The sequence below is a fragment of the Argentina anserina genome, chromosome 6 (assembly GCF_933775445.1).
Source record: "Argentina anserina chromosome 6, drPotAnse1.1, whole genome shotgun sequence".
Lineage (NCBI taxonomy): Eukaryota > Viridiplantae > Streptophyta > Magnoliopsida > Rosales > Rosaceae > Argentina > Argentina anserina.
In genome coordinates this window covers 7,851,189-7,962,282 of record NC_065877.1, presented here as the reverse complement: position 1 = coordinate 7,962,282, position 111,094 = coordinate 7,851,189, and the positions used below count along the sequence as shown (strand labels likewise).

General features: G+C 39.3%; 12 protein-coding genes and 1 pseudogene across 12 annotated transcripts; 6 read left to right on the top strand and 7 right to left on the bottom strand.

The window, feature by feature from the left end:
- Positions 1–3,952: 3,952 nt before the first annotated feature.
- On the bottom strand, positions 3,953–5,348 carry LOC126801152 (protein SLOW GREEN 1, chloroplastic-like). Its single transcript, XM_050528620.1, has one exon. The coding sequence runs from the start codon at positions 5,285–5,287 to the stop codon at positions 4,274–4,276; it is 1,014 nt and encodes a 337-aa protein (XP_050384577.1). The 5' UTR covers positions 5,288–5,348; the 3' UTR covers positions 3,953–4,273.
- A 14,626-nt stretch (positions 5,349–19,974) lies between these two features.
- Positions 19,975–21,222, bottom strand: LOC126801158 (uncharacterized). Its single transcript, XM_050528626.1, has 3 exons — positions 21,041–21,222; positions 20,686–20,791; positions 19,975–20,568 (listed from the first exon to the last, which is right to left on the bottom strand). The coding sequence occupies exons 1-3, from the start codon at positions 21,074–21,076 to the stop codon at positions 20,381–20,383; spliced, it is 330 nt and encodes a 109-aa protein (XP_050384583.1). The 5' UTR covers positions 21,077–21,222; the 3' UTR covers positions 19,975–20,380.
- An 18,440-nt stretch (positions 21,223–39,662) lies between these two features.
- Positions 39,663–45,065, bottom strand: LOC126801144 (heat shock cognate 70 kDa protein-like; annotated as a pseudogene).
- Positions 45,066–49,102: 4,037 nt separating this feature from the next.
- LOC126801145 (heat shock cognate 70 kDa protein-like) lies at positions 49,103–51,002 on the bottom strand. The gene is made up of 2 exons (XM_050528613.1): positions 50,683–51,002; positions 49,103–50,424 (listed from the first exon to the last, which is right to left on the bottom strand). The coding sequence occupies exons 1-2, from the start codon at positions 50,894–50,896 to the stop codon at positions 49,103–49,105; spliced, it is 1,536 nt and encodes a 511-aa protein (XP_050384570.1). The 5' UTR covers positions 50,897–51,002.
- Positions 51,003–51,404: 402 nt separating this feature from the next.
- LOC126801147 (serine/threonine-protein kinase AFC1) lies at positions 51,405–54,964 on the bottom strand. Its single transcript, XM_050528615.1, has 12 exons — positions 54,679–54,964; positions 54,237–54,408; positions 54,091–54,117; positions 53,829–53,982; positions 53,703–53,751; positions 53,471–53,585; positions 53,170–53,261; positions 52,681–52,837; positions 52,501–52,565; positions 52,015–52,112; positions 51,826–51,931; positions 51,405–51,719 (listed from the first exon to the last, which is right to left on the bottom strand). Exons 1-12 carry the CDS (start codon positions 54,781–54,783, stop codon positions 51,561–51,563), a joined length of 1,299 nt encoding a protein of 432 aa, XP_050384572.1. The 5' UTR covers positions 54,784–54,964; the 3' UTR covers positions 51,405–51,560.
- Positions 54,965–55,715: 751 nt separating this feature from the next.
- On the bottom strand, positions 55,716–57,427 carry LOC126801146 (pentatricopeptide repeat-containing protein At5g42450, mitochondrial). The gene has a single exon (XM_050528614.1). The coding sequence runs from the start codon at positions 57,350–57,352 to the stop codon at positions 55,838–55,840; it is 1,515 nt and encodes a 504-aa protein (XP_050384571.1). The 5' UTR covers positions 57,353–57,427; the 3' UTR covers positions 55,716–55,837.
- A 3,998-nt stretch (positions 57,428–61,425) lies between these two features.
- Positions 61,426–63,278, top strand: LOC126801149 (F-box protein At2g39490-like). The gene is made up of 3 exons (XM_050528617.1): positions 61,426–62,446; positions 62,595–62,753; positions 62,916–63,278. Exons 1-3 carry the CDS (start codon positions 61,622–61,624, stop codon positions 63,135–63,137), a joined length of 1,206 nt encoding a protein of 401 aa, XP_050384574.1. The 5' UTR covers positions 61,426–61,621; the 3' UTR covers positions 63,138–63,278.
- A 218-nt stretch (positions 63,279–63,496) lies between these two features.
- LOC126801150 (diaminopimelate epimerase, chloroplastic) lies at positions 63,497–67,430 on the top strand. The gene is made up of 9 exons (XM_050528618.1): positions 63,497–63,832; positions 63,920–64,087; positions 64,242–64,312; positions 64,417–64,474; positions 64,685–64,864; positions 65,245–65,329; positions 65,536–65,595; positions 65,693–65,766; positions 67,132–67,430. The coding sequence occupies exons 1-9, from the start codon at positions 63,557–63,559 to the stop codon at positions 67,243–67,245; spliced, it is 1,086 nt and encodes a 361-aa protein (XP_050384575.1). The 5' UTR covers positions 63,497–63,556; the 3' UTR covers positions 67,246–67,430.
- Positions 67,431–67,728: 298 nt separating this feature from the next.
- Positions 67,729–68,178, bottom strand: LOC126796791 (protein AGENET DOMAIN (AGD)-CONTAINING P1). The gene has a single exon (XM_050523517.1). It carries the CDS (start codon positions 68,176–68,178, stop codon positions 67,729–67,731), a length of 450 nt encoding a protein of 149 aa, XP_050379474.1.
- Positions 68,179–83,763: 15,585 nt separating this feature from the next.
- LOC126801159 (kinesin-like protein KIN-5B) lies at positions 83,764–90,782 on the top strand. Its single transcript, XM_050528627.1, has 24 exons — positions 83,764–83,921; positions 84,083–84,267; positions 84,579–84,708; positions 84,810–84,965; positions 85,061–85,398; positions 85,481–85,619; positions 85,927–86,024; positions 86,101–86,257; positions 86,344–86,413; positions 86,493–86,569; positions 86,850–86,903; positions 86,976–87,056; positions 87,144–87,255; positions 87,430–87,516; positions 87,697–87,872; positions 87,958–88,119; positions 88,231–88,338; positions 88,411–88,569; positions 88,676–88,759; positions 88,842–89,047; positions 89,379–89,480; positions 89,909–90,018; positions 90,120–90,271; positions 90,401–90,782. The coding sequence occupies exons 2-24, from the start codon at positions 84,101–84,103 to the stop codon at positions 90,581–90,583; spliced, it is 3,108 nt and encodes a 1,035-aa protein (XP_050384584.1). The 5' UTR covers positions 83,764–83,921; positions 84,083–84,100; the 3' UTR covers positions 90,584–90,782.
- Positions 90,783–91,387: 605 nt separating this feature from the next.
- LOC126801156 (zinc finger protein ZAT18-like) lies at positions 91,388–92,066 on the top strand. The gene has a single exon (XM_050528624.1). It carries the CDS (start codon positions 91,498–91,500, stop codon positions 92,023–92,025), a length of 528 nt encoding a protein of 175 aa, XP_050384581.1. The 5' UTR covers positions 91,388–91,497; the 3' UTR covers positions 92,026–92,066.
- Positions 92,067–97,373: 5,307 nt separating this feature from the next.
- LOC126801155 (zinc finger protein ZAT18-like) lies at positions 97,374–97,973 on the top strand. The gene has a single exon (XM_050528623.1). It carries the CDS (start codon positions 97,374–97,376, stop codon positions 97,905–97,907), a length of 534 nt encoding a protein of 177 aa, XP_050384580.1. The 3' UTR covers positions 97,908–97,973.
- Positions 97,974–107,924: 9,951 nt separating this feature from the next.
- LOC126801157 (zinc finger protein ZAT11-like) lies at positions 107,925–108,713 on the top strand. The gene has a single exon (XM_050528625.1). It carries the CDS (start codon positions 108,192–108,194, stop codon positions 108,711–108,713), a length of 522 nt encoding a protein of 173 aa, XP_050384582.1. The 5' UTR covers positions 107,925–108,191.
- The last annotated feature ends 2,381 nt before the right edge of the window (positions 108,714–111,094 follow it).

Sequence of the window (111,094 nt, the reverse complement as noted above, 5' to 3'; positions counted from 1 at the left end):
CTAGTCATTTATGTTAAAATTCAAAGGATATTGTGACAGGTAATGTGATAAACAGTGTGATAACTATTAGGATAGGCAGTGTAATACATCACATTAATGTCAATATTTGGATTGTATGAGTTGATTTAAGAAGTTCAAGACCACATAATAATAAACAAAGATGCGTTATTTCTAGTTCTTCTTCTTCTAGTCACAAAAGTCACATAAAATGTTGTGACATGAGGTGTGACAGAAAGTGTGACTATGACAGTGGTTGTGATTGGTAGTGGGATAGTGGTTGTGACATGTATATAGTGTGATAGGGGTTGTGACAGGGGTTGTGAGTTGTGACAGTTGTTGTGACATGTAGTGTGATATTGGTTGTGACAGAGGTTGTGACAGGGGTTGTGACAGGTAGTGTGATATAAGTTATGACATAGGTTGTGACAGGTAGTGCGACAGAGGTTGTGATATGTAGTGTGACAAAGATTGTGATAGGGCAATGTGTGTGACAAGAGGTGTGACAAGAGGTGTGACAGTTAGTGTAATAGGTAGTGTGATAGTGGTTGTGACAGTTAATGTAAATAGATAGTGTGACAACTTCTGTAATAGTGGTTGTGATAGTAGGTGTGACAGTTAATGTAAAAGGTAGTGTGACAGTGTCTGTGATAGTGGTTGTGACCGATAGGTGTGACATGCTGAGAGGAAATATGGAAATATATGAAATTTTGTTAAAATTCAAATGAGATTAGTATAACTATACTCAGAATGAAGAGAATAGCTAGAATTAGGGAACCTTGAGCTTCGGTTTCTTCGGAATTGCTTGGAGCACCGCCATCAATGGCGGCAACCTTTTGCGATGGTTGTTGCGCCTTGTACGGTTAGTCGATTCGGAGTTGGTAGTATATCAAATGAAAGAGAGAAGCGAGATCTTTCTAAGGTACCAATTTCGTCAAAATCTATTGCCGGACGAGAAAGTTATGGCTAAAATTAGAAAAAGAAGGAAAAAAAGAATAAAAAGTGTAAAAAAGAGCAAAACAGTTCAGAAAATATTTTTAAAGTGTTTTTTTTAATTTTGTTGACTTTTTTTTTAATTTTCACTTAAATGTGATGACATTTTTATAATTAATTCATAAATTTTGACATTTTTTTAATATAAGTTGGGAGATGATAATTTTTATAATTTGTCTTTTATAACATTCAATTGCATGTAACCTCATAATAACTAGCGCTACAACAATCGTTAGTTATATGTTTCTTTCCATCAATATCCGCACTCCTACATACTCGAAATTTATCTTTTGTATCGGAGACGTAGGACTTGCCGAAATCGTTACTCCTCCGGATTACTCATTTTACAAACACAACCCAGAAACCATGCATGTCTTTCTTTTACAAGTTTCACGGCAGCGGCAAAAAAGCTCCTTGCATGGCACCTAGCTAGCTAAGAGTAAGACATAACATTACAAATACTACAATAGTAGATGCACGACTCACATCAAGAAAAAACATCTCAGAAATAATGGTGGGAAAGAAATTCAAAGATAAAGAAGACCTCATATTTCGGGACTCTGTTTTCCGAAGACGAGACATACACAGTACACAGTGCATACCTTTACTATTTGAAAACCACGAGAGAATTGATTTCTCAAGCTTGCCATTGTGATTTCCAGGCCGCTCCCTTTGGAATTATTGACTACGTACCTAGCTTGGCTCCCATACAATTCATGTGTCGCATTATGACTAGACGTCTGGACTGGTTTTGTTCAAAGTGAGAAACACAGAGTAAAAATTGTAGCATGACACCATGACGTGCCAATTATACGGACGGATCACAAGAGTCGATTTGAGTTTCACACAAGTTCTATGCTTGGATTTGGGTCGCTTGTCAAGTACTGTGTATACAGTGGGAGAATCAAATAAAATCTAAATCATTGAAGCTCTATATGGAATTGTTTCGAAAATTGATTAGCACTTTCGGACGATAGAACATTTCCCAGTTTGACATTTGACAAAGGTTATAATGTCATAGAAGCACTTTCGGATGATAAAATTAATCGTTCTATCACTTCTACAGTCATAGAAGCATTTTCCAGCAATTGGGTTGGCATCTGCTAAGAGACATTTATAGTGACATTTTGGGCATGTTTTGAAATTGTTTCCAAATGCTTTCTAGAATCATTTTCAAATGCTTCTAAAAGCCGACCGAGGCGCCTTTAAGTCTCTAAAATGCAGATCTCAAACACGTCCATACTCGTGAGTTCGAGGGAGAGGAATGCCACATGGGGATATAAATCGATCAAAATTGCTCATGTTGGATTCCTTTGAATATAGCTGATTTTGTGATTAAATAAGTACAACTAAGCTATGATTAGATGTTGATCTAAAAATAGATCCATTCCACAGCAAGAACTGAAAGATTTTTGTATCCAGCAGACAGAACTATATTGAAGTTGCCTAAAACACCCATCGTTGCCAAACTGTGCTGACCCTAACCCATAACCCTTCTACTATCAAGGTTCATCACTAGTTTTCCTGGCCATTTAAGATTTGTTACTCAAGTAACCTTTAATGCAGAGACTTGATCAATAAGCTTGCAGCCATTATGTTCCAGCCTGGACTGACAACAACAACAGCAAGAGATGCCTATATTAAAAGACCCGTTTCAGGCAAACGACCACCAGTACACAGCAAAAACTGAAATAGTAACGCCAATAAATCAAGAACAAAGCAACCAAGCATAAACACACTTGCATATGTCCAACGGTTATCACTGAAATTGATTCTATGCAACTGCTTAATATGAATTCACACTGTACATTGGAAAACTTCAGAAGTACTACAGTGCACCAGTTGACAGCAAAACTGCTACGCAAATAACACATTTCATGTTCAACATCTACTCTGATCACTGGACCAGTTGCTACAAACTTACAAAAATTTCATTGAGGTCCAGTTATGTCTACTACGAGCTACCGCTTACATTGAAAAAAATGTCAGGTAATGGAAGATCAATTAAGCTAGAAAGTGATAAGAACACCAAATAAAAGGACACTACAAAAGAGTAGTGATCCAATACAGAAGCGTATATCAAGATACTCCATCACTATCTGGTATTGTAGAGGACACTCGATACAAGTATCTCACACCACCACCTCCACGTACAGTGTATATCTCTGTATACTATTCACTACAGCTACGTATTTAACTAGTATAAATAATATGCAAGGCTATGCAGGTCATATAGTGATCCCCTGTTCACCCCTAGTATCAACATCATCAGTACTATCTACCAGCATATAGCTGTGCAAGTGTGCATGAATACGCAGAGCACTCGATATTAGTAATCAATATAAACAAACTACATGCAAAGTATATATGCAACGCTTTGGGAGTTCATCAGGAACATCAATCCTGTTCTGCTAGAAACTCTGACACCAGCTTTCATACTTCAAATATCTCTACCTATGGATTTGGTTGGACTACATCCAGATATCAAGTACAGTGTTACAACAAGCGGACTTCTTAAATTTTTGAATTATTTGTGGCAAAAGCAGGGTAGCAAAACATAAAATTTTGCGGACTGATGTGTAAAAGAAGCTTTAAAATCAAAGCACTTATCCTTCTGACATTAATCCTACCAGCTGAAGCATTAACTGGAAAACAGGGGCAATGAGTCTAATGATGATAACTGAATTTGGCCCTTTGTCATTCAACTGATTGACGTGCAATATAACCCTGCAGATTGAATATTATCTTAATACTACTACTGCTACCTACTAAAGTTACCTGGTCTGACTAAACAGTACTAGCAGAAGCATTATACCAAAGACAGAGGCAAACACTAATAACAACAAGCTGAATTATGCGACTTTCCATCTCACATTCTGCGCATCTTGGTAAATTCCCAGATAATAAAGCCATCCCTAAGATTCTAAGACAGATAGCATTTTTAATATGAAAGTGAGCAAGCTACGATCCAAAGTGTTTACCATCATGTAGACTTATTTCAACCATTTTGGCAACAAAGAAACATTCCCACATTAACTACATGCACCATACAGTTTCATGTAAGGGATCATAAAATAAAATTTCTATCTATAACTTCAAAATTGAGACACAACTAATTCAACCAAGTACTAAATCTCACTGATAAAATCTCACGATACCTCTACATTCTGAATACGTATAGCACTACTACCACTACATTACCTACATTCCCAATGAAAACACTAACCCGGTAGTGAAGGCCATCGCCACAATAACCTCAAACCCAGCGACACTTTCCCTCACCTCACACATTCGAGCCCGCCGCCTCCCTCTCCACCTTTGCCCCAAAAAGCTTGGTGGCAAACATGTTATCATCAAAGTACTCCTTGTAAGGATGATTCTTGGGAACCAGCTTCCTAAACGTGGCGAAATGTTTCTCAGCCTCATTCTTCTTCCTCAACAGAGTGTATATAATCCCCTGACACAAATACGGCCTGAAATCCCTCGGCTCCTCCTTGACAAGCTCCTGATAAAGCTCCAACGCATCCTTGTATTCGGCCTCCATCACCCGAATTTGAGCAATCAGCAACTTAAAGTCCCTCACATCCGAAGTGTTCCCCTTCTTCTTGCAGGCCTCCATTGCCTTCTCAATCCTCTTCAACACAAGCTCCAACTTCTCCTCCGACTGCGAAGCAGACATCACCAGCCCATGATAGGCCTCCACTCGAAGAGGGTCCTTGACCAAAATGTCCTCGAATTCACTAGCAGCTAGGTCATTTTCACTCATGTAGGTGTGCACATTGGCCTTGAGCAACTGCCACTCGAAGTCTTCCGGTTCGAGCTGGATCAACCGGTCCAGGACCTCGACCGCCTCGGCCAGCTTGTGGGCTTTGACTTTCGCCTCCATCAGAGACCGGAGGGCGTCGACGTCGTCCGGGTTGCGGCTCAATTGCTCCTCAATCTGTCTCTCGCCGTCCTCGTACGTCATCTTTGCGGCGGTTTCTTCCGTGGACGGCATTGGGGCGGCGAGGGCGGGCTTGGCGGGGTGGAAGCGCATGGTGAAGAATGCGGCGGCGGCGATGGCGGCGCAGGCGAGAGGGGATAGGGTTTGGAGTAAGGAGGGTTTAGGGTTTTGGGGGGCTTGGTGAGGCGGGGAGGAGGAGGAGGAGGCGCGGATTTTGAGGGAGGAGAAGTGTTGGGGGGAGGAGGAGGGGCGGGGGCGGAGGGAGGAGATGGGGATTGGTGAAAATGGACGGTGGGGATTGATGGAGAGGTGGAGGGGTTGGTGGCGGGGGTTGAGTTTAGCGAGGGACTCCATGGGTGAAGTGAGATGAGGGTTGAAGAGGTGTAAAACCCTGAGGGAGAGAGGAAGATGGCGTTTGGCGTGTTTGGATTAATTAAGGGAAGTCAGGCGAGGTATTGGACCCAATGGTCCTTTTTTTAAAAGAAGATGGGTTGGGCTTTCTGGGATTAACGGTAACGTTACTATCCTACATAGATACCTGTAGAGAATTGGAAAAATGGAAATTAAAGTACGAGAATAACGAGATATTAAAATTAAACACAGGTTTGGGGGTCACTAGGGTCTATTAATGGTTCCCCATACTAACCTGTACTTCCACGAGTATAAACTGGTAAGATTCATTATTAATTTCCAGTAAGAGCATAGAGGAAAATAGTGAGTAAAATTGAACTAGGGTAGTCTTAAGAAATTAACATGGGAGACAGGATTGACGTGATATAATTTACTAGAAAATCATACTAGCATAGTGGCGGACAAAAGTACATAATAGCCAAAGTTAAAGTTGACTTTAAATGACATTATGAAATGTGAGTGATTAAAACTCGAGCGGCTAAAATTATACTTATTAATTTGTCATGATCGATATTCAACAAACATACATGGAGAAATCAACATATATATGCATGTGGAAGTATAATTTGTACCTTGCTCTTGCAATGCAGTTGCAAGCAGATTTTCAGGAAGAGCCTATGAGGGTACTGCACAGTTCGGTACAATCACCTTCCGAAGCATAAGTTAATATCTGGTGCAGAATAAATTCGAGAGTTAAGGACTTAGGAATACGTTACCTCATTAGGTGGTTTCGGCAGCCTATTTATAGGTGCATTGGGAAATGTGTATGACCCTTCTCTCGATGTGAGAATGTGCGCTAGTACATTGTATCTATCTCTGAAGGCGAGCCACCGTGGGTGGCGTTAATGGCGATACCCGAGCAAGCAGAGGGGTTATCGGACCGGCATGTTTGCCTACTAGGTCTTCCAGGTCTCCGGCAACCGGTCCGATGACCGGAGCAGAAGAAGATTAAGCCGGAGATCACCCCATTCAGGGGGTGATGTTAACAAGTCTCCAAGTCCCCAGTCGAGGAGATTCTTAGGGTGGAGAGTTTCATATCTTCATCTCCGGCGCAAATATCCGAGTTCAAATTGCTCGGGACCCGGTCGGCATATCTGTGGCCATGGAGAGTGATCTAGGGCCTCCGGGCTAGGCACACGGGTTAACTAGCGTGCTCAGGGCGTCCATAGATTTGGCGTGACCTAGATATGCCGGGGTCAAGTTATGACCGCCAGGTCAGGTACTGACCGCCCGGTCGGGTGCCGACCGTATGGGGCACCCATGAATCTAGTCAAGGACCTCCGCATCAGACGCATGGGTTAACCAGGTGCGCAAGCGTCGTCGACCTAGAGTGTGGGCTAAGGCTTGGAGAGTGGCCAGGACCTTAATATTAAACAAGGGTTAACTAACAAACGAAGTTAGGCACGTGGGTTAACTTACACGCTCGGAGCATCCATGTATCTAGAGATTGGCCCAGGTCGGAGATTTGCTTTATTCAGGAGTTATATGGCGAGTCCCCAAGGTCTCCATTCAAGGAATGTCCCATGCTACAACAGCCGAAGTCCCCCGGTGCGAGTGGCCAACCCGTCTCGAGGGCCTGGACAATTAATGCAGTGGACAAGCGTGGGCCCCTCGAGGACGTGAAGTGACGGTAACGTCAGCGGCAATGATGGCGTATGGGGGAATGCGCGTGGGGAGGGCAACTGAGGCCGTTTTATGGTAGTGGGGCACGTGACGATGATCTGACGGTTGGGGGCATTTGTTGTCGACGGTCGGGATCATCTCTAGCGGCTATATATAGAGGGGAGGAATTATTGGTTCCCATTTGTGAAAAGTGTTAGAGCAGAAGAGGAGAGAAAGAGAAGAAATCTCGACGATTGTGATCAGAAAAGAGTATGTATCTCCGCGTTTGCAACCAAGACAAACATTACGTCATTTCATCTACTACAACCAAAGGTATCGTTCTCGTTTCTTTACTGTGTTTACTGGTTTGAGAGTAATGTGCTAACATGTTTTGTGTGGGAGTTGTAGGAAATGGAAAAGTTGACTGGAGTTGTTAGAGTTGCGAATCTGAGGATTTGCGCTCAGATTCGCCAACTACCAACACGCCAGAGCGGGCTGTGAGGTGGGGAAAGTCTGATATGGGGGGGGGGGCGTGCCCCATTGAGTGATGCAGGGTCATCTAGACACCCGCTCAGTCTTTTGTTGTAGGGCATTGAAATAATGGAGAAAAGAGTTGAAGAAGCGGGGACCAGCGGCGACGACCTCAAATGGTGGTTGGGGGACAAGAATGTGGACCCGCCCAGTCAAGGTGCGACTGTGGAGGAGTTGGAGAATATCCGGGAGATGTACGGCATCCCGACGGAAATCTTCCTGAGGCTGTGGGCCAAAAGAGAGTTGTTGCACATGCCACATGAGGGGGCGTGTTGTACAATAGAGCAAGCGCTGGCGTATGGGCTTACGCTCCCGATGTCATTCTGTGTGTAGTATCTGTTGTCCAGCTTGAACATCGCCCCGGGGCAAGTAACGCCTAACATGTGGCTGCAGTTGCTAGGGAGCATCGCGCTGTTCCGGGCGCTCATGCAAGGGAAGCCGTGCTGGTGGGATTTCCTTGCCTACTGGTCACTGCAGTACTCCCCGAAATGGGGGAGCATGGGTTGTATTAAAATGGCGCCCCGGGAGAAGAAGTATGCCCCATTGATTTTTGAGCCCCCGAACTCGACCTTAATGAACTGGAGGGAGCGGGCGTTTGTCATGCCTCCGGCCATGGTAGAAGGAGGCCTCAATCTTCCAGTGCTCGGGGCCTTTCAGCCGCTAAGTAAGATGTGTCTCCCTTTTGTTATCTGTTTGTATTCATTTTTGATGGTGTAAGCGGAGGCTAATCCTTCTTTTTTTTTAGTGTCGATACGCACCGAGCTGTCACCGATGATGGAGAAGCGGCTGATGAGGTGCATACTCGCCTTCAAGGAGCAGGCCGACAGGTCGGTGTACCAGGCCTACAATGTCGTCAAGTTTTCCGGTAAGAGTGGTGAATAAGCTAGCTTGAGTTGTATTCCGTTGTGTTTGTTCTAAGAATGATTAACTGAAACGACGGTGGATATCAAGTTTCCCGAGAGAAAGTAGCCCGGGGCGTTCGACAAGCTGATGGACGAGGAGGTGGTCCAGGAGATCGAAGACGTAGCCCTGGAGTAGGGTCCGAAGGATGTGGACATGGAGGTGAGCGATGGGTTTGCCACGGTGCCAGAGAAGTTTGCCGCGGTGGTCGATGGTGCCCGGGTGGATAAGGCCAACGGGGCGGTTGGTGAGTTGCGGGGCGAGCTCCAGAAGAGCAAAGATTCTCTCGCTAAGAGCGATGCCAGGATTGTCGAATTGGAGGGGCAAGTGGAAGAAAGGGAGAAGAAGCTCGCGGCACTGAAGGAGAAGGAGAAGGCCTAGAATCAGGCAGCCGCGACTTTGGAGGCCCGGAAGAAGGAGTGGAAGGAGAAGCTGGACACAGAGTAGGCTGAGAAGCTGACCCGGAATCTGGTGGCGAAAGAAGCCGACTTCGCACATGAAGGAGCTCAATGGTCGAATGAGGCATATCTGGAGGGTTGCAGCGACAGCCGGCGAGAAGGGTTCAACGACAGGCGGCAAGACTTGTTTGTGTTTGGCATGGATCGTGGTTTCGTCAACCATGAAGTGGCGCGAAAGCACCTCCAGATTTCGGCGCCGTGCTCGGCCAACATACACAAGTCAAGATGCCGCTCGTTGATCCCGTAATCCCAATCTCCAGGTGGTTGTGTCCCGCAATGCCCCGGCGCCCTCCACATAGACGCAAAGTTCTGAAACCAGTTGAGGGCATGGGCGAATGCCCTCCAAATAACTAACGCGTCTGCAGCGCGCCCAACCGGAGACCTCCCAACCGGCACGCGGGAATCCTCCGGCGACCTTCTTGATACCCAAGATGCCATATAGTCGAGGTCGTGGTTGGAGGAGTTGAAGATTCCAGAAGGGGGTGAGTCCAGCATGTATGGTAGCCTTAGTACTTTGCTTTGTAATTTTTTCCTTGTGAAATGTAATCCCGGCCAGTTCGGCCGAGCTACTTGAATGAAAATGGAGATTCAAACACTTGTGTATTCGTTAACCACAAATGTTGATTTTTTTGCTAGCCCATCGGGCTTAACTTTGGGCCCTGTTTCCTCGAAGTCTAGGCCCAAACTAAAACCTCGGTGACCGTCCCTAGTCAGACGGTTCGAACGTTTAACCACCTAATAAATGACAATTGTAGTCAAATCTTGGTAAAACCGTTAGTCACAAATCCAGTCCACGTGGCCACCCAGTTCATTGGATAACCATAATTAGGTGTAACTGACATCCTTAAGCTCTATGTTTGCGCGAGAGATCTTGGCCGTTGGATCATGGCTTCTTCTCCTATAAAAAGGAGAGCACCTCAAGGATGAAAACACAACAAATATGCATGGTTTCGAGTGTGCAGTTTTTTCTTTGGGTTTCGAAACCTTTCAGAAATCCCAAATTCTTTCCTCCAGATTCCGTCATGTTTCCGTAAACTGGTTTAGGCGTAAAAACTCATCCTTAAAACATGAGGTAGGCGTAAAAACCTATCCTCACACTACACTTTCTTGAAATCCTCCAGATGGCTGGCGGTCGTCGGTGTCGCGGCCCAGCTGTCTTGATGGTAGGTTGTGTAGGGGGAATGCGAGCTTCTCCCAACCCTCCAGAAGCAAATTGCAGCATGTTGGATGCCAAGTTGGATCTCCTATGCACCACTTGGATGCAGAGATTTGTCGTGGTGAGACTGGGGTAAGGCCAATCTGCCCAGCAACCCCGCGTTCTCGTAGACAACATCGTGTGGCTTTCATGTAATGTCGTAAACATTGTTATATGAATAAAAATTTCCGGGGAGATTTCCCTTTGGCAATTAGTCATTTGTTTTAGTTCATTTTGACGACTAATCGTGCAGTAAATTGACATTTGAACCAAACTAGAGAACATTATGGAGAATCAATGCAAATATCATGAGAGTCTTTATTTATTGACTAAGTCCGTAGGATAAATAGTACAAAGAGAATCCAGAGATAAACATGATGGAGATGTAAAGTTGGAGACCAACTCTTGTAACAGAGATAACTACCGAGTGACTGAAACCGGGGGCTACTTGGGGAAATAGCGGAGATGTTGAGCATTCCATGGGTGTGCTAACTTGCGTCCGGATGTGTCCTAGAGATAGAATGTGGCCGATCCAGCCGCTTCAATTATTTACATGGGACCTTCCCACTTAGGGTGTAAACCGACAAGTCGAGGCCTCACCTCTTTCATCACCCAATCACCGACCGCCAGGGGGCGGGGATTGATCTTCTTGTTGTAGTGTCGAGCGATCCATTGCTTTCCATTGATATTCCGTAAGTGAACGTTATCTCGGCGTTCTTCCAGCAAGTACATATTGAGCTGGAGGCCGGCGGCATTCGTATATGGGTCGTAGCCTTCGATTCGCTCGGAGGCAACCTCAATCTCTACCAGGATTACAGCCTCGGTGCCAAAAGCTAGAAGGAAAGAAGACTGCCCTGTGGCCGTTGTCGGGGTCGTCCGGAGCGTCCACTGCACCTCTGGGAGTTTCTGAGCCCAAAGTCTAGTGGCCTCGGGGAGGCGCTTTTTTAGGTTCTACTTGATGAGTTTGTTGATGGCTTCGACTTGACCATTAGTCTGGGGGTGTGCTGGGAAGCATATAAGACGTGCCATTCTTATGGGCAAACGCCTAGAACTTTTCATTGTCGAACTGGGTGCCATTTTCCATGACAAAAGCCTTCGGGATACCGAATCGGCAGTACACATCGCCATAAGAAGTTTATCACCCGGTCTGTGGTGATCTTTGCCATTGGTTCTGCCTTTATCCACTTGGTGTGGTAGTTTACTGCCACAATGACATACCTGAATTTCCCTGGGGCGACCGACAGTTCTCCTATTAAGTCAAGTCCCCACTGTGCGAAAGTGACCGGGGAGATGATAACTAAGAGAGGGACAGACGGGCGGCTGATGTAGTTGACGTACTGATGGCATTGTACACATGTCCCAACGATAGCTTTGACATCGGCCTCCATCGTGGGCCAGTAATACCTGGTCTGGTGGGCCTTAAAGGCTAGGTTTTGCGCTCTTGCATGCTTGCCGCATATCCCACCATGCAACTCGTTTAACACCTGTCGGCCTTGCTCCGGGGCCAAACATTTGAGTTGTGGAAAACATTAACCGCGCTGGTAAAGTTTACCATCACGGACCATGTAGAGGACGACCTTATGCCGTGCGTTTTGCTTCGGTTTCGTCGAGCGGCAACTGTCTGGTTGTCAAGTAGGCAATAAAGGGGTCCATCCACGATGGCGAAGGAGATTGCTCGATGGCGAAGATCTCTGAATAGGCCCGAGAGATGCTTGGCTGTTCCAGAATTTCCACATGGACGCCGGGCACCACCACCTCCGGCTCAGAGGTAGCTAGTCGGGCTAGAGCGTCTGCCTTAGTATTCTTAGCTCGGACGATCTATTTGATTTCAAAGTGGTCGAACTTTCGAAGCAGTGACCCAGCTAAATTCTGGTATGAGGTGAGTCGTGGCAGGTTGGAATGATAATTCCCATCAATCTGGTTGACCACCAATTAGAAGTCGTTGTAAATTCGGACGTTGGTGGCCTCCAATTCTCCACACAACTAGATCCCGGAGATCAGCACATCATACTCAGCTGTATTGTTGGAGGCTTCAAACCAGAACCGGAGAGCGTAGGGGTATTCATTCCCCTCTAGGTCGATGACAATCACACCTGCGCCGCTGTAGTTTTTGTTGTCTGAGTCATCGACATAAGGTAAGCCCAGCTGCCCATTCAATCTCTTTTCCAAATTCTCAAATTGGAGAACTAATCTATTTACCCCTTTTTTGTGTTCTTCACCGACGTGACTCTCCACCATTGTCCTCAACCTTTCCGGCGAGTTTCTCTTCGATTTAAGATGACTTGATGGGTTCAGAGCAACATTGAATGGCAGCAGTCGACCTAGGGCTGCAGCAGCTCGGTTGAAGGTCAAGGAGTGCGATCCTACAGTCCTCCTTTTCTGGAAGTCCATTGAGGTAGAAAATCATCTCTATTGGCTTTTGTGATAGTATTGGATGTTAGATTGTATTGCTATGGAGGTTTGGATGATATTGCATGTATATTTGGGAGTGTTAGAATATGATTTTTGCAGCCGGAAACGTGATCGGAGACAATGGGGTGAATTCCCCTGTTTTTACCGTTTTACAGTTTACCTTTTTACTGTATTACTGTAATGTGAAATGACATGACAGAAAGTTACTATTGTACTATTTACTATTTATTGTTTTACCCTAAGTTACCTTTTTACTATTTACTAAATGATTTTTAACGGTTTTACTTTTTAACCAAGATAACTTAGTGAAATTATAATTTCAACAAGGCGACGAATAAACGTAACTTTAAGTTACGACTAATGTTAGTTCTGATTCTCGCTCGGTTCGAAGATCGAGAACTATTTAACTTAGAAATGTATCGGTATAATAAATAAGTCGTCGATATGATTCTGAGTAACTTTATAACCATAAAGTATGCTTAGTATCGATCGACTATTGAAATTGGATTGTTTTTACATTTTCCGAGAATTGGTCAACATGGTCAATTCCTGGTCAAACTAGGTAGACTTGGTCAACCGAAAGTCAAAGGTTGACTTTCCTAGTCAAACTAGGAAATCATTGAGTCAACTTATTTTTGATATTCGACTTTAATATTGACTCTTTTATACATCAGGAACTCATAATTGATGTTATGAGGATCTTTCAGAGACTTGGAACGACAGTAGGAGCTATACATTGGATTTTGATATCGGTTGGGATTCTGCACGTCATTTCAGGAGGGGAGCTAACCCTCCTATGTTGTATTTGGCCAAATAATTTGCATGGTCTAATTCTCGGTTGAATAATTTATGAAGCATTAAATGTTGTGAAAACCCGAGACTAGGCACGATTTGGAGATAGGGTAAGTAGTGAATCCTCGTGTTGACCTGAGAGTGACAGGAGCCTAGTATACTAGGTAATCCTACGGTGTCGATGACCGTGAACCTCCGGAGGGGCAATGCCCTATTTATTATTGGATCCATTCTATACTTTACTATTGAGGGCATTCCGTTTAAATGGACACTTTCGCTACTCTGTTATAATAACATATGTGTAGTTGGCCTCGACTTTTTAGTTGCTAGGATCGGTCGAGCATTTCTTGAAGTTGAATTTGCCTTACCCTACCTTTGGAGCTCCACAAACTATTCTAGCATGATATTCCCAAACTTGCATTATGTTTTGAATATGGCTTTCTCTGGTAAAAAACATACCCTCAATGTTTTATGAAACTTATCCGATTTTGGTTTTCAAACCTCATGGGCAGGCTGGCCTCTACTGGGCAAGCGAGGACGACGCTCACCCCTACGTTAGTTGTCTTGCAGGTAAAATTGTTATTCCTGTAGCTAGGATCCTCGTTTGAGAGTTAGTGTTCGTATTCATCCTTATTGCACCTCATCCCTATATTTATTAATAATGTTTTCGAGTAAAGTTTCCCAAGGTTATAATTTAAGTTTTAGCCACCTTTATTTTGTAACAAAATTGGGTTGTTTACTAATTTAATTTGGGCCGTGGCGTTAACGCTACCTTCCACATTTTTGTTATATAAACTCATTTATTTTTGAGGAAATGTAAAGTAGTATTATTTGTTCTTTCGTGAACATGTTTGTCTTGTCGAAAATTTTTATTCACTTGTTCACATTAGTGAGTGTTTGAGCGAAACCTAATCGCTTTGTTTGCTTGCCAATCTCTTTTTAAATCCCAACATACAGTCATGTTCCAATTCCGGGATTTGACAGGCCGCGACCTGTCCTTTTAACGATGTCCTGGGTCTGAATTGAATATCAAATTCTCCAAGCTCAATCGCCCATTTTACCAATCGCCCAAATGTCTCTGGCTTTTGAAGTACGTGGTGTAATGGTTGGTTGGTCAGCACATGGATAGTATGGGCCTGGAAGTATTGTCGAAGACGATCGACGGTGGTGATTAGTGCTAAGGCGTGTTTCTCGATCTCCAGATACCTGGTCTCAGGCCATTCAGACACTTGCCGTTGTAATACATCGGGAGTTCCATGGTTTCTTCCCGCCGGACTACGGTGGAGCTCACTACTGTTTGAGAAACCACCAAGTAGAAGAATAAAATTTCCCCAAGCACCGGGGTTGACAATACCGGGACTAACCGTAGGTATTCCTTGAGCTGGAGAAAAGTCGTCTTATGTTTCGGGCCCCATGTGATATCTTTCTTGTGCTGAGTCAGGCGCAATTGAAAAAATGGTGCACACTTATCCATTAAGCGGGAGATGAAGCGAGCGAGGGCCACCACTCTGCAGGCAAGGCACTGGACTTCATTCCTGGTTGATGGCGACTTCATGTCCATTATTACTTGGACCTTTTCAGGGTTAGCCTCTTTCGCTCACCATGAAGCCTAAGAACTTGCCTCCTGCTACGCCCATCACACACTTAGCTAGGTTCAACCGCATGCTGTGTGGAGGGGAATGAAGAATACTTTGTCGAGGTTGGCGATATGTCCCTCTGTCGTTTTTCTCTTGATGACCACATATACATATACCTCCATTGTCTCGCCTATTTCTTTCTCGAACATTTGAGTGACTGCCCTCTGGTAGGCTGCCCCGGCATTTTCAAGTCGTACAACATGACCTGATAGCAATACAGTCCCTAATCGGTTATGAAGGCGGTGTCTTCTTGGCGATCCGGGTGCATTTGATTTGGTTGTAGCCCAAATAGGCATCTAAGAAACTCAGAAGCCCGAAACTGGTGGTCATGTCTACCAGCTGGCCTATTGGGGGACTGGGAAGCTGTTAATCGGGCATACCTGGTTTAGGTTGGTGTAGTCGAGACTCACCTGGGGTAGCTGACCTCCCGGATGAACTTGATGTCCTGGAGTCGCCCGACCTTGGCCTGAATCGCCTAATATTTCTCTTGGTCAAAGGCCCGTCGCTTCTGACGCACTGGCCTGGACCCCGATAAGATGTTTAGCTTGTGAGAGATGAACTCGGTGGAGATTTCAAGCATGTCTGCATATGACCAAGCGAAGACGTGCTCAATGGTCTAAATATCGTTTTCGGCATCGTATCGGTCGAGAGGTAAAACGATATATCGGGGGATATATCGGTTTTATCGGGGATATATCGGTTTTATCAGATTTGCTCATTTTCAATAAAATTTATAAAATTATACTTCAATATGTACCAAATCAACTAAAAAACGGTAATAAGTAAACTAAAGAAAATAAATACTTGATTTAATGACAATTAAAGTACACGAACGACATCTAATAATAAAAATAGGTATTTAAGAATGATTATTTAGACTTGAAATTCATCATATATATTTAAAATTTATATAAATTAAAAATATATATGAAAAAATGAAAAAAAAATATAAGTTTTTTTTAAAAAGAGGAAATAAATATTAAAAAATTAAACAAAAATTGAAAAAATAATTAAAAAATCAAAGTTTGACCGATATTTGACCGTTGACCATCATTTTTGCGTTGACCGATAAATTTTGACCAATATGCTCTTATCGTATCGGATTCGAAATATCAACGATATATCGGTGATATATCAGGGATATATCGGCCATATCGCCGATATTTCGAACAGAGGACGTGCTGATGTTCCCAGAGATATGTCACCAGCTGGTTCCTGAGACTTGGCCCTAAACCTGTTCCGATACGGATCTTCCGGTCCGGGTGCATGTCTAATAGGCTTATCCATTCGGTCTCATCGACGGCCGCCGAACGTGCCCGCGGGGGTGTTTGGCGGCCTTCTTCCTTTGCACTTTGGAGAGCTCTTGTCCGGTTGAAACCACTTCTCGGGGATCATCAATGGCCTCCGTCGAAGCCACTGGTAGCATCTCATACGGTCTTTGTCCCGCTGAGATAAGGTCGAGATGGTTTTGAAGCGTGTCGATCTCATCTTCTTTGATCGTTAGGATCCCGCCTGGGGTTGACACCTTCAGCATAAGCATGTGGCCGACGATTATACCCTGCATACCCTATAGCACATCCCGGCCAAGGATGGTGTTGTAGGAGGACATACAGTCCACTATGAGGAACTGGGTGGTGATCCTTGTTTGCTTCGTCCTTGAACCAAGCGTCAGGGTCATATTGTCGGAGCCAAAGGGCTGCACAATCACTTCAGAAGAGCTGACTAACGAGTCATAGTTGTTGTAGAGTTTCGCCCGGTCTCGCTTGAGTTTGCGATAACAGTCGGCGAACATAACACTGACCGTTGCCCCGGTGTCCACCAGCACCCTTCGACACGAGTAATAGTCGACCTGTACAGTTATCAACAACGGGTCGATCTGGGAGGTCTGAATGGGCGCTTCCCCTCTGGATAATTGGATAGTGTCCCAAGTAGCCAGTGCGGATTTGACACTCTGGCTGACCTCGTAGAGCTCCAAAGTCTGTTGTTTTTTTGCCGATTTGTGGGGCGGAGCCCGGATCGGTCCGCCGCGCAAGGTTGCTATTTCGCCATGGATTTGCATGGCGTTGGCATCTGTCGCTGGGGACTTATACCAATCCAACCTACTTATCTTGATCAGTTCCTCGACGATGGACTTTAGTGTATAACAGACGTCAATGTCGTGCCCCGAGTCGTCATGGTAGGCACAAAATTTCCCCATGTGCATCATCGGCCTCTTGTCATACCAGCGCTTGGGGGCCTTAGCAGGAGGTTCTTATGGCGCTCATTTGTGAAGATCTCATTTTGGGGAGCCCCTTGTAGATTATATCCAGATGAGATACGGGTCAGTTCGACCTCGTCTCCCCTGGCGGTCGGCGTCTGTCACTTCTACCCCCATCCCGGGTATCCTGTCTGTTGGGACCCTAAGGTTGATCCAGCCTGTCCCACCTGGACCGTCGCCCACCGTCCCGGGCGTTGGTCTGCGTGGATGTGCATGCCCCGTTGGGATTGCCATAAGTGCGGTATTCGGCTTCAGCACACTGCGTTGCCGTTTCTATCAATTCTTCGTACGTAGTAGGGGGCGTCTCATTGATCTTATGGAGAAAGTCTCCCGGCCTGAGCGCTTGCCGGAATGCTGCCATGGCAAGGACGTAGTCCAGATCGTGACACAACGTCGTGGCAGTCTGACACCGGGATACAAATTCCCAAAGCTTCACCGTTCCTCTGCTTTATCCGAAATAAAGAGTTGGTATAGTGGTGGGTCTCGGCCTGTAAGATAAAACAGTTGAAGAACTTTCCCGTAAGCTCCTCGAAGCTAATCACTGAATTCGAGGGCAGACTAAGAAACCAACCCAGGGCCTCATCGGTAAGCGTCTCCTGGAAGGCGTGGCACGATTGTGCTTCTATGTACCGCGTGCTGGCCAAGACAGATTGTAAGATTTCCAAATGGGTATACGATTCAACATCCGTTGTACTTCGTAACCTTGAGCGGTTTATCCCCCGAGGGGCGTCTCTCCGCTTGCACCAGTTGGGTGAATGGGCCGATTCGGCTGACATATCGCCCATGCAACGGGCGTGGCATTCCCTTTGCCTGAATCCCGTCAACCCTGGAGGATAGTCGCTCTAAAGATCACTCATGCGCATTAGTAGTTGAGTTTAGAGATCCTGCGTGGGGGGATCCGCTTGGACCCCTAGGCCATCCTGGTCCATGTCTTGATTTCCGGCTTCCAGGTCAACATATTGCGGCTCCAGGGGGGGGGCTTCCAACAATGCGTTGATTAGAGGCTCGGTGACTAGCACCGTCTTAAACTGTGAGCCCAGACATTGTGGGGCCGCTAGCGTCTATGTCGCGATCAACGCCTGTATATTCGGGGTGCGGAATTGCTGTCGCACCGCTTCCAAGGCTTTGTCCGCACTTACGTGGCCCTTAAGTGCAGTCTGGAGGACCTGTTGTTCTTTTTCCAGTGCTGCTGAGCGTGCCAGGGCTGCACGCCTGGCCTGACGTTCGAACTCCATCTCAGCTTGGAGTCTCTTGTAGTATTGGAGTGTCAATTCTAGTGCGGCCTGGGGATCCGTGAATGGTACCTGGAACGACCCTCCAGCCATGGTTTGGGAGTCGGGGAATAACCCCTCGGCCCTGTGTTGCGGGTTAGGGAACAATCTTAGCGAAAACGCTATGTCCGCCTCCTAGGGAGGGGACTGGCGAACCGATCACGGAGACCCTCCTAGCGCCAAATGTTATGGGAGCTAAATATGAGGGATCGAGCTTCTCGTAGCCTTGTATTCCGGTGTGTCAGCTCAGTGGGACTTGCACACAACAAGTCAAAGTCAAAGGGTCAGAGGTGCGCCGGCCTTCGACCCTCCGAAGTTTGAGTTAATATCCGATGCGGAATAAGTTCGACAGTTAAGAATTTAGGAATACGTTACCTCTTTTAGGTGGTTTCGGCAAATATTTATAAGTGCACTGGGGAATGTGCATGGTAATTCCCTTGATGTGAGAATGTGCGCTAGTACATTGTATCTATCTTTGAAGACGAACCACCGTAGGTGGCGTTAATGGCGATACCCGAGTAAGCAGAGGGACTACCGGACCAGCATGTCTGCCTGCTGGGTCTTCCAGGCCTCCGGTCACCGGACCGGTGACCGGAGCATGAGGAGATTAAGCCATTCAGAGGGTGGTGTTACACACTTGCTAATTTATTGTTGATGGTAAACAACTCATATGAGTTTCTATTCAATGAAAGATATCTTACTAGAAAAAGAAAATAAAGAGAAAATCTCATTAGTAAGGAGGGTCTGTCAATGTAAAGTACGATGGAGACAATGAAGACACCTCAAACGGTATGCGACGAGGGATATCGTTTTCTATACTTGTCACACTTCAATTATTAGAAGCGAGCAGCCAATTGTTCTCGATTAAAATACAAGATATGCAGAAATAGATATCTGCCCGCTAAATGATGCATTGTCATAGATATACATCTACGATTCATATCGAGCTATATACATCGAGTACCTCGATCACTGCTAAACGCTAGTAGCTTGTATCAACATATAGAGAATAGAAGTATGTGCGAGTCTGTAACCAGCTACCGCTTATCGAAAGCAATATGCTAATATATAGGTGAATGTGGTTGTAATATTCCCCTTATATGTTTTTTCATCATGCACGTATATATAACATAAATTTTGCTCTGCTTAATCAATCTATTCAAAACAAATTTCAAATTCACTAGCTAGCTTACTTGTAGTCTTGTAGAGCTCATGTATTCCAAGTCCCCCTGATTTTTCTTTTTAAAAAACATGTTTCTCTGTTGGATTCGATCAACAAGTTGCAACTCAACAGATTTTTTTTCGAGATGTATAGCACAAGTACGTCTCTGGTTGATTCAACTCGTCTCTTTCTGTGTCCCAGCATTCTATTTGAACCATGCGTGAATCAAGGCTTTTTGTTCTGTCTTCCCTTGCATTCTATTTGAACTAAGTGTCAATTAAGGCTTTCTGTTTTGAGTATTTTCACCATCTTCAGTTTCTTGTATTAACAGAGAGAAAACTAGCTGCAACTGATACACAGAACCAAGGGATGATTAATTAATTAGATGCCATACATCCCAAAACATCAACCTGCATGAGCGACACATATATACACACAATGGAAGCCAATTCGAGCACAGCGGGCAGCGCCACGTTAACGCCACGTGTAGTACCCTAGCCACAGAATCACATTTACCAACTACTATTCATGACCACCAGATTATACGGCAGCCAAAAGCCCAAAACAACAAATGCTTAATTACTACGACTGATAAGTACCCACGACGTCGTATCTGCCGGCCTCTTCTGCCTTTTGCCTTACATCAATCGATCTAAAGCCAGCTACATGGACTTCTACACTTTTAGCTTACTACCTTTATGCTGATGTTACATATGATAATATCTAACGGCTCTCGATCTAGCTAGCAAGGCCGAAAGGTCATTTGAAAATATAGCTTGTCTCAGTTGTCTGGATCAAATTTCAAATACATGCAAATTACTAGTCATCGGACTCGGTGGTAGTACTGGTACAGCTGCTGTTGTCGTCTGCGTCTGTTTGAGAAAGATGACTCGAAATCATCTTCTGGATTCTAAGCTTTCTCTCCATTTTGGTTTCACTTGCAGCTACTCTACTGTTTGTGTAGGCCTCAAAGAACTCCTTGTTCTCCTTCTCCAGCTCCTTCCAAACTGAGCCATGCATCCAGATTAATCAATCCAATGTAACTAATCATGCTTTATGTTAAAAGATAGAGATATTGAAGACAAAACACCTACACATATATAAATGTCAAGGGGATGAAGTACCTGTGGAGGTAACAATGGGTTTTATATTAGCATGCTTGGAGAGGGCTTCCATGCACTCTTCTCTGCTCATGTTGAAGATGATGCACTCCTCGATCAGGTGGTGTACCTAAAGATTGAAGGAGAAAAACATCGTACACGATCACATATTGAATCAATGAACTAGAAGAAAACTTTGTAGCTATATATAGCTAACCAACTCGATCACGTCGTCCAAGACTTAACAAGAACTAAAAGTGTTCAGAATAAGTCAGGGATTCGACGGATCATATAAAGCAGGGATCGAGCAAGTCTCTTGCAGCATGATCATGATAGTAGCTGCATGTTATACAAGTAGAGAAGCAGCTAGCTAGCTTACCATGTGGATGTATGAAGCAGATGAAGAATCGCCCATGTTGCAGAAGATATAACTACAGAAGAAGCTAGCTGCTCTCTCTCTCTCTCTCTCTCTCTCTCTCTCTGTATGATCTTAGCAGAGACTGGACAAATGAGATGAGAATGAAGGAGGGAGATGGACTAGAATGATCTAAATAGGATCAAGAAGGTTGACTGGTTGAGTATGATCGATGCTCGAGCACAGTGTTGGTTATAGGTTAAAATAAGAAAAAGAGGGACATGGAGGAGATGAATAAAGAAGGAAAGCACAGGGTGGAGTAGTATCCAGTGATGTCATGGTTGCCCTGCCCACGTGGGAGGGAGGAGATGATTGGTGGGGAGGGGATGAGAGGAGATTCTACAAGCAGCCCTCGTTTGTCTCGTATACGTGGCCACTAAACCCCACTCTCCACGTGACACGTGGGGACCTCTTATACATCTGTTACCTGCCCTCTTTGTGTATCCGACGTCGTATGTAGGCTTGCAGGTACACCTTACGCCGCTCAAGGCCGCCCACAATTCTTGAGGACAAGGTATTTACTCTTCACATACCTAGGGGATCTAGATTCGATTTCATGAAAATATTAAAAGTGGTAAGCGAGGGGCCGCAATGCCCACCTCCCCTGACGGATGAGTCCTTGGGCCTAGGAAGTGTTTGGGATACCGTGAGTTTACAAAAAAAAAAAAATTTGTATTCAGTCCTCACCGAGGGAGCAGATTTTTGTTGTATATCATGTCATGTTTAAGATAAATAAGAATATCATTATATTTTCAAAATTTGTATCCAATATAAGTCTGGCATAAGATTATGAAAAAAATTAAGATCAAGCAGTACACAGCATGTTAAAGTTGATTGTATGGAAGTTGAATATCAAATTCTTAAGTTTTCATCAATTGAATTCTTTCAACATGCATCATCGAGTACTTTGATTCAACTTAGTACGTACCATGCATACAACTGTCTTTTTATTCAAGAGTTGAATTTTGATGACAATATGCAATAATCTTGCAACTAAGATCTGTTTTAGGGACCAGCAATAGCAGGAAAATAACAATAATAATTACGAGCTGTCCTGTAGTTTGCTAGGCTTTTGAATCGGTGTCTTTTGTTCTCTTTTGCGTTTCAATTTTTGTTCGCGTTCGATCAGGCAGTCCTATTTGAATGAGTAGCGCCATAATAATAGGGTCGGGGATATGTTTATGGGCTGAACTGCAGAATAGCTTAGACGTCTGATGAATGGGATATGGGAGGCATGTGATTGTGTACAAACTACTGTTCATATAGCGAAGAGACAAAGCCATTGATGATGATGGATGAAGATCATTATGGGTGTACTCATCTTAAAAACTGAGAGTAAAATAACAGTACAGCTGCATCTCTGTTGGTCCCTTTTGTTTTTTTTCCTGTCCTGGTTTACAGTTTCTGTAGTCGACCTTTGTTCTTAGAAACTGTCGACCTAACTTCTGCATGCGTTTTCATTTGCATTTGCCAATGCATGCACCGATGCAAGTTCAGTTCTTTTAAGTTTTAACCAATGTTAGTGACAGGGGCAAAAGCACCTAAAAAAAATACCCTATTATAAAATCAATTATATCAATTATATTAATATAGTAAATAGCAAATATGAGTCCTTACTCGTAGAGGATTGGTGAAACTAAGACTTAAAAACACAAACAGACGTGTAAACTAGAAATCTGGCATACTCGACCTAGGAGCGGAAACATAATTAATTAGCTAATCTAAACTCAACCAAAAATTACGAAATTAAATAGACACTAACTAGACACAGTGGGCGGACTACCACACAAATTTTGAGGGTATTCTGAATTGGTATGATTAGTGAACAAAAATAAATAAGACAGAAGTACTGCTCAAAATAGAATATTAAAAAGTAAATATGGATGTAAATATAAGAAAAACAATAGCAAAGAACTTCTCTCCACCACTAGATATGGTTCAATCACCCCAAAATAATGTCAATAATTATAGATGAATGAACTCACAGTTAAACCAATATCGTTAGGTCATTAACCGTATTACATTCTCTTATTTGTCATGTTAAGCGAAATGTCGGTATCGACTTAACTATATTCTCAATTAATTGATCTATGAAATATCGGTATCTAGACCAAAATAATTAAAATCATGAAGTGCTAAGAACGTTTGAGTAACAACAAAGAATCTAAGCTCAATGTCGGTAGCCTTAGATTACTAAGGATCACTTCACACAAGTACCTGCAAAGAACTTGTTATCTATCACAGAATATGCAACGATATGTCGGTCATATACATATGTAAGATAATAAAACCCTAAAACATGCATCAAAGTATCGACCCAATGAGACATGCAATAGAATTATCAATGAACAATCAGTGAAGCAATTATCATCTAAAATTATATAAATCAATTAGAGTTTGAAATCGAAGACATATCTAGACCTTTGATTAGCCCATAACTATTAATGAATTTAGTTATACATAATCTTGAATAAAAGCATTAAAGAATACATGAGAGATGAATTAAAGAAGAATAGACCGAACTTCCTTTTTCTTGTGGAGGCTTGATGAGATTTTAGCACCTTGAGGAGATGTAGGTTGTAGCTTAAGGGAATGAAGGTGACTTCGCTTCGGCTCTCCTTGTCCGTCTTCTCCCATTTCTCTTCTCTTATTCTCTCTATTTTTTCTTCCCCTATCTCTCTTTCTTCTCTTTATTTTTTCTTCCACTCTCCCTCTCTTTCTCTTGGTTGGTTGTGGAAAAATGGTGTATATGGAGATGGTGGTGCTGAAGGTTTTTATAGAGGAGAATGGTGGTGGAAAAAGTAGAGAAAAGTGAGAGATAATGATATAGTGAGTGTGGTGAGTGATCATGGAAGGAAGTGGATGATCATGGAAGGTAATGGGTGATCATGGAAGAAAGTGGGTGATTATGGAAGGAAGTATGAGATTATAGAGGAAGTGAATGTAGCTAGGTAATGATGGACCTAGAGGTGATGATTACACCCAAAATCAAATTAGATTTTTGCATAATATAGGTGTTGATTTTTGGACAATGGGGAGCCATGATTTTGTGAGAAAAATAGAAAAATGGTGTAGTTAAATCTCAACTAAAAAGAGGGATCTAGTTGTGATAAAAACAATGTGTTGCTCCTTCCTTGTTTCTCCATAAAATTAGCCCGAAAATGCATGTCGGAAAATTACCGGAATTTCACATTTTTCTCTTATTGTCAAGATATTCTTTAGGAATTAGATTTCCCTCTCTTTCTTCTCTCTTCTTCTTTATTCCATTTCAAAATACCTAAAAACAAATAAAGTTAATTACAAATATAAAAACATAACAAAATAGCTAAGTAAAAGGAATAATTAACACAGTAAAAGTCACATAAATATGTACTATCAAAATATCTCATACTTAGCTTTTACTAGTCCTCGAGCAAAACACTAAACTAAGACTCTTGAAAGACTCAACAACATCACAGACTACAAAACTCTAATGCCCTTAACACTTTGTCTCAGCAATCTCCCTAACATTGCAATACCAAGATCACATGATATTTCAGTTTAATCCACGAAATTTCGAAGGTTAATGTCAATACATGACACACATGCAACATGTAGGACGGAGATATAATCATGGTGAATGTAAAGCTATATCATGCAATAAACAAGATAAGATTCAACCTCACATGGGTACGCTATAAGTGTTTCTCTCAACATATGTTTAAAGTTTTCACTCAACTCAATTACTTGCCAAATGGACCGAACCATATGCCTAACTTTTGTAACTTATCTCCACATATCAAATGTTGTCTATCTTGAGGATAAAAAAAGATTTTATAAGGTTGTAATGTGGTTAAGCTCATAGGTTTATAGAATAAAAGGGATATAGAATTCAAACAAGTTTTAAAACCTAGTAGAGCATCAATGAAGAGACTTTTTTGAACTTTACAACTCTTGAAGCATCTTCACTATTGAATTCTTCCAAATATATCACCATTGTGGCCGAATTTCCTCTTGTCGGGCCTTCATTTCATTCATTTCACCTACAGTTAACCTGTGGTATAAGCTAAACATCACAAAAGAACATACACATTTGTTTTTGTTTACAACATAAGTAGCTTGATATCTCATACTTATTTCTTTGCTTCATCTTCACAATCTTCCGCCTTGGTCTTCATGTATACGTCTCATGTACAGCTCTACTAAGTTCTAGAACAAAGGTAGAGATATAACTATTCGAAGGTTCAAGGGCAAGGTTATGTGGGTGATGGCAAAAAAGATCATAATGCAAGCTCAAAGTGGTTAACTAAGGGTTGCACATCTTGTGAACACAAAATATGGGTCACATGCTACATATGACAATGGTGGTTGATTTTAAGTGCCTTAATCACTTCCCCAATCAAAATATATAATGACTATAAGCTTTGACAAGCACAAGAGCAAGTTCTAGCAATCTTTAGAGTCCATTAACTTAGTCTACGGCAAGCAATTGACACAAAACAAAGAAAGCATGTATAATCACATTTAGGCTCAATCGCTCACAGGTTAATGAATCTCAACTATGTTTAAACATGCTGATGAATCTGTACCATGTTAACTCGTTTCTACATCCACTACATATTAACACATGCAACATATATAAGATTAACCAAAGAAACTGAGCTCACATAGGAACATGTTGCACTCTTAGTCACAATTTCAGAAGATATAAGCACATCATAGACTAGTTAGGGGCCTAAGACTTAAACAAGACTAGAAACAATTTTTTTGTTTGTTTTTTTTTAAAAAAAATTTGTTTTTGTTTTTAACTCAAAAAGCATAACTAAAAGACTCAAAATCACAAATCTAAACATAAACGCCAAAAATATCACATAAACCCCACCCCACACTTGAAATTTGCATTGTCCTCAATGTAAAACAAAATTAAAGCATGCAACACATCAAACAAGTATGAAGCAGAAGACATATGACATCACAAAACACATTAAACATGAAAAATAACAAAGGAGAAAGAATGAAAGAATCCAAATCTGGAATCCAAGCTTCTCCATCAACATGGGTTGCCTCCCAAGTAGCGCTAAGTTTAACGTCAGCAGCTAGACGGTACTTATAATCATTGCTCCACTGACACGGGATCGTGGAGATGTACTTCTTCCACATCTCTCACCGCTACATGCTCATAAAACGGTTTGAGCCTATGTCCGTTCACTTTGAACGTGTTCCCATTCTTCGGATTTTTGACCTCTACTGCACCATGAGCAAACACATTAAGTATAACAAAAGACCCACTCCACCTAGAACGAAGTTTACATGGGAATAAATGTAGACGCGAATTGAAAAGCAAGACTTTTTGCCCAACAACAAAAGATTTTTTTAAATCATCTTATCATGAAACATCTTGGTTTTCTCCTTGTAGATTCAATTGGATTCATAAACATTGTTTCGAATCTCATCTAGCTCATTCAGTTGTAACTTCCTATGAACACCTGCATCATCAATATCAATGTTAAACTGCTTAATAGCCCAATATGCCTCGTGTTCAAGCTTTACCGAAAGATGACAGCCTTTCCCATAGACAATTCGATAAGGAGACATCTTTTTTTGGACGGTGCGAAAACGAATCCTTTCGCCTAAACTGAGACCCAATCGATGTCTTGTATCCTGTCCTTTATGCCAACAATGCCTCCTCTAAGCGTTGAGTCCAATCTTTCCGGGTTGGTCTAATAGTCTTCTCCAAAATTTGGTTGATCTCCCTGTTGGATACTTCTACATGCCCGCTCGTCTGAGGTTGATAAGGCGTTGCCACCTTATGATGAACATTGAATTTCCTCAGCAAAGCTACACAAGACTTTTTACAGAAATGGGAACCTCCATCACTGATGATGTACCTGGGAGTACCAAATCTAACAAACAGTGATCTAAAAAATTTCAAAACAACAACAGCATCGTTAGTACGAGTGGCCACTACCTCCACCCATTTTGAAACATATTCGACTGCAAATATGATATAAATATTTTGCTGAGAGGTAGGAAAATGACCCATAAAGTCAATACCCCACACATCAAAACTCTCAACAACAAAAATTGGGTGTTGGGGCATATGATCTCTAGAACCTACGTTACCTGTGAGCTGACATCTAGCACATGATTTATAGAACTCATGGGCATCTTTGAACAAAGTTGCCCAGAAGAAGCCACTTTCAAGAACCTTCATTGCAGTCTTCTTTCCAGCAAAGTGACATCCCTCTACATGTGAGTGACAAAAAGTGAGAGTAGATTGAAATTTAGTTTCAGGAACACACATTCGTATCAACAAATCTGGACAATGTTTCCATAGATAAGGCTCATCCCACACATAATGCTTAACTGTCTTCACCAACTTGCTCTTTTGAGCTCTACTGTAGTCGCTTGGTATTCTGCCTGACACAATATAGTTAACAATATATGCATACCAAGGCTCGGAAAACGTTGAGAGCAAAAATTTGCTCATCAGGAAAGCTATCACGCAGAGGCAATGAGTCATCCTCTGCGTTAGATCCATGCGTGATCCTGCTCAGGTGGTCTACCACCACATTCTCAGTGCCTTTCTTATCTTTGATCTCAATATCAAACTCCTGAAGTAGCAACATCCATCTAATCAACTGGGTTTTGCATCATGTTTGATCATCAAGTATCTCAAAGCACTATGGTCAGAAAAAACAATGACTTTAGTTCCTAACAAGTCAGACCCAAACTTTTCTAAAGCAAAGACCACAACTAAAAATTCATTTTCTATAGTTGAGTAATTTAACTGTGCATCATTTAAAGTCCTGGAAGCATAATATATGACATGGGGCAACTTAGCTGGATGTTGACCCAACACAGCACCAACCGCATAATTAGAAGCATCACACATCAACTCAAAAGGTAAGTTCCAATCAGGTGCCTGTATGATGGGTGCGGTCGTCAGAAGCTCCTTGAACTTGTTGAATGTCTTTAAGCACTCATCTGTGAAGTTAAAGGCTACATCTTTATGGAGCAGGGCACATAATGGTCAGGCTATCTTGGAAAAGTCATTGATAGACCTGCGATAAAATTCTGCATGTCCAAGAAAAGATCTCACCTCCTTCACAGTTGAAGGAGGAGGTAAAGTACGCACAATATCAACCTTAGCTTTATCAACCTCAATCCCCCTGGCAGATATTACATGTCCCAAAACTATACATTGTTCTACCATACAATGACACTTTTTCCAATTCAAAACAAGGTTAGTCTCGGCACAACGTTTCAAAACCATGCATAAATGATGCAGACATGTCAAAAGAATTACCAAATACCGAAAAATCATCCATAAATACCTCAATGATTTTTTCAACCATGTCCCAAAAAATACTCATCATGCATTGTTGAAACGTTGCAGGCGCGTTACATAGGTCAAAGGGCATCCGCCGGTAAGCAAAAGTGTCGTAGGGGCATATAAAAGTGGTCATCTCATGGTCATCCTTGTGTATGTCTATCTGGTTGTACCCTGAATAACCATCTAAAAAACAATAATATGCATGACATGCTAACCTTTCTAATATCTTATCAATGAACGGTAGAGAAAAGTGATATTTGCGTGTGGTGGCATTGAGCTTGCGGTAGTCAATACACACTCTCCATCTCGTTTGCACACGTTGCGGTACCAACACGTTCTCATCATTCTTTACCACTGTAATTCCTGACGTTTGGGAACTACCTGCACAGGACTAACCCACTTGCTGTCAGAAATAACATTAATTATACATGCATCGCGGAGTTTAATCACTTATTTCTTGACAACTTCCAACATGGGGGGGGGGGGGGATTCAGTCGACGTTGAGCTTTTCTTGTTGGCTTAACTCCCTCCTCCAAATGTATCATGTGAGTACACAGTGTAAGACATATTCCCTTGATATATGATATTGTCCATCCAATTGCTTGCTTGTACTTCCTTAGAACAGTCAATAACTTCTCCTCTTGCAACTGTGAGACCTTTGAAGAAGAAATTATGACTGGTAAAGTTTCACCATCTCTAAGAAAAACATACTTCAAATTCTCAGGAAGAGGTTTGAGCTCTAATTCGGGTGCTTTTCCGAATAAATGGAGCAAGCACGTTAGTTGAAATCGGAAGAGGAATGAGTTTACGAGACATACCTGTCATGTATGGCAAATATTCAAATGCCTCCTCCATTGCATAATACTCCTCATCCATCTCAAGGTCTTCAGCTGATGTAATCTCAAATACAGGCTCAAATTCCACAGGTTGAGGAATTTCCTCAATAGATTGAACCGGTTGTGCTGAAACTTTCTTTTTACCAGCCATTTCGATGACTTTTCGCGTAGGTTCCTCCTCCAATGAGTACTGAATGAACTCCTGTACAAAACTCTCAAAAACATCAATAAAACAACAAGAGTACATATCATCAGTATTTGGGTGCTTGAGGGATTCAAATATGTTGAATTTAATCTTTTCTCCAGCTACTTCCATGCTAAGTGAACCTTTATAATAATTAATTTAGTGCGAGTTGTTCTCAAGAATGGTCTACCAAGAATCAATGGTATCTCAGAGGGCACTTGTTCACCTTCCATCTTTAATACAAAGAAATCCGCTGGAAAAATCAAATCACCAACCTGCACTAGCACATCTTCTATAATACCTCTAGGGTAACAGTTAGATCGATATGCAAGTTTAATGGTTATCCCAGTAGGCAAAAGTTATCCCATATTCATTCTATCATACACAACATATGGCACTAAATTTATGGAAGAACCTAAATCAAGAAGAGCACCAGCAAACCTGTGATCACCAATAGTGCATGGAATAGTGAAACGTCCCGGATCATCTAACTTTGGTGGTAACTTTCTTTGCAGCACAACGGACACCCTCTCACACAAGGCAACTATTTCGGTTCCTTTGAATTTTCTCTTTGAAGTGCACAAGTCCTTGAAGAATTTTGCATAATGTGGAATATGCTTGATCACATCCAACAATGGAATATTCACCCAACCTTCTTGAAGACGTCTAGGATCTCCTTGTCTCTTTCCTCCTTCACTTGTTTCTGTAACCTGCTAGGAAAAGGCACATTAGTGATAATCAAAGGTGAGGTTAAGGGACATACCAGGGCTGGTTTCGGTCTTGACTCAATGTTTGTTCCAGGTGCATTCTCAACAGGTTGAGAGAATTCCTTAACGGATTGAGTGGGGTGCCCAGACTGACTTTTGATGGTTCCTCAGGCACAATCTGCTATAATACAGGTTCTTCCAACTTTCTTCTTGGCTTCTTGACCACTGGAGCTGCATTCACCACCTTCCCGATTTTCAAAACCATTGCATTGACTTCATGATGACCCTTAGGATTAGGAAGTGTGTTTTTGGGAAGTCGTCATGGGTTGACTTGTGCAAGAGTTTGTTGGACTTGGCTCACTTGGTGCTCTAACAAGTCAATTGCCTTCCCTTGTTGCTGAGTGGTGGACTTGATCTCTTGGCGAAAGGCACTGCTTTCCTCTCTTTCCTTTTTGCTATCAAACATCATTTGTTGCATCATAGCTTCCAAAGTTAAAGTTCTTGCTGATATCTGACCTGGAGCCTGTTGTTGTTGAGGCACACGTCTTTGGCCAAATTGCTGCACATCCCATACGTGTTGGCTTTGTTGGAATTCAGGTGGAGTAGTTGGAGGATTGAGCACATTATTGCTTCGGTAGCTAAGGAACGGATGATCTCTATTCCCATTATATGTGTTGGGTTGCATATAAATAAAATTCACATCCTCCTCTTGGGTGTCTTCCTCAACTGCTCTGCACTTAGGACAATCTTTTACAAGGTGGTTCTTAGCTGAACAAATAGTACAAACTACTTGAGATGCAGCAACAGTAGCTTTCTTATTCACCTTTATAGCACTAGCAATTAAGGCAATGTCATTCTCCATAGAACTCAATCTCTTCTCTATGGTAATAGCATTTAAGGATCAATAGTCGGCACCCATAGATCAGTATTTAGACTCATTAAGAAAAAAGAATAAGTTTAACAACATTCTCATCCACCGTTGTTGACTTCTGTATTATGCACAGTGCTGTAAACTCATTAAGATGGTCTTGTGGATCTTCAGAATGAGTGCCTCTAAAGTGTGATAGATTCGAAATCAGAGATAGGGGAATTGAGTAAGCCCCCAAATTTTCTGTTAGCACAACTGGTGAATCTGCTGCACATGTGCCCGGAATAAAGGACTCCTTAAGTTTCGCAGCCATTGGTCGTGGTGATGGTGGAGGCATTGGAACACGTTGCTCTTCCTCAAACTCAGTCTTTGAATTAGAATGGTGTTTAGGCTCAGAATCCTCACCAACATTGTTACTCGTGTTCACATGTAGTCTTTGTTATTTCATGTTTAGCTTTGTTGCTTTCTCAATCTCTGGATCAAATAACAGTGGTTCAAAACTTGTAAAATGTCGAGTATGCATACAAAAAGCTCATGCACACAGTAAATAATGTAAGACTTAAAATAAAAATAAAGTAAATATAGCAAAATTATAAAACAAATAATAATAATAATAAATTAAATTAAATTAAAAGTAAAATTAAAAAAAAATAAATATTAAAATTAATAATTAAAATTTTAAATTTTAAATAAAAAATAAAAACACTTTTAAGACTTAAAATTAAACAATTCCCGGCGACACGGCTCCAAAATTTGATAGGCGCAAAAACACTTACAAAAATACTTAATTATCAAATCAATTATATCAATTATATCAATGTAGTAAATGAAAAATACGGGTCATTACCCGCAGATGATTGGTGAAACTAAGACTTAAAAACACAAACATACACGTAAATCAGAAATCTGTCAGACTCGACCTAGGAGCGGAAACCTAATTAATTAGTTAATCTAGACTCAACTAAAAATTACTAAATTAACGAGACATTAACTAAATACAATGGCGGACTACCACGCAAATTTTGAGAGTATTCAGAATTGGTTTGATTGGTGAACACAAATAAATACGACAGAAGTACTACTAAAAACATAATATTAAAAAATAAATATGGATGTAAATATGAGAAAAACAATAGCTAGGAACTTCTCTCTACTACTAAATATGTTTCAATCACCCCAAAATAATGTCAATAATTATAGATGAATGCACTCACAGTTAAGCCAATGTCGTTAGGTCATTAACCGTATTACGTTCTCTTACTTGCCATGTTAAGCGAAATGTCGGTATCGACTTAACTATATTCTCAATTAATTGATCTATGAAATGTCGGTATCTAGACCAAAATAATTAAAATCATGAAATTCTAAGAACGTTTGAGTAACAACAAAGAATCTAAGGTTAATGTCGGTAGCCTTAGATTACTAAGGAATCACTTCACACAAGTACCTGCAAAGAACTTGTTATCTCTCACAGAATATGCAACGATATGTCGGTCATATACATATTCAAGATAATAAAACCTTAAAACATGTATCAAAATATCGACCAAATGAGACGTGCAATAGAATTATCAATGAACAAACAGTGAAGAAATTCTCATATAAAATTATATAAATCAATTGGAGTTTGAAATCGATAGTATATCTAGAGCTTTGATTAGCCCTTAACTATCAAAGAATTTAGTTATACATAATCTTGAATAAAAGCATTAAAGAATACATGAGAGATGAATTAAAGGAGAAAAGACTGAACTTTCTTTTTATGAGACTTTAGCACCTTGAGGAGATGTGGGTTGTAGATTGAGGAGATTGAAGGTGACTTCACTTCGGCTCTCCCTGTCCGTCTTCTCCCATTTCTCTTCTTCTCTCTATTTTTTCTTCCCCTCTCTCTCTTTCTTCTCTCTATTTTTTTTCACTCTCCCTCTATTTCTCTTAGTTGGTTATGGAAAAATAGTGTGTATGGAGATGGTGGTGATGGAGGTTTTTATAGAGGAGAATGGTGGTGGAAACAGTAGAGACAAATGAGAGATAATGATATAGTGAGTGGGGTGAGTGATCATGGAAGAAAGTGTGTGATCATGGAAGGACATGAGTGATCATGGAATGAAGTGAGTGATCATGAAAGGAAGTGAGTGATCATAGAAAGAAGTGAGTGATCATTGAAAGAAGTGGGTGATCATTGAAGGAATTAGGTGATCATGGAGGAAGTGAATGATCATGGAAGGAAGTGAGTGCTCATTGAAAGAAGTGAGTGATCATGGAGGAAGTGAATGATCATGAAAGGAAGTGGGTGATCATGGAAGGAAGTGAGTGATCATTGTGAAAGTGAATGATTGCTAGGTAATGATGAACCTAGAGATGATGATTACACCCAAAATCAAATTAGATTTTTGCATAATATAGGTGTGGATTTTTGGACAATGGGGAGCCATGATTTTGTGAGAAAAAGAGAAAAATGATGTAGTTAAATCTCAACTAAAAAGATGAGATCTAGTTGTGATAGAACAATGTGTTGCTCCTTCCTTGCTCCTCCATAAAATTAGCCAGAAAATGCATGGCACCACCAAAAGTGGTGGTGCTCGGAAAATTACCGGAATTTCACATTTTTCTCTTCTTGTCAAGATATTTGAGTTAGGAATTGAATTTTTCTCTATTTCTTCTCTTTTCTTCTTTATTTCATTTCAAAATACCTAAAAATAAATAAAGTTAATTAAAATATAAAAATATAATAAAATAATTAAATAAAATAAATAATTAACACAATAAAATTCACATAAATATGTGACTAGTTAGAGATTTAAATTAAGTTTCCTATTGTACAAAAGGGTGAAAATTTATGTATGACGAAGACTTAAGAAGAACAAAGAGGGTTGGATATATGGTGATTTGAACTGATTTCCCGGAAGCATTTAGATTTGGGTAAACAAAATAACAAATACTAATTCAATGTGTTTGATCATTCTTATCAGCTGCTGTAGCAGTGAAATCTTTCTAGCTTTATTCTAGAATGTCATTAAATTCTGGCAGAATCATTAGTATGATTGCGTTGTGGACTTTAATCTACTAGCGGAGGATTAAGACAATACAAATTGGCTCGTATTTTCAAAAAAAAAAAAAGACAATACAAACCGACCAATATAGATTATAAACAATTTTAGTTAGTGCAATTACAGCTCGAAATGATAATGACTTGGTCTGCTCTGCTGTTCGTTTCACGGCTTGTCACTTGCAGCTAAGTATCATATCAAACGCAGCAATCTGCAGTTCATATTTTCAAAGTTCCCTCAAGACAATCAGTTCCAATCTATTCAAGAATCAAGAACAAAACAATAGTCGAATGGACAGTCCTTTAGTAAAGAACAACCCTATTTCCATGCAACTAGCCAAAATGTGTTAACGTCAGCGGTCTGCTTGATTGTAATTTGTAACCGTACGAATCTAACGGTGTGCGAGCAAAAGAAGAAACAGAAAGCAATCTACCTTTACAAAAGACATGGCAAGTCACAAGTTGACATTTATATTCATACACGATTTAATTGATTCAAGTCTTTCATTGTACATGATTAATCTCGTAGACATTGTGAAAGTTAGAGTAGCATAGAGGCTTCAATCCTTGGTTCCTTACATAAGAAAGTGTCTTTCTTTTGCTATGTGGTCTGAACTGGCATGATTACTACCCGAAATCAAAATTTCAGTTCATTATTGAAGTACTGCAAGTAAAGGACTTCTGCAGTTCTGCCATAAAGAATAGAATTTCAACATTTTTGTTATAACTAGTGCAAGAAAGAACACAGATTTACGTGGTTCACTAACGATGTGTTAGCTACGTCCACGGACAGAAGAAGAACAGTTTTATTATGTTGAGGAAAAATACAGAACGGCCTGTATACAACACACAATAAGTTGTTTATATACAACTCTAAACCCGATATACTAGTCCTAATAGGAAACCATAACCTAGTATAACCCGATATACATATAAGCCGCCAGAACAGATTGGATGATTCAAGGCATATATTAACAAATCTCCACCTTGACTTGAATCCTCTCACAAATAACAGATGTACCAGATGCACCATAGTGATGCCAGATGTACAGAAAACTCTTTCTTCCTCAGATGTCGCCCCCAAAGGGCAACTAACAGCTTGTAACATTTAGCAATTCCAAACAATGTTGGAACTTGCTGTGTGGAACCGACTTGGTGAACATATCAGCGGGATTGTCAGCAGTGCCCACCTTCTTCACCTTAATTCTGCTCTCATCTCTCAGAAAATGATACCTGACATCAATGTGCTTAGTCCTCTCATGATGAACTTGATCCTTAGCTAAACATATTGCACTCAAACTATCGCAATATACTATAGCCTGATCATGATGCAAACCAAGACTACTGACCAGTCCCCTCAACCATATGCCTTCCTTTGCAGCGGCTGTCAGAGCCATGTACTCTGCTTCAGTAGTAGACAAAGTCACTGTAGGCTGCAAAGTAGCTTTCCAGCTAACCACAGAGCCACCAAGAGTAAAGACATAACCAGTCATAGATCTCCTAGTGTCAACATCTCCAGCATAATCGCTATCTGAATAGCCTGTTACCAAACAGTTTGTATCACCTCCATAAATGAGACCAACATCAGACGTACCTTTGAGATACCGGAAAATTCTCTTCACAGCCTGCCAATGCTCCTTTCCAGGATCACCCATAAATCTGCTGACAACACTAACAGCATGTGCAAGATCAGGCCTAGTGCAAACCATAGCATACATCAAGCTTCCTACTGCACTAGCATAAGGAACTCGAGACATGTATTCCTTCTCCTCAGCAGATTTAGGTGCAAACGCAGTAGACAGATGAATATTTGCAGCACTTGGAGTATCTAAAGATCTGGATGTAGACATACCAAACCTGGATAATATTTTCTGGATGTAGCCTTTCTGTGATAAGAAAAGCTTCTTCTGACTTCTATCCCTGTAAATCTCCATTCCCAAAATTTTTCGAGCTGCTCCCAAATCCTTCATCTCAAACTCTGCACTGAGGAGACCCTTCAACTTCTGAATATCAGACTTGTCTTTTGCAGCTATCAGCATATCATCTACATACAGGACCAGATAAATGAGGGAACCATTTGTTAACTTGTTGTAGTAGACACAACAATCATACGGACTCCTGATGTAGCCGATCTCTATCATATAGCTATCAAACCTCTTGTACCACTGTCTAGGGGACTGCTTTAGTCCATACAAGGACTTCTTCAACTTGCAAACATAGTCTTCCTTTCCGGGAACTTGAAAACCATCTGGCTGAGTCATGTAAATCTCTTCTTCCAATTCTCCATGTAAGAACGCTGTCTTCACATCTAGTTGCTCAAGCTCCAGATTCTGATGTGCAACTATGGCTAGTAGTACCCTGATAGAAGTATGTCTGACCACAGGTGAGAAAATCTCATTGTAGTCAACTCCCTCTTTCTGATGGAACCCTCTTGCAACTACTCGAGCTTTATACTTGATGCCCTCAGCAGGTGACAACCCTTCTTTTTTCTTGAAAATCCATTTGCAAGTAATAACCTTTCTCCCCTGATCAGGTCGTTTGGTCAATTCCCAAGTCTGATTTTTCTGAAGTGATTCCATTTCATCTCCCATTGCAGCAAGCCATTGAGCTGACTCTGTACTTCTAACTGCTTCCTTGTAGGTGGACGGCTCATGAGGATCCACCTCTTCAGCAACCTGTAGTGCATAAGCCACCATGTCCTCAAAACCATACCTTGTAGGTGGTTTCCCAAAGTTTGGTCTCCTAGATCGCTCATGAGTCAAACTATGCTGATTAGCAACCATTTGTTCTGATTCTGAATGTAGGTGTTGATCTTCTTGTTGTGGTTCACTCACATCTTCAGTGACTTGTTGCTCCACCTGTTTCTCAACACTACAATTTTCTGATACAACCACAGACTTCATAGTAGGGTTAAACATAGAATTTTCATCAAATACTACATTCCTACTCAGTATAACCCTCCTTTCAGATGGAGACCAGATTCTGAAACCTTTAACCCCATCTCCATAGCCTACAAACACTCCTTTTTTAGCTCTTGGTTCTAACTTACCCTCACTTACATGATAGTAAGCAGAGCACCCAAAAACCCTCAGATTGGAGTAATCAGCAGACTTACCAGACCACATCTCATAAGGTGTTTTGAGATGTATACCTGTGTGTGGTCCACGATTTATCAGATAACAAGCAATATTCACCGCTTCTGCCCAGAACCTTCTTTCTAATCCAGCATTAGAGAGCATGCACCTAGCTCTCTCCAGAAGTGTCTGATTCATATGTTCTGCTACACCATTTTGTTGTGGTGTATTCCGGACTGTATGGTGCCTTGCAATACCTTCAGTCTTGCAGAAATCATCAAATTCAGCAGAACATAATTCCAGACCATTATCAGTTCGCAGCCTCTTGATCTTCTTCCCTGTTTGATTTTCAACTAATGCCTTCCACTGCTTGAAATTCTTGAAAGCGTCACTTTTATGCTTCATCATGAACACCCAAGTCATTCTTGAGTAGTCATCAATCATAGACACAAAATATCTGTGACCTCCCAAAGAGTCAACGCGAGAGGGACCCCAACAATCAGAATGGATATAATCAAGTGTGCCTTTAGTTCTATGAATCGCTTTAGGAAATTTTCTGCGATGTAGCTTCCCAAAGATACAATGTTCACAGAAACTAAAATCCTTGACCTTGTGGCCACCAAGAAGATCATTCTTTGACAGAATTTGCATCCCTCTTTCACTCATATGACCAAGCCTCATGTGCCATAGCTTGGTCATATCATCCTTGTGAACCTCTGATGATGCAACAGCAGCCGAGCCTGACAGCGTTGAACCTTGCAGAATATATAAAGTACCTCGCTTGACACCTTTCAGAACCACATTGGTGCCTTTGTAGACATTTAAAATTCCACATGAGCCTTTGTACTTGAAACCTTTGCTATCTAGAAGACCCAAAGAAATCAGGTTTTTCGTCATGTGTGGAGCATGCCTAACATCATTCAATGTACAGAATTTACCATCATGTGTCCGTATTTTTATTGAGCCAATTCCAACCACCTTACTTGCAGAACTGTTTGCCATAGAAATATTGCCTCCATCTATCTGCTCATAGGTTGAAAACCACTCTCTGCGTGGACATATATGATAAGACGCCCCGGTATCCAAAATCCACACATCCCTGTGATGTATGTGTGCATCTGCAACCAAGGCCAGATCTTCTTCCGAAGTGGTGTCAACTTCTGCTACAACAGCAGTACCTGATGCTTTCTCAGACTGCTTCTTCTTCTTTGGACATTTATTTTTCCAATGTTCCTTCTCTTTACAGTAGTTACAGACATCATTGGATTTGGAACCCTTTGAAACTGGATTCTTATATTTCTTCTTCCCCGAACCTTTCTGTCCCAAACTTCCACTGGCTACCAACCCTGCAGCCTGACTGTCTGAACTAGTACCGGTCGCCTTATGGCGCATATCTCTAGTATGTAAAGATGATCTAACATCCTCCAGAGTCAGAGTATCTCTCCCACGAATAAAAGAATCCACAAAATTCTCATACGACGAAGGTAGAGATACCAACAGAATTAGAGCAGCATCCTCATCATCAACTTTAACATCGATATTACGCAACTCTAATAGAACAGTGTTTAACTGATCTAAGTGATCTCTTAGAGATGTACCTTCTTCCATACGCAGACCGAACAGACGTCGCTTTAGAAGCAACTTGTTGGTTAAAGACTTCGTCATGTATAGACTCTCAAGCTTCAACCACAGACCAGCCGCAGATTCCTCCTCTGCGACTTCGGTGATTATATCATCTGCAAGGCACAACAGAATTGTCGAGTGTGCCTTCTCCTCCAGACTGGCCATCTCAGCGATTTCTTGATCCTCTGACTTCTTAACCAGCGGCGCCCACATCCCTTGTTGTTTTAACAAGGCTCGCATCTTGATCTGCCATAAACTGAAGCTGTTCCTCCCTGTGAATTTATCAATTTTCACATTCAAACCAGACATCTTTCTTGGCGGAAATCACAACCAGGCCAGATAAATCTGGCTCTGATACCAATTTGTTATAACTAGTGCAAGAAAGAACACAGATTTACGTGGTTCACTAACGATGTGTTAGCTACGTCCACAGACAGAAGAAGAACAGTTTTATTATGTTGAGGAAAAAATACAGAACGGCCTGTATACAACACACAATAGGTTGTTTATATACAACCCTAAACCCGATATACTAGTCCTAATAGGAAACCATAACCTAGTATAACCCGATATACAGATAAGCCGCCAGAACAGATTGGATGATTCAAGGCATATATTAACAATTTTGATAAGAGGGACCGGTATGGTTCATTCACCTATCTTGAAGACATTTCTCAGCTGTGTCATTTTTTTACAAATCACTAATGGGCCCTTCCAACATGCAGAGAGTTTTAGCAGAGAAAACTTATAGACGTACATTTTTTCATGCATCTCAAAGACTCATAAACATTAAGGAAACATTGAAACATCATAAGTCCATAAAGATGAAATTACGCAAACTCAAAATACATAATTTCAAAAGTATCTCAACCTTGTAGAATGTAGATATTGTGTAATGATGGAAAATATCGGCTCTTGTTCTGCTACATCACACTGATCACAGTCTCAAACTCTCAGTTCCTGAAACGTACTTCTGTCGCTCATAATTGCAATCCCCTTCTTCTGGCCCGTGGCCTTGTCCTCCGCAGAGACACTTAAGATACCATTTCATCAATTCGAAAGCAAACGTCGTATAGATAAACCCTTGGGAGCCGGAAGAATGTCAACGAGGCTAAATTCACCCAAAAGGTTATTATTCAAAGTGCTTTTACTCTCACCCTCAAAAATTGAGAAGCGAACTGCACTTTCGTTGTCACGAGAGGTAGAAAATGTTGTGTTCTTTGTGACCGGAACTCTCGTGTTTTTTGGAATAACAAATCCCATCATATTTTTGAGACCGCTACTTCCATCAATACTGCGCACTCCAAGTGACATAGGTGTGACATCCAAGAGAGCAAAGTCGTGAAGTGTAATGATCCAAAATTTCGAGCATAAAAACTCAAATTTCGAAGTCGTGAAACACCAAAACAATCTCAATGAATCGAAACTATTTTAAATGCCACAACGGATCATTACTAAGTTCACAATACAACTCAGACAAACCAATTATTACAAACCAAATTTATAATTCAACATTACATAAAAATGAAAATGTAATAATCCTCACAATCTCTCACAAAAGTCCCACACAAAAAAAAATCCTCACAAGTTCTCACTCAAATCCAGAATAAAAACCTCACCACAAGCAGGATAATGAACGACTTCGAGTCTTCAGAGTTGTCCTTCGATTTCTACTAATCAACACCTGCGGAATTATCTCATACACTATTGAATTGGTGCACCGAGATTGTAAACACAAACCCGGTAAGCTTTACAGCTCGTATGAGTAAAATGAAAATATAACTCGCATATCAATATATACGAAAATCCACAAATTAACAAATATAAATGCACTCATGAGTCAATGGACGGCCCATCTGGTTGTCCCAAAAATATGAAAATGAAAGTACTCATGAGAAATTGGGCAACCCATCTGTTTACCCAAATACATTTATAATACGGGTACTAATGAACGCTGGTACACCTCTGTTACCCATCACGTAGTACACCGCCGATATTGGGCAACCTCCTGCTACCCAACATCCAAAAATATGAGTACTCATGAGCCGATAACCCATCTGTTACCTCACATGCAGTACTCCGACAGACAGACTAGAGCTCTAACTGTATTGTAATTTTCGCCCGGCCAAAGGCTAGGTTCCGACATTCCAAACACGTCCGAAGACATAAACACGTCCGAAGACAAAACTCGTCCGAAGACATCAAATCACGTCCGAAGACAAAACGTTTTAACAAACACCATGTTAAAACCACATACAATAATCATCACCTCATATTGTACAAATTAACTCGACATGCTCAAGATATAATTCTCGTCATCAAAATGACATATTCACAACGAAATCATAACAGTATATAATATAGCAAACTATATATATATGTACCTATTTACCATTTATACAAATATATATATATATATATATTTCATTATATCATATACATGTCGTATTTCAATCTTTAAAACTCTGCAAAATCTTGAATCTCCGCGAGGGTAGATTCGTAAATATGTGAGATTTTACTCACCTTATCAACTCGAGGGAAATTCCACAATTTCCGAAGGTAATTCATTTCCTTGATTAAACGATCACCTTGAAAAGATAAGAAAAGAATTTAGAAACGTTTCGTAAACCTTAAATGCCGAAACAGTAATAATAAGTTATTGTTCAGCAATTTCTGGTTTTACGAAATACTGTTCACGAGGTTACTATTCACGTATTTGCTATTCACGTATTTATGTACAAATACACATCAATTAAGTATTCTTGTACGTGTACATACTGTTATTTCTGTACGTATGAATACTATTCAATTGTAAATACTATCTCAGTAAATAATAATTACTGATTTACCCTTCCGAAATTACTTTTTACATTTACTGAAAAGTAATTTACATTCACTGTACGTAAAATAAATTTACATTTACCGTACGTAAATCACATTTTTACATTTACCGCACGTAAAAATAAATTACAAATTTACCCTTCGGAAACACTGTTCACGCGCCACCTCCGGCAGGCCGCGCGTGGGGCTCACGCGCCGACACCACCAACGGCGCGTATCACGCCACCGCCGCCCCATTGCTCTTTCTTTCTCTTCCCTCTTCTCCTCCACGGCCTCACGCCGCCTCCTACCCCTTCTACGCTCCCTCACGCGCCGGTAACCTCAAATCTCCTCCTCCTCCGATTCTTTCCCAAAACACCTCCGATCCAACAATCAAACACACCAATCGACTAATCTAGCAAACCTTTACCTCGTGGGGGTGCAGAACTGCCGTGAAGACCACCGGAGATGCTCGCGAGTACGGCGAAGTCGAATCGAGCCGGGGCGAGTGACGAGCGGCTATTTGAGCTTCGATCGCTCTGTAGGGGATGCTAGGGTAGCGCGCGGTGACAACGAGCAGGTCTCTGAACCCTAGCCTCGTCGGCGAAGTCGCGTGGAACGGCGGAGATATCCTCCAAGCCTCGGGTTGTCTCGAGGAAGTTAACGGCGGCGAGGTGCGGTGCGGCGAGCTCGGGGTCGCTTGCGAAGGGCAATGGGGTCCTTCTTGGGCTGGCGGTGTGAATCACGAATGGCCGAAGGGTGGTGATTGACGGTGGGGTTTTTCAGAAGGGGGAGAGGCAATTTAGGGGAGAGAGAGAGGAGGGAGGCGCGGGTGAGAGGAGAGAGAAGGGGTTTCCAGAAATGGAAACCCTAACACAAAAATGTCTTTTTTATACTCGTTTCCAAAATCGGAAACTAACTTCTGACGTTAATAACTTTCACGTCCGATTCGAACGCGTGACATGTCCACAAACTCGTATCGACGAGCTCTACAACTTTCGTGAAGGAAGTTTTCGCAACCGAGTGACGGAATAAAAGTCGATATATACGTTGCGGAAACGTAACGTTTCCGTTTTTGTTTCGAAATGTCGCAAACCACCAATTGTCGTTTTAAATTAATTTCACAAATTTAACAAATTGAAAATACTCGATAATTAGTTTCGAAAAATTCGGGTTATTACATGAAGCTTTCCATTTCCATTCCCGCTCAAGATTGCAGCTTGAACAGCAGTACCATATGCTATTGCTTCATTTGGATTAACGCTCTTGCACAACTTTTTCCCCTCGAAGACATCTTGTAATAGTTGCTGCACTTTGGGAATTCTAGAAGATCCACCAGCAAGAACAACATCATCAACCAGGCTTACATCCATATTAGCATCACTCAAACATTTCTCCACTGGCTCCATGCACTTATTAATTGAAGAAATCAATGTTCAGTTGTTCAAACTTGGCAGGGGATAATAGTTGTATAAAAATCTTCGCCATGATCCAGACAGTCAATTTCACTGAAGATGTAAATGACAGTCTTCTCTTGGCTTTCTCACAAGCGTTTCTTAGCCTCCTAAGAGCTCTCGAGTTTCCACTCACATCCAAGTCATGCTTCCTCTTAAATTCCGCTGCGCAGAAGTCCACCATTCTGTTAAAAAAGTCTTCACCACCAAGGTGAGTGTCTCCAGCTGTGGCTTTCACTTCAAATACACCCGAACTTATTGTAAGCAGCGAGACATCTAAAGTTCCACCACCCAAATTAAATATCACGACATTTCGCTTGCTATACCAACCAGCCTTTTTTTTCAAGGCCATAAGCAATTGCTGCAGCTGTTGGTTCATTGATAATACGCATCACCTTTAGACCTGCAAACTCACCAGGTTTTTTTGTAGCCTGGCGCTGCATGTCGCTGAAGTAAGCAGGGACTGTGATAACTGCATTTTTGATTGTCGAGTCAAGGAAACCCTCAGCTATCCCCCGCATCTTTGCCAAAACCATGGAGGAGATTTCTTCAGCAGCAAACTGTTTCTCTTCGCCTTTATAGGTGACAACAATCATAGGCTTCTCATCAACACCTTCAATGACCTTGAATGGCCAGAGCTTCATATCATTTTGAACAGTGTCGTCACTGAACCTTCTACCTATCAACCGCTTTGCATCTGCAAACCGATGTCATATTCACAACCACATAAGTGACATGACCAATAATGAAAAACGGAGCAAAAGCATCATATGATAGTGACAAAAATTCATGTAATCAATCATCAATCATATGACAAGGTTATTACAAACACACATTACACCAAAAATAATGAAACTAATTACACTTCTTAATTCTTATGTTTAAGAAATCATATAAATAATCAAGAATTGCTTTTTCACAAATCGGATTGACTTTCTTGGTCGTAGTTAAGCAGCAGAAATCTCCACGGGCATTCAAATTGTCTGACTGCTTAACTTCATTATCATTATTATTATTTTGACAAAGATCTGACTACTCAGGACTTCTCTAAATTAACAATTGAAATTTCAAAAAGAGAAAAGTCCTCAAATGATACTTGAATTAAGCCTTAATGCACATTTTGGTATCTCGACTTTTAAAACTACTCAAATGGTACCTAAACTAATGCTCTGTCAGCCATTATGGTACATCCATCTGATTTACCGTTAAAAATGAGGGTAAAATCGTCAAACATACTTTTTTGATTGATTAAACTATAAAGTCTTATTTTCCAAAATTACTTAAATAAAAAAAATAAAAAATTAGAGAACAAAACCTATTATGGGTTTTTGGCAAAGGCTCAATTACTATTGTTTACATCCTTCTTCTAATCTTCTCTATAAAGAATTGGTGATGGTACATTATTATTATTATTATTATTACTTTTTTTTTATAAAAGCCCTTATTATTATTATTATTATTTCAAGCATCAAGTTGTCAGCAAAAATCATCTCTCATACTATCTGTCATCAACTAAATAAGGAAAAAAATATTTAATTATTTTACCCTCATTTTTAACTGTAAATCAGATGGAGGTACTATAATGGCTAATGGAGCATTAGTTTAGGTACTACTTAGGTAGTTTTAAAAGTTCAAGTACCAAAATGTGCATTGAGTCATAATTCAGATATCATTTGAGGATTTTTTCCCTTTCAAAAATGAAGATCAGAAGAATCTGACAATAACTCTGCTGTGTACAAAAGGATGTGAAAGTTGAAACCTCATACAGGAACAAAACTAACATAAATAAGAAGGAAATGGCAGTTCGTAGACTAGATTAGGGTTTAGGAAGAAACCCTAGCTACCGAATACGGAATTGATGGGGTTCTTGATGACCTGGTTGAAAGCTTCATCACCAACCAAACGCTCAGTATTATTGAAGGCAACATATGATGGAGTAGTCCTGTTGCCCTGATCATTCACTATGATTTCGACATGATCGTTCTGCATGCCAAACTGCTACGCAAGAGTAAGTCTTCCCTAGGTCGATCCCAATTGCATGGCCCTTTTCTCCTCCCGCCATTCTGGCTCGGTTCAAAAGCTTAAAGAAAATCTTAAGTTAGAAAAGCGGTTTAGGTCTTCAGAATTTGGACTTGGTGGTAAGTTGGAACAATATAAAGCGAAGCTAGCTAGGGTAGTTCGCTGATACTTAATAGAGTTATAAAGAGGAACGTAACCGTTTTTTTTGTTTTTTGGAGAAACGTACGTAATCTGTTCTTTTTTTGGACCCTCAGTTGGGTTATGAAGAATCCCTATTGGTTGTCTTTTCCCGGACCATTTTGTTCTCAACTGTCTCATTTCCTACAATGCCAAATATGCATGAGAACTGAGAAAAAAAAAGTCTTACGGAGAGTGGAAGGACGCACTCCGTTGAGTAACACAAGATTTCTATCAAAGAAAGTGGCTGTAGAACAGAACTCAAACAGATGGACTTTCCTAATCATGCCTGATTGATACTCCTACCCTGACACAGTTCAAAGTTGCCTCTCTTCTTTTGTTTTTTTGGTCCCAACTTAGCATCAATCAGGTGAGTTTCAAATCGAGTAGTGAGTTTCTCCTCTTTCCTGATGGGAATTCTGGTGTTCCTTGGAATGACAACACATGAAATTCTCATCATGAGGAACCCCAACTCCAAGTGATAGAGGCGTGACATCCAAGAGATCGACGTCTTGACTAAGCTTCTCATTTCCACTTCCACTCAAGATTGCAGCTTGAACATCGGCACCATATGCCACCGCCTCATCCAGTTTAATGCTTTTGCATAGCTGCTTCCTTTAAGACGTTCTGTATAGTTGCTGCACTTTGGGATTTCTAGAAGGGCCACTAGAATAGAGTTCTTTCCTAATTTGATTATTCATGGTCAATCTTGTAAACACTCTGGAGATCAGAGAAATTCAGAGCCTCCCTTCGTTAGTTCCCCCTACACGAAGTTTCTTCTTTTGTTTTTTGGTCTGAAGTCTGAACTGACTCAATGACTTCACAAAATGAATCGCATTATTGAAGTCCTACTAGTAGAGGACTTCTGGAGTTCTGCTGCTTCTGCAGATCCCATAGGCATAAAGAATGGAATTTCAACATTTTGATAAGATGGACGGACTGCTATAGTTCATTTGTCTGTCTTTTCCTTATCACTTTGTTCTCAACTGTCTCATCTTTTACAACCACTCTGGCAGGCAGAGGACATCGAAAACCCTCACAAACAGTAATAGAACAGAAATCTTTGAAGGCTTCGTTCAGCCGAAACAGTAGTGAAACTTCCACTGACAGACTAATCATATGAACTCAAAATACATTCCTTCAGAATTATCTTAACCATTTTTTCTCGCTATGAGAGAAAATAAAAGTATATGATCAACCTTGGAGATATTGTCACATCCCGGATTGGAACATGAACGGTGTATTAGGATTTAAAAAGGATATTAGCAAGCGAACATAGCGATTAGGTTTCGCTCAGACATTTACTAACGTGAACAAGTAAAAGAAAAGGTCTTCGACAAGACAATCATTTATGAAATAAAATGAATACACTTTACATTTCCGCGAAAATAAATAAATTTATACAATAAGAATGCGGAAGATAGCGTTAATGCCACCGACCCAAATTAAATAAGTAGACAACCCAATTTTTATACAAAAGTGACAAGAATAATTAAGGAAACAACCTTAGGAAACTTTAAAACATTGGTACAAGACATGAGAATGAGATGCATTAAGGCGAACACGAAAACTAACTCTCAAATGAGGCTCCTAGCTCTAGAAATAACAATTGGATCTGCAAAGGAACTAAAGTATGGGTGAGCGTCGTCCTCGCTTGCCCAGTTGGGGCTAGCCCGCCCATGAGGTTTGAAAATCAGGTTGGGATATAAAAAGGATTTCATAAAACATTGAGGGTAGGTTTTGGATCGATCTAGAGAAAACCATATATAAAACAATGCAGGTTTGGGATACAATTATGCTAAAATAGTTTGTAGAGCTCCAAAGATAGGGTAAGGCAAATTCAACTTCAAGCAATGCTCGACCGATCCTAGCGACTAAATAGTCGAGGCCAATTACATGTATGTTGTAGCACAAAATAGCGAGAGTGCCCATTTAAACGGAATGCCCTCAATAGTATAGAATAAAATGGATCCATAATAAACAGGGCATTGCCCCTCCGAAGGTTCACGGTCATCGACACCGTAGGATTACCTAGAAATCTAGAATGCTAGGCTCCCGTCACTCTCAGGTCAACACACGCGAGGATTCACTACTTAACCTATCTCGAAATCGTGCCTAGTTTCGGGTTTCACAACATTTAATGCATCATAAATAATTCAACCGAGAACTAGACTATGCAATTATAATTGGCCCAAAATCAACATAGGAGGGTTAGCTCTCCTACCTAGAATGACACACAGATTCTCAACTGTTATCCAAATCAATATAAGTGGATGCTGCTGGTGCTCCACTTCTCGATGTCGTAGCATCAACTCTGAATTTATGAATCATATAAAGAGTCAATTTCAATTCGAATATCGAAGATAAGTTGACTCAATCATTTTCCTAGTTTGACCAAGAAAGTCAACCTTTGACTTTTTGTTGACCAAATCTTTCTTGGTTTGACTAGGAATTGCCCATGTTGACCAATTCTCAGAAAATCCGAAAATAATCCAATTTCAATAGTCGATTGATACTAATCATACTTTATGGATATAAAAGTTACTCAAAATCATATCAACAACTTATTTATTATACCGACACAATTCTAAGTTAAATAGTTCTCGACTCTCGAACCGGGCGAGAATCGGAACTAACATTAATAGTAATTAAAAATTACATGAATTGTCGTCATTTGAATAAGTTGGATTTTCACTAAGTTACCTTGGTTAAAAAGTAAAACTATTGAAATCATTTAATAAAAGTAAAAAAGTAACTTGGGTTAAACCCGTAAAATAGTAAAGTCAAATAGTAACAATATCAGTAAAACTGTTAGGGGTATTTTGGTAATTCACACTGTGGTAAAAATAGAAAATAACCTTGGTAAAAAAGTAAAAACAGGGGAATTCACCCCATGCTTCTTCGATCATGTTTCTGGCTGCAAAAATCATATTCTAACACTCCCAAATCAACTAGAACATCATCATAGCCTCCACAACAAATCCAACAACAAGCAAAGGCACATAAATACATCAATTAGAGGGTTAGGAGCAGAATTGCTACCTCTTCAAGTCATTGTCCTCAATCCGATCTGTTGCAGTCCTCCATCTTCATTGCTACTATCCCAAAATGTCTTCACCATGCTTCCAGTGCTACTATGAGGTTCCTAAGCTCGTCTCTTACTCGCCTCACCATCAAGCAATAAGGCAGAACATGAACATGAGTGAAGAAAATGGAATTAAGGTTTCGTTGGAATACGATTTAGGCCTTATCGAATTAAGGGGACAGAAACAGAAGCTGGGCTTACCATTTAGATGTGTATGGGCTCGTTGATATTCTTAGACTCACCAGGAGGAAGCTTGAAGGCGAAGCACGGCGACAGTAATTGATGCAGAAAAGGGAGAGATTGTAGTAGCTTCAATTCGACGAAACCAAGGGTAGAAATTGATTGGGTTTAAAGAATAGAGACTTCGCTTACCATAAGAAGACTAAGGAGTTCGCCGGAGCTAAAGAGCTCACTGGAAAATCACCCAAGGCATCCCACTATCTCTGATTCGATTTCACCAAATACTATGGTGAAAGGATGAACGAGGTACATGGTTGTGAAGGGGAAGAAGAGCCGGTCAAGATGGTGGTGGTGCATACCCAGTCTCGCCGGAACGACGGCGGTCAATTAAGGTGAAGTGTACTTTATTAAAGACGGAAAAACATTCTAAAGGCATTTCCGAGCTCGTGGCGACGTGTACTTTAATAAAGACGTATTAAACTACGTTTTCGACAATTAACATAAATATCACTTAATTAGTCTTAATGTGTCGGTAATCAAGATTAGAAATATCGGGTATTACAGATATTGTGGTGAAATGATTAAAATAGCGGCTCCTTTTATCTTTACATCAAAGTCTCCATTCCCTCAAACGTATTTTATTCACTCATAATTGTAATCCCCTTCTTCTGGCCAGTAGACTTGTCCTCGGCAAAGACCTTAAGGATACCATTTTCATCAACATCAAAGCAAACAACAAATGGATAACCTTTTGGGGCCATAGGAATGTCCTCAAGCATAATTTCACCCAGGAAGTTATTATACAATGTGCTTTCACTCTCACCCTCAAAAACTTCGAAGAGGATCTTGCTTTGGTAGTCAGAACGAGTATACATAGTTGTATTCTTTCTGACTGGAATATTCGTGTTTCTTTGAATGACAAACTGCATGACATCATTATATCTAGCCACTCCAAGTGACATAGGTATGACATCCAGTAGAGTGAAGTATTGAAGCTTTCCATTTCCATTCCCGCTCAAAATTGCAGCTTGAACAGCAGCACCATATGCTATTGCCTCATCTGGATTAATGCTCTCGCACAAATTTTTCCCCTTGAAGAGATCTCGTAGTAGTTGCTTCACTTTGGGAATTCTAGAAGAACCACCGGCAATAACAACATCATGAACAACACTTATATCCATGTTAGCATCCTTCAAACACTTATGAACAGGTTCCATACATTTGTTGAAGAACTCCATGTTCAGTTGTTCAAATTTGGCACGAGTGAAAGTTAGATAGAAATCAGTTCCTTGATCCAAACAGTCGAGCTCAATGTCAACAGAAGATACAAAAGAGAGTCTCATCTTTGCCTTCTCACAAGCATTTCTTAACTTACCAAGAGCCCTGGGGTTACCACTCACGTCCAAACTATGCTTTTTCTTAAATTCCTCAACACAGAACTGAACCATTCGGTTATCAAAATCTCCACCACCTAGGTGAGTATCTCCGGCCGTAGCCAAAGTTTCAAAGACCCCGGAACAAATGTTCAGAAGCGAAACATCTAGAGTTCCACCACCCAAATCAAATACCATCACAGTTCTCTTTCCATACCAGCCAGCCCTCTGTTCAAGTCCATAAGCAATGGCTGCAGCGGTCGGTTCATTGATAATACGCATCACCTTTAGGCCTGCAATTTCACCTGCATTCCTTGTAGCCTGGCGCTGCGAGTCACTGAAGTAAGCGGGGACAGTGATAACTGCACTTTTCACAGGCGAGTCAAGGTACTTCTCAGCAATCTCCCGCATCTTTTCCAAAACCATGGAGGAGATCTCCTCAGCAGCAAACAGTATCTCCTGACCCTCATGGGTAACCACAATCATAGGCTTGTCATCAACACCTTCAATGACCTTGAACGGCCACATCCTCATATCAATCTGAACAATGTTGTCACTGAATCTCCTACCTATTAACCGCTTGGCATCTTTGGACCAACACCACATTCACAAAACAAAGCAGATGTATCATATGACAGACGCCTCAAAAATGCACAAATAAGACTAATAACACAAAATTGCAAGCAAAAAAACCAAGAAACATGTCATAAATTGAACAGTTACATTAAAGCCATCCCAAAGTGGTAGTGAAACAACAAACGTGAACTACATTAATTACCCATTAAAATCAAATATAAGAAAGAAATGACAGTAAAAGTGAACAGGGTTTTAGGAAGGGAACCTACCAAAGATGGAATTGGTGGGATTTTTGAGGACCTGGTAAAGTGCCGCATCACCAACCAAACGCTCAGTATCAGTGAAGGCAACATAAGAAGGAGTAGTCCTGTTGCCCTGATCATTGACTATGATTTCTACACGATCATTCTGCCACACTGCCACGCACGAGTTAGTCGTCCCCAGATCGATCCCAATTGCAGGGCCCACTTCTCCTCCCGCCATGTTCACCGGCCCCGTTCAAAAGCTTAAAGAAAAGAAAAACGGTTCAGGTCTCCAGGAGGTCATCGCCAAATTGATTCAAATTGCCTCTGCCGCCATGCTCACCACTTCAAAATCGACTCTTCCTATTTAGGGTTTTCACTTTTCACCGAGGAGAGTCAAAATGACAAAATATGTCAAATCTCTTCGTAGTTGTCGAGCACCGGAGTTAAAGCAGCAAGCCTGTGTACTATTTACTCGAGTGAAGTCTTTAGTCCGGTGAAAATTTATTTTTACCTTTTTTTTCTTTTTTCTTCCGGGAGGGAGAAGACAGAAAAATTAGAGGTGAGAAGTTGTAATTCCTAATTGATCTGATGTAGGTTAAGTCGGATTTAAGGGGAAAATCATGCAGAATAAACACATCAATGAAGTTGAAAATTTATATTTAGTCGAGCCTTTTGGTATTAAAAATGAAAAACAAACACCAATTTATGATTTATCGATATAGAACAAGACGGGAATAAGAAATTGATAACAAGAAATGAGATATGGGACGCTTTACTATACATAAACAATCGTACAATTGACAAATCACAAGTGGATTTCAACTCATTAAAGCTCTCAAGGCTTTCTGCTCATGGCTGATGTAGATGAGTAGAGGCGTTTGGACAACAGATGAGTACGGTTGTTATAGGGGATAGCCACCCCTTCTCACATCTCTAGTGAAGAAGGGATGTCTTAGTGCTTCCCTTGCCTTGAGCCGCTCTGTGGGCTCGTATCTTAGGAGCCCTTGCAAGAGTTCAATAAGATCACCAGCCGAGTGATCCACATGTTGCATTATTAAATCCTGCAATGCATTTTTAAGACAATAACCAGTTAGGTAAGCTGCTACTTACTTTAGATCCAAGTGAAATTGAAAATAATGTACACTTCAGTGTGTATTGAATCAGTACCGGTAATCGAGGCAACTTGAAAACTGCTCGCATGCTTTCTCTAGATGCGGCCCCATCAGGCCAATCCAATCGTGCTCCCCTCCTAAAATATTTCTCAGCACGACGGCTGCAAATATCAGAAACAGTATAAGCGCTCTGAACCTGCCTGATACTTAAAGACACAGGGACTATGTAGAGTAAGAATCTTACTCAGCTCTGAGCACCATATGCTGCGGCAGTGGTCCCAAAACCCTCTCCATCATGGCAAGATGCTCCAAGTTCTCATGTGTTTGAAAAAGGGCCACACCCTGATCAAAGACAACGTAGAATATTCACCCAACCTGTCCCAAAAATATATTTATCCTAGCCAAACAATGAGAACGCTAAACTCCTGTCCTTTTTCACAATGTTTCTCATACAAGCTGTGCATTCCTTGGTGGTTTTAGCAACCTTGTATTGAATGTTTAAAAAAAAAAACAAAAAAAATCATTTTCTAGGGTCCTCAAAATTGTGCGTCCAAAGAGGCAACGAGTTACTGATCAGCCATAAGAGGAATTCAATCGTCAAAGGAATATTTATGTCCCTATGACCTGGACATAGTAGCATTGACCTTGGAACGCTACAATTAATCTTACTTTAAATGTGAATTAACTCAATTGTTGATGATGGAGCCATATAAAACACACAGGTACTTACAGAGCAGAGTTCAACAAGTATGCAACCAACACTCCATATATCACAAGGATAGTTCCACCCAAGACCTGTACACAACATCATGTGTGTTATCAAAATGAAAATCAAGTTTGGCCAAACAACCCAAGCACGATTATCTCAAGTATCCAGGACTTGTTTTTGAGCATCAAAAAATTTGTTTACCCAAAATAACCTCCGGCGCACGATAATGGCGTGTTGACACCACATAGCTATGATCTTGATGTTCAAATGTTGTACTTCCAAAATCAATGAGCTTAATGGCACTTGACTTGGGCAAATTCTTGAAATAAGAACCTTCTTTAGTTGAGCGCGCTAAAAACTTGATTGCAGTTGAGAAAAAAACAACAAAGTGTCAGAAGTATGAACATATACTAATAATGCGGCACAAGCTCATGCTTAAGATAGTACATCAAGTCCAAAGTTGTAAAAAAAAAAACACAATCTAAAAGCTTCATCAAACCAGAAATTATGATTGCATACCCAAAAATTGCTCAGTATAGAACAAGTAAAGATGTAACAGTCCAGAAGATAATGAACTACATGTCCTGTGTGTACAATGTTGTTGTCTGTTTGTGTGTGCATACAAGCTCATTAATCTCATTTGCTATCTCAGTTATAAACCAAAAGATAAACAAAGTTTGGAAACAATACCCTATAGTCAGGCACTTTGATGTAGTCAGGGGAAACAAGCAGAATATTTTCCGGCTTCAAATCAGTATGAATTAGGCGTAAATCATGCATAACTGCAAAGTAAACCAGCACACAGATAAAAAAGAAGTGAATTAACAGCTATTGATAGAACTATCAACCACACAAATGTCGTCATGACAAAAATGAGAAACTGATGCGGAATTAAACGTGTAATAATGCAGGTCACAGCTTTAGACTAAAACAGATTGAGCATCAAGATGCAAAAATTTAGACAAAATGGTGCAAAGAATTGCCCACACACATGCTACAGACTCCAAAAGTTGTCTGGCAAGCTCCCGAACAAGATCAATGGGAAATGAACGGTAGCTGTTTTTGCGAAGAAAATCGTATAAGCTAGGTCCAAGCTTCTCAAATACCTGTTGAAACCATTTAATCCATCCGCAAGTTCTTTTAACTCACAGAAAATTCAAGCATGAAGGATTATATATTGCTCCTTCAAGCTAATGAAATCAGAAGTACCAATAAATACTTACAATACATATATGATTACGATAGTCAAACCAATTCCGAATTTGCACACAACTGCAAAGAATGAAACCACTTATACCAACATCAAACTTCTACAGACAAAAAGTAGGCAGAAAATGAAATATCCTTACCGAGTGCCGCCAATATCATGCCTAGCAAGCCTCTGCAGGACATCAATTTCAATCATTGCAGCTTCCCGATACTTATGTATGGAGCGGATGATTTTAATTGCCACATATTCTTTCTTTTCATTGTCAAAGCACTCCAACACTTGCCCAAAAGTCCCTGTAGAAATTCAAACCAAACACTGATCGTCTCAAGAATAAAAATAGAAATATGTAATCCTTCTGATGAAGCTGTATTATACTCCCATGAAAGCAATAAAATACGAACCCTCTCCCATTTTGTTGAGAATCCTATCTGCAAAATTGGATGAGAAAAACATTAACATACCTACATAAGAAGCATCATCGATAGATAAATAATCAAGAAAAATATCAACATCCTGCATTAACATCCAAAGTAGCAACAGGCCTTACATCGAGGGGTTAGATTATCTCCAATGCCGAACACATAATGACCATCTTTATCATCAGGCCTCCACGGAGGGGACACAGTCCGAGGAAATCCCCCATAAAACATAGATGTATACGTATAATTGGGTATTGGCCAATTTCCAAACTCTGGCCCGCAGTATATTGCCGGAAACAGCTGCATATCATCCAAAGCACAATCATAAGTCACCTAATACATTTCAGACTTCCATTTCACATTTACAATTCATAAATCAGGATCCATATTTCATCAAATTTACATTATCAACAGGGAAATGAGTATTTCACGTAATCAGTAATGATCCAAGAATCAATCAGAACACAAAAACTAATAAGATTAGGTTTTTTTCATAATCTTAAATTTGAACAGAAAAATGAGATATTATAACAAAATTTGAAATTGAAATTTGAAAAGTTTGATACAAACCTCAGGAGGAAGAGGAGGCGGCATGTCCCAAGTTAATCGAGGTCTCTTCCTGGGACGCTTATCCATATTCTGATGAGGAAATTCGATTATCCTCTGCGTCTCCATTTTTCCCCTAATTTTGAGCTCGCTCTAAGAACCAGGCTCAATTCAGGAGCGATTGAAATTTCGAGGACGAAGAAATTGAGGACCGGATTGAGCTTCTGGGAATCGGAATTAGAGAAATTGGGAAAGGAATTGGGGTGAATTTGGCAAGGGATTTTTGAGCCCTGGAACCCTAATCTTGGATCTAAAGCTAAAAGCTCATGAAAATGGGGTTGGAACTAACCCGGGTTAAAGAGCGTGGTTGGGATTTTTGAGATGTAGCTTAACTGGAGTTAGGAAATTGGGTCCCGCAGATTTGAGTGAAAACGCGGGCGCGGGACCGCCCGACCCGAATTTATCTTCTTGCGCGCTTTTTACATTTGTGTTTATCTAACACGTGTCCGGAGGTGGACCCGTGATATACCACGCGCATATTCCAATGTTTAAAGATTTTTTTTTCTATCCGATCCTTTTGTGTCACATCATTTTTTAGAAGTAAAAAATCATTTTGCAAAATATCTCAGTTGCCTGTGGAGATTATTGTATCTGTGCAATTCTATGTGCTTCGTATAATAATATGCATACAATACATTGAAATTTCCAGTTTTAAAAACAGTCATCTATAATAAGTATAAAATAAATATTTAATCATTTCGTTTTGTAATGGTAAAGGAGGATTTTGAATTGCGTATATTGCAATGGTGCTTTTTCGTACAACCAGCACAAATTTATAAGGAAGAGGGCCAATTTTAAATTTTTGGTAGCTATGAGCAACATAATTAGCTCATATAGAACACCTTATATGAACACCATACTGGCATATACCAAGATGTGAGAGCAGGTGTTAAACACTTGAAAAGACCCTTTTTCATATCAGTTAATATTCTTTATTATTCCATGAAATTTGAAAGTTTCTTTTTGGTCAGGCATTTTCCACCTCAAGTAATGTATTTCAAGCTTCCTCAACTTGCTTGCACAGAAGCTCATTTAGCTTAAAACTGACTCCAGCTAAATGTTGGTGCAGTAGAGAAAATTGATAAATAGATATCATCAGAGGCAACTTTTTTTCCCTCTTGATTCATTCTCCCTCAAATGCTCTATACAGAATTTCTAACACAGTATAGATTTCATCCATCTGGAGATGATTCTTATCGGCAGTGGTAAATACATGTACTTTGCTTCTGATTTCTATCCAACTGCAACCTGGAATTCTCTTCATCCCTTTGTCTTTCATTTCTCTCCTTATTGTTGACACACTATGCCACCTTCCAGCTGCAGAGTGTGCATTAGAGATCATAACATAAGATGACACATCTTCAGGATCCAAAGCCAGGATTTTTCTTGCAGCAAACTCCCCCAATTCCATATTGGAGTGGATTTGGCAGCCACCAAGCAATGCCTTCCAAAACCCTATACCTGGTTCAAAAGGCAAATCACTAATGAACTCCTTAGCTTGTCGGAAACACCCTGAGCGCGAGAGCATATCAACCATACAAGCATAATGCTCAGGCTTTAGGAGGCCAGCGTCCTTCATTCTTGCCTGGTTAAAATATGAGTAGCCCTTGTCAACAAGTCCAGCATGATTACAAGCCCACAATAACCCGAGAAGTGTAACACTGTTCGGTTTACAATCTGAGACCCTCATCTTTTCGTAAAAGATTATGGCTTCCTCGCCTTTACCATTTTGAGCATAACCACAGATCACGGCATTCCAAGAAACAATATTTCTTCCCCTATGTCTTTCAAACACCAAGAGACTATCTTCCGTGCTCCCACATTTCGCATAAAAGCTTATCAGAGAATTGCTAATAAACACATCAAACTCACCCAAAGCTTTGACAGCACAGGCATGAAAGCTTCTGCCAATTCCTAGCGCTGCTATATTAGCAGCTGCAATTATTGCACAAGGAAAAGTAGATTGACTCGGCACCAATCCATTTCGAAGCATCTCAATGAAAAGATTCACAGCTTCTTCATTGTGGCCTGTTTGGCTATACCCGCCAATCATAGCATTCCATGAAACCACATTCCTCTGTGGCATCACTCGAAAAAGCTCCTGAGCATCTTGAAGCATCTCCTTTTTCAGATAAGCACATATCAATGCAGTGTAGGAAACCACATTCGGCTTCTGAGTATCTTCAAAAGCTCTTCGAGCATCCTGAAGACTGCTCAGCTTGGCATAAAGATCCAACATTGCACTCCCCACAAACACATTTGAATGCAAACCCATCTTTGTTGCAAATGCATGAAGTTGCTTGCCAATATTCAAATCTCCAAGCGCAGTCGACGAGTGAATGACAGTGCCAAATGTGTACTCATTGGGTCGAACATTCAACACAAGCATCCTGGAAAACAGGTATACAGCTTCTTCATATTGGTGCTGCCGAGCAAAGCTACCTATTATCGTTGTGGCCGACACCACGTTTAAGTCAGGCGTTTCGTCGAACACTTGGTGGGCATTCAACATTGCCTCAGAGGTCCTTGCATGTCCAAGAAGATGGGCATTAGCTTTCTGGGTTTCAATCGGACTTGAAGTGTGAAGTGTCCTTTGTATGAATTGAGAAAGAGGGTATCTGCACAATTTGGGTTTCATGTCGATTAAGGGAAGTAGTAGGTGGTAGGCATATTGGGGAGCTTTAAACCCTTGGAAGTTGGAGCCAAAACTACATTTCAGTTGATTTCACAAAGGTGGTGTGGTTAATAAGAACATAATTGAAGCTTTTTAACTAGGCTGACTGTCACCTTTAATCAAAGATATGCAAATCCAACAAACCTATTCATTCAGATTAACATACGCAATGATTTTAGTTACAACAGTTACTGACTCAGAAAACGAAGTGTTTATTCTATTAATAAACCATGATTTTCTTTTACTACAAATAACAAACCCTATTTGTGCTAATGTTTCGACACAAGTAAAAAGGATTTACTGCCCTCAACACAAGCTATTTTTTTCTTCTCTGGAATCTGACTCTGCATGAGACCACTAGAACTTGTACCAACTCCAGTCTTCATACTAGTCGAACCATGTGCAAAGTTTAACACGGATGAAGATGGTATGTGTGAAAATCCAAGTGAGCTTGAACGTTGTAATGCACGAGTTGGATTGACTGCTTCAATCTGTTCTTGTGAGCCAAAGTCACATCCGAAAATGAGATTGGATGAACTTTTTAAAGGAGGAAGAGGTGGGGGATTTTTCCACTTAGGAAGAGGCGCAACAAGAAGTGTCTGAAGCAAAGGCTCATTTTCCATCACAGCCTGGAACAATCTTCCTTTCTTAGGCAGTGGTCTTACCCTAACAATATTATCAATCAAAACATCAGCGCGATTAATGATCTTTGCGTTCATGGAAGGCATTGTAGCTGCCTGAATGGACTCATCACTCCCTTGAACTGCAGCATTTTTGGGAAATTCTAAGTTACTTGAATGAGCAGCAAAGTTGTATCTAGCGGGAGGTGGACAAGTTTTTGATATAACATCTGATTCTTTAACTGTAGAGAAACTTGAGGCTTGTTGCAGAACTGGATAGTTTTCATTGTTGACCCCCGAGAATGTATGACTTGTTTCATTTTCAGCTGGTACGGGCAAGAACATTTTGAGTAGATTTTGCAACTGGTCTTTTGCTTCATCTCTTTCTCGACAAGCTTCCTTCAAGAGATGAAACAGCTGCTTTGCGATCTCCTCGTTTTTCCTCACTTCCTGGTTCGCCCTTATTTTTGCTGATTCTAGTTCATAATTGATGGATAAAAGCTTGTATTTCAGATCCTCAACAGTCTGTCAGTCAGCAAATAAATCAAGTTTAGAGGCATAAATAGGCCTTTTTAATCATATCATTCATATGACATATACAAAGTGTTGAGGAGTATACATCTCACGGGAAAATGAAAAAGAATGAACAGCATAGTTCAATTGCTGAAATATATCTCACACTACAAATGTTTATACAAGAACTTGATCAATATATTAATAGACAAAATTTAGTTCCCACCATTTCTTCAATTTGTTACAAGAAAAAAAGTTTGTCTATTTGCATATATAAGTATACAATGAGAAAGCATCAAAGGCTTAATATGCATGATGTTTCTACATTTGAAACCTACTTTTCCTCATCACCACCTTCATGGGAGAAACAAGTACGGAAGAGTTTCGATAGCCACTTTCAGGATTGTCGTATTTATCTGTGGGATAAAATTATGCAAACACAAGAAAAATAAAACTTTCAAAACCAATTTTTGTAATCAAGACTGCAAATTTATATAGGCCCGGTTAGTTCAATTTTACAAATGCAACTTAAATCAAATAAATTCTAAGAATCAGACGAAATCACTCCATCAACCATGGGACTCCAGAAATTTTGACTGAAGAAATCACTTACCTCTTGATCACTCCAAATGTAAACCATTTTCCCTCTATCACTCTGTAATTACAAAGCAAGAGAGATGTCGATCAACAAGGACTAGCCGACTTATAAATTGAAGAGGACCTGCCAGAACGGCTACAATTTAGCAAGCTTCCATAACCACAGATGTATTCTTAAACGGTGGGAGGAGTATCTATAAGGTATGACTGAAACCTTCTTGAATTACTAGGTGAATTATTATACTCACGTCCTGATTCTTAGGTCACTAGCTAATTAATTCGTCCATAATTAGGGGGATTTGGTGGTCTAGGTTTTCTTTTTCTCTCAATCAATGTCTCAATCTAATGGTTGCTAGATACATGTATGGTTAGTAATTGCATACTATTTGATAGAGACTCAGTTCTAAGATGCATAGCTAATGAACCTTGATTAGTGGGTTGGATACTTGGGTGACTTTTAAATACATGGCTAGTGCCAATTTGAATTTTTAGACCATTTGGGATTTTAGGTAGCTCTATCAAGAATGTTAAAAAAAAAAAACGTTGCATTTTTTCTCCTTGTGATTTTCCATACGGAGTTGTTATTGCCTTATCAACGCTGTAAGAAAGTTATAATGGTACTACAAAGCCAAAAAACAAAATTTACAGATAAAGAAAGTGAAATTGAAAAAAAAAAATTTTGAGAAGGGAACAGATCAAAGACAAAGTCAGCGAGAAGTGGCATCCGAAACTTGAGATCCGGGGATTGGTGGTGAAGGAAACGTTGGTTGTTGACCCGGGGAAGACGAACTTCATGGAGTTCAGGTTATCAGCGTTGAAACTTCTCGTTTGATTGGTCTGTGTTATTAATGGTAAAAGGATTTAGTTAGTGTTAATTGAATAAGTCACGAGATTTATATATATAGTTCATGAAGAAAGTCATTTCAAAGTTAGAATATAAATGTCAGTATCGGATGGGTATCACGCTTTCAGCAATTAGCTTACCTATGGAGACCAAAAGCACCTCTTTTTATCAGCAGATACAATTAGAGGTGGGCACGGGACGGGACGGAGCTCATCCCACGTCTCATCCCACTCTTTTGAATCGGGACGGGACGAGGGTTTTTAAGAATGCATCACACTCGGGATTAATCCCGGTTGGGACGGGACGGGATCGGGACGGGACGGGACAAATCCCACATTCCTATAAAGTTAAATAAAAACCTATATTTTTACTTTTTCATTAACAAAATAACATTTAATAATGAAATTTTAACAAAAAAATACATATTATGTTCAAAATATTATAATTTATCATTATTATTTGAATTAATATAATTTTAGAGTTATTAAGAACATAAATTAGTTTCATTTTGATACAAATTTATAAGAATTATTAAGTTTTCATTGAAGGTGGGACAGGACGGGACGAAGCGGGATAAAAATTATTCGTCCCACGTCCCATCCCACTATTATGAAACGGGACGGGATCGGGACGGGACGAACGTTTTTAGACCTCCGTCCCGTCCCGTCCCGTCCCTACGAATTTCGGGACAAGATCGGGACGGGATCGGGATTTCCGTTTTTTATGCCCACCCCTAGATACGATATGGTCATCCCACTAAAGCTTGACATAAACTTGAAGAAGCAATTTTTTAGGAGACAAAACAAATTTCAGTGACATGTAAAAGGAACATTCATTGCATCATATGCAATACTAGCTACCTTTCAGAGTCAAGAAGATACTCTTAATTCAGTTAATTGTCACCTCGTCTCAACAACGATGGCAACTAGATCTGTGTACAGGATTAAACTTGTGAACCCTTCCAGTTTTTAGGCTAAATCTGGATCCGTGAGATTACAACATAACAATCCCTTCAATTCCTATGAGATATACAAAAATAGTAAGCAGTTTAAGTCACTGACATTTATTTTGTTTCCTTCAAGTGTTCAACTCTCCTAGAGTCCTAGTAGCCCAAAACTTTGACAACAGAAAAACTAGAAGGACAACTAAATAGAAGAAATCCATCTCCACCACACCACCCCTCATGTATCCATCACTATTTACCCTCAAGCCATCAATTACACTGCTAATAGTACACACTGCGTTTGATTCATGGTAAAGATCATTAATTTGGTGGATACGCCTGGCCTCCTCAGTCAAAAACTACCATCGGTCCATCGCACACCAATCACTTAGAATAATCTTACATTATCTTCAATAGTCTCTTGTTCACTTAAATAGTCATATATAGATCATTTGATCACCAACCCTTTCTCTATTAGATCACAATCATATGGAGACTATATATATATATATTACAAAGCTCAAAGGTCTTTGAGCTGTCATTGGCATTCACATTTGAAAATTGCCCAGCCAACTCATCCACTTCTGTATTTTTTTTTTTTTTCAGAAAACACAGAAGCACCCATCATTTTTCTTGATAATTTTGGTTTTTGTTTCTAGATTCACCCAATAGATAACTAGGTTCTCTCGAGGTGTGTTTATAAAGAATTTAAAGTCATGGAGGAGGGAAAGCTAGAGGATTTGATCAGCAGCTTACCATTGGAAATACAGAGGAGAGTTGTTTCCTTGCTGCCATTGAAGGAAGCAGTAAGAACAAGCATTCTTTCTACATTTTGGAGAAGCCTATGGTCTCCAGTTCAGCTAAGCTTGGATTTTGATCCAAACCCAGTAAACCACGAAGGGTCTGGACCGTCTGGTCAAGAAATCGAACAGGTTATGGGAATGTTCCTGAAGTCTTTTGCTTGTCCTGAGAAATTGGAGCTCAATCTCAAAGTCCTCAACAATATCATCGAAGAATTGATTGTCAAAGCTACCAAGGGGATTGAGCAAGAGCTTCATGTTGAGTTCCTTGAAACTCAGAATGTTCCATCAATAACTTCTTTGTGCCTTCACAACAATCCCACCCAAAACGCTAGTTTCTTTGGTGTCAAGCTTCTTCACCTTAGATCAGTCACCAATCTTTCCAAACCTTTAGTTTCTATGCTCTTCTCGAATTGTAATGTTCTTGAAAGCTTGAGGCTTGAGAAATGTAGAGGGTTGGAGAGCCTTGAAGTAGAGACACATAATAGTCTTCAGAGGTTGGTGGTGGAAGAGTGTTCAGGCATGGCTGCTATTGTGATTTCTGCTCCAAATCTAATTTCTTTTGAGTATCATGGTGCTCTACCTCAGATGGAGATAAAGAAAACAGTGAGCTTGGTTAATGTTGTGCTCGATTTGAGAGACGGACCAGGCAGAAATGAGTTGGATTGTCAGGATGTCTTGCCCATCCTAGCTTCTTTCAAGGATGTTGAGGTTCTCACCATAAGTAGTTGGCTTCTTGAGGTATGTGTAATTGTATATTACGTTCGATCATTATCATAACAATATTGATCATTATCATGTTGTATGAGTACCAAAATGTTCCTCTTGTATTTTTGGAACATTTTTATGCTTTGAAATTGAACTGACAAAATGTGCAATATTCGTGCAGTGGTTGTGTTTGGCGGGAGTGATTTTTGGGCGGCTTGAGTTCAAGTTCAACGAACTAAAGGAGTTAACTTGCACTGATTCTATTATCAGCAAGGACAAAAGGGATTCTCTTGCCTGTTTCCTAAACTCATGTCCGTCCTTGACAAAGTTATCGATTGAGGTAAGCATGCCTAATATTTAGCTTCTTAGCATACGAGTAATCCTAGCTAGGCAAATGCTAATACCGATTACGAGTTCATTATCACGCATCATGATCATATCAGAAAGTCTTAATCCAGTTCGTATGTCACTAACTCTTATCATAATTGTCTGGTATGAGCAGATTGAGAGCAAGCTGGACTTAATCCCTAATCCGTGCTTCCATCAATACTGGCATGAACCTCACCTCTGGATGGACTTCACGACCGTAAAATCAAATACTTCAGATCTTAAGCAGCTCAGAAGTGTTGAACTAGAAGGCTTCACCGGCAAAGAAGACGAATTGCTGCTAATGGATCTCATACTTGAAAAGGCAACTCGGCTAAACTCATTCACTCTTGTGTAACCAGCATTCTCTGTATATTTGATCCTGGCAAAGCAAACTATATAGAATCCCCTAGTATCGTGATCGATCATTTTCCTAATCTATGAAGTACTCAACACTATTTCAAATAAACTCCAAAACAACTACTCAATGCACTTCGAATTACCTTGTCTACAAATAGACCAACGATGGTAAATTATTTTATTTTACTATACAAACGGGTCTGATTGATGTTGAGATTGAGATTATAGTATGCATATGAAGGAATTGAAAGTTGAAACTATTCACAACTCACAAGCACCATTGGATTTCTCCTGCGGTAAAATGTTGAGGTAAAAACGTAATATATTTGGTGTAGAAAAGCGGCACAGATGCGCTCAGACAAATATAACACTGGCCGCCGGGGTTGGTTTCACTCTCAGCTAGCGTCAAAGTCAATCATGGCCATAGCCGCCGCCATCTCCGTTCCTCTCACCTCTCTAAATCGCCGATCACTCACCTCCTTCCTTCCTCCTCAATCATCTCCTTCTCCCGTTCTCAAACTCAACTCCCTCACCAAAACCGTCAGCCCTCGCTTACGCCTAGTAGCGGCGACGGCGGCGTCAATGAGCGTGGAAGCGGCCGAGAAGGCGTCGCCGGCTTCTTTTCTCGACCGGAGAGAAGCCGGAATCCTTCACTTCGTCAAGTACCACGGCCTCGGCAACGACTTCATCCTGGTAATGAATTTCTCTGCAGATTTTGGAAGTTGTTGAAATCGGTTGAGGTTGAATTTGGTGTTGATTCATGGTTTTTGTATGTGGTAGGTTGATAATAGGGACTCGTCGGAGCCTAAGGTTACGCCGGAGCAAGCGGTGAGGCTATGTGATCGGAACTTTGGAATTGGCGCCGATGGAGTCATCTTCGCGCTTCCTGGCGTCAATGGCACCGATTACACCATGAGGATTTTCAATTCCGATGGAAGCGAGCCGGAGGTGAATCCCATTTTACTGTAAATGTTGTGATTTGATGCTTTGAACTGTGTGGATAATTGTGTGATAGCTGCATTGTTCATAATATGTGTGCAAGTGTTTGTATGAGTGGTGGTTTAGTATGTTAGAGAGTTTGATGTTGAATATTTTTGTCTAGATGTGCGGTAATGGAGTCCGGTGTTTTGCGAGATTTATTGCAGAGCTTGAGAATCTACATGGGAACCAACGGTATAAATTTGAGATGAAACCATATCCTGGTTTTAATTCTTGGTTTAATGCACATGCTTTTATAGTTTGCTTATGTATTTTGTTCCATGTGTGAATCATTGCAGCTTTACAGTACATACTGGCGCTGGTCTGATTGTTCCAGAGATTGTAGATGATGGGAAGGTATGTTTTTTGTAACCCTGCGTTTTAGTTGAAATTGATTGAGGTTAAGAACTAGTGTGATGAACACATCCAATATCACAATGATTACAAAGTTTGTGACTTTGGAAGTATTAATAAAATGCACAAACTCATGCTCCTTAGGCCTTTGTAATGGTACACTGGATTTGTGTTCATCTTCGCTTTAGATGACATTGTGTATTTTTCTTACAGGTTAGAGTTGATATGGGAGAGCCAATTCTTAAAGCATCAGATGTACCCACAAAATTACCTCCAAACAAGGATCATGCTGTTGTTAAGGCAGGTTTAGATGTGGATGGAGTAACCTGGAATGTAACTTGTGTCAGTATGGGAAATCCTCACTGTATAACATTTGGAACAGAAGGAGACCAGGTAAACATTAGTAGAATAACTTCAGACACAATTCACTTCTATGGTCTGCTTGCTGAGTTTTCTCTTGACATATCTTCTTACAATTTTTTCTTAAATGTCTTTTGACACAAGTGATTTGATGGTAGAAATGATATGAACATCTCCAAGAGAATATTTAAGTTCAGTTAGGTTTATAATTATTTAGATGAATTTGAATCTATAAATTGGTGGATAAAAAAGTTATAATCTGGTTTTATGCCTCTTGACCTTGATGTGTGTTTGGCTCGTTTTCTTTGTCTTTAACCAATGTCTCAAAGCTTAACTTGCATATCTAAGTGCTGTGCTATGCCAACTGGATCATCGCTGACTGTAATTTATGTACCTTTGGGTTAATGGAACAGGATTTGCAGGTTGATGAATTGAATTTAGCTGAAATTGGTCCAAAATTTGAGCACCATGAGGTGTTTCCAGCAAGAACTAACACAGGTCAGAGTTTATTTACTCAGTGGATATGATTTTGTATTTGAATATTTAAAATCGAATATTGTTTACTATATATTTATGATGCGACAGATTGTTGTGTACTGTATATGTGTATTTAATTTGTTCCTGTCGTGTGAATCTTAATCTGTTTTCCATTGCTCAGTATAATGGATTTGTGTTCACAAGTATGATTTGAATATGATTGGCAGAATTTGTGCAAGTTTTCTCTCCTTCACACGTCAAAATGCGAGTCTGGGAAAGGGGTGCAGGTTAGTTCTTGCAAGCAAAAGAAAATTTCAGTGCAGTGTGATCTGACACACAGTCCTTTTTTTTTAAAGTGAGAAGCTTAATCACTTTGAATTGTAGGAGCAACACTGGCTTGTGGAACTGGTGCTTGTGCTGTAGTTGTAGCAGCAGTTCTAGAGGGGCGTGCTTCTCGGGTAAGTTTTGGGCTCTTCTGTAGAGGAGTAATGTTATATTACTGATAAGGCAAAATTTTAAGAACAATACATGAACTTTTGGCCACTCATAATTAAGGTCTCATTTTTCAAACTCACATATAAGTACGTGAACAAATAATCTAGACACACTTTTAGTACATGTCATTATGACTCCGTTAGGTGTGGCATATTTTCAGAGGCAAATTTATCTCTTCTCTAACCACCTTTGGAGAAAATGAAAATTTATAAAATACAAAGGAAAATAAACTAGCGGTGAATCTTGACTGTAGGATTTTAATTATAATCAAATCGCGACCGTTGAAATTGTGTACGAATAAAAACCCAGGTCTTAGTGAGAACCCAGAACACTGCGACTGCCCGTATTGGCGTATCCTTCTACCAGGCGACAGCGCAATAGCTCGGTGCCTCTTCTCATGGTCAACCTCATTGTAGTGTCATCTCATCCAGCCGATAACTCATGGAGGAGAATTGAAGCTAAGAAATATCGGTGGTTGCAGTGTGGAGAGAGAGAGAGAGAGAGAGAGAGAGAGAGAGATCTAAAATGGCCGGGTTAGTAATCTAACATCTTGATTAGCTTAATTGATAGTTTGAGATAGAGGCCAATGATCTTACTAAAACTCACTCTTTCTAGTTTGAAATGGGTTTTATGGCTTGGTGGGAAAATTTATTAAAGCAAGATGGACATCCCCTTCTTCCCTTTATAGATTTCCAATCATCTCTCGATCTGGGTTTTCTCTGGTTTTAGAGAGGGTGGTGGGGAGAGAGAAGGGTGATTGTACAAATACGCAACTATCCTTAAGGAAAATTCATAACTACATGAAGTTAATGCTGTTATTGACAGCATGTAGCATTATTATATTGAATTTAAATTGATGAACTTATATGTGAGTTTTGAAAAATGAGATACCTTAATTATGAGTGGCCAGAACTTAATGTATTGTTCTTAAAATTTTGCCTACTGATAAATCTAAATGAAAATAATTTTTTCAATTGCTCTAGCGTTTTTTAACATCATTTTAAATAGAGTACTGTTACTGTAGTACCAGTTCTCATAGAAATTAACTTGTGTGAGCTTGATTCCACCTCCCATGATCCCTCCATGCAAGGAACGTACGGCTGGATAGTGTGATATGTGGCTTTCAATTGTGTTCAAACAAAATGTGGTCAGAGTTCATCATGCAACATGTTCTTTTCTAAAATTGCACAAATCAAAGAAACACCTCATCAACTTCCATTTTTTGGTACATGTTGTATACAAGTGAATGTTCAATCATGGAGCTCCATTCGATTCCGCTACCTGCATTTTTGTTTGCTCAACTGTTTATGCGTCTGTTTTGGTAACAGATTTGCACGGTTGATTTACCGGGAGGACCATTGCGGATCGAGTGGAGAGAGGACAATCACATTTACATGACTGGCCCAGCCGAAGTAGTTTTCTACGGATCTGTACCCTTGTAATTACTTTCAACTAAATTGTTGTATTTATAGATAGATTCTGTTATTTAACTTCAGTTGAGTTCTATAGGATTGCAAGTGGTTCTGATTGCACATACATTGAATAATCTTGTTTCTCTATCTTTATAAAACTCAAATTTGTACTCGCATTTTGTTTCTGCTTGATAAAGAACCGTGTTACAGATGGGGTTTTTGATGTCTGCTTGTTAGTTTGATGGTGAGGATGATAAACATTTGCTCTAGTCTCTCCAAAATCTTACGATTTCTTCTTCTTTACTTAGACTTTCTTCTACCTAAGATGAATTCGATTATGAATGTAGTAACAGAACATGAAAAATTGCTTGGGGAAACCGAAATCCTTAACAGCAATCAGACAGTTCATTCAGAGAAACTTATATTACATTTAATAATACAACAAAATCCTACTGTACAAGAGAGCTAATTTGTTTCTTGGTCTGAAACAAGGCCCCAAAACACAACGCCGCTTCAACGCACAGCACCCCGCTTGGTCTTCTTGGACGACACCCATTTCCCATTGCGCCAATCTTGATGAACCCTCAGATTCAAAACAGGGTACTCTAGTTCTTGCCCAGTATACTCAAAGAACACAGAATGAAACCCAGACCCATTATCCTCCGACGAAACAGTACCGACCCACCACCCATCAAGATCGTAAGCATCGATCCTATCATCCACATGAAACACCGCACTATGAACACCCCTGATTTCCGGCGGAAGTGGGCGGACCTCGGAGGCCTTGACGGTCTCTTTGAGCGGCTCAGACTCGTTGAACTCCTCAACCAAATTACGGTACTGGATCACATAGTTGGTGCCCATGTTTGCGACGACGGTGGCCTCGTAATACGACCCGAAAAAGCCATCGAGTTTGCTGCAGATTTCGACCTGGTCGCCTCTTTGGAAGGAGAAGTGTGCCATTTTGCGGAATTGGAAAGAAGGAATTGAAACTGGAAAGAAGGAACTGAAATTGTTTGCTGCGTTTAAGGGTATTTATGATTGCTCGCCTCTTCCCAATCCAATTGGGTTTTACTTTCCTTATTCTTGACGGATTTCTGTGTACGCCAATGAAAAATCTGTGGGGAAAATTATTTATTAATATTATTTAATTTCCCATTAGATACTTTAATCTCCACCCGATTGTGAAAGTTAATTCAACTTCCCCATTGTTTTATAGTGGTTAATTTTCGAATCTTTTGACATGTATATCAATACATAATGACTGGAAATATGTTAAAAAGTAGAACATAAATCAGTATATGATGTTCACAATCGACATTGTTATGGGATGTGACTAATCAACATTATTCAGTCCTTTATGTTGATTTATTGTAATCAACTTCTACTAAAAAAACATTATCCAGACATAAATAAAGCATGAAATTACACAATTAGTGATAATACGAGTGACATTAGAGTAACCCTCAAATTTTCAAAGACCAAGATGAACTTCTTTACAAAATTGTAGGAAGAGGAGGAATTCTTGGGCTAGGGCCAGATGGTGGAATTGGCACTCCCTTTGGTAGCATACCAAAGTTTAAGTTGTTGGATGGAGAATGAGGAGCTCTTCCACTTGGACCAGATGGTGGAATAGGTACTCCTTTTGGTTGGTAGCATACCAAAGTTTAAGCTGTTATAAGGAGGAAGAGGAGGAGGAGTCCTTTGCCCAGGGCGAGATGGTGGAATCGGCACATCTTTTGGTAACATACCAAAATTTAAGTTGTTATAAGGAGGACGATTTGATTTTCGGGCAGGTTCAGTCCGTTCAGAGGAGGCAAAACCCACGAGTAACAAAAGCACAAGGGCCACATGCCAAAAAAAATTATAAGTAAATTCCATGGCTTTGTGCGAACAGAGTATATATTATTTGATGGAAATGGGTATTTCTGCTCTTTGGTTTAGGCCTCATCATTTAGCCCGTGGACTCGAAAAGTATGTGGAGACCCGCAAGCCCGACGGGCTTTTATCCGGTCCGGCCCACGAGAAAGCCCGCCAAATCCCGTTTCCGTGGGTAGAGGGCCGGGTTTAAATTAGAGGTGTGAAACCCGGCCCGCCAAAAGCCCACAAGGCCCGGCCCGTAAAATCCCGCTAAATAATAAAATATTATACATACTAGGGCTGGCATGGTACGGTTACCAACATTTTTTTATAATTCCAATTACCAACCAACTATAATTGGTAAACAAAATTTTATTACCATTACCAACCACCAAAGTCCGTATACCGACATGTTGGTACGGTACGGTACATGTTGGTACGGTACGATTGGGCCTTTACCAACATTAAATTGGGCCAATTTTTTTTCATGAAAAATAAGACCTGATCCAAATCTTTTAGGGTTTTCCTGCTATGAAATAATCAACAAAGAGTTATAAAACCAACTTAACAAGATTCATACAAGTAAATAATACAACCACAAAATCACAAACACAGTTCAAAACTTCAAATTGTTCAATAGCACATTAACAAATCACAAACATAGTTGAGAACAAGCTGTTGGAATGCTGCAAGGCTGCAATGTTGTTAGTCTGCCTAGATGCCTAGTCATCCAACCATCCCTTGTAGTTCACTAGTTCTTAAGTTCTTTTGCCATTAACAAACAAGAAAACACAAAAATGAGATAAATGTATAGTATGCAGCAAGCCAACAACCTATAGTATGCAGCAATGCAATAATTTGGCAGCTAATTAACACCCCGAGAGGTGAGACTTGAGAGGGCTGAGAGACAAAGAGAGTGAGAGGCGCTGAAGCTACGAATGAGGTATGAGGAAATGAGGAATATGTTTAGCCTTTTAGGAGGTTAGCGTTAGGAATTGATGGCTAAGATTACATGATCTCCATTCAACGGCTAGTATTAATACAATTTAATATAAAAACAAAAATTAACTGTTGGTACGGTAATTACCGTGGTAATGAAAATCTATTACCGTACCGTACCGCCAAGTCTATAATTGGTACGGTAACCAACTGCAAAAGTCGGTAATTGACTATGTCAGTTACCAATTTAATTGGCTCGGTTGGTTTTGCGGTAATCGTGGTAAATTCTCATACCATGCCAGCCCTAATACATACATATTTTATTAGGTTTAGAATAAAACTATTGTATTATGAAGCAATTATATTAAGGAAACTTCTCGGGATCGATCGACACCAGCCGATGTGATTGGTATATATATTTAGTGACCCTGTAAAAATTTCATCCAATTCGGACTTCGTTTAACCGTCGGAATTTTCGGTAAATCGAAAACACCACTAATATGCACTAAGGGAGGACCTATTACAAATATGCGAATGCTGAAAGCCGTTTGCATATATGAAATCACCTAATTTTTATTACCTATCGTGTGCGGTCGAACTTAAGAAATTTATTTGGAAAATCTCCGGTCAATGAGGTTTAAATATATCAAAACGCATCTTTTTTAGTTGACTGTTGGTACGAACGGTCAAACTATGTCCAAAACGGACGAAATTTTTACGGGTTCCCTAAATATATATACCGATCACATCTACTGGTGTCGATCGACCATGTTTTGAATTGGATTTGTCGATCGCCGAAGTGTCCACTAATGTATTATAACCTTTTATATTAGGTTTACACTAAAACTATCACATTATGAAGCGGCTATATGAAGGAAACTTCTCGGAATCGATCGACACAATCCGATGTGATCAATATATATATATTTAATGATTATTTTAAAATTTCATCCAATTCGGACCTCGTTTAACCGTCGAAATTTCCGGTAAACCAAAAACAACACTAATATGTCATAAGGGGGGACCAATTACCAAGATGCGAATGCGGAAATTTGTTTACATATTTTGAAATCACCTAATTTTTTCACCGATCGTGCGTGGTCGCAACGAGAAAACCATTTGGCAAAGCCCCGGTCAATGAAGTTTTATTATGTGAAAACGCCTCTTTTTTTTTGTTGATCGAAAATTCCGACGGTTAAACGTGGTCCGAATTGAATGAAATTTTTATACGGTCTCTAAATATATATATCGATCACATCTATTGGTGTCGATCGATAATATTTCGAAACTAGAATTTATTTGTGACTTTTGTTTTAGAATGTTTTCTAATAATTATTTTATTGTTTCGAACCCTTAAATTAGAGCATTATATTATTTTTATAATACAAGCCCGTAAGGCCCGGCCCGTAAAAGCCCGCAAGGCCCGGCCCGGCCCACAAAAGCCCGCAAGGCCCGCCTTAGGTGGGCGGGCTTGGATATTCGTATTTTTGAAAATACCCGACCTAGCCCAACCCGCCACTTATTTAAATTTATTAAGGTCAGACCTAGACTCGTCACTCATGGGCCGGGCCGGGCCGTTGACGAGCCCTACTTTGGTTCATGATGGAAGACAATGCACTATCATGTTACCTTTATATATGAACTATACAAAAATGCATTAGTTTGAAAAAAAAATATCTCAACAATAGAAGATATATAATAAATGGGCATATTTTTAACTAATTTTTATTCTATAAACAGAAAATTATCTAATTTAAATTAGTAGATAATTTATGGGACCGGATCCGTGGTCACCCAAATTATAGTCCCTATTTTACTCCGATTATTATCTATTAGATCTGGTGAGTAAGTTGAATAATTATTCATTACTTACTTTTAAATTAGTATTATACATTACAAGCATCACAATTTGATTTGATGATAGATTTTGCATCTTCAATTGGATCCTCAAGAGGCCACGTTCTCAATTATAGAAATTATATTCATATTTTTAATCTTTCTTTTGTATATTTACTTATTTATTTTAGAGTATAAATTTTATATAGAAATAATTAAATATAAACGAAGAGTAGTTCCGTAAATATCTAAGAGTCAACTCCATATGGCAAATTGTCATAATTAATAAATAAAGATATCAATTGATAATGGAATCCCGTAAGATAATGCATAGTTAATACTTTTTGTTCTCTCCCTCCTGCCTTGTATCCTTCCCAATCAATTTTAAATTTCTTTGATAACTGTCCCATTTAAAAGGGCTTTTAGAATTTAAATACCAAAATCAAGATTTTCAGCATGACCTAACAAATGTGTTAATCTTTCCATACTCGTTACGAAGTGAAGCCTTTGAAAAGAAGCATATTATGAAAATTTTAAACTAGTTTGTGGTTATCTTTATCGTACGGATTAGTTGTCTAAAATTTAAACTTGTTTGTGACCATCTTTGTCAAACTAACATTATTTCATGTAACCATAGTTACAAATTAATCAAATCTCATTCAAATTTTTGATTAAGATTTGATTAAAATTGGAGCTTATATTCATACTTCCCAAAACAGCATTTAGACTTCTATATTTTCACAAAATCATTTTGACTTTTTCAACGCATATGAAATTGCAAAAAAAAACATAAAGAGCTTATATTCATAACTCTAAAAATTGTATTTAGACATCTTTACTCAGTGGATCTCTATTTTGCTTTTATAAATATCTAAAATGTTATTTAGACATCTATAGTTTTCCTAAAATGCCTAATATCTAATTTGGTATATTAAATCATACTACTATCAATTACTTTATTTCCTAATCTATTTCAAATTCATTTATTATACACAACTCGGAAAATGTATAATAATCACACAAACTATATTTTCGAATTAATTCACTCTTCCACTCATTTTCTAAATTCATAAAAAAATTGGTAGACTAACTTTTTCATTCACTAATATATATATATATATATATATATATATATATATATGCAACTCACCAAGAATTAACATCAACATATATAAATGATTCTAACCTCTAATAAACGAATTTTGTTCTTTGACTCAAATCAACGTTTATGAGAAAAAATGTAGATAGTCATATAGTTTATACATTAAATCGTAAACATTCAATTTGATGTTAATCATCTACATTTAATTTTTGACTTATGATGTTTAGTAAAAAAGAAGATAATCAATTAAATCATTTTATGCAATTTGATATCCCATTTTGAGATTTTTCTAGCAATAAATATGAAATATAATTATCTATATTTTTAATTTAGAATAGATAAGCTAAGATTTTTTTTTTGGTAATTTCATATGCATTAACTAAGTCAAAACTATCTAGAAAAAAATGGAGGTCTAAGTACCATTTTGGGAGATATGAATAGAAGCTCCCAAAGACATATAATAGTGAAAAAAGGAAAAAAAAATTATCAACCTGCCTATTTTAAAATAGCAAATATAAATGATTTTTTTTCATTTTTCTTCAATCCATTATTTATGTATTTATTTCAGGAAAACCTCAATTTGGAATAATAAATTGAATAAGATGATTTAACTACTTTAATTTTTTAATATTAAAAATAAAATATATAACATTATTAATCTTCATGTATCAATTAGAAAAACTACATAGAATTTTTGATAAACGTCAATTAGGACCGGAGAAAAAAACAATATTATTAATTATAAATTTGAGAGTGAAAGAGAAAATTAATTTGAAAAAATAGATTATGTAATTATTAAGATTTTTTGAGTTATTTATAATAATTGAATAAAAGTAGAATTGGAAAGATATTAATGGATAGTATATTAATTTGAAATCTAATAATGATATATTGATTATAGACATTTTTAGAAAATATGGAGATCTAACTAACACTTTAAGTATTTGTAAAAGTAAAAGAGATATCTACTAAATTAGTAGGTCCAAATACTGTTTTTGGATATATGAATAGAAACTCCTGATTAAAATTAGGACTGTACTCTAAAATTTAAGTGTAACACCAACGGCCTCCAACAATATATAGGGGCTAGCATGCATATGTGTTACATTTTTGTGTTATTAATAAGTTATATCATACAAATGTAGCACACACGCAAACATAAAAAATTATGAAGCACATGTTTAAAGCTTCTCACATGGTTATAATGCTTCATTGTAGCACACGACTGTTGGTTCGAGACGAATCAGACGATAGACAAGTAGTTACAATTTATTGTCCTATAATATCGGAGGTTCTTCCCTCCACCCTGTGGAGGTTCACCTTGTAGTACTTAACGGCGCTTGTGTATCACGCGCTAACAGACCAAGATGAAGCCAAAAGGCAAAAAAATAAAAAACAGGTTTGTAGCAATTTTTTTTTCAATCGAGCACGAGGAGCAACTTGTCAGGAATTCCAAAATTACATAATTTCCATTTTGCTCCTCTCGCTTTTCTCTTTGTGATTTTCTTTCGAACCCCAAAGCTCTCATCCATGGCCGATCAGCTCACGGCTCACCGATAACCAGATCTCTGAGTTCATGGAAGCTTTCAGCCTCTTCGACAAGGACGGCGATGGCTGTATCACTACCAAGGAGCTTGGCACTATTATGCGGTACCTTGGGTAGAACCCAACCAAAGCAGAGCTTTAAGACATGATTAATGAGCTTGATGCTGATGGGAATGGTACTATTGATTTACCAGAGTTCCTTAACTTGATGGCTTGAAAGATGAAGGACACTGATTCTGAGGAGGAACAAATCGCCGAGTTCGTCGGAAATTGGGTTCCAATTGCCAAAAATCCAAATTAGACGAATGTTGGTCAAAACTGTTGTTTAAAGTCGAATGATTTGTTAAAACTGTTGAAAGAGAGAGAGAATGGCGGAGGAAGGAAAGGTGTGGAAGATAGAAGATAGAAAGAGTAGAAGAAGCCTTGAGATCTGATGTGGAGGCGCACGAGCGACAAGCACAAGGAACAAGAACCAGAGTAGTGTTTGTGTTGCTGCTGCTGCAAACCAAACTACTCTAGAAACTAGTACTCTGCTTTTGCTCTGCTCTCTTCTCTTTCTCTCTATCTCTCTCTATTTCTTTTGTGTCCGTTCTCTCTCAATAATTATACCCCAACCAACAATCTCTGCGGCAACAATGGAGAATTGTTAGAGTTATGGAGCTGCAACTAATACCGGTGTGCGGGACAATAAGCCCTCTTCATGAAAATAAAACAACAACAAAAACAGAGCTCAAGATCACATTTGGGACAAGACCCAGATGAAGAAACACCAGGATATTTGCAGCACCTTAGGTGCAGCACCTAACGAACATTAGGCTATTTTATAGGACATTTGCAGCACCTAATATGCTTCCTGTTAGGAGATAGATTAGCATCTCTGTAATAGATTAGGACTCCGAATCTTACGGGATTGTGGTTTTGTAATGCCCATATATCGGCCCCCATATCATTCAATAATACATGATTATTTCATCCTGAAACACGTTATCAGCACGTTGCTCTAAAACCCTGAATTTTTTTTCTCTTCTCCGCCGCCAACCGTGGTCGTCTACGGCCTCCGGCATCTTCTCGTCGGCGTTCCTCGTTGGCGCAGCCCCTGCGACCCCCCCTGCTGCCCTGCAGCTCCTGCACGCAGCCCCTGCAGGCCCTGCTCGCTGCCCCTGCATCACCCCTGCACGCTGCCCCTGCACGCACGCTCGCAACACCTGCAGCCCCGCTCGCGACCCCTGTAGCCACGCTCGCGACACCTGCAGCCCTGCTCGTGACCCCTGCAGCCCCGCTCGCGACCCCTGTAGCCCCGCTCGCGACCCCTGTAGCCCCGCTCGCGACCCCTGCAGCCCCGCTCGCGACCCCTGCAGCCCCGCTCGCGACCCCTGCTGCCCCGCTCGCGACCCCTGCTGCCCCGCTCGCGACCCCTGTTGCCCCGCTCGCGACCCCTGCAGCCCCGCTCGCGACCCCTGCAGCCCTGCAGCCCCTGCATCCTGCCCTGCAGCCCCTGCGACCCCCCTGCTGCCCCTGCACCCAGCCTTCGCAGCCCCGCAGGGTCTCTTCCGCATTCGCTCCGCAAAAACATATTTTTTCCCCGCAAGACCCCGCATCAGAGGATTCAAAATTGCTCCACCCGCATATATACGCAAGAAACGCGAACTGCACAAGCAAACTCTTCGCTCAAGAGAAGCTACTCCCGTCTTCTCTACCCTTTTGGGCCTTTAAACTATTTTGTTTTCCTTTTTCTTTTCCTATTGCTTATTAAATCATTTATTTGCACGTTTTCGTTTTCTAACGATATTTCACGTGCTCGTATAGGAAAAATCATTGCTCGTCGTACTATGGTGATGACATTCATGCCGAGATGGACGATACTTTTGCCATCTACATACGATTTCGATCGTATCCTCCCAAGATTTTTATGTCATCGGATGAAGATCGAAAAAGGAATTCAACAAGCAACTTCATGCATGACGATCGATTTGCAGAGCAATTTACTTATATGCGGTCTATTTGGCAGACCAACAAGTATGTTTTTCTTAAAGTTGCTGCTTTTGAACATATATATAAAAATTATCGGGCGCTATTAGCCTTTTTCATGTCTTCTTTTCCGGCCTTTCTTATAACGCCGATGAGACCAAAGAGGGATATGATTCCCCTCTTGGTCGACGTTTTTCGTGTGACGGTCCTGGGGGAGTCACGTTATTATTTAAAAAAGAAGATATCGATTTCGTGTGGTCGCCTGAGTGCACCGCTGTTTTGGGTGCGATCATGAGAATCGCTGATATGCATCGATTATTTTGTGACCATATACATCACAACCATTCTAATTCCGGTTACATACTTGAATAGTTTCGATTATTCGAAACCAATACAACCCTCGTTTCTCATGGATGCGTCGTCATTGCGACTGTTGTTTGAATGTTTGAGTTTTCTTAAACTCATGTCTATAAACGATAATCCCAAGGTCTACGTACTCATTTATTTGAGTTGAAATTCATTACTCTGAAGCAGCACTATTTGCTGACAAAATATCCCAAAAATAACGAATTCTATGGCACACACTTCAAGTGATTTAATGAACGTCTATGACATTGTATTATCAGAGTTGACCTTGATGCATACTCCACATCCAAGAAACGCATGTCATTTTTGGCACCTGTATCTATTTCTTGAGGGAATTTTGGAGATGGAAAAGTAACATTCTTCCATTCTCAAGTAAGCAAATACTTTTGAGCCTCAGGCTAAGGCTCCGTCCGATCCGATATGTAATATTTTATTGCTACGGACTTTGATTAGTCAATCTATTTTAGCTTAAGTATGACGTTGGCATTGCCATGTTTCTTGTTCGACTTTAGCTTAAGTCGTCTATTGGAATTGGAAGTTTGGTTGTGTTGTATTAAAAATTGGCATATTCTATAAAATTTCTTGTATTTCTTGTTTACAAGATAGACTCGTGAGAATTTTATTTGCCTTGGCTTTGCATGCATGGTCAACGTTTGCAACTCACGTGGTTTTTAAATTGGCCGCTTTTGGGTTACATGGGACCCCAATAGCACTACATTGTGATTTTGGACCTTGAAATTTGGAAAACGGACCTCGGAACGTCAAAATTGACGTCGTTTTTCCCGGTTACTGTTCCGGCATTTCCGGAACGTTTTCCGGCGTATTCGCCGCCTTCCGGCCATATTCCGGCGTTTCCGGCACCGCCACCCGGTTCCTACCGGCGTCCCCTGTCGGACCTGAAGTTCCGGCCTCCATACCGGCCAGTTCCGACCGCCGCCGGCTGGTTTTCCGATAATCGGTGCCGCCAGCTTCCGACGAGTTTTTCCGATGATTTTTTTTCGTCGTTTCTCGTCATGTTTTCGGCGTATTTCAGCAGTTCTTGCTGTCACGTTTTCCTAGTCCAAATTTCACCCGGTTTTGAGTTAATTTGACATGGTTTTCCGGTTAATTTTCCGGTTTTCTCCAAGTCGTTTCATAGCTCAAATTATTTTATTATTATTGGTGACCACCCGCACCAATTGGATGGTTTTTACCACCCAAATTGTTTGGTATTCAACTGCTCCAATACCATGTTTTTCCAACTCTTGAGTTGAAGAATGTAGTTCTATTGCCATGTGATACATTCGATGGGATTGCCATTTGTTTCAATCCCCTCTCTTACAATATCCTACGGCGTATTGTGTAGAGAAGTTCACCGCGTCGTTGACTCTCTTAATCTTCATTTTGAGAATGTCTCGCCGTGAAATCGAGTGTCTTGCTAATTGCGTAACCACCCACACTGTCCTACGGCGCAGGTAGTTGTTTTACGGATCTCGTGCGGAGATTGTGTTCTATATCTTCGTGCCTTGCTACGTTTTAAAGGCCATACATGCCAATGATGGATTTTCATCTTGATATTTGTGTTAAGAATGGAGAGGAATAAATTTGTCAGATTTCATTGACAGTATCTTTTTCAAGCTTCGACAATAGCTTTGTTAGCCTACAGACATAGTTTTGCTTGCCTGTAGCAGTAGCTTTATGTAACTCAAGATTCTTTGAATCATGAGTTCGGTTTTACTGTCTTCTCGGTTTTGACATGATCGTTTTTTTTATCATTTTGAACAAGATATGATGATCCGAGTTCTTTGCAATTCACATGATCATCTATTTTTCATGTTCACGAAGCGATTAGAGGACCACCTCACACATGCTCCACACGGTGAGGCCGAGCCTATCCGTGCCATGCATGGTGAGGCCGAGCCTGCCTATTTAGGCGGCTCCATGGCATTAAGGCCGACGGTGGCGGCATCCCCTTCTTCACAGGAGCTTGTGATGCGTCCCATGTTTTCTAATGCCTCCATGGTAATCTCTGATGCCCATCGCTCATTTTGCAAAGCTTGTTCTTTTGCTAGATTTCAAGGAAGTCCTTATTTGCTAAGGCTCCAACCGAGAACATTCCATTCTTACGAAGTATTTAAGGTGACATTAGTGGACCCTATCCAACCGAATACAGACATTTTTCGGTATTTTTATGGTATAGGTTTAGAGCATCGACGCGTTGGTCACACGTCGCTTTGCTTTCCACAAGAAACGCTGCATTCGCTAAAGTTTTTAGCTATGATCATCATCCTAAGGGCTCACCACCTTTCCTATCCTCTCAAATCTATTCGATTGGATACCGTTGGAGAGTTCACTTCCACGACTTTGATGATTTCGTTTTGCATATCTACTGGGATCGTCGTTGAACATATTATTCCTCATGTTCATTCATTGCACGATCCAGTAGAGCTCGGACTTGGTTATGGGTACTAACCTGCCGATTTTTACATGGGGATATGTAATGATGTTGCATGCAGCGACACATATTCGTTTTAGACCCACAACTTGCCAAGCGTTTAGTGCGTACTAGATGGTTACTGGATACGATCCCAACGTTCTTTTCATTAAACGCCTATTTGGTTAAAGTTGTTTATGTGCCTCTATTGTAGTTATCTCAATGGGTCTACTTGAAACGATTAAGTATTCTGGTTGGTTATGATTTATGAATCACCAACACTTGTCCGATATTTCCAATCTACAGCCGTTGATCTCTATCCTGCGATATTAGCAGACGGTCACTTTGATGAGACATACTTTCTGTCGTTAGGGGGAGATATGGAATGCTCCCATTCCGGTTTTAACGCCAGGAATTGACGTGGTGTGGCACTATGTCTTATTAAGATCCCGCACTACTCAAAGTGAGCAAATGTGCAACGCATTATCTACCTCCAGAAAGTCAAAGATTCGATGCTCAATGACTTTACCGATATTGCGAAAGTGACGAGATCGCACATAAATGCTGTGATGTGCCGGTAAGGTTGGAACTCTCAGAATATGAGAGAATTTCATATGACCTGGTCCTAGCACCGTTGGCACCATCCCTGACAGTGGGAAGGAAGCCGGCGATGGCACCATCGTACGTTGTGGTGTTGTCGGCGCCCGTGGTATTGCACCACAAAACAAGGGCGGCAAACGCAAAGATGGACTAGTAAGGGTCATAGCTTCGGTCTTGGCTCCTGCCTAGATGAGGGGGAGACCATTATTCTCTGGAATCAAAACTAGAAAGAAGCGAGATGCGTAGGCACAAGTATTTTGCCCATCATCAAAGATATTCTCTAAATATGTGTATCAACTAAGTTTCTGTGGGACACTACAGACTCCTTTTGTTGATGTTAGAGAAAAATAGAAATCTCACAAATTGATCATATACAGCGCGCGCGTGTGTTTAATGGATTCATCTCCCATGATTGATGATGTATTCGCTTATGTTCTTATTCCGTTGTAAAGTATCAACGATGAGCAACTTGACCGAAGTGGAAAGAATCAATACAGGCTGAACTAGACTTGTTATGTTGGTCGTTGTTCGTAAGTGTAATGAGAAAGATGAAGTCATGCAATATATGCAGGACTTATGGCGCAAAGATTGTCTCATTATCCTAGTATTGACTACGATGAGTTATATTCTCTCGTTATGGACATAATTTCTTTCCGCTACTTGATCAATAGTAGTGTCCATGAAAACTGATTTGCAGCATATGATAGTGGTCATGGAATATCTGTAAAGGGATCTTGACGTAGATATGAGTAGGGGTGGGCACGGGACGGGATGGGACGGGACGGGGCTCATCCCACGTCTCATCCCACTCTTTTGAATCGGGACGGGATCGGGACGGGACGAGGGTTTTTAAGAATGCATCCCACTCGGGATTAATCCCGGTTGGGACGGGACGGGATCGGGATGGGACGGGACAAATCCCACCTTCCTATGAAGTTAAATAAAAACCTATATTTTTACTTTTTCATTAACAAGTAACATTTAATAATGAAATTTTAACAAAAAAATGCATATTATGTTCAAAATATTATAATTTACCATTATTATTTGAGTTGATAGAATTTTAGAGTTATTAAGAACATAAATTAGTTTCATTTTCATACAAATATATAAGAATTTTTAAGTTTTCATTAAAGGTGGGACGGGACGGGACGAAGCGGGATATAAATTATTCGTCCCACGTCCCATCCCACCATTATGAAACGGGACGGGATCGGGACGGGACGAACATTTTTAGACCTTCGTCCCGTCCCATCCCTATGAATTTCGGGACGGGATCGGGATTTCCGTTTTTTATGCCCACCCCTAGATATGAGAGTGCCTGAGGGACTTTAAATGCCTCCAGACCACTGAGAGCTTATGTAATCAGATTGTGACGTTCGAGAGAACGTAGTACAATCGGTTGCAATAACTCATACCCATATGTGTTCATATGAAGCTAATTCTTGATTCTCTATTCCGTCTAAGTATAGATGATGAAGAGATTCAATGAACTATACATTCATACATGTTAGTGTTGTTGGGACACTATTGCTTTCATTATGACGTGATTAACTATGCGCCTATGCATTGTCATTGGACTTGCATTGCTTCTTTGACATGGGTTTAGTTCTACACTTAGTGAACCAACACAAAATCCTATCCACACCAACGCCGCCAGCAGCTCCAGCAACATCAACGTACGCCTTGGTGTAGCAGTCGACACTGGTAGCGTAGAGGATGCGTACGGTTCCGTCTTGGACCAAAATTAGTCTTTCATTGGTCTATTCCCCCATTCTTTTCGCGAAAGACACATTAAATGTGACAAATCAGAATCTGTCCAGTTTCGTAGATCAACTTCAACGAGACCTACAGGACAGCTCGCTCGATGAAATATGGTGAAATTGGTACCGTTGGAAAGGTCTATGTGTCTACTTTCCAGGGACATCAACCTTTCATTCATAGCTATTATATTGAGTGAGTTATGACCGTTTTAGCAAAGTAGGACAGTCATGTCCGGAAATTTGCAAGTCAGTCAACTTCGACAGAGCATTGTGAACTGCTCCGGTCACTGGAAAGCCACGGGTGTCTACTTTTCAGAACATTTTACGGTTCGATGATACCTATTTTGACGAAGAAGTTATGGCCGTTTAAGTGAGTGAAGGTCATTCTATCCGAGAATCTGATTTTCATTGCAAACTCTTGTTTTGAGTTGTTATGCAATCTTGTTTCCTAAGATCTAAGTTTGGCTAAGTATAGTATGTATGATCTAAGGATGTGTGGCTAGATTAATGATTAATCATTGGCCCAAGACTACGTTTGAGAAGCATGTAATGAACGTTGTATACGTTGTTCTTTGTACTCCATGATTATGGCACTAATCAGGGAGAGTTGTTTCGTACACTTCAGGAGGAGTCTAGCTCACATGATGCTATCAAATGTAGACGGTGCGTTGTGCTCTTTTTCCCTTCGATCAAGCTTTTGTTTTTACCCAAGAGGTTTTTATTTTACTTGACAAGGTTTTTACCGAGGCAACGATGTGTGCACCATGCAATCTAGGCATGCGACACAAGGGGGAGTGTTCCGGGAGAATTATTATTCTACCCTTGTGTGTGTCTTAGCCTAATAGGTTTCTTGTTAGGAGATAGATTAGCATATCCGTAATAGATTAGGATTCCGAATCCTACGGGATTGTGGTTTTGTAATGCCTATATATAGGCCCCCATATCATTCAATAATACACGATTATTTCATCCTGAAACAGTTTCTAAAAACTACTGTTAGTGACTTATAAATGTGACTTAAAAACTGATTTTTTTAATGAATGAAACCGTACCAAACTATGCCCAACTCGAGGTGTAGTTGATTGGCCTGACTTATGTTAGTTCTGGGTTTCTTTGCAATCAAAATTAGACGATTCAAAATTATTGAAACACTCCGCCTACCTCAAGTTGGCTCATATATTTCACTCTCGAAGTTGCGTTCTGGGTCACTTCCATCAATTTAACAGTCTGCAAAGCAAGATGGCGGGAATCAGTTAATTGAGCGATATCAATTGCTTCATTTGGTTATTTGCATCCATGGAACCTTATAACAAACAATGGGTGGGCTCTTCACTTGCTTGATGCTGGAGCAGAAGATCACGGACCAAAGCTTCAAGAATATTGCATAATTTGACATCATTATCTCTTTTGATTGGTTCTTTAACCCCAATCATACATTGTCTTACAATGTATCTCTTTTACTTGATCGCTTGGTCAACCTAGTTCAAATCGTAGTTAATAAGCTCCTCGTGTCATAATTAAAACTTTTCTTGATAGAATGACATGATTCAGCTCTGGTTTGATTCACAAGAAGTAACAATGTCATGTTTCTCATATTCTACGGAGCCCGTTTGATTACTCTCAGCAGTATCTTGGTTCTAATTAACAAAAACAATTAGATAACCAAACCCCTTTACATCAACTCATCATCGTGTGAGTGAAGAACTTAAACCTTCAAATATAGATACAGGAAGAAGCGTTAACAACAACGGTTAAAACAAATCTCTAATTCTAACAATCACTTTCATTTAAACATTATATATCCAGTTCTGGTTATTTTCACAAATCAATACATCACAGGCGAAAATAATAAGTTAAGCATCGAGTTGTAAGCAAGTTTTTGACATATTTCCTCAAGCCTGGACAATGATTTTTTTATAAATGTTATAGCAATTAATGAGTCAGTCTCATATTGCTCTGAAAATAAAAATGAAAAACAATTCCATATGATTTACAGTAGTTTGAAATCATATCAGCTTTTTGCCCAAACGCCTGAGCCTACGCGCCTGACCCTAGCAGTTTGAAAAACGCCTGGAATCTAATCTGGGTCCCACCCGCTCCGCTTCTTTCCCCCATTTCAAATCCCTCCATATAGTAGCCGTTGCCTCTTCGCACAATACATGATACACCTTCCTCATTTCAAATCCCCCCACACTCTTCTTCGATCCCCAAGATCTCAGTTCCTCAAAACCCTAATAATTCTCCGTTCCCCAATCCAACCGAGATTCCCAGGGTTCAGATCCTTAATTGCGTTTGGGGCTTTGGAACCGCACAGGTAGATCCTCCCGCTCCCCAATTTAATTTCCCTTTCCGGATTGTTAGGGCTTCTTTTGGGGTTCATTATCGCTAGTTAATTGAGCTAACTAGTCAGCACGGAAATGTTCCATTTAGGTTTCTCTCTGTGTTTTGATGAGCTGTGTTGGTGTTGTTTGTTAGATTTTGTAAGGACGGAAGATGACGTCAGCGACGCCGGATTCTAGGAAAGTAGGGACGGGGATGGCAGCATCTCCGTCTCCGTTTCTGACGCCTCGGCCCGAAAAGCGGCGTGGAACGCTGGATTGGAACTCGAATCATAAGGATAAGGATAAGGAAGTCAATGTGCAAGTTGTGCTCAGATGCAGGTGAGCTTTGGTTGTCTCTTTTGATTTGTCAGTTGATGATTTCTGTATTGATTTGTTAGGGTTTGAATCGTTACTAGTGAGTTGGTGAGGAACTTGGAGTTCAGCTATAGTGTGTGATCATTTGATATGGTTTTCGACATGTCAACTATAGAGTTGTATGTTTGCCTCATCTGGTTTTGAAGTTTTTTAGCTTTGTATTACGGTATTAAGCTGATTTGTGAAATATGCTTGAATGTATGATGATCTCCGATGAGTTACTAGAACTAAAAGTTGCGGAATATACATTGGCTGATTGTTGTTTTGGATATCAGGCCGCTAAGTGATGATGAGCAAAAGTCGAATGTTCAAACGGTGGTATCCTGTAATGAACAAAAGAGAGAAGTCACTGTTGTGCAGAGTTTAAATAATAAGCCAGTTGACAAGGTTTTCACTTTTGACAAGGTAAACTCCTAACCTCTTTTTCTGAGTGTCTTTGTAATGTCAGCTTGGATCCAAATGGTGATTATAAGGTTATGTTTACTCTTGCTCTATGTATTTGTTAGGTTTTTGGGCCAAAAGCACAGCAAAAGTCAATATATGAACAAGCCATTTCTCCTATTGTGAATGAAGTTCTCGATGGTTTCAACTGCACTGTATTTGCATATGGGCAGACAGGCACTGGTAAAACTTATACCATGGAGGGTGGGATGAGAAATAAGGTACGGATTGATAATGATCAACTCATATAAATGATATAGTAAGTAATATCTTCTCTGCCACAGCTATCATAATGTGTGCATATTATATCTTGTAGAATGGCAATTTGCCTGCTGAGGCTGGTGTTATTCCAAGGGCTGTTCGTCAGATTTTTGATACACTTGAAGCACAAAATGCTGACTACAGCCTGCGGGTTACATTCTTGGAACTATATAATGAAGAAATAACTGATTTACTAGCTCCCGATGACCACTCAAGAACTTCTGAAGATAGGCAAAAGAAACCGATTTCCTTGATGGAGGATGGAAAGGGTTGTGTGATCGTCAGAGGCCTTGAAGAAGAACCTGTATATACTGTAAATGAAATTTATACTCTGTTGGAAAGGGGAGCTGCCAAGAGGCGGACAGCAGATACACTTCTGAACAAGCGCAGCAGGTGTGTTTTTCACGTCCAGAATAAAAAAGATGTTGAGTCTTGAAGAAATGGTTTCTTATCATTTTTTGGGCCCTTTTTGCAGTCGCTCGCATTCCGTCTTTTCCATTACTGTCCATGTAAAAGAAGCAACAGTTGGTGATGAGGAGCTAATCAAATGTGGAAAACTTAATCTTGTTGATCTGGCCGGATCAGAAAACATATCTCGTTCAGGGGCACGTGAGGTATTAATTATTTCCGTCTATTCCTGATCTGGCAAAGTTATCTTCTTATTGATCGAAAATTCCACCCAGTGACAATTTACTTTTACATAGATAACCTTTTCATGTGTTCTGTTTATGGTTCAGTATCACTTCCATTATTATAAGAAATTTGTTATGGTTATGTAATGATTGAATAACTCCTATCTTCTGAACTTATCATGCAAAAGCATGTCAAAGCCTATGTTTGTGTGAATATGAGTTTTTGACAGTTTCTGAACTTTAGCTGTGTATATCAGGTTTACATAAGACTTTTGTGTGAAAATTGTAGGCTCGTGCAAGAGAAGCAGGGGAGATAAATAAGAGCTTACTCACCTTAGGCCGTGTCATAAATGCACTTGTGGAGCATTCTACTCATATACCTTACAGGTACTTTTAAGATCTGATATCTTTTCTTCTTTTTGTGGTATAGAAGTCTTACCAAATACCCTTATTTTGTCTGCAGGGACAGTAAGCTTACAAGACTTCTAAGAGAATCATTAGGAGGAAAAACTAAAACTTGCATCATCGCAACAATATCTCCATGTTATCATTTCGTGGATGAGACTCTAAGCACACTAGATTATGCCCATCGTGCCAAGAACATAAAAAACAAACCCGAGGTTTGTTTTGGTAGTACTTAGCCTTCAATTTTCATGTGATTCATGATGATCTATGGTTAATGATGATCAATCTTTCTTTTGGGCAGGCAAACCAGAAAATGTCAAAAACTGTGCTACTAAAGGATTTGTATATTGAGATTGAGAGAATGAAAGAAGGTCAGATGACACTTGCATATTTCAATTGAGTCGATAAGGAAGAGTTCTAAACTATATTTATTAATTTATTCCAATGCAGATATTCGGGCAGCACGTGAAAAGAATGGTGTTTATATTCCACGTGAAAGATATGTCCAGGAAGAAGCTGAAAAGAAGGTGAATCCTTTTCCTCATAGGATTTATATATATTACCATAGCTTGGTCAGAGAATTCTTTAGTCTAGGTTGTTACTATTTATTCCACATTCAATGAAGGAAACATTAAGATGTGAAGCTATTTTAATTAACTTGACTATTCTGTATTTATAAAAATTATTGGGTGCTCAACTTATTTGCATCATGTATAGAAGTATAGTTATCTGCATCATAGACTTTATAGTTCTTCTATTGCTTTATATAATGTGGTTTTATCTGTTTAAAATTTGGAAACCCTGCAGGCTAGGGTTGAGAGAATAGAGCAATTGGAGAATGACCTCATCCTCACAAAAGAGGTATATTTTCTTGCCCCTTGATTAAAATTTCTTTAATGATATTCATGTCGTGAAAGTCATTTCTTCTTGCAGCAAGTGGAAAAGTTTCAAAAGCTCTATCACAGCGAACAAGAACAGAAACTGGATTTCCAAAGTGAGCTCAAGGACTGTAAGGTATGTATCATGAACATTTATTATTATTAATGTTGTAGTCTTTTGAGTTCATGCATCTCATCAAGAATTAAAATGTTTTTTTTTCAGATAAATCTGGAAAATACTAACAAGGTATTACTAGAACTTCAAGAGAATCACCGGGTCGCTATCTCAACCCTAAAACAGAAGGAGCAGATTATCTCTAAACTGCTACACTCAGGCAAGGCAATTGAGATATTGTTGAGGAGATTGTGTTTGTTTCTTGTTATTTGTTTATTAAGTATATATATATATATATATATATATATATATATATATATATATATATACTTGTTATGTTTGCTACTTGAAACATTTGTGACAAAAATCTATGTGTTTATGCATATGAAAACAGAAAATCTTTTAATTGGACGAGCGAAGGAATTATGCACCGATCTACAGACTGCATCAGAGGATATAAGTTCACTACATGAAAAATTAGGTAAGAACTCTAGTGTTAAGCTTATAAAGCAATGCTTACATAGAAGAGTACACTTGTCTTGCATGATTTGAAAATGCTAAATTGTTCTTTTAATTGCTGGCGAGATCTTAAGACAGCATACTACGTGAGCTATTGCATTAGTAATTCTGGACACAAGTAACTGGCCTTTGCTTTCTACAGATCAGAAAAACAAAATGGAAGAAGAAAATAAAAGCTTGGTTCTGAAATTTGGTTCGCAGCTGGACCGAAGTCTCAATGATCTACATAAGACAATCTTAGGGTCTGTTTCTCAACAGCAGAACCAACTAAGATGCATGGAGGAACATGTCCACTCATCCCTTGCAAGTAAATGTGACGTAAGGGAGATTTAGTTTCATGTATTTTCATAATGCTTGCCTTGATTTATTATCATCTGATTCTTAACACAAGTGAAATTACCAGGCAACAAAGGTACTGGAATCAAGGATTGAGAAAATATCAGAGACATACAGTTCTGGAGTTTCAGCATTGAAGGAGCTAGCCAACATGCTGCAAATGAAGGCATCATCTGACCTGGAGCAGATAAATAGTAAAACGCTGTCACAGACAGTTGCTGTTGAGAAGGTATTGTGTCAATTATTTTGTATGTTTATATACACATTAACTATATATTTACTATTTATAGGTTGTTTTTATAATTCATAGCAGAGTATATTAATATTATTTATCTTCTAGTTTCTCGGAACCGCAGTTACAGAGGCGAATGAAGTCATCCAAGATATTCAGCAGTCTCTTGTTGAGGAGAAACAGCTATTGGCTTTCTCCACTCAACAACATGAGCTGGTAAGTTTATTCTTGATATAATCTGAACTTGAAATAGATGAACGTATTCTTAATCTTATTGTTAACCTGTAGGGATTACAACGAAGTTTGCATTCAGCACAAGTTATTTCAAAGGCCACTGTGAATTTTTTTGATGACCTCCAAAACCATGCTTCAGAAGTTATGAAAGTTATTGAATCTAGTCAAGTCAAACGATTTCACCAGTTAGTGAACTTTGAGAAGATGTTTAAGGTAAGGCTTCCCAACAGATGGGATATTGACAGTGAATAATATAACGGCTGATGACTGTTTGCTGCTATGAAATAATGGCTGATGATTGCTTGCTTCCACGAAACAGGAAGAGGCTGCTAAAGATGAAAAACTGGCTTTTGATAAGATTACATCAATATTAGAAAATTTGACGTCGAAGAAAATTTCTATGGTAAGTACTTCTTTTGCTTGTCAGTTGAGTTGAGACAGTTAATTTTGTAACTTCCAATTGACCATAAGAAATGAAAATTCAGGTATCGGAGGCATCAATTAACATCCAGCACACAGATACACAAGAGCATAGCATATTGCAAAAAGAGGTGTTAAACATGCAACAAGTGGCAACAGATGCAAGAAAGGAATTGAGTCAACATATGGAAAAGGTGGAGAGTCATTTTATGGAAGACACATTCTCAGCAGCTGAATCTCAAGTAATCATGGAAAACTGCCTGCAAGAGTGGTATGTTTTATTTCTATGTTACATGGAAATATCAAATTTATTTCTTTTTCAATAGAGTAGGCTCAGGAAAAGAAATTACGCACTAAAAACAAAAAAGGATGTAAATCCATCACCTGATCAGTTGTTATATCCATTGTGTATGACTGTGTTGCAGGGGCTCTACCTCCACCCTGATCAATTGTTATATGCATTATGTGTAATTATGATGCCGGGGGGGGGGGGGGGGGGGGGGGTTATACACCGCCCTGATCAATTGTTATATCCCTTGTGTGTGATAGTGGATAGCCATTGTTTTCACTTCATAACTTCTTTCTTTCTATGGTATGCGCAGCTCAGAGAGAGTTGGTTATTGTGGAAGACAGTGGGAAAACACCCAGTCAACAATAAATCATATGTGTAAGAATAGTATTTCAAATCTGGAATCCACTGTCAAGTGAGTTTTCATTCCTCGACCCGTCGAATTTTGCATCTTTTAGTATGTATTCCTTATAAAAGTTTCATTCTTTTGCTAAAACAGGGAAAATGTCTCTGCAAATCGCTTGGCACATGGGGGGGGGGGGGGGGGGGGGGGGGGGGGTTATACACCGCCCTGATCAATTGTTATATCCCTTGTGTGTGATAGTGGATAGCCATTGTTTTCACTTCATAACTTCTTTCTTTCTATGGTATGCGCAGCTCAGAGAGAGTTGGTTATTGTGGAAGACAGTGGGAAAACACCCAGTCAACAATAAATCATATGTGTAAGAATAGTATTTCAAATCTGGAATCCACTGTCAAGTGAGTTTTCATTCCTCGACCCGTCGAATTTTGCATCTTTTAGTATGTATTCCTTATAAAAGTTTCATTCTTTTGCTAAAACAGGGAAAATGTCTCTGCAAATCGCTTGGCACATGAACAGTATGTGTCTACTTCCTCCCGTGTCGATGCAGATTTTGACGCTATAACTTCTGACGTGCTAGCATCGGTTAATGGTAAACTGAATTTTCTTATGCTGAACTAACTACTCGACATATGTATGCTAATTATCAGCTCATTCGTTCGTTCCTTATAATTTGCCTTTTAATATTGGCAGCTTTACTAATGCAAGACCGTGAAAAGACAAAGGAGATGGATACCATGACTTCCTTGTGCTTGGATCAACTGAAATCAGTACAAGACAATCACAGTGAAAGTGTATCAACCATACGTCACAAAGCAGAAAAGTCTCTTGTTCAAGATTATGCGGTACGTTATCCATTTAGGGTTAACTGATGTTTAAAACAGTTAAATTTTAGTCTTTATAGGATGGCATTATTGATTGAAGATTAGTAATTTATCTTATTGACAATAAGCCTACTGGTATTCGGATAACAGGTTGACAATTATGCTGGTACTATGAAGAAACGAGTTATACAAGTCCCCAGCTTTGCATCTATCGAGGAAATGAGAAGCTCCCTTGACGTCATGGATGAGAACATTTTCGGTAACAAATCAAAGCAGAGCCTAACCGAAAGCAAGATCCTGTGTCCCAGAACTCCCTTCACAAATGTCAACTGATCATCGCAAGTCAAGAATTTACACTACATGTTGTGTATGCTAGCTGTTCCATTTGTCAAAACAAGCTCATCAACTGATGAGTTATGCGAACGAGTCGGTGTTCTCCCATTGATTTCTTGAAAGTTAAGAACACCGCATGTCATATTTCTCAGTTTAATGTCCTTCCATCGAAATGAATAACATTCACAAGTTTATCCAACTGTTCTTCTCCAACTGATTAAGCAACAACCTACGAAAGCACCCATTTATAGACACAAAGCAGAAATTAGGTGCACCAAATCAATTTACATTTCAGCTGCCTATTCTTTACTCGGACTATTATTCTTCGTTGTTAAGACTTGGGACATCTACACTAGCTTTCAGACTCCATTGGAACTCCTTCTGGAAAAGGCGTCGAAGCTGCGTAGCTCAGTCGCCGCCCGCGACTGTCCGCAACTGCTTTTACAGGTTACTTCTTTATACCTTCGTTTAGAATCTAAGACTGGCCAAACTGCTCACGCGGTCCAAGTTCTCATCTATATAATTATTAGCAATAAGAAGCTTATAAGATAGTGAAATATAACACGTGGAGAAAGAATATCCGATGATTCCAATCCATTTTGTACAGAGAACATCAAGGCCACTGAGGCCAGGTCAAGTCCAAGGTCAAACTCTTTAATTTCCCTTAAAACCCAATTTTTGCATCTACCTTACAGGTTCCCACAAAGTTGACAATAAGGGCTTTATGGTCATTTTTTGTAAAGGTCAAACTGTATGACTTCAAACTCCTATAAATGGCTCCGTCGAGGGTTCATTTCTGTATATCTCTCCTTCATTCTTCACTGCAACATACAAGCTAGCCTTCCTTTTGCTGTCGTTGTATATCTTCCTCTTCTTCATCAGTACACTCATCTATTTGCTTTGTTAACTTAGACATGAAGACCATGAGAGCTCAAGAGGTTATGGGATTAGACATGGCGAAATATCTGATGCTACTCTCGTGTAGGCTAGAGACCAAGTTCAAAAAGTGTGCGTCGTCGCCAAACGATGTGTACGAGTGCAAAACCTGCAACCGCCAATTCTCATCGTTCCAAGCTCTTGGTGGCCACAGAGCGAGTCATAAGAAGCCGAGAACGTTGCCGGGCAGCGATGAGGACCTGAAAAGCGAGGTCAAATTGGCTCAAAGCAAGCCAAAAAAGCACGAGTGCTCCATATGCGGGCAGGAGTTCAGTTTGGGGCAAGCTCTGGGGGGTCATATGAGAAGGCACAGAATGATGAACACAGGGTTTTCTTCTTCAGTTCCTTCTGAGGTTGTTGTTGCTTCGAAGATTCCTGTGCTGATGAGGTCGAGTAGCAAGAGGGTCATGTGTTTGGACATGGACTTGAACTTGACGCCTCTGGAAAATGACCTGAAGGTCTTGTTTGGGAACATGGCTCCGAAAGTTGATACTTTAGTTTCTTAATTCTTTGATCCGATGGCTGTTGCGTTCATTCATTCTTTTAATAGCTAGGTCTTGATTATTAATTTTTTGTACATCCCATTTGATGTAATGATCAATTCTTTTTTTTTTTTTGAAAACCATGACCAATTCTTTTTAATTAACTTGATTATTCTTTTGTTACAACTTCCCGATCGTATATATCATGCATAGTACTGTTAGATGTGGTGTGAGACCGGTATCCACAACACATATTTCTATATATTTATAAATTGTTTACAGCAACTCCTTGTCTCCGACCCTTTACCTTATCCATTTGAGTATATGAAACATGATCAGTATTATAATCACTATCAATAATCGCGTATATAATTGCATATGATGAAGCTTGAACCGAAACGTGAGTGCGAAGCTGAACAGTCGAGTTATTTAAATTTTTAAATGCCTAGAAATGATCTGAACGTACTCCATGGTACGTACTGCACACACAGCAACTTTGAAATGGCTACGTACATACCGATTCTTTCCTAATTTTCCTTAACATGTGATTGTAAACTATATTGAACTGATTATAGGGCATATATTCGATCAATAATTTCTCCATATTCCTCCTGTAACGCAAATTGCAAATAAATAGTAATGGCATGCTGAAAGCTTCAGATTTGGATTGAGCTAGATCCTAAAATAAATTGTACGTGAGACCAAAAATGTAACCGCGGTTCAGAAAAATTCAGATTTCAAAGACAACAGAAGAAAAAAAATGCTAAAGATATAAAATATATGTTGGTCAAAGTATATATCAAAATTCATCATAGATAACCCAAATTAAAAATCTAACTTGAACATAATCACATAGTTATTTCCTATATACTAGTTCCCAATCCATTGTTCGCCGAGACGATATATTGTCAGGCTAGAAGCATAATTAAAACATAATATACAATTTAGTTTGCTTAACTATTACAGCCTAGAAGTCCTAATCTTACACCGGCATGTGACTGTTACTGAAGCTGTACATGTGATTACTTGTACAAGATCACCACTTTGGTGAATTATAAAATGTCTCGTATGCAAAGAAGGTTCAGCTCACAAACTCACATTTCTACTTCAGAAAAAATGGAGTCATATGGCTTCAATTCAACAACTAGAAACAAAGCGAAAAAGCGATTCATCAAGCCTAAAAAACCGATTTATAATTCATCAAGCCTAAACCAGCAAGAGAATAATCAATTTCTCCAAACTCTAGATGGCAGATCACAATTCATAATCTAGTATATGCAGGACACATATACAAGGTATATATAGCTTCATACTCACCTTCACCCTTAATCTAGGCAGTGATCACAGTTATGGTATTCGAAAATAGGCATGAAACAACCTGCATAACATCACGATATATATTATGTTGATAGTCTCCATGCAAATAGAATTTAGAATTTCATCACAAACCTACACAAAAGATAGAATCGTCTTCATAAACATAATTCACAATGAGCCTAAGCTCTTAGATAGCAAACAAGACTATGAGTTAACAAGCGCAGACAATTCATCATACACCTCAAAGATTGCCAAACACAACGACTCGAAATGAAGTGAAAAAAGGCGATTCATCAAACCAAAAAGGCAATTTCTAAGAAAAATAAGCCAGTTTGGGGAAATTGTCATCAATTCTAAGACTGTGGCCATTTTCTCATTTGCTCATAGTGAAATTAACGCAACAATTAGGTCTAAATACAGACTCAAAGTGAGAAAAATCAAGAATTGAAGAATGTGAACAGAAAATTGAATGTGAGCGACGACTTACACTTATCGATCATGTCTTCTTCATCCTCGATGTCCTCGCGTTGTTATTTTTGCTTCGACTCTGAGAACCGTTGGAGAGAAATGTTAGCTTAATTGCAAGGTGAAAAGAAGGCTAAAACGATCGGAATTGAAACAAATAGAGAGAGAGAGAGAGATTTTGCAGATCTATGGCTATAAGAGAAGGTTTCTTAGCACCAGAACACATACCAAGCAGCGGCGGCCTGAGTGGCTTTTCTAGCTCCACTCGTCCGGCTAGGCGCCATTGCAGAAATCACCGGAAGAGCTCCAATTCAATCTGGAACTGCTACTTGAACTGAAATGAGCACCAGAGCTTGAGATATGCACCATAAGCGCCTAACGCATTGAACAATTGTGGAGAGACTTTGGGAAGGCTTCGCCGACACTGGAAAACTAGGATCGGAGACGAAGCAGAGCACTGCCGGTACTACGTAAAGGCTTCGAAACCCTAATTTCAGTGTGTGAGAGACGAAGAGAAAATTATCACAGAGAGACGAATATGGTTTTGAGTGTTTGAGAGACGAAGTGAGAATTTTTTTTATATAGAGATGTATATTTTAAGCCTTTTTTTTCATTCTCGGTAGAAGATAAATTCCGGTCAATCTAATAATTTAAGCACGAAAGTTTGCTCTATTTCCATGTTTTCCTTTCAAATTTTGAAGAAAAACATATCACAACACACTGCATGTTATATGTGAAATATTTAACATGTTGTATGTTGTTTTTTTTACATTTAACAACGCGCTGCATGTTGTAATCTGTGAAACATTTAACAATATGCTACATGTTGTTTGTTTTTTTAACATTTAACAACGTGATGCGTGTTGTTATTTTAAAAGCTTTTAACAACATGTCTTTTTGCTAGTTGTTAAAATGTTGAATCGATAACTTCCAAATAACAACACGCAGAATGCGTAATCGAAAACTAGTTTAAGAACATGCTAGTAACGCATGTGGTTGAATATAACTTTTCACAACGCACAAAATAAGAATGTTGTCAAAAATAGTAATCAACAACGCTCTAAATGTGCATGTTGTTACTGTGATGTTGCCGTATGCCATTTTTCTTGTAGTGATGGTGTTAGTATCTACTGCATGATCATATGTATTTGCTGCGAATAGGATCATGGTATGAGAGTTAAGACATCCTGTTGGAAGAGGTTGCTAAAACTTTCTTTCGTGATGAGAAGATTGACTTGATTGATTGTGTTCTGAAGATCTAATATGGTTCTGAGTTTTGACTTCTAAGTATGAAACTGAAAAATCTTACCAGTACCTATGGTTGTGACTTCTAAGTATGATTCCCATTTTTACCCCATCTATCCAGTTTCCAAATTGAAATGTGTGCATCATTTATCTTATAATTGTAATTTTTTTAAGACGTCTTATAATTATAATTGTAACGTACAAACCCCGCGGTTGGCGCACGGGGATATATCTAGTAGATACTAATACTTGGTTTTTTATAGGAGCACTTTGTGCTACGTTTTTAATATGTTTTATCTCGAGTTCTACTTTGTTTAGCTCTTATTGTTGTAGTATTGAGTCATTTAGTCGAGTTAGAAGTCGGTGGTAACGTTTGTTGCATTTTTGTGTTAAAAGGGGTTGAAAGAACAGAAATTGTCGAGAGTCCTATTTATAGTAAGATTCCTTGTGTAACTAGGAAATCTAGTTAAATTAGGAGTCTTCATTAATCGGCATTTCTATCACATTTATGATATATTGAGAATCTTACTTGCATTAGGAATCATTTTTAGACTAGAAAACGTACTATTTAGGAAAATCTTACTTGAACTGAAACTCTTATTCCGTAACTTTCATAATCGTACTTTCATACTTTGTAACTTACTTGTCTTTTATTATTTTCAGATTTTAAAGATGAGATTGTGTAGCTAAAGTGAAAGAAATTGAGGAGAAAGAAAAATGAAGAGAATAAAAAGAGATAATGCAAGAGAGAAAGAATGAGACACCTAAAAAGGAGAAAAAGAATGAATTTATCAAAGGATATTGCACCCACCAATGACAAAAATAAGTGAAAGAAATTGAGGAGAAAAAGTTCAAACTATAGTATTCAAGGTGCCAAAACTCTTCTATAAATAGCACATCATTCACAAAGAAAAATTATCACTTCTCCTTAGCATTCAAGAGCCAAAACTCTACCAAAACACTACCATAAACTTCCCTCACAAATCTATGTTCTTACAATTATTGAGACTATGCCGAATTTATGTTCTTATAATTATTGAAGTGTGTATTTCTATTGTTGTGTTATACTCTTCTTTTACTTGCTTTTAGATAATTTTCAGATATGTGCATACGAATTTAGTGCTTGAATGCAGTCCCTAAGATTGTATTTGAGTGCTATCTTCATCATCTATATTGACACAAATCGAATCATGCCCTAAGTAGGTTCGGTTTGTGTTACTTAAAGTGAGAAATTCTGGAAATTTACATGTACCCTTGGTGAGTGACGCCACTGTGAAGCATGTCTCCAATAAAGATTTGGTGCTTAAATGTAATCTTGTTTGATTTCTACCATAAGTGTTGTTAAACTTGATTGCATGCAATTTAGGTGAGGCCCTAAGTTAAACTACACGTCAATAGAAATATTGCATGATTAGATGTCCCCTAATGCTCTAATTGTATTGGTGTCTAAAAGTATGTAATCAAATGAATTAGAATGCATGATAGAACCAAACTTATAATTAGTAGTTAATAATCAATCTCAAACCCCTCATTATTTGTTAATACTAAAAGTTTAGAGTTCCTTTCAATTCTCCGGACTGAACGATCCTTGCTTATTATATATTAACGATGATATTTTACAGAATTAATTATGTGGCGCTCGCCCGTCCATCAATTTTACAAACACTTTTTGAGCACACGTAGAATGCTCTAAATATGCATTGAGCTCTAACTATTGTCGCGAGTAGTGGAATACCTAGCTAGGTGACTGGCAGCGCGTGTCATTGGCTTTAGGTGAGTATAGGATATCTCAAGGACAATGGCACTACGTATGCCGTTGCAACACTAAATATTGAAAATCAATCTTGCATGCATTGAGCTCTAAAAACAAATCTATATTTGAATGTTGCAATTTTAACAGACTCACAGAGAGTGTGAGATTACTTGGCTCTGTTTATCCATATTGCATAATTTGCATCAGCATTGTGTGCATAAATACTGAATGGGTCGAAGCTGCAATTGATTCAAAAATAGAGGAACTTGCTTTGCTTCTACACAGAACAACTTGCATGCTAGGACGAAAACGGCTGCTAATCAAACGTGACAGTCCATGCACACTAACTAAGCATTAGTTCCCCGCACGTGTTATCCCATGTATGGACCAAGTCGAAGTCAAAAAGAACAAAGAAGATACAATTCAATTCCAATACACAGTAAAGGATATATAATAGTCACTTTGGATTTAGTCAAAGTCAAACCCAGCTTCAATCCCCTATAAATAGAACACCTGATGACCTGAAGATTTCATTTCTTGTATATCTTCATTCTGCTTATTATTATTTCTTTGCTAATCTGCTTCTATAGCCATGAAGAGAACAAGAGAAGAGGTTGTTGATGTAGACATGAATAAAGTTTTTATGCTACTATCATATGGGTTAGAAACCAAGTTCAAAACATGTTCATCTTCCCCAAATGATGTATTCGAGTGCAGAACTTGCAGTCGGAGATTCCCATCGTTCCAAGCTCTTGGTGGCCACAGAGCAAGCCACAAGAAGCCAAGAACGTTAATGAACGGGGATCAGGACACGAAAGGTGAGACCAAATTGACGCAAAGCAAACTGAAAAGGCACGAGTGCTCCATATGCGGGCTGGAGTTTAGTTCGGGGCAAGCTTTAGGGGGTCATATGAGAAGGCATAGAATGGCGAATGCTCGGTTTTCTGCTACAGTTCCAGATGGTGCTGCTGTTGTTGGTACTTCAAAAATGAAGATTCCGGTACTAATGAGATCGAGTAATAATAGCATGATGTGTTTGGACATGGACCTGAACCTGACGCCTTTAGAGAATGACTTGAAGCTGTTGTTTGGGAATATGGCACCAAAAGTTGATTCTTTGTTTTGATAAATTGCTATAATCCCTTGCTGAAATTGTCACCCACTGATCTCGCCCTTGTATTCATTCTTTTGAAAAATTATTATATTTTCCGGGTACATAGTTTATGTGTCAGACTCCTTTAATGTTATTAGTCTATTTTCTATTATGTTTATTTTGATTGGTTACTCATCTATTCATACCTCCATAATTTGTATTTAGACTAGGGGTGGGCATAAAAAACGGAAATTTCGATCCCGTCCCGATTCCGTTCCGAAATTCATAGGGACGAGACGGAACGGAGTTCTAAAAACGTCAGTCCCGTCATGTTTCATAATAGTGGGATGGGACGTGGGACGAATAATTTTTATCCCGCCTTTAATGAAAACATAAAAATTCTTATATATTTGTATCAAAATGAAACTAATTTATGTTCTTAATAACTCCAAAATTATATCAACTCAAATAATAATGGTAAATTATAATATTTTGAACATAATATGTATTTTTTTTTGTTAAAATTTCATTGTTGAATGTTAATTTGTTAATGAAAAAGTAAAAATATATGTTTTTATTTAACTTCATAGGAATGTGGGATTTGTCCCGTCCCGATCCTGTCCCGTCTCAACCGGGATTAATCCCGAGTGGGATGCAACGATCCCATCCCGATTCAAAAGAGTGGGATGAGACGTGGGATGAGCCCCGTTCCGTCCCATCCCGTCCCGTGCCCACCCCTAATTTAGACATCCTCTTCAATTTTCATCTTCAAACTTCCAATTTTGGCCTTCTTCCTTAAACACGTTTTTTTCACCTACAACATCTCGGTCCATTGTCCTTGAATTAGATGAAACTCATAAATATAAGATGTAGATCTAAGTATGAACTCAAAACATAAATTATACAATCAAGATAAGTTCTTGGTACATAATTAACCAATATTTTCTTCGAAAAAAGGTAACATTGCACTATATATATATATATATGAATTTACATACAACATAATCAAATTAAGATTCATATGAATTTATATGAACAATTTTTTAATTGGCATTTAAGAAAGTATATACACAGACATACATATTGAGATTGGAGCATAGTTGTTTGTTTGAATAAGATTGTGATTGCATTTTTTTAGGGTTAAAAAGAATCTTGAAAGTTAAAAAAAATTGGGAGGTCTAAATATTATATTTGGAGATCTGTATAAAAATACTTATTTAAATAATATTTTTTCCTTTCATCGCTGCATGTTTACCATATCATGGAGTTAGGCCTCTTTATTTAGTCCGCGGATCCAAAAAACCCGTGGAGGCCCGCAAGCCTGATGGGTTTTTACCCGGCTCCGCCCGCAATAAAGCCCGCTTCCGTGGGTAAAGGGCCGGGCTTAAATTAGAGGTGTGGAACCCAGCCTGGTCCATGGGCCCGGCCCTTAAAAACAAGTCAAATAATAAAATATTATACATACATATTTTATTAGATTTAGAATAAAACTATCACATTATGAAGCAACTATATAAAGGAAAATTCTCGGGATCGATCGACACCCGTCAATATGATCGGTATATATATTTATTGACCCTGCAAAAATTTCATCCAATACGGACCTCGTTTGACTGTCGGAATTTCCGATAAACCGAAAACAACGCTAATATGTCATAAGTGAAGACCCATTACTAAAATGCGAACACCGAAAGCCGTTTACATATCTGAAATCACCTAATTTTTGTTACCGATTGTGTGTGGTCGCACCTAAGGAACCAATTTGGCAAAGCCCCGATCAATGAGGATTTTAATATGTCAAAACGCTTTTTTTTTTGTTGATTGTAGGTACGGACAGTCAAACAGTATCCAAAACGGACAAAACTTTTATGGGCTCCCTAAATATATATACTGATGTCATCTGTTGGTGTCGATCGACCATATTTCGAACTGTAGTTATCGATCGCCGAAGTGTCCACTAATGTATTATAACTTTTATATTAGGTTTATAATAAAACTATCGCATTATGAAGCGATTATATGAATGAAACTTCTCGGGATCGATCGACGCCAGCCGATGTGATCGGTATATATATTTAGTGATCCTGTAAAAATTTCATCCAATTCGGACCTCGTTTGACCATCGGAATTTCCGGTAGAAACACCACTAATGTGCCCTAAAGGAGGACCCATTACAAAGATGCGAACACCGAAAGCCGTTTGTATATTTGAAATCACATATTTTTTGTTATCTATCGTATGCGGTCGCACTGAAGAAATTCATTTGGCAAAACCCCGGTCAATGGGGTTTCAATATGTCAAAACGCCTCTTTTTTAGTTGACCGTTTGTACGAACGGTCAAACCATGTCCAAAACAGACGAAATTTTTACGGGTTCCCTACATATATATGCCGATCACATCTGGTAGTGTCGATCGACCATATTTTGAACTAGAGATCACCGAAGTGTCCACTAATGTATCATAACCTTTATATTGGTTTAGAATAAAACTATCGTATTATGAAGTGACTATATGAAGGAAACTTCTCGGAATTGATTGACATCATCCGATTGATCGGTATATATATTTAATGACCCTATAAAAATTTCATCCAATTCGGAACTCGTTTGACCGTCATAATTTTTAGTAAATCGAAAACACCACTAATATGCTCTAAGGGATGACCTATTACAAATATGCGAACGCCAAAAGCCGTTTGCATATCTGAAATCACAAAATTGTTGTTACATATCGTGCATGGTCGTACTGAAGAAATCTATTTGGTAAAGCCCCGGGAAATGGGGTTTCAATATGTCAAAACGCCTCTTTTTAGTTGACCGTTAGTACGAATGGTCAAACCATGTCCAAAACTGACGAAATTTTTACGGATTCCCTAAATATATATACTGATCACATCTACTGGTGTTGATCGACCATATTTCAAACTAGAGTTGTCGATCACCGAAGTGTCCACTAATGTATCATAACCTTTACATTATGTTTATAATAAAACTATCACACTATGAAATGACTATATGAAGGAAACTTCTCGTAATCGATCGACACCATCCGATGTGATCAGTATATATATTTAGGGAACCCGTAAAAATTTCGTCAGTTTTGGATCTTCGTATTTGTGAAAATACCCAGCCCGGCCCGCCACTTATATAAATTTACTAAGACCCGGCCTGGCCCGTTGACGAGCCATACATGGAGTAATATAATTAGCTGGATACATCACATGACAGTGCCACGTGGTGTTTCGAGTACACAAAATAAGATCATGTAATTAAGTAGAACAACAAATTAAAGAAATATAAATTCTTAACTGTTAGTGTTGTGCCGATGGAGCTTAATTGTATGAGAATAATTACCATAAAAGAAAAATTGGTAAGTATATATATTGATCCAATGATAATTTACATCAATTTAAATGAATGAATTATTATGTGTTCCCGGAACACCATGTGACACTGTCATGGGGTATACCCAACCAATCATATTATTATATGGTGTGATAAACATACACATGATGAAAACGAAAGAAAATTATTTAAATATGAGTAACATATAAGAAACAAACACAATAAAAATGAACTTATAACATTAAATGAAATATCAAATAAACTATGTACCGAGTACTTATAATAAGTTTTTGTGGCGTAATATAGAAGACCCGACTTGTGCTTTATATAGCTAGGAACTTTGACAAGAATGACGTTAGTGCCTGTGTGCTCGGTATATGCAATATTTCGCATACAATATTATAAATTATATTACGCAAATAGGTAAATGGTTACGCTGAATATACATATTCAATTATGAAGCCGGTGAGTCGTAGTAGCCAGGTCGGCCCTGAGGGGGGGCAGCCAGTGCTACCGCACTGGGCCAAGGCCCAAAATTTTAATTTTTTTTTTTCTGTTTTTTTGTTTTTTTTTTCAGTGTAAAGACCATTTTTTTTCTATTTGTTTTTTTTGTGTGGGGAATGACCCTTTTTTTTCTTTGCACTGGGCCTCAAATTTCTCAGGGCCGGCCCTGGTAGTAGCCTGTTTAATTTGTCAACTACTCGAACTAAGTACCGCAGAGGTTATGAGCTTCAAATCTCAATAGCATTTGATTGATTTGAATGAGGTAATTAGAGAGTTAACTTATTTTATTAAGATAAAAACTAATGACAATGGTTCTTAAGGACTATTGAAGTATTAATACATGGTCTCGATCGATCACATATGTAATGCCGAGGCCTCGAGGGGTTTCGACTTGTGAGAGAAATAGTAGGTCTGAATAAAATAATATAATGAAAACCACGTTATCATGCACGATACCCCTGCTGACGTTCGTATCATATCCCATAAGTTAAATGGTATTAGACTCGATAACAACAGTACGAGTAATTGGAACTTAGACGACCCCTGAAGCATAATACTTTAAAATCTTGCAAAACGCACATGGAAAACGCATTGAGTTATAGAAAGAATCCTATTTCTTGAAGGGAAAAAAATTATGAATAGTACATGAACTTTGAGTTACTACTAACATATATACATCACATTTAAAAATATATATTTAGGTACACAAATACCAGTCTCAACCCCAAATAAGTACAAGACGTTATTGACCCCGTTAAAGAGTGTGCCATTATGAATTTAAAGAAGGATATAATCGGTATTTTACAGAAAACCCTTGCCCTCAGACCTAATTGGCACCCTATATAACGATAAAGACTTCTAACAATTCATTTCTCTCAGCCTTATCCTAACAGCAGCCAGAACTTTGTAAAAAGTAGTTCTCAGATCTGAGAGATCTACTGGAACAGATAAGGCAGAGAAAATACAAAACTTACCATTGTTCCTTTACCCCTCTTAACCCGAAACTGTAGGAGCATATGGCAACCTACTGGAGATATTTCAGGTTGGGTGGAGATCCTGCTGGATTTGGAGGTATCAGATAAAATATTCCTTCCTTTTTACAGATCTCATTATTGTTAGTTGTTTTCATGCAAATAATGTGTTGAATGTGGTCCAACATATTCGTTTGTTTATCTTAGTCAAATAAGAGACTTTTTAGGGTTTGTAGTTATTGTTTATTTATGTATTTTCCTTTTGTCGTCATCTCGAATTTGATAAAAGAAAAACTCTATTGTCGGTGATATTAAATAGAAAATTGGTTGAGAATTGAATATACATGTGATTAAGGTTTTTATTTCGTGGCTGTGAACTGATATTGAAGTTAATGAATTTGTTCACCAACCTAAATGGGTGAAAAGACCTAGCACAATTAATAGAAGTCTTAATGACACTGAAAAATGAATTTAAGTTTTTATCATGTTTGATGTGATTTTTTTTTACTTGCTCTTTGGTGTATTTATAGCAGCTAACATACAACCTCTTTTGTTTGACAGATCCAAATATGTTTACCGTGAGGATTCATCACGGAGGGAGATTTTATAGTGATGGTGGAGTTAATAGGCAGTACAAAGGTGGTCAAGGAGTTGTGTATGTGGATGAGGTTGATCCAGATAGACTTTCTGTTACAGGGTTTAACCAATGGGCTCATGATTTGGGATACACTCATGGACTTGTCACGTATTGGTATCTAATTCCTGGGAGTGAAGAGGGAAGTGGGTACCTACCAGTAGTTACAGATCTTGATGCTATGGATATGGTGCAGTTTGTTCCCCGTACAACAAGGACACTTGATGTATACATTGTTTGTGTAAGTGGAAGGAAAGAGTTTCAAGAGTGGGAGTTGAATGTATATGATGATGAAGTGGACCACCAAATTTATTGTGGGCATATCATTGATGACTTGCCATTATCACCACTTAGAGAACAACCAAAAGAAGCAGATGGGGTACACAATCCTATCGAGAGAGATGTTGTGCCAAGTGGACCCGTTCTTGCAAGCTGTGGGCCTAAAGTTACTCACAACAATGGGCCAAGGGTGGATGCAAGTAATAGGCCCAAAAGCATGTCAAATAATCATCCGAGAAGGCAGGCAGGATATCAGAGACCAACAGTTGGGATTTCAATTAGAGAGCCTATTGCCACTCAGGGTTCTCAAGTTCATTCACGACAAACCTCCAACTTTGCAAAAGATAAAGGCAAGCAAAAGGTGGATGAGGCATCATATAAGAAGGCTGGAAAACCTAAAAAGAGTATTCCAAGGAGGTATCAAACAAGAAGGAATGGAGAAAGCTCACATCCTGTCACCAATGATTGTTGGAGCTCTGAGACTTCAGATTCTGATGATCCTGATTTCAATGGCTTTGTTGATAGTGACTATGAGTTATTTGACCAAGATGATGAAACTGAGTTTGAAAGACATGTGGATGGTGATCCTAGTTTGGTAGCTGAGTTTGATCAAATGGGTTATGAAGGTAACATAAGCGATGGAGCATCTGATGGATCAGATGGTTTTGCAAGTTTACATGGTTTTGATAGCGATGATGAAGATCTGGGGCAATTTAGAGTTGGAGGCAAAAAGAGATTTTCTGAGTGGGAAGAGTTCAACCCGAAAACTGACATGAGTAACCCGAAATTTGAGCTTGGAATGGTGTTTCCAAACTCTGTGGTTTTTAAAAACGCTGTTCGAAAACATGCTGTATTGACAAGAAAAGAGTTGAGGTTTGAAAGAAACACAAAGCACAAGGTGCTCGTTAGATGCAGGACGTCACCAGACTGTCCCTTTTGGCTTTACGCAAGTTCACCTGATGAAGAGACTGCTTCATTAATGGTCAAGGTTTACAAACCAGAGCATAAATGTTCATCGATCGAAGGAAGGGTTTATCACTGCCATGCTCCATTTATCGCTGAAGAGTACATGGATCAATTTATGGCAGATGGAAATTGGTCAAGGGAGGGAATTCAAAATGCTGTTAATAGGGATTTCGGGATGGATATTGGATACCAAATGGCTTACAGGGCTAGGAGAATGGCAAAGCTAAAAGCTCAAGGGACTTATAAAGATCAATACAACTTGTTAGAGAGTTATGCAAGGGAGTTGAAGAAGACGAATCCAGGAACTTCTGTTTGGATTCAGACTGAGTTAGATGGCGATGTTGCTGTGTTTAAACGAATTTACATTTGCTTCGATGCTTTAAAGAAGGGTTGGAAGGCAGGATGCCGACCTATAATAGGTTTGGATGGATGTCATCTGAAAGGGGTACACAATGGGCAGTTGTTGTCTGCTATTGGTATTGATGGAAATAATGGTATGTACCCTATTGCTTGGGCAATTGTTGAGACAGAAAATAGGGATTCTTGGACTTGGTTTCTTACAAATTTGAGAGAAGACTTAGACATTTGGGCATCTGTGCATTATGCCTTCATTTCTGACAAGCAAAAAGGTTTAGAGCATGCAATGAAGGACCTCTTCCCTTATGCTGAGCATAGGCATTGTGTAAGGCACTTACACAATAATTTCAAGGATGATGGTCACACCGGATTGGCATTGAAGCAACTTTTATGGGCAGTGGCAAGGGCTAATACTATAGCTCAGTACAACAAGGCAATAGAGAATTTGCAAAATGCCTCTTATAATGCATGGAAGTGGTGTGTTGACAGACCAGCTTCCCATTGGTCTAGGTCACACTTTAATGACAAGTTTAAGTGTGACATTCTCCTTAATAACCACACTGAGTCATGGAACAAAAGTGCACTAAACGCAAGGAAAAAGCCCATTTTGCCATGTTTGGAGGACCTTAGGATTGCAACAATGGTGAGGATAAACCAAAGGAGGAACTCTGCTGCCAATTGGAAATGCAAAGTAGGACCTAGAATTGAGAAGTTGTTGAAGAAAAACGCTAGTTGGAGCTATGATTACAGAGCACTTGAGTCAAATTCCATGACTTTTGAGTTACAAGGAAGGGGTGCAGCTTGTGAAAGTGGAGTTGTGAGTCAACATTCTGTGCGTCTAGATGCTATGTCATGCACATGCCGAAGATGGGATTTATGTGGACTACCTTGTGGACATGCCATTGCTGCAATTTACAGCAAAGGATGGAGCCCCGATGACTTTGTTTCAGAATGGTACACCCTAAAGAGATATTTGGAGGCTTATGAGGTAGCAATCAATCCCATAGCAGGTGTTGCTGAATGGGATATCATTGAAAGGCCAATAGCACCTCCATTGTATAGGAGGCAACCAGGGAGGCCTAAAACTAAGAGAACAAAGGAACCAGGTGAATTAATTGATATTAGAGTTATGTTATTTAACTTATTTTCAATTACTTTTTGTATTAACCACATTTTATGATAGGTGAAGAACCCCCAGCAGCTGGAAGTGCTAGGCTTCCTAAGAGCTACTATTCTCAGATCACATGTGGTTTATGTCACAACAAAGGGCATAACAAGAGAACTTGTCTTAGAAGAAACCGGGTATAGTAGCTAAGTTTCAAAGAAGCGTAATTTAAGAAAGTTTTTCGAGACTATTGGTATACTGAATTTTTGTGTGTAATAAAATTGTCTGTATAATGGAATGCAGGGGGTGAATGAAGAGGGTGACCATGCCCAAGCTCAGCCTCAAGCTATTGTGCCTCAAGCTATTGTGAATCAAGAGGCTGCACCTCCAACTGATGCTTTTGCACCAAACCCTCAAGTTGTGCATGAAACAATTGAGAACATTGCCAACTCTCAAGCATCATCTGTTCACCCTAACAGGGTTCATAATAATACCAACCAAAATGTGAATTTGAGGTTTAATGCCAATGTCAATCTCAATATTGACTCTAATTCTGTCGAAGGGAATGAAACTCTTCTTGAAAACAATACCAATCTGGTGCATAATGCTTTAGAGGTAACTTTTACTAGTCCATCTACATATGTGATTAATAATTAAGAGGAGTTGTTTGCATCATGAATTTTATACATGCCACCACTAACACACGATCTATTCAATTAATTGCTAGTTCTGCACTTCTACAATTATGTGATTACTAATTAAGATGAGTTGTTTGCATCATGCATTTTATACAGGCCACCACTAACACACTATCTATTTAATTAATTGCTAGTTTGAACCAATGTATGAGACAACATCTAGAAGTGCAAAAGGTTCAAGGAAGAGATCAAAGAAGCCTACTGGAAATGACCTTAGGAAATCACCCAGACTTGATGCAGCATCTAGAACTTCATCAGCACCTGTTCAGGGTCCCAAATCCAAGCTTCATAGGGCTTTGTGGAAACATTAAATCCTACTTAATAGGAACCAAAATATGGTATGTAGAAGGGGCATGGAACACTACCTGTTAATGTGGCATTTGTTTTGTTTTGTTTCTATCTAGGACAAATGCCATGCTATTATAGCTTTTGTGTAACATGTAGTTTTTATTAGACTTTTGATTATGTAATAGCCCTTGAAACAATTCAGCTACCATTATTTGGTCATGTATTTTATGTTATTGAACCACTAATTAAGTACTTAATTATTATTCCTATGATGGTTGTTGCCTGAGAAATTTTTCTCTCATTGTGATGCTTATGATTATGCCGAGATTATATGTCCTTACCATTTTCATTTCATTCAGTTCTTCTTCCCCAGGCCTCATCATTAATCGGCCTTCGTTTTCTATTTTTTCTTAGAAGTCATTTTTGGCGGGAACTAGTGTTACTTAGGGTTGAAAGTCTTGAGTTGGAGGGAAATTCCGTACAGTCTATTTTACCCCTGACAATATGGAAGCAGTCCTATCAACTAACGGTGTTAGTAACATCGTGTGCTTATTTTCAATCGAGGATCGAATATGATGTACGGAAATTTATGTTTTTAAACATTGTGTATGGATGTTAGTAGTGGCACAAAATTCATGTACATGTACCAGATTTTCCCCTTCTTGAAGCATAATCTTCCAAAAGGAATCCTTGCATGCGGTTATGAACTGTACCTGGATGAAAGTTAAGGCTGCTGATCGATCCAGGCAGCGAGAGAAGAAGAAGTCAGTGCAGTAGTATGCTTCTTATTATTTGCACGTGTAATCCAAGATATATATGACCAAGTTATTTCGTGGACTAAAGGTCAAATCTATTATCAGTCTAGCAGCCGGAAAATTATAATACAGCGCTCTGCTCTATTGTATGCAGCGTGACTATAAACAGTAGTAAACAGCAGTGAACAATAATATAAATAGAAGAAAACAGTAGTCATGCACAGTAAAAGTAAAACAGTGAGCGCTACACAGCTGCACAGTAGCCGAATCCGCCATAAACCACTTAATGTCGTGGACATTACATCAGCCACACTTTACTCGAATACCTTATATATAGTACACCCGAGGCCCTTCATTTCTTGTATACCCTCAATTCTCTGCAAACTACTTCTTTGCTTAATCTGCTTATATAGCCATGAAGAGAACTAGAGAAGAGGTTCTTGGTGTAAACATGGAAAAAGTTCTTATGCTATTATCGTGTAGGTTTGAGACCAAGTTCAAAAGACGCTCATCATCTTTCCCGATCGACGTGTTCGAGTGCAAAACCTGCAACCGCCGATTCTCCTCGTTCCAAGCTCTTGGTGGCCACAGAGCGAGTCACAAGAAGGAGAGAACGATACCGGGTAGCGATGAGGACCTGAAAAGTGAAACCAAGGCACTGATTAGCAAGACGAAGACACACGAGTGCTCAGCGTGTGGGCTGGATTTTAGTTCGGGACAAGCTTTGGGGGGTCATATGAGAAAGCACAGGATGATGAACGCCGGATTTCCTTCTTCTGCTCCGACGGCTGTTCTTTCGAAGATGCCGGTGCTGATGAGGTCGAATAGCAAGAGGGTGATGTGTTTGAACATGGACTTGAACCTGACACCTCTGGAGAATGACTTGAAGTTGCTGTTCGGGAATATGGCACAAAAAATTGATACTTTGCTTTCTTAGTTGCTTCAGATTAAGTCCTTAACCAAATGATCATCATTGTATTCATTCTTTTGTTTACTTAGTGTAAATTTCCAGTAGAATGCAAAGTACTTGCCATTCGTTCTTTGATAATTAATTACGACAGAGATCTACATCCTATATATTAAGCTTTGGCTTACGATAGAGCTGTCACGTAAGAATGATTTGACATACAGACATCGATCTTTAATTAGCACTTTCAAGTACGCACGTAACAGTGTGTGTTTGACAGTTTGACTCTTCTAGATGGTAAGACATTAAGATGTCCCTTCGTGCAAATATATATATACAGAACACCTAAAACCTTCTCTACCAGTCTTACCTTCTCTACCAGTCTTCTTCCAACGTTCAGGTTTAGATCTGAGAGAACATATATAAAACTTGCAACTACAGATCGAAGGAAGAAAACCGAAGTCCGCTAATGCTTTTGTAACTTAATATGGCGCGCAATTTTAAATAGCATGTTATATCAAATTGTTACATTAATAATTAAAATTATATAAAAATATCATTTTAAATAAAAAGATAATTATATCTTTATTAATCTAACGGTTCTAAATTATTATAAAAATATTTTTTTATTTTTTTATTATTTCTTCTTTTTTATCACAATAATATTTCTAAAATATAATTAAAAAATTGAAATTTACGAAAATATGTTTGAAATATGTGTGTGCACGCATGATATATATATATATATATGCACAAAATGTATTTATTTTTAAATTTCAGACGATGTAAGATAATTATAACATTTATATTTAGATGAAAACTTTTGGTAAGATTCCTTTTTTTTTAGTTTTGTTTTTGATGAAATATTCTTTTGTTATGTAAGGTAACAAATGTTATTTTTCGTAAAATATACATATCTTAATTAATATCATATTTAATACAATTATGTCGATGATAATCTTTCTAATGACAAATATGTTAAGATTCATGACTTTCTTATTTAGTTAATTTACGATTAATTAATGGTTATGATTAATTAATACAATTACCATAGAGGTACTTCACACACACGTGTATATATATATATATATATGTATATATATCACCCGCTCGTACACATACATACATATATAAATATATAGTCTTTATCCAGAGTGAAGCTTCACTCTGAAATTACAGAGTGAAGTTCCAATTTTGGCACACTTTTCGGTCAAATTTTTTCACCATAAGCGATTCAATATTTAGGTATACTATTAAAGATCATCTCTACAAAATTTCATCTAATTCAGACATCGTTAAGGTATTGAAATTAGATTAAATCAGTGAATCAATTAAAACTGTTCAACGTGAACCGTTTGTGTAAATCTCAATTTTGAAAGCTCAAACCATTGTCAAATAGATGAAAATTTGTAGAGATGATTTTGAATAACATATCTAAATATTGAATCGCTTATAGTGAAAAAATTTAACCGAAAAGTGTCCCAAAATTGGAACTTCACTCTGTAATTCCAGAGTGAAGCTTCACCCTGGATAGAGACTGTATAAATATATCTATATATTCAAGGATACTTTGTATATATCGTATTTTTTATTACATTTTGAAAGCATTTAAAAAAATAAATTATATAAAAAAGAACTACAATTTTGTTTATAATAATCTAGAGCAGTTGAATTAACAAGGATAAAATTATCTTTTCATTCAAAAATGACATTTTGTGATTATTGTAATTGTTGACATAACAAGATAACGTGGCATGCCACGTGAGATTATGGCGCTAAAATATTTTTCTTCACGATTATGGGGAAAGCATTAGACGATTACTCTCTTTAATCAGCGCAGTACAAATTATATACACTCGACCATACTTATGTTATTATTTGACACAAAAGAATTAGTACGTGCATGGATGATAAATTAGTTAAATCGAGCGAAGCAGGATCGACAGCCAACTGAGCTGGATGGACAATGGGGCGGAGCTACTTGAAGACCGATAGGTGCCATGGCACCGTACCGTACCCCTCCATGTTTAAGTTATATATATGTATTTGATCCGTCTAGCATGGTTTAAATGAATCAAATTTAAGTTGATTACATATAGCAGCACCCCTAAGTTCTTATCTTTGCCTCCGCTAGTCATTATGATCGATCACCCATGCTTTAATTAAAAAATTTCAACATGACATGCCTGATCGATCTATCACTCATTATTTTAATCAACATAATTACTTATGATCACAAATAAAAATAACATGCATGGTACGTAGAACTCGCGATTGGTGAGATCACATTACCGTTCAAAATATGTGAACAAAGTGGTGAGTGGTAGAATCAGTCTGGAATGTTGCATGAATATCATGGAAATCTAGAGGTTTTAAGTGATTTTTAGTTGGAAAATATCCAATGGCCCATG

What these genes read in the sequence shown, in the direction of transcription:
- LOC126801156 (XM_050528624.1), top strand. Translation starts at nt 91,498, where the DNA reads ATGAAGACCATGAGAGCTCAAGAGGTTATGGGATTAGACATGGCGAAA.
- LOC126801159 (XM_050528627.1), top strand. Translation starts at nt 84,101, where the DNA reads ATGACGTCAGCGACGCCGGATTCTAGGAAAGTAGGGACGGGGATGGCA. An exon ending in ACTTTGAGAAGATGTTTAAG is followed by an intron (nt 88,570 to 88,675) that starts GTAAGGCTTCCC and finishes TCCACGAAACAG; the next exon opens with GAAGAGGCTGCTAAAGATGA. An exon ending in AATCTGGAATCCACTGTCAA is followed by an intron (nt 89,481 to 89,908) that starts GTGAGTTTTCAT and finishes TTGCTAAAACAG; the next exon opens with GGAAAATGTCTCTGCAAATC.
- LOC126801147 (XM_050528615.1), bottom strand. Translation starts at nt 54,783, where the DNA reads ATGGAGACGCAGAGGATAATCGAATTTCCTCATCAGAATATGGATAAG. An exon ending in TGCGCCGGAGGTTATTTTGG is followed by an intron (nt 52,566 to 52,680) that starts GTAAACAAATTT and finishes TGTTGTGTACAG; the next exon opens with GTCTTGGGTGGAACTATCCT. An exon ending in CATATGGTGCTCAGAGCTGA is followed by an intron (nt 51,932 to 52,014) that starts GTAAGATTCTTA and finishes TGATATTTGCAG; the next exon opens with CCGTCGTGCTGAGAAATATT.
- LOC126801158 (XM_050528626.1), bottom strand. Translation starts at nt 21,076, where the DNA reads ATGGGCGATTCTTCATCTGCTTCATACATCCACATG. An exon ending in CTGCTTCATACATCCACATG is followed by an intron (nt 20,792 to 21,040) that starts GTAAGCTAGCTA and finishes TTCAATCTTTAG; the next exon opens with GTACACCACCTGATCGAGGA. An exon ending in ACCCATTGTTACCTCCACAG is followed by an intron (nt 20,569 to 20,685) that starts GTACTTCATCCC and finishes TGCATGGCTCAG; the next exon opens with TTTGGAAGGAGCTGGAGAAG.
- LOC126801152 (XM_050528620.1), bottom strand. Translation starts at nt 5,287, where the DNA reads ATGGAGTCCCTCGCTAAACTCAACCCCCGCCACCAACCCCTCCACCTC.
- LOC126801155 (XM_050528623.1), top strand. Translation starts at nt 97,374, where the DNA reads ATGAAGAGAACAAGAGAAGAGGTTGTTGATGTAGACATGAATAAAGTT.
- LOC126801146 (XM_050528614.1), bottom strand. Translation starts at nt 57,352, where the DNA reads ATGAAACCCAAATTGTGCAGATACCCTCTTTCTCAATTCATACAAAGG.
- LOC126801145 (XM_050528613.1), bottom strand. Translation starts at nt 50,896, where the DNA reads ATGGCGGGAGGAGAAGTGGGCCCTGCAATTGGGATCGATCTGGGGACG. An exon ending in TCCCACCAATTCCATCTTTG is followed by an intron (nt 50,425 to 50,682) that starts GTAGGTTCCCTT and finishes GTTGGTCCAAAG; the next exon opens with ATGCCAAGCGGTTAATAGGT.
- LOC126796791 (XM_050523517.1), bottom strand. Translation starts at nt 68,178, where the DNA reads ATGGCACACTTCTCCTTCCAAAGAGGCGACCAGGTCGAAATCTGCAGC.
- LOC126801149 (XM_050528617.1), top strand. Translation starts at nt 61,622, where the DNA reads ATGGAGGAGGGAAAGCTAGAGGATTTGATCAGCAGCTTACCATTGGAA. An exon ending in TAAGTAGTTGGCTTCTTGAG is followed by an intron (nt 62,447 to 62,594) that starts GTATGTGTAATT and finishes ATATTCGTGCAG; the next exon opens with TGGTTGTGTTTGGCGGGAGT. An exon ending in TGACAAAGTTATCGATTGAG is followed by an intron (nt 62,754 to 62,915) that starts GTAAGCATGCCT and finishes TGGTATGAGCAG; the next exon opens with ATTGAGAGCAAGCTGGACTT.
- LOC126801157 (XM_050528625.1), top strand. Translation starts at nt 108,192, where the DNA reads ATGAAGAGAACTAGAGAAGAGGTTCTTGGTGTAAACATGGAAAAAGTT.
- LOC126801150 (XM_050528618.1), top strand. Translation starts at nt 63,557, where the DNA reads ATGGCCATAGCCGCCGCCATCTCCGTTCCTCTCACCTCTCTAAATCGC. An exon ending in CCGATGGAAGCGAGCCGGAG is followed by an intron (nt 64,088 to 64,241) that starts GTGAATCCCATT and finishes ATTTTTGTCTAG; the next exon opens with ATGTGCGGTAATGGAGTCCG. An exon ending in TTGGAACAGAAGGAGACCAG is followed by an intron (nt 64,865 to 65,244) that starts GTAAACATTAGT and finishes TTAATGGAACAG; the next exon opens with GATTTGCAGGTTGATGAATT.